The sequence below is a fragment of the Megalobrama amblycephala genome, linkage group LG22 (assembly GCF_018812025.1).
Source record: "Megalobrama amblycephala isolate DHTTF-2021 linkage group LG22, ASM1881202v1, whole genome shotgun sequence".
NCBI classification, from domain to species: Eukaryota; Metazoa; Chordata; class Actinopteri; order Cypriniformes; family Xenocyprididae; genus Megalobrama; species Megalobrama amblycephala.
The window spans coordinates 24811784-24955962 of NC_063065.1; the positions used below are offsets into that span (position 1 = coordinate 24811784).

The following is a 144179-nucleotide window of genomic DNA, read 5'->3' on the forward strand; positions in this document are numbered from 1 at the left end:
CACTTCGAATGAAGTTCTCAGCCCCACGCTGGCCCACTCACTACCTTCAGGCATATGTCCACCCACCTGCTGGGCCAAGGATGTGGCCTGACCTCCATCCTTACCTTGGCGGTAAAGGGTCAGTTTTACCACACTGCACGAGTGGATCAGCTTTAGGTTGAGGGCCATGCTGACCGTCCCAGCCTCAGAAAACACAAAGTTCCTCTGGGCATGTGTTTCACTTGAACCAGCTAGGCGCATTTGGTCAGTATTCGGGCTCGTCTGCCTGAAGAGCAGGGGTTTATTTCGTACCGCCCCAGAGGGTAGACCTGTTCTTAAGACAGTGGCTGTGAATGTAGAGGAGACAGTGGTAGGGATCCAGATCAAGCTCAGCATACTAATCCCAGAACTATCGCCAAAGTAGCGGACATTGCACTGAGATGGGGCAACAATCTCAAAATTGAGCCAGTCTTCTCTGTCTACCCGTGTGGCTCCAGAAAGAGTGATGGAAGTGTCCCTGTAGTTAACGCCAGATTTAAAGGAGCGTAGAACCTCCTGGTTAGTGCCATTTCGGTTAACATAGGCAATCAGTGAGAACCCTTCTCGAACACAAGCATGACCCATGGAATAGATAGCCTGCTGGAGCACAAACTTCACCACGCCACTCTCCATGAAACGCACCCCTCGGCTGTCATGGGTCAGTGCCACTATGTAGGGATCAGAGACAGTGGCTATACGGAAGGTTGGGCGATAGTTACTCTGGTAGTGGGCTGCTGTTGACATCTGAGCAGTCATGGCCACAGCGCCGGTATCATGGGACAGCCACAGCAAGCTAAACGAAGCCCCTCCAAGCTCATAGACTTGAATATCTTTACTCTGGTTGCAGTATTGGTTGGGACTCTTCAGCACGAGTGCCAGTGTATGGTTGGGTTCCACCTCAACTGCTGCACTAACAGTCACACCCTGAAAGAACTTTCTCTCTGGTTGCTCAATTCGGAACCCCGCTAAGGTCTCGACCCTCCTCTTCACTGCCATTTATCCGTATCCCCACCTGGAGAAAGTTCCTGCAGCTGTGCTTTAGTGCAAAGTTGTAGTCTATCCAGACCAGTCCATGTTGTTGGAGATTGAGGTAATCATCATGGTTGATCAACAGATTGTTTTCTTCTTTGCCATGAATATTAAGCTGTAGCCCAGGATAGATAGAAGTACTCTTCGATTTTGTTGGTGGTATGGCAATCGAAGCAGCCCAAGACTGTGAGAGTATGTTCTCAGACACAGTTCCACATACAGCATCACTGGTGGAAGTGCAGGGAATGCCAACAGGCTCACCATCACAGTCTGAACAAGCCTGGCACTCCTGAAGTTCCTGATTGTAGAAGTACTCATGACCACACAGTCCTGCAGAAATCTCCCTCTCAGAGACACCGAGACAACGAAACCCTCCTGATGAACAGAACAAAAAAAAAAGAGCTTGGTGAATCTCAAGAGACCACTTGATGCAGACACTGGAGTGGCATCATGTTTTTACTTTGCTTACCTGGGGTATTGAGACATTTTACTCGCTCCCCACACAAGCTTGGTAATTCGAGGCATTCATCCCTGTCCTGTTGATAGATATTTGTTACTCAAAGACATGTTAAAGATTAAGACATACACCTTTGCTTGCTCTTTACTGAAATCTTATGTATTGCATGCATAATGCAATTTCTGCCACAGTGTCACCTGGCACATCCTATCAGCAGTGGGCGAGCACTGTGACACCAGGAAGAATCCAGGGGGGCATATAGTGCACCTTTCACACTGCGGTGGATCCTTTTGGAAGTCACAGTATTCTTCAGGTCCACAAGCAATTTGACAGCCCAACAATGGGTGCCCTGCATCCCCAACTACATTCATCACTTTGGTGTCCATATCTACCTTATGCACAGCATAGGACTTTTGCAGATGGCTACGTGCTTGGTTCTGAAGATCAGACAGGTGGCTTTCAAAATAGCTTTGCAGTTCTTCCTGCAGACCTTGAAAAGAGACTTGCTTGACCGTCTCGGAAAGCAGACCGTACTGAGCCTTCACCACATCCATCTGCTCGAACATGCGCCGCTGCTGGCTGAGTATCTCGCGCTGCTGGGAGAGGAGGGCCCCCTGCTGTTCAACCAGTCTCTGCTGCAGATCACGGATCACCACTTGCTGAGCTCTCAAAGCCTCCACCAGCTTCTCTTGTCCCTTTGCCAGCTGTAGGTGTAGGATAAGTGCGTCCTCGGCAGGGACCTCATTCTCTCCTTGTGAAAGAACGAAACAGACATTACTAAGTGGCTATAACTGAAGAAGTGTATAATAAGCTTTAAAGGTGCATCAGGCAGGATTTAAAAAAATAAATACATAAATAAATAAAGTATAGACTCAAAAATAGTCCTTTGCTTGGGATGTTTCAGGGGCTGCAACCTTTAGCCAGTGGTGTATAGCCCCAGCCAATAACAACATGCGACGCAGGTGAGGGCAGGACTTATTGTGTGTGTGTCTGAAGCTCGGGAAGCAAAACATCTCGACACAAAACACTTTGCTGATGTTGCTATTACCTTATTGACTGCTATCTGTAACCCGACAGATTGCTAAGCATTGTAATTACGTTTTTATGATTGTTTATTAGCGAGCGAGACTGAAGATGGCTAAACTCAATTTACAGCCAGTAATCTAACTATTAGTTTAAATGTTACACAAAAAATGCTATTTATGCATAATAAACCCAATATTTGAAAGAATATTTGCAAAATATTCCCCACTGGTATTCTTTTGTGTTGATTGGGCTGTGTGTCTGATATCATGTCAGGAAGAGGGCGTGGCTTCTGCCAGTGTTCCTGAGAATAGGGGCCAAGTATATATATATATATATATATATATATATATATATATATATATATATATAAGGGAGTAAAGTATATATATATATATATATATATATATATATATATATATATATGGGAGTAAAGACTTATAGATTAGCATGCTCTTGCTGTGATGCATATTATATAAACTGAGAAAATTATTATCTAAACAAGTACTGTAATTAGTAAATAGTTAACAACTTTTTGATATGTGAAGGTCAAAGCGATTTCAGTGCATAATATAAAAACCAAGTGCTATTTTTTTTTTTTTTTTTTCAACTTATGTGCTAGAACTATTTCAGTCATATGGAAATAGATCAAAGTAGTCTGCAATTTTGTGACAGTTGACTGCCAGCGGTTCTTCAGCTCTACAATCCTCTGTGTAGCCAAGCAGATATATGTGTGCAATAATAGTTCTCGGGCCAGCTGTCAAATTGCCCAATTCATTGATGTATGGAAATACCAGTACTGATGTTAAAATCCAATAAACTATGAGTTTTATGAAGCCTGATAGTTTGTGTACACTCCCCACCCCGCGGTATGCATCTTATATTGTTCAAGGACAACAGAGAGAATTCCTCTGTGATGTCTGTAAATTTACTCAAACATCTTTCACATGCAAGAGATTTCCTCTGCGCAGTTTGGATTAGACTACCAGACAACATTGTTTTTATTACATCTATAGATAATTATTCTGAAAAAAGCAGTGTGGGGCACTAAGGGTATGATATGGAATTCACTGCAAGGTAACCCCTGATGTCTTGAGAGGTTTTGTGAGATTGTGATATAATTATAAAATAAATACTTTTTAAGTCTAATTTTATCTAAAGCTGCAGTCTGTAAGTTTTGCCTCTTTGTCGCCATCTCTGTTTGAAACCTGCAACTGCAGTTATTTGTGGAATTATCATCTTTCTGTGGGTTGTGCATTGGCCCGGCTCCTCAGCGCAGATGAATCCAATGTTTGCTGTCAGTCACCACATCGGTGTGGATACTGTACTTCAGAATCACAGATTCTACGTCTTGGAAGTATGACCAAAATAAGAATGTTCACCAGAAAATGTCATATGAACAAGCAACAAATCTGCCACTTTTTTTTCTTGACCAACTGAGAACAAAAGCATTAGAATAAATAGTGCTACCAATGGTAAATAAATCTAACAATTGCTTAGCTCGGATCACGTCAAAGTGTTCAAATTATTATTATTTGTTCTCAAATTGTTAATGTTAACAACATCAGCACAGTAGTATTGTAGTTTAATTATTCCAGCTGCTGTGAGAGCCTACTAGCTGGGACTCGTTTTCCCGCTGAAACCTACTAATACCACTCTAATTATAAAACATTATTACAAGCTTACCGTTGTGAATTAGGCTAAGGTAAGGAGATAGTTTTGAACACTGGCTGGATATATACTTGCTCAAATTTATTTTGGATCATTTTTATCCAAAAAAAGTTACGGACTGCAGCTTTAATAATTTGCGAAAAAATGAATTAAAATGTAATATGTAAAACTAAAATAATCAGTTGAATAAAGGTTGGAACCACCTGATTTACCATGGTACTGAATGATTACCATATTCATTTACTATGGATTTTTCACAGTCCAAGGTACTTTGAAGAATACCATGGTATTACCAAAGTACATTACCAGAAAACCTACAGTGGTACTTTTTTGTTAGTGGAAAAAGTAATGCAAATGACTTATTACATAGTTTATGGTACTTCAAATAATACCATGGTATTACTATGTTACTGTATATGTTCAACAAAGCATATAATACCACGGAACTTTTTGTATGTCTATTGTAAGTGGAATGAGTAACATAAAATATTTTGTGCTCTATTTCCTTTTTAATAAAGTATAGTAATACAATAGCCTACGCTATTTGATTAAGTGTTACTCCAGTTTAAAAACAATCTATTTCCATTCAAGTGCAGAACAGCTGGAACCACTGTTTCAAATCACCTGGTTTGATGTCACAAGTGAGTTGAACTCCCAGAGGAGCCCCGACCTCGGATGCGGGATATCCAATGTCCGGAAATTCCCCCAGAAACTGAGCGGCTCTGTCTGCCACATGGATGAGGGGAGGTTGGCTTGGCTCGGGCACACACCCGTCTCCAGCACAGGGTCTCGATCGGGGCTTTTGTCGTATCCTTAGTGGCAGACGGCACTCAATTCCTTTACATTCTCTCGTGTCGTTGACAACATGATCTGGTCCTTGAGGCGTAACGCAATCTGCGCACACAGGATCAAAAACTCCAGCGACGCGCGTCTGGACGGTTTCCCTTGTCTGGTCTCCAGACCGCCCGCGCTGGGACAGAAACGGTGCGTGATGTTCAGATGGAAAGCTGAAGGGAGCATGATGTTGATTTATTGATCTGCTCTGTGTTGTCGGATTGTGTTGTCGCGGTGGTCTGGGCGATCTGCCTCCCGGACAGTGTGATCCCGAGCAGGGTCTGGTGTCTCCAGAGTCCCCCGAGCGCGCAGAACGGAACGCGCATAATACATAAACCAGCAGCAATAGCGTCTTTTTGGATGATGACATTGTTAAATCATTTATCTACCTAAATAAAAAATAATAATTTGAATTCGAAAAAACGCGTTTAAAAGAGCTGATTGAAGTCAGAAATAGAAGTCTGTCAATATAATCCAGCCTATTTTGAAACATAAATATGTTTTGGTTTTGTTTAAATCCGCAGATAACTCTTTAAACAGTGAAATGATATTACCTGCAGCTGTCTTCTGTTAGAATGTCAGTGAAAATATAACAGCAGGAGGTGAGCATCTCAACTTCACTGCAGTGTGTGTGTGCGCCTTTCTAAACACTTCTGAAGGAGAATGTCATAGGCTGTGTCTCAAAACCTTGTGAGCTCCCTATCTAGGCAACATTTTTTGGGGGGACATCATACTGTAGATGTGTGCAGCATTTCTAGGAACCAACATTTTATATAGCACTGCATCATTGGTGTACATGCTGCATTTTTGGCCATCACAGGCAGATGCAGAACAGTTTTGATCATCTATGCGCACATGCAACATTTTGAGCATCATATGTGCATTTACATAATTTTGGGGCAATGTAAGCATCAGTTTTGGGCATCATCTGCCTATGCTGCATTTTTCGGAATGGTATGATGCCCAAAAATGCTGTTTATGTAGGAAGCTTAGTTTAGTTTTGAGACAGTACAGTCTGTCATTCTCTTCCAGAAGTGTTTAGAAAAATCCTGCACACACATATAATGCCTAAAAGAAATGCATGTGCTCAAAATATACTTTTTGTGCCAATTAGGCCCAAAATTGCTGCATGCATGATGGCCAAAATAATTATACATGCTCCATATAATGTCCAATGCTACATACACCAGTAATGTCCCAAAAATTGTATTTGCAAATCATAAATCATGGCCAAAACAAAATGCTGTCTAGTTAGGCGGCTTGCTAGGTTTCGGCACACAGCCTGTATGAGGCATTCCAAAGACTTAATTAGCATCAGGTTTCCCCAGCCTGAGTTTAACCCCTCACTCTCCCTGTCTTTCATCTGTTTTTCCTCCTTTGATGTTATTTCCCTTTTTCTTTTAGTGTGCTATGTTGAGCAATGTTCGACTTGACACTTTTAACACCAAAATACTGGGTTACAAATTAGGAGCTATTCCTGAAAAAGACAGTCTAGACAACAAAAAAGGTCTAGTATTTTTTCCTATTGTGAAAAAAGAAGTACACTTTAGCATACTTTTAAAAAGGTTCCTTATTACGAAAAGAATAAAAGTTCAAGAAATACTTAAGTGCAAACTGATTGCAATGTTTTCGGACACTCAATTGCACGTTATGTACAATTACATAATAATTTAAATTTATAGTAAATGCAAATAATTGAACTTATGAGTCCTTTTTGGCCCACCTAAGACTAAGTACATCTTTATATGTAATTTCATAATTACTTCAGTTGTCTCTGAAATATGGTTCAAGTGTACTGCAGAATGTACTAAAAAAGCATGTATGGTAAACTAAAATATTTCTATTGATCATGTATTTATTATTACAAAGTGCACTTTTTTAAAGTCATGAAAGTGTACTCTAATAAGTACACTTAAGTGGTTTTTACAGTATGTCATTAATATTATATTACCTGCACATTTAATTAAGCACACTGCTTTTTCACAAGGGTTTGCCAAGCTCTTCCTATGTTTAGGCTAAATATATCCTCCAATATAGGGATTTGAATGCAGACAGGAATTCAGTGGCTGCAGTGTAAGTTTTTAATAGAGGCGTCTTCATGAGTAATGGAAAGTTGTATTACGACCAGTGTCACCTTTGTTTGTGGCCATGTCAGTTATTTTAAAGATAGACAGGCTTTTGATTGTTTAAACAGCTGCTGTGTGTCATTCAGAATCTGTCACGCAGAAGAAAAAGTCTTAAAGGGTCAAAGTTTATTTGCTAGAGTTCAGCCGGCCATGCTAGACACACATTTGGAGAGGAGAGATGGGAATTTAGAGCTCTTGGCGCCTGATAATTAAAGAGCTTTCATTTGCATGGTCATGGCTTTTTCATGGATCTTCTAGGGTGTTGGTTAATTAAAATAAACATTTAAAAACAAATGAATCAAATTCAGTTATTGTTGGCTATATGTTGCGCTTTATATAACCAGCTTGCAATTAATCAACACACAAGGTTATTCATGTAAAATTAACTCCACATTTTTACTTTAAGAGGGTTGTTTAAAAGACAATATCTGAAAATGCATGGCAGAATGGTTTATTATCATTATTTTACCCATTTTTCGAATGTTTAGCCATATCCTGTTAGCTGTTTTGATATTCTGAACCATTTTAGCACCATTCCTTTGATGATTTTATCTCAGCTGATTTCAGCAGGGGGTGCTATTTGAATGCTTGGACACATTTGCACACGGTATCAGGATTTATGTGAAATGTGAATTTTAAGTTGCTAAGACACCTTAATTAGGCCACAATGAAGGTTAAATTCTGTTCTAACGGCTGCTATATGAACGGCCAGTGTTCATCCACAGACCCATACATTAGACCAGAATAATGAGTTAACTGTGGCCTAATGGTTTTTAAAGAGCATATCCCCTCACACCTTACCATATGGGCTTTTGGAGTCACTTGAGACCTAGTGTACTTTCTTTGAAAAGTGCTAAAGTATGTCTGTTCATTGTCAGACCAGGTCGTGACCCTTTTATGAGCTAATCCTTCACTTTATGCCAAATGTGGCCACCTCTCCATCTGTTTATAGTGGTCTGCTTTCATTCACCGCTTATAAATGTAACAGAGGGAATATTATCAGTTAGATGAGAATGTATGTGCCTTTGTGATTGGAGTCACACAATCCATAATAGCATACTGATATTAAACAGTTTATCCTAAGGGACTGACAGAATTCCGACAGCTGACAGATTCAACATCCTTAACTAATTAACAGAATTTGATATAAATAAAACACATGTTGAATTGGACTGAATCACCAAACTCAACACAGTGTCCACTGTTAAAGTCAACATAAAAAAATCTGTTGAACCCTATTTACTTTCTTGATACACATTTGTGTTCATTTTGTGGACATACAGTATTGTCAGTAAATTTTTTTTTTTGACGTTATTTTTTAAAGGTGCCATAGAATTGAAAATTGAATTTACCTTGGCATAGTTGAATAACAAGAGTTCAGTCCATGGGAATAACATACAGTGAGTCTCAAACACCATTGTTTCCTCCTTCTTATGTAAATCTCATTTGTTTAAAAGACCTCCGAAGAACAGGCGAATCTCAACATAACACCGACTGTTACGTAACAGTCGGGATCATTAATATGTACGCCCCCAACATTTGCATATGCCAGCCCATGTTCAAGGCATTACACATGTACACGCCAGTATTAAGGTCTGGATCTGTGCACAGCTGAATCATCAGACTAGGTAAGCAAGCAAGGACAATAGCAAAAAATGGCAGATGGAGCAATAATAACTGACATGATCCATGATATCATGATATTTTTAGTGATATTTGTAAATTGTCTTTATAAATGTTTTGTTAGCATGTTGCTAATGTACTGTTAAATGTGACCCGTCACGGAAACCAGGGACACAAGTCGGCAGCACTACTATTGAGCAAACTGAGAAAGAAGCGTTTTTTTTCAAAAATGGTGATTTTCGTTTTTTTGCAGAATCTGTTAGTTGAGATCACAAAGAAGCATCTCCGTGTTTTAGATAGCAGTATTGGTATATTTTAAAGGGTACATTTTGAGTTTGAAATCGGCTTGTTTTTCTGGGATTCTATCTCGCAGTAGGGGCGTGTCATTGTCTGTTTGTACTTCCATACTGGAATCGGATAGGCCGGCTTTTGTTTCTTTTGTTATTGCCGCTGCCCTCCAAGGGAAGCGTGGCTACTTATTTATGCAGCGCTCTGGCCGACTCTAGCTGATATCAAAATTTAATGAAGATGGACGCCGCAAAGAATATTGCAGACGAGCTGAAACGTGGCCATTACACCGAAAAGGTTTTGAAGTACAACATATGGCTGGATTCTTTAGCTGCGGAAAAAGAGTGGCAGGACATGCTAATTATTGGACATTTAGAGGCAAACAGACACTTAGTGCAAACTTCGGAGATGGTTACATCCACAAAGAAGACCCCGACAAAGAGAAAGTGTGCCCGAACAACTTATTTCATTGGAGGCAACGAGATCTTTTCTGTTTCTTATGGGGTAAGTTTCCATAAACATCAAAGTCATTTTGTGTGCATTCTAAGAACACGTAGGCTACACGTTATCTCATGTGTCTTTTGCTATTAGCTAGCTCAGGACTGTTGTTTTATTTGTAATCGTTAGCATCGTATCACTTGCCAAAAAACCCCATTACTATAATGGGCTTTTTAGATGGTAATGTTAGCATCTGCTATTAATTTGAATAACGCTTCAACTGCTTGAATTGACTGGTGTGAATGACTTAGCTCATGTAAACCTTACTTTTCTTGAATTGAATGTGACGCTAATAATTTTAGCCAGCTACTACTTAATATTCTTAACAAGGATTTACTTATGTAATAGTAAATGTATCAGATTAAATTCCTACGTAAGTAAAAGTATAAAGTATCCGTAGCCGTAAAATGTGCGTTATAAGTCAAAAGTAAAAGTATTTATTGAAGAGTTTAATGTACAGGATTTTTTTAATCCTTTGACTCAAACCAGGTCTAACCACTAACTGAGGTCTAAACCAGGACTATACGGTTATCACAGAATCCTGTTCAAAAAGTCCCAATGTCAAAAAAGATAAATTACTGATATTTACAATGCACATTATCCTTTATTATTAATAGTATGCGGTCCGATTTTTCCCGTTGCGTCTGTCGTTGCTTTGCAACCATGCAGCTTTACAGGGGGTATGGCTTATCTAAATGAGCCCTTTTGTCACTCCCAGCAGGTGAGAACAGGCGAGAACTGCAAAATTAGAAGTTATTTTTCTGCCCTTTGAGCTTTTTTGAGTGCCTACCTTCAAATGGCCACAACTTCTCCAAATATTATCAGATTTCCATGTGTTACACATCGTTGGAAAGCTTGGAGACTACACTTTCAGAATCTGTGAATAACTCAAAATGCCACAGAACCGACTTGTGTCCCTACTTTCCGTGACTGGTCACAAATATGGTTAAAGTTACCATCGTTTATTACTGTATTCACGGAGACAAGAGCTGTCGTTATTTTCATTTTTAAACACTTGCAGTCTGTATAATTCATAAACATGACTTAAATCTCTCCAGCAGTGTGTAATGTTAGCTTTAGCCCCATTAGGTGAAGCATAGCTGAAGCATAGCTTCAGCTAACGGGGAATCAAATGTAAATATCCAAATAAATACTATACTTACATGATCCGATAGGCTGCATGACCAACATGTTGTGAAGATCCATTTTGAGGGTTATATTAGCTGTGTAAACTACTCATGCAATGTATTAGAGTTGTGAGCTCGGGGGTGGGGAGCGCAAGGATTTAAAGGGGAAGCAGCCTGAATCAGCGCATTTATAATGATGCCCCAAAATAGGCAGTTACAAAAATTAATAAAAAAAAATCTATGGGGTATTTTGAGCTGAAACTTCACAGACTCATTCAGTGGACACCTTAGACTTATATTACATCTTGTGAAAAAGCATTCTAGGGCACCTTTAATATAACTCAAGATTGTGTTCGTCTGAAAGAAGAAAGTTATAAACCCCTACGATGGCTTGAGGGAAAGTAAATGAGGTTAAACTATCTCTTTAATTCAAATGAATGTAATCTTACACACTACTTTATCTCTGTGTCTGATTCAAAGTGGGCAGAATGCTAAATCTAACGAGCCTTAACTGATGAAAATTACCGTCAAATAATGTGCTGCAAACATTAATAACAGCTTTAAGTTGTCAATGCAGGCAAAAGACCATGGTACAAGCAGGATAATCCATGGCTAGCTGTGCATTAAATTATTTGAATGCACTCCGCTTCACGTTGGGCGGTTCTTTGCCTCCACGTCGTGCATTAAAATCATTTAAATGCACAGCTAGCCATGGATTATCATTTACACATCATATCAAAGATTTCTGGTCTCAGATGGTTTGGGTTGGTGTCATACAGTGTTGACTCGTGTCATGGAGGGTGGTCTGTTTTTACAAGAGCTGGTTGGGGCTTGAAAAGGAAGAATAAGACCACATAAAAAAGTCCTAATAAGAGCGGTTAATTGGTAGCAAATGGTGAGATTTCCCTCCTCCTTATTTTAGGAAGAGTAAAGTCTGGGTAGTTGTGTTGTTAACCAAAATGAGTGTGTCTAATTAGACATGTGAAGATGAGATTAATAAACATGTCATTATCTTGAATGGCCTTTACAAAACTGTGTCCTGCTAGACAAATTGTACTGCCTTGGAAGAAATTCTCAAAAAAGTGGCTTAATTGGCAACATCTATCTACATCCAGTCCCCACTCACCACAATAACCTGGACCTGAGCTTGTTTACATAGCCACATGGATAGAAATAATCATCAGCCATTCCCTGTTTGGACATGATTACATTAGACAGCCTCTACTGTTCCAAGTTTAGCTTGGAAAAATAAGGAATTTTTGTACAGACCCCAATAAGTCAAAATCAGTCTTTTGGGTCTGTTATTCCCATCTACAGTATACACTCTAATAAAAATGAAGGTACTTCATAGTGGAATATGGTTCTTTAGATTATTGAAATGTTCCTCACACTTAAGAAAAAAGAAAGAAACAGAAGAACTGTTTACTGAAAGGACTTTGGGGAACTGAAAATGTTCATTTATGGCATTATTTTTTTGGAACGTTTATTTAAAGAGTATAGGCTAGTTCATTACTAAAAGTTAACAAAGTGATCTTATTAATATATTATATTTTTGAAAGTAACATGCTTTAATAGAAACTTCAATAAGCTAAAAAACACTTCACTCTTCATTACATGGTTTTATCCCATGTTATTTCCCTCTTGATTTGAACAAGGAATGAAAACCAAAACTAAAGTCCAATCACATGCCTTTTGTCCTCCACACTGCAAGAAATAATTTCAATTTCTGAACGATGAATATACTGAATGTTTTGCTAAATTCTGGCCCAATATGCCGATACACATTCCAGTCTCTAATGCAACTCTAAAGGTGCGGTCATAAAATGTAATAGCCAAAAAGGACAATTGTTTATTGTCAATAATGGTAAATAGAGTACAAATTACACAAAAGCCACTTACAAACCAATCAGCCTTAACGAATCTGCTTGAACAGCTCGAACATGAGCGAAATCTGTATGGAGAACTTTTTCACCATTACGTGAATTTCCAGATCTTGTGGCTTCCTTTTGAAATGAGCAATGGTAAATATGACCGCACCTTTAGTTATTGAGCAAATCTTAGTTAATGAACTTATGTTGTGATGAATGATTTGCCTGTCATCTTGGAATTACACTGAAACCTAGCAGCAATGATGCAGCATCACTAAAGCATTCATTTTTAGATACTGACGCCATTGTAGAAATGTGCTATTTGCTGTCACCCATGATTAACTCTTTCCACAAGTGAAAGTGTCCAAAAACAGGGGATTTACAGAGATAAAATGTGTAATGTTCAGCCAGTCGCGTGATCGCCAAGATGTCAGCCCCCACAACATGACCTGCTTCAGAGTACTCTGACATAAAACAGCTTTTTACCAAACATCATTTTATTTTATTTTTTCAAAAGAATATTCTTTATTATTATAACCTAATTAAAGTGCCCCAATTATGCTATTTTTAATGATCCTAATTTTGATTTGCAGGTCTCCAACCATATGTTTACACGCAAGGTAATTTTATAATATACATTGTAGCATATTTTCTCACAGTGTCTGAAATGGCTCTATACCCCTTCCTTTCTGAGAGCCTAATCTGCTCTGATTGGTCAGATGACCCAGTCTGTGGTGACTGGTGCACCGCTTATAGCACGTGTTGAAAAAAGAAAAGGAAAATGCATATTATTATATATCAAAATTTCAGCTCCAGATCTTCCTCAGCACCCAGTAATACATACAGAAACAATGGTGTTGGTTTTACCGTATTCATTCAAGCCCGAGTCCTCGTCCTTTGGAAATGCATATAAAGCCAACACCATCTTGTTGACATGTCGACAACACAAACTAAACTCTTCCAGGCCTCAGCTACAACTGCAGTGTTTGAGGGAGGGTCAAAGAAGATATTGTTCATGGGCATCGAATGATGGGCATTATGCAAAATTGTTACAAGCCTTGTAGGTTTGTACAGTAAGTAAGACTGGAATTACTGACAACTCATTTCGGAAGTTCACAATTGATTCTTTCTTTTGGAAGACAATAACTCCATTTATTGTGAACTCTGCAGACCTTTTACATTTACAAACAGCTACATTACACACTGTATGGAAGGTAATGGGCACTTATACAAACATGTATAACAATGACATATTAATCATTAGCAGAGAGAAATGCTTATCAATCATTGACCAATATGTAATCTAAGGAGAAATGATAAACTAGCACTGGTTGGCCTGTCTGTCTCGTACACAATCTCAGCTGTGCACTTGCTGGTTTTCAGCGTCAAATGGAATGCAGAGACAGGTTTAGACCTGAACTTCCGCGTGAGGCAGGAAGTAAGTAAACTGTCAGTGACAAACATACAAGCGCTACAGCTCAGCAGCCTGCTGCATGTGGGTTGGGTGGTGTCCACCGTTAAACAGGAAAGAGAGAGGCATTTTACCGTAAACTTATTTATGACCCCACCACCTTGTTATAAAAGCTGAAATATAAACCAAGGTAAGTTATTTTTTTTCCTCAAACAAACAATGTGGTTGACAACTACGACTAGGTTCAGTGTGTTTTTGATTTTGTTCAAATTTACCTGTTACATTTGACAATAATCAAGTAACAGGATGATTTTGTGGGAATAGTGTGGTGTCTCTGGTGCCTAAGTCTTGTCTAATTCAACTGTTATACTGTTTTCATGAAGTAGTCATTCTAATGACTTTGCTGACTGAATTTTATCAGAAAAAGAAGTTAACATGCTACACCAGGATGTTGTAACTGTATTTGTCAGTAGTGATGGTGTGATTCAGTATATTTTATTATTGATTAGAGTTCAGAAATGAAGATGACATGGGCAGATTTGCTTCTGACTGATATGTTGTCTATATGTAGGGAAGCCTCTGTCATGGCTGTAATGCATTGTGGAGAATATTTCAGACTGATAAATGTATTAATAGCAAATTAATTCATTATATTGTTGTGACTGGCCAGATATAATAGTATATTTAAACTCTCATTAGTACAGCACAAAAAAACACCACACCCCTAGTCTGATATTATCAGTTAATAAAAGACTACTACATGAGTCCAATAGTTTTACCAGCTGAACAACAAGCTGACAGATCAAAAAATCAAAATGGATTCTACTTACTTTCATGTTCCCAGTTTTATAGTTTCATTGCCTTCATAATCTTTAATCAAACATTTTTGGATAATGTTAACCAACAGTCGTCCACAATCATCTTAAACATCCAATTTACAGAATCCAAACAATTCCTGATGGATAAAATCAAGTCCCACAGACATTGTTTTCATTGAATATTCAGTTTTACTTGGAAATGTGTCACAGTATGGAAGTAAAGTGAGTTAATGTAATGCCATTTCTTGTTGACTTGAAGAATGGATGCAAATGGATCAAGATTAGACCTGAAGCTTTAACTCTTATCCTCAGGTGTCCGGTGTTTCTATCAATAATTACTGTATGTCTGTATCATTTTGAATTACACATGCTGTCAGTACTCTATAGCAAATAACAGTAATTTGTACAAAGATCACTGAAGTAAGTTGGTCTCTGGGCTGTTCTATCTTATTTAAAGAAAGTCATCCAGTCAAATCTTACTTGAAAGTGAACCCCTGCATTTGCAAAAGTTTCAGGCTGTACTTTTTTATGATAAAGAGTTTTAGTGTTTCAAGTACAACAGCTCACAGTTTAAAGTGTACCAGTGACAGGAATCATACAACACACAAGCTGAACTAAAACACTGTACCCAAGTGTTTGATGAAGAAACAAACTGTAGACTGCTTTTCTATCAGGTTACCCAAAGTCAACAGTCCATCTGGTTCTTGTTTTCCTCTGACTAAAATAACTATTAAAGAATGATAGCATCTCAGTGATATAAAAAGCATTACTGTGACAGCAATATAGCTGCTAGGCTAACTGTGGAAATGAACTGGTAAGTTACTTTTTATTGAATCATGGAATGCTGCAAAATACATTGTTAAAACTATAGCATTCAGTCCTGTGGTAAATGCTGATAAGATTGTTCACAACTTCACAAGTGACATTTAAATGTCAAAAGTCCTATATATGGCAGATATTTAGTCTGTTTGTATAGGAACCAACTTTTATTGCCCTTACAAAAATTAATAGTTTTATCATAGTAAAACTTTTTTTTTTTTTTTTTTTTTTGATGTTTTGACTACCATAACCACAACAGTGGAACTGGGATTTTTGTAGCAAAGTTTGTAGTTATTTTGTGGTTGCCAGGGAATAACTACAAGGACCATGTTTTTTTTGGTTTTATTCGTAGTAAAACCATGGTTAATTTTCGTAAGGGTGATAGTGTCTACTAAAGCAGGCATCACTATTGCTATTGTATAAGAGTTTTGAGGGGGAATTGAACAACCTCCAAAGCACACACTTTTCAAGTTACAGATATGAATAACACCTCAACTTGTTTGTGAAGAAAGATGTGCTATTACTTTTCTAAGTGAACAGGAATTCCCATTTATCCTGATACTATTAAAATAATCCCATACATTATATTTAGAGACCAGAATATTATAGAGACATGGGAGTGGACTCATGCAACCATCTAACAACCATGTAGCAATGACTCAAAACACCCTAACACCCAGGAAACCACCTCTTGTGAAAAAATAATTGCACTTAATTGTATTGAATGTGTACTTGCAGATAATATAATATTAATGAAATGAAAGTCCACTCAAATGTATTTAAAGAGAGTACACTTTCATGATTGTTTATTAACACTTTTAAAGGTGCACTTTGTAATAATATCAAATTGAAAGTTTTACTTTAGAAATCATTACATTTTTAATGTAGTTTATCATCGCAACTTCATCATTACAAATGTAATATACAAATTACAAACATATTTAAATGCATGACATACAAGTGTAATATGTATGTTCTGCTTTGATTCTGTTTTCCCTGTCCCTGTCATTTGACCCAATTTCCCAGTGTGTCTGATTATGTATTCCATTCACCTGTTGTTCTATCAATTAACTTGTTAAGTATCCCTGTGTATTTAAGCCCTGCATTCTGTCCAGTTGCTTGTTCTGTCTATGTTGATGTTCAGGTGTGTTATCTGTTTTTCCTGCCTCTTCAGAAAGTTATTGAATTAAAGTCTGTTTCCTTATTCTTCATCTTTGTGAGCTACTTGCATATAACCACCTGTGACAAGAAGTTTCAATAGAAGTGTTGTTAAAGTATATTTTAGTTTGTCACGAATGTTTATACATTCGACAGTTTCAGAAGACAGAATGCTACAGTTATCCTACAAAGTAAGACTGGCTTGATTGCAGTATGATTAAATAACTTCCTCGATATTTAATTTAAAACACATGCACTTGTGAAACAAATGGAAACACTGAGCTAATTTCTTTTCCAGACCTGAAATCCTGCCCTTGATATGGAATATTGTAGTTACCATGACACTTAACAAAAGAAAATCATCCTTGAAGTAGAAAAGAGGAGGATATTGCGCCGCATATAGAATGCCTGACATCATCAGCTCAAACATGTCAGTTAAAGATTTACTCTGACACAAGGTGCCAACGTGACTACTTCTCGCCAATTGCTTTCTTTCATTTCTTCCTGTACTGGAACATCAAATCTATGCAGCATAAATGTAACAAAACACATATGCTTATATTTTAATATTGATGCATATAGTAGTAATTTTTTTGGAAAAAAGAAACAATAGACATATGAGAAGCACCATGCTGTGATAGCTGCAAAGATATAGTGAGTGTCATCTGTTTCCTGTTGGAAACTTCGATGCTTTCAACATCGTGTGAGGGGGAAGTTGCTGTAACCACTTCCCCATAGAGCAGCACAAAAAACAGCTCTCTGATTGGCTGCACGGCAGTGCTTCATTTAAACAAGAAGACGCAGCATTGTTATACTCACAGGTGCTGGTGGTACAGACTCTGCCAGTTTGGTTTGACATAGTATCAGTTACTTGTTTTTGAGTAGTATTGCAACACTGCTTGTCTTTGAATGAATATTCGCTTGTGTTATTTTTGTTGTGTTCATTTAAAATCCAAATGCAAACTCAAAATATATATTTTTATTTTTAATATTGAATAAAACTTATGTTTTATTTTAGAATTAAATCAATCTTAGATTAAATAAAACAAAAATTAAAACTAGATAAGTAAAGTTTGTGAACAAACTTTGATGTTGGCTTGAGAAAGCCTGAAAGCTTGAACTGTGAAAGAGTAAAATAGTTTAGAAAGAGAGAGAGTGTTTAAAAAGTTTAAAGTTTTAAGGTTTTAAATTTGAAGCCATTTTAAAAGCTTGAAGTTTAAATTATTTAAATTTGATGTAGTTTTAAAGGAATAGTTCACCCAAAATTGTAAATTCTGTCATCATTTACTCCCCCTCAAGTAGTTCCAAACCTGTGTGAATTTGTTTGTTCTGCTGAACACAAAGGAATATATTTGGAAGAATGTTTGTAACCAAGCAAATCTCGTCCCCCATTGACTATCATAGTATTTATTTTTCCTACTATGGTAGTAGGAATGGGGGGCGAGATTTGGTTACTGACATTCTTCCAAATATTTTCCTTTGTGTTCAGCAGAACAGAGAAATTCAAGGGAATAACTCGAGGGTGAGTAAATTATGACTGAATTTTCATTTTTGGGTGAGCTGTCCCTTTAAGTTTGAATCAGTTTTAAAAGTTTGAAAGTTTTAAGTCTCTCCGACAAATTGTTTCCTATGCAGTTGCTAGGGTATTCTGTGTGGTTACTAGGGTATTTGCTATGTGGTTGCTAAGGTAGTATGGTGTTAGGGTGTTAATAAGACTTAACATAACTAGACTTTTAGCCTACATTATCTGAAATAATAGTGAATGGTGGTTGTGGTCGCCAGGGTGTTGCTAAGTTGTTGGTAAGGTGTTTTAAGTGGGTTTGCCATGATATTCTGCTTTTAATATGGCGTCAGTCCCTCTTTCAGTGTAATTCTATAGGATTTTGTCCATTTTATTATCCACCAGAAGACAAACTTACATCTCACTTAGAAAAGTATGCTTCTTTTATCATATCACATAAATTGAGGAATCTTTCATTTCTGTAGCACAAACCATGCTAGACGTCTATGTTTAAAAATGATAACATGTGCATTAATTCAAAGCTGTTGCACATACGATTTGCTGAATGTGTGAGAATAAGAAGGAAGTAAGCCAGAGTTGGGTATTTTGGACCAAGATTACCAGATTCTGTTTGTCTTATTTTAGCTGAACTGCAGGCAGCTGGAATAAGCACTTTAGGTTTGAGAAAAGTGCATTATAAATAAAATGCATTATCATCATCAATAATCAGCAGAAAAGTTAACAGATCTTCCTTTAATCCTACTGGCTCATGTACAGTAACTGTGAGAAAAGGAACGTTTATTGCAGAACAAGAACTGATTTATGCAGTTACTGTAGCAACATTACAATAGAATGAGACAGAAAATGATCTATTTGCATGTAAGTCATACTTTCTGTAATATTGTACACTCAGGCTGTAACTAAGCATTCATGGGCAGGATTCTGCATGTCTTGGCAAAGAATGAATGTGTAAAAGAGTTATGCAAGCCATGCTTTTATCTCTAGCCTCTGGATGGAAATTGTGCAATGTTTAGCTTTGGGTTATGTTTTTTTTAACATGTGCACAGGTACTCTGCTCTATATTACCAATCACAAACTTGTACGCTGCTGTAACCAGTAAGTTGACCAATTCTGCACAGTAGTTACAAAACTAGTTCAAGGCCAGATTATCCAGATGACAACATCTCCAACTAACAAAAAAAAAAATATATATATATATATTCTAAGAGCGTTTTGCTAACGTTCCCTTTAAGCTATTTCTGAATGTTCTCTGAGCATTCAAAACATCCAGTTTTTTAAATGTTTTAAAAATGTTATTTCTTGGTTATTATGTGAATGTTAAGGGATTATTCAGTTTTGCAAATATTATGGGATTATTACTTGTGAATGTACTTTTGAATGTCCTCATTCTGAGGCCCCATTTACACTAGTGTTTTTTAGTTTTAAAATGGCGTTTTAAAATGAAAACGATCCTCGTCTACACTGGCGTTTCCACAGCGTTTCAGAAACGATCTCTGTCTACACTACACAGCCAAAAACGCATGTCACATGACCATTCATGCACACTGGACATGCACGTACAAGTGTAATCAGTTGCTTCTTGCGCATGTGGGCAGCTGCAGTATTAAATAAATGCTGAGTTTAACTGCACAATGGCTGCTAAAAATGACAGCAAAGCCAGCAAAGATTGCAGTTCAGTCTTGTTATTGTTTTCATGGTCGTCAAGGATACGCAGAGCGAATCTGGGCAGCCATGCCACCGTTTTCAAGTCTCCGCTTTGGTCCGTTTATACTGAAACGCAACCCCGGCGTTTCCAAACTAAAACGGGGCCTGCAGCGTTTTTGAAAGTCTCAGTTTTTGAGGTTTGAAAACACCAGCGTAGTGTAAACGACAGGCGTAACTGTAGCAAAACGTATGCGTTTTAAAACCAAAACGCACTAGTGTAAATGGGCCTGAAACAAGTAATAACATTTAAAAATGTTTGATGAACGTCTAAAAAAATGTTCCATGAACGATGTATAGATGTATAAAGAAGATAATGAGAACATTATTAACGACCAGATAACTTTTGAACAAATGTTCTTTTAAGGAAGAATGTTTGTTTATAACTTTTAGAGAACCTCCAGAATGTTGGGGAAGTTCTGAGAATGTTATCTGTTATTGGGACAAATTTTCTTAGTAGATCTTCAGTAGTATGTTAACATGAAAAATGAATTTAAATACTTAATGTGTCTGTATTTATAATAAAAAAGTCTGGAGTGTTCATATAAAGTTTTTTAAGGTCTGGCCATAAACTTCAAAAAGGACTGCTGTGAACTTCACAACCTCAGTGTTTGATAGCGTCACTTCAAACAGCAGTTGCGTCGCTTCACCAGCATTCACAAATCCTCTCCTGTGCCCTCATGGGATAGTAAAGTGTCCAATGAACATGCACTTTAGACTCTTGGTCCTCCATAAATCATATTCGTAGTAGCATTTAGAGTCACAAGATGATTGACATAAAAAGAGAGAGAGCATGTAGTGACATGAAAGTAGTACCAGTATGTTGCCAAGGATGACGATGAAAGAATACAGTTTAGTAGTCTTTATATACAAAATATTTTGTTACACTTCATTTTACGGTAATGTTATTACAGTGTAATTACACAATTAAGTACCAAGTAATATTAATTAACTGCATGTACTTATGGGGTTATGGGTTTAGAGTTAGTTGCTTGTAATTATGCATATATATTTGTTGTATTTTCCATTCACCACTTTAAAAGTTTACTTCAACTATGAAGACTTCCACATGAGACACCAAACAGAATTAATTATTCCAGAAAATATTACATATGAACATGGTAATAAATAATAATTGTGAAAAGTGGTTTGTATTTACATTTGATTAATTCCCAATCCTATTGTACGATTTGTTAAATGTCAAATGTTAAATTCTCATTGCCCAACTGTTCTTGTTGTAGATGGAAGACATTGATGCTATGTTCAGCGACATGCTGCAGGAGATGGATCTCCTAACGCAGGTATGTTTCCTGTGGATACGTCTCATATCTTCCAGACAGACAACCTAATCAGTGCCATGTGTGCCTTTATGTGTTTCTTAAAGTAAAAAAAAATGGAAATAGCTTCATACATAATAACATTCTCATTTTATGTTTATGGTCACTTCAACAGAAGACAACAGTTATCTGTCATTCAAACAATGGCAATAGTCTTTTTTATTCAGTTCCAGTAATGAGATGTGATGAATTTTGAACACAGAATATGGAATAAAAGCAGGAAGCACACATAACAATGACATATACAGGGGTTGGACAAATGAAACTAAAACACCTGGTTTTAGACTATAAGAAGTTATTAGTATGGTGTAGGGCAGGGGTGTCCAAATTTGGTCCTAGAGGGCCATTGTCCTGCAGAGTTTAGCTCCAACTTGCCTCAACACTCCTTCCTAGAAGTTTCTAACCTATAGTAAGACCTTGATTAGCTGGTTCAGGTGTGTTTAATTAGGGTTGGAGCTAAACTCTGCAGGACAATAGCTCTCCAGGAGCAGGACTGGACAGCCCTGGTGTAGGGACTTCATTTGAGGCCAATACAGCATCAATTCATCTTGGGAATGACAGGTACAAGTCCTTCACATTGGCCAGAGCGATTTTGAGCCATTCCTCTTTCAGAACAGAATGTTTTCTGACTTGGTCCTCCAAAATACCCCAAAGTGGCTCAAAAATATGTAGATTAGGTGACTGTGCAGGCCATGGGAGATGTTCAACTTCACTTTCATGTTCATCAAATCATTCTGTCACAAGTCTTGTTGTGTGTATTATCATGCTGATACACAGCACCCCTTCAGGGTACAATATTTGAACCATTAGGTGCACATGGCCCTACAGAATGGTTCGGTAGTACTTGGCAGTGGCACGCCCATCAAGAACAGTAGGGAATGCCAAGATTGCAGCCCAATCCATCACTGATCCACCCCCGTGCTTCACTCTTGGCACACAACAGTCCAGGCGTTAATCCTCTTCGGGGCTTCGCCACACCATAACTCCCATGTGGGAAAGACAATGAAGGTGGACTCATCAGAGAACAATACATTTCTCATTGCCCATAGCCCAAGATTTGAACTGTTCGCAACAATGAAACCTACATTTGGCATTGGTACGAATGACCAAAGGTTTGGATATAGCAGCCAACCATGAATATTTACTCTGTGGAGCTCCTGACAAACAGTTTTAGTGGAAACAGGAGAGTCGAGGTGTGCATTTAATTCTGTAATGAGTTAGGCTGCTGTGGTTTTATGTTTTTTGGATTTAATCCGGTTTAGTACCTGGACATCCCATTCGGATAGCTTCCATTTGTAACGACAGTTACTCCTGTTGGATATGGTTCATCCATAGGGCTCGTCAACTGGCAAATCCGGCCCGCCAATCACCTTCATCCGGCCCGTGGGCACCCCTACCTCCCTCCTCCTCTTTGCCTGGCGGTGCAGCCAAATTTGGTCAGATGCATGGCCACAGTTGCGCCTGAAGCTGTACGGCTATACACTGTTCGTACCATGCACACTTCTCCAATTCCATGCAAATATTTCAGCAGTTATTATGCATGTCCCGTATTTCTTTTGACTTTCTTTTCCGTGAATGGGCCAAACACGCTTCCATAATGATCTGAAACTAGTTGGATTTATTTGGACTGCCCTGTCTCTGAATCATCTGAAGTTGTTTCTCGGTCAGCAACAACAAATACAGAACAAATACTGTTTTCATGTGTTTCACTAGTTTACTTTGAACTACACAGCACGGCCCAGTGGATAACGGAACGAAAGCTTAAAGGTGTTGCGTTTGTTCCCGGACACCATTATTCAACAGTGTTGCGACATCTAGTGAGAAGCTTTTCAATTCGACACACACCTCTCGGTTACAAACTACAAATCACTCGATGATTAAACTAGTTTCAAATCGGATGAAACAGCCTCAACATTCCCAACAAGACTGATGGAAGAACATTGTGCCATGATTGAAGTTAGAGGACTTTTAAATCCCAAAATCACCACCCTTACAAACATTAGTGAACTGTAGTAATTTACCATGGTTTGTGGACATTTGGAATATTTATATTGAAAACTATGTTATAACCATTTATATTGCAATATATTTATTAGGTGGGTAGGTTGAATATATAATTCATGTCTTTGTGAAGGTGTTTTTTACCTGTGTTTAGGCATTTTTTATAGGCCTATAACATATCAGAATATAATATCATTTGACAGTAGTAGTGAGTAGCCATGTATGGTTTTACCTGTGGTTACAAAGTCTTACTGTGAGAACAATTTTATGTAAGCCTATCCCCCCCCAACCCCAATTCACCTTCACCTTCACACTCTGCTCTTATTGATGGAATGTAAAATCGGTAAAGACTGACCACCAGGCCGCGCATAAGCGTGAAACCTCCAACCGCCATGAAACCTCCAACACTATATTGCCAGTGTTTCCGTTTCATTGTCCAACTCATGTTTGTCACATCTGCATGTTAATAAGATGATAGTTCCTTTGCTGTTATTTCTGTTATTTTAAAAATAGCTACCATATTTGATATCTATCATTTGGCTTGTTCCTCATTTGTTTTTTCACAGAGTTTGGGAGAAGAAGCAGAGTCTGCGCCTTTGCCTAAACCTTCCTCCATTCCTGAACCTCAGCAAATGAACTTTTCCATTGGTTTTACAGATTTTAATGGTAAACAATATTTCAACCTAATATTTTTCACCAGTGTCTGCTTTCTTACCAAGTTATTTCACCTGAAAGGATCAATTCACCAAGTGTGTTTCTTTTTGGAGAAAATTAGTGATTAATTAACCATAAAATTGCTTAAAATTATGTCTGAGGGCAGCCCAAAGATGCACAGATGGGGCTGTTTGAAGTAGACAATGTTTCTCTATGTTATGTCTCCGATCAAAGCCTGAATAACACACTTAATATATGGGCCTCATCAAGCTCAAAAGGTCAACTCTATTATAGGAGAAACAATAAAATGATAAATCTTTACAGAACATTGTTCTTAGCACAAGAAGATTAACTGTAACTATTACACTGTTTTGTTAACCTAAACAGCTATTTCTACCTGATGTAACCCATATAATTTTGTTGGTATAAATGAATGTATAGGTAGGTTCAGTGATGTTAAATATTTTTGACTTCAATAAATCTAGTTAATTTAGATTAGATTTTTTTTTCAATGTAACGTGGTATGCAATTGTATTTGCCATGGCATAAAACATTTTTAAAATTTACCCCCAAAACATTTTAAGTAACAGGTTTGCCACAATATGTGCTTTGAAAGAGAAATATCATGGTTTATATTTCAGTTAATCAGTTTCAGTGACAGCACCGAAAGTGGGTGATACTACCAGAATATATTCAGTAGTCTATTCAACTTAGGAAGTAAATATGTAATTTCTTTACTGTAAACCTGAATAAGTTTGGCTAACTCATATAGTTTTATATCAATTAACATAAAATAATTTGTTAATTAACTTTTTTTTATTTTGAGTTGTTTGCCAATAAAATGAGTTATTTACTTCACTAATAAGTTGTCAGAACTCAAAAATGTTGAATGAGATTTTTTTTAAGTTTTTATTTTGTACTGGTACAAAATATGAGAATACGATTTTTATTGTTCTTAACTTGACATATTTGAGTACACTAATTCATATATTTAACTTAAAATTATCAGGTTATCTCAACATAAATATTTTGCTAGCTATAACAAACTAATTAAGAAAATGTCAATGTGCTAATTTGCTAACATGTTAACAATAGCATGGTATAGCACTTACTGAATGAGTACAGCAACATGAAACATACCTGTTCTTAAACCAAGCCGCATGCGCCACTTGTCATCATGACGTTAACTGTCTAAAAACCCACATTAATAGAAAATCTTCTAAATTAGCATTACAAAATATTAATCAATTAATCTTGCACAAAACAACAACAACAACAACAACAAAAAAAATAACAACATTGTGTAACACTTAATTTGATCATTTACTTTCCCTTTTGAATGCCATGGGCAAAACATGCTGGGAAATAGAAATCCAAGCTTCAGTTAAACTGAAGTTAGACTAAATGAAAAGAAATGAGCTCATACAACTCAAAGCAATATGTCAGTGCTGAGAGAGAAAAAGAAAGTTCTAAATACTCATAACAGTTAATATAACTGAACTAATATGTTTAATTTAAGTTTGTCCTACACAAACCAATTAAGTATTTTGAGCGTTAGGGTTTACAGTGTTACTGTGATGCATTAACGTGGGATTGGATGTACTAGTTTAGGATTCTGTCATTCAAAATTCCATGTTTCTACACCACTGATATGATGCCATGAAGTATTTGAAGGAACTCATTTCTTTCCTTATTTCTGGTTGTTATGACATAATCAAAAAATAAATACATAAAAATAGATATCTTGGCTACCAATTAAGATTTTTTCCCCACAACTTTGTTTTCACGAAGTGAATTTGTGGTTACGTTTTATGAAGTCCTTTCCTCAATTTAGTTCAGTTGTGGCAAAGGTATACTTATTAGTTTCCTTATTTTAATTCAAAGTCATCTGAACCAAATTCTTAATTTGTAGCCACAGTATCTAACACAGTCTCATTGCAATTCATAACAATTTTATATTTTGCTGAATTGGTGGCTAATTCGTATAAATTTGAACAACCTCATTTATATGTTTTGTACAATCTGCTTATTCCCCACTGATGGTTTAGGGGTGGACCTTCATGCTTACTTTTTTTCCCAAAAACCATTGTACATTGTAAAACTCACATTGTACAAATTCATATGAAATTGCCACCTTGTAATTACTGTACATTTTCTCATGAGATTGGACTGTAATTTTTTGTTCCGCCCCGTAAGATGTCAACAATGTGGTGTTTTTTGTTTTACATTGTTACCCTGTATGTTTCTCTAAAGCATCCCTGCATGATCTGGAAGACAATGACTTGGATGCCTTGATGGCTGACCTGGTGGCAGATATCAGTGCCACGGAGGAAAAGTTTGCCACAGAAAGAGATACGTCAAAGGATTCAGCTCCAATTGCCCCAAAACCCTTACAGCCTCAGAGTAACTTTGGCCTTCCAGCGTCAACTGACACCTCAAAACCTGCAACTTCCTCCAACTCCATTGCAGCTCCACCCCCACCACCCGCCACTAAACTATCAAAAGTAAATATCATTCTGAATGGTCCGCACACCCACAGCCCTCATGTGGTTAACACATCCTTAGTTGAAGGTTACAGGGCTTATTTTAACACAAACCAGGCCAAACAACAGATGTGAATGAATATAATGGAATTTAAGTGCAGCCAACACTGTAAAACTGCATTAACTTTATGAAGTATGAACCCTATGATCCATTTCTACTCTGCATGTAAAAAAAAGCCCAACCGTAAAATGTAATTACCCTCATGATTGCAATGTTAGCTCAGCTGGATATTCACTGAATGTTATTTTATGTCTAGCCCAGTGCTTGACGGAATGTACAACAGGAGATATCCAGACGGCTTTCTAATGTAGATCAGCTCTGTTTCACAATCTTAAGTGAGATGCCAACCTAACAAGTACTTTAAAGCATGACAGACATACAGTACTTGCGATGCAAAGGCTGTTTAACAAGTTGGGCAGAATAATTATATTGCTTTCTCAGATAGCTAGTATTGTGTTCATCCTTCTGGCATGCTCAGTTTAAAAAATGTATTCAGGATGGATGCCATGCTGTAAGATACAGGCTATGTGGAAAAAAGAAATGTCCTTAATTGTGTTGAATGTGCACTTGTAATGTACTTCAAATCTTAAAAACTATATTTAACTTCAGTAGGGCAGATATATTTTAATCAAAACTTAAAAGTAATAGTATAGTTTAGTCTTATTACAATGATTATTTTACCAATATTGTATGCATTTATGCTAATTAATTACATTGTTAGTCAAACTTTACTGGAGTCAACAAACTATTTGTATGTTGTTTAGAGCTGCTGCCCATGCGGAACATTACAAATTAGTCACTTATGAAGTTCCATTTCAGTTAAGATGCACAATACTCTCTTACTTTTGTCATTTTAATCTGTATAATCAGAGTAAGCCTTGCATATGTACAGCCTTTTGACATCACATTGACTCCATGAAACCTTAATAAGATCAGATCACTCCAAAAATCACTGATATTATATATATTATGTCATGTCTGTTAGGTAATGATCATTTTGTATCCCCCCAGGAAGAACAAGAGGAACAGCTCAAAGCAGATAAAATCAAGCTTGCATTGGAGAAGCTAAAGGAAGCCAAAGTGAAAAAGGTGAGCGACGCAGTCGTTTTAATGATTTTTAAATCTTGAATGTACTTGAATGTTATTCAGTGCAGTCAGATAATCCTCATGATGATTCATGCTTGCTTTGGCAAATCTAAAACAGCTGAAGACCTTTAAATTCCTTTAGCAAGAATGTGAGTTATTTAACTGCAAAAATATAGGTGTTTTTCATGGCATTGTTCAGTTCTGTGCAGTGGTCTGGGTGAACGGACATCCACCACAATTATTCATTTCTAAAACGGTAATGACGCATAGGCACCAATTAATGTTTCTGCCGGTGGGTGTCCACACATGATGTTGTGCCAGATATGATTAAATATATTGCTGCCCGTTTAAAACGAAGAGACCATTTAACTTGTAAATTATAATAACATTTCTATGTAGACACTTATTAGCTATTGTGGTATGAATAATAAAAAAAATCTCTTAAACTGCAAGCTACATATATTATAGAAATAAATGATAAAAATGAGCCTTAAGATAAAGTTTTGAGCTGCAAATGATGAGTTCACATTCATTTAAAATTTACTTATGACATCCTATGACATGCGTTTCATCTACATTTAAATGTTAAATATAATTCCACACTTACATCACAATAATTATGATCATATGCATTACAACAGCGAACATTTAAGAGGGGTATTTTTGACTTTTTGTTTAATCTAACACTAAAATATTTCTTATGAAAGTCAGTTGTCCTTTTTGACACTTGTGTGTTGCTGTAACTTGTTTCATCAAACACTATCTTTCAGTGAATATTCAAGATGGACTTTTATGGATGTTGTTTTACTGCTTGCACCTTGTGGCTATATTTTGTTTTTAATTAAGGCATACAGTAGATGAGGTATAGATGATACAGTATAGATTAAGTATAGATGACTGAATGCTTATTTGCCTTGGTGTTGCCACCCCTCACAGTCCTCAGTAATTTTCTAGATCCGCCCCTGCTTACCCTGGAGTTGGTTCACTCTCTGCCTGTGATTACCAACCAAACTAAAACACACATTCCCGAATCTTTTTTTTTTATTATTGGACAAAATTAATAAAGAGAATATCTCATGTTTTTCCATGGGCGCATAGCCATTTCAACGTCACTTCACCTCAATGAGATCATGGCATTCTAAAACATACTGCCAATCTGCTGCATGCTCAGACATTTGCCAAAAGAGGCCTTATATAGGACATCCCTTAAAAAAATAACATTTGTTCAATATCTAATTTGTTTCTCCTAGACCTCAGAAAGAATAAATAGAGACATGTCTCTAGAGCACGTCTCGCTGTTTTAATGCTTCACATATTAGATGAGGTGCACACACACATTCATTTGGAGCTTAAAACAAAAAAAAAAAAGCACACACATAGGGTAAGTGTGGCATGGGCGTGGCGGCCTGGGCTTTGCACTGGGCTGGTTCCATGCTGCACGCCATGCTTTTTTAATGCATTATACACTAGTCGACATATTGAGAGATGAGATGTGTGTGTGTGCATATGCCTATCATGAGTATAGCAATGAAAGCAGCCATATTTATAAAAAAACAAAACAAAAAAAACACAAAGACAGGGTAAGCGTGGCATGTGTGGGACGGCCAGAGATGGGTGTGGATTTTGGGACCCTGGGCCCCGCAGCACCTCACCTTGATAGCCCTCTGCAACATGACGCTGGCAGGGGTCTATCCTATGGCAAGGAGAGGGATCAGAGGCAGCTTTATAATACCTGATCATTAATAGCTGTATCAATATTACCATTATTATTATTATTATTATTATTATTATTATTATTATCATTGCTATTACAACTACTACTATTATATTATCATTATTATTATTATTATTATTATTATTATTATTATTATTATTATTATTATTATTATTATCATTGCTATTACTACTACTATTATTTTTTTATTTGTCCTCTTCCTGATCCTTTAACCTCCCCCTCATTCCGGATGAAATGAGAGTGTGTATATATATATATATATATAATATTTTTTTTTTTTTTTTTTTTTTAACTCTGGTTATGTCTGTTGTACTTCCCTACATGCTTCTTATTCATATATTTCCACTCCCACACCCAGTTACACTTACAGTTATACACACACACACACACACACACACACACACACACACACACACACATACACAAATCTTACTGGCTGTTATGTATGTTTTGTGTTTGAAAGCGAAACCACTCACAAAACACCTTAGCAGAGCGGCTCTCCCACACTGTATGACGTGACAGACAACTAGTTGTCCAGTGTGGTTCCGTTTATACAGCGTGAATATTCAGAGAATGCGGTTGTGAGTCCTGAAAATTTACAGGTGTGAGTTCGGTTATAGAATGCGGTTGTCACTCCCGTAAATAACCGTACTGTGTGTGAACATAACCGTATTAAGGACTCAAATACAGGACTGACAACCGTATTCTGCTGCTGTGTGAACGCGGCCTTGGACTCAACCCTCTTCTGGTCTCTGCATTGGCTCAGACTCAGTCCTTTTCAGTTCTCAGTCTTGACTCGGATTCGACCCACTTCAGGTCTCGGTCTTGACTTAGATTCAACCCTCTTTTGGTCTCTGTCTTGACTCGGACTCAACCCTCTTCAGTTCTCTGTCCTGACTTGGACTAGACCATCTTCAGGTTTCGGTCTTGATTTAGACTCAACCAACTTCTGGTCTCTGTATTGACTCAGACTCAATCCTCTTCAGTTCTCGGTCTTTGACTCGGATTCGCCCCACTTCAGGTCTTGGTCTTGAATCAGACTCGACTTTCTTTTGGTCTCTGTCTTGACTTGGACTCGACCCTTTACATTAAGCTGCCAATTGCTTTCTTCAGGTCTTTGTTGTGACTCGGACTCAACCCTCTACAGTTCTCTGTCCTGACTTGGACTAGACCATCTTCAGGTTTCGGTCTTGATTTAGACTCAACCAACTTCTGGTCACTGTATTGAATCAGACTCAATCCTTTTCAGTTCTCGGCCTTGACTCAGATTTGACCCACTTCAGGTCTCGGTCTTGACTTAGATTCAACCCTCTTTTGGTCTCTGTCCTGACTTGGACTAGACCATCTTCAGGTTTCGGTCTTGATTTAGAATCGACCAACTTCTGGTCTCTGTATTGACTCAGACTCAATCCTCTTCAGTTCTCGGTCTTGACTTGGACTCTACTCTCTTCAGGTCTCTGTTATGAGTCAGACTTGACCATCTTTTGGTCTCTGTCTTGACTTGGACTCAACCCTCTTCTAGTCTTGCTTTTTGACTCAAACTCAGCCCTCTTCTGATCTCTGTCTTGACTCGGAATTGACCCTCTTCTGGTCTTGATCTTCAACCCTCCTTAAGTCTAAGTATTGGCTTAAGTCCTTGGTGTTGACTGGCTTTCTCAGACTCAACCTACTTTCGACCTTGACTCAAATGAGCTGGTCTCTTCTACATAACTGTCCAAATTGTTGTTAGAAATGTATAGATCCATAATCATACTGTATGTCAACAACTGCAAAATATGTGTCTAGTTTTATGTCTCATTAGGAATTTTAGGAGAAACATCTGAATCTCCTGAATCTTAAATGGCCTTTTCAGCAATAAAGGATGTTTTCACTTAGATGTACTTTACTTTTTACATTAGCTGCCAATTGCTTTCTTCTCAATAGTGTAAAAAATCAAGTGTGTCATCGGTAAGACTCCAGGAGGGATCACCAGTCTAAAAAGTCTGTTTGTAGGCTACACTGACCCACACTGACTTAATGTTGTGAAAGTGGAGATCACACCTAAGTGATGAAGTTGGTTACTTAAGGTGCTCAAAGTGGTTTAGCTATGTGTTTTAATAGTTGTTACAACAACATCAGATTTAAAGTTGCAACTATAATTGCAACATTGTGGTCTGTACAAAACAAGATGTCCCTCTGCAGTTCACATACCATTATTAGAGTGTATCTGTCTATAAGACCATTCATATCTCTGCTTTCCAAACATCTGTGCATAGACCCTGTTGAAAAGACCAGCATGGCTTGTCACCAGCATGTACTAGTGCTCCCACCAGGCTTCAACTAATTTGTTTAGCCAGAAGTTCAACTTTAGTCCACTTTGCAGAATATTCTGGACAAGAACTGCTCACTTAAACTGGATGAAACTATCTGACCAACATACAAAGCATCAAAACCACAGTTTGTTTTGGGTTTTTTTCTTTTTGGGCATGCAAAGATGTCAATGAATAATGCCATAATTCCATGAAAAGCAGATGAAAATCACCAAAAAACAAACATGCCGTTATCCCGTTAACTGACTTTAACCTTGTTATTTATCATTTGTTGTGATAGCTGGTCGTGAAAGTGGTGATTACAGATGGCAGCTCAAAGACTCTGATGGTGGATGAGAGACAAACGGTCAGAGATGTGATGGACAACTTATTTGAGAAGACACACTGTGACTGCAATGTAGACTGGTGTGTGTGTGAGACAAACCCTGACTTACAGACTGGTGAGTATCATCCATGTACACACACATACACACATACATGTCCATTCAGTCGTCATCAGCTTTATAGTATTGGATTTTGCAAAGATGATGAAGTGGGTTTTTATTGGCGTGCTGACAGCCAGGCTCCAGTGAGCTCACAGTACAGAGCTGACGTACCACCATACACATTCACTCTCACGCACCAACGACAGGTGGGTTTAATTTACTGCCCCAGACACTGTCATTCAACCTCCCTATCATGAGGAAATACAGTGCTTATGATCGGAATCCCCCATTTCTCTTTCTCCATCTGCTCTGAGGATTCATCTACAGCCATTAAGTTTGCTGTCTGGCTGCCCAATTTTAGATAAATAGACTTAAAGAGACTGGATTGATCTTGTTATTCCATTTGTTCTTTTCCCTTATGAAAAAGAAGTGAAATTAATTGTATTGAATAGTGTACTTCAAACCATATAAGGTATTTTTATTTATTTTTTATTTTTTTTGAAAAACTGTACTTTAATATACTATACTACTAATAATGAAGTAAAGGCCACTTCAGTATACTTAAAGAGAGCCCACTTTCATGAGTGTGTTTTTCAACACACTTAACAAGTGCACTCTGAAATAATGTCAAATTAAAAGTTTTATTTTAAAGTACATAATGTTTAAATAATCTTTGCTTTAATAGTAATAATAGTAATTTAATAGTAGTAATAGTAATGCTTTAAATAAGTACACTTATTTTTATTTGTTGATTAACATACTAAAGCACATGTAAAGAACTTGATTATAATTGGAACTAGTGTCTTATTTGATTTTACATTTGAAATTAATATATTTTAAAGTTTAAAAGTTGCAACTTCATCATTACAAAATGACTAATATATTTAAATACAAGGCATACAAGTGTCAATAGTTTAGTTCTATTTATTTATTTGAAAAGGGACCATGTTTTTACATTTACATTTATTTTTATCATAAATGTTGCCATTTCATGCATTGTACCGGATTTAGGCTAATTTTCATCCACAGTCCAACAGTAAACTTTAGTCTTTTAGTACTTAAGTCCTTAATGCTCTTAAGTTTAGCCAATTGAAAATTATTACACATTTAAAATTATTAAATTATTAATTATTAAATAACTAAAATACATTTTAATTTAAATGCAAGTGCAATGGCAAAAGGTTTAATTACAAATATGCACATAATTCTTGCTACACTGAAAAGTATTTATAAAAACAGTTAAGTCAATGTGCGTCTAGCTAGGTTCTGGCATACACATCACACTTTCAGTGCGATTTTTAGCTTCAATCCAAAGTCAAGTTAAGATAATAGTTTAAAAAAGAAAACAGCTCACGTTAGTTACTTTCAGAGGAAGTTACTCTATATTTTGTGTGCTGTGTATACTTTTATGCCTATTGGAGTAACAGACTAATTAGCTTATATTAGCTACATGCTAATGACATATTTTATTGGACAAAACAGTATAATTTTAAAAAGAGTGTGGCAACACTATTTTACAGTGTCCTTGTTACACAATACATGTAGTTAGTAGCATAATAACTATAAATTGTGCATAATTACACAATAATTACAACTTTATATTGCATAATTACAACTAAACCCACAGGTTAGCAGTAGCACTTAAGTATTTTTTTTTTCTGTAATAAGCACTCTTGATTATACTTTATTTTAGTGCACTTATACATTTAAGTACTGAGTTAACTACATGTACTTACTATAGGTTTAGGGTAGGATTAGGATTAACTTTAATAACTATAGACCTACTTTACATGTGCTTTAGGATGTCAAACAACACATTAAAATAAGTGTATTAAGGCTATGTTTTAAACATATTTAAATGTATTTTAAAGTAAAACTTTTAATTATTATATATATATATATATATATATATATATATATATATATATATATATTATAAACATTATTACAAAGCACACTATTTAAAAGTTAAGAAACAGTCATGAAAGTGTACTCTCTCTTTAAGTTGGCTGTTTGTTTTATTATTATATTATTTGCAAGTACAGTTTTTTAATATACTTATATATAATGGGGACCAAATATTATAGTTTAACAATTGGAAACTGAACAAACTTAAATCAGCTGACCACTAATCTTATAATCATATTGAGGGTGGTGTGCCTCCCCTTTAAAGTGAGCTGCCTATGTAGGTAAAAGAGTGTGAGGAAACTCACCAGAAACATTTAATCAGAAACATTGTCAGTGTTTAGCTATGTTAAAGGTCTTTGGAAGTTTGTTACACCCAAGTTCATTTTAGAGAAGCATCATCCTCGCATGATGATGATGTTTCCTACAGTGAGTGACTTATGATCATCAAAAAGTACTGATGAGGAACATCTAAACAGCTCTGACACACACAGATGAAGGAGTGGTCACTCACTGCCAATTGTAAATTGAATATGTCTGGTTTCTGGTGTCATTGTTTCATCTGTTCTTGGTTTAAGTTTGGTTTTAATCATGATCTTGTTTGATTTGCGCTGTTCCCTGTTCAGTAGTTCATCAATTATCATGGTTTTTGTTTTGTCCTCATGTGTTCCACCTGTGTCTAGTTAATTATCTTGTTTAGTCCCAAGCGTTTCTCTGTGTATTTATAGTCCTGTGTTTGTTTCAGTCTTAGTCAGATCTCATCTATTATAAGTAGTTGTTCTGTTCTTTGCTTTTTTGTTTCCTGATGTAACGGAGGCCAGCTAGTAGTTGCTGTGCAAGTAAACCTCACTCCTCTGATCTCAAGAGATGCTCTAGAGACTGATGCTAGAGGTTGTAGCCTTTAGCCTCCTTGTTAGACCGTCCGACTTCCATGGCGGAGACCCAAATTCAAGGCCCAAGCGGGGCGAGTAGGACCTGGGTGTAGAGGGTTACACTGATATCCTGAAGAAGTATAATTTAGAGTTTGATTTGATTAAAGAACTACATGCAAATAGATTCAGCCTTTAATTTCCATCTTTGATTCAACCTTTTGCTGACAGTCGTCCACTTTCAGTCATTTTTAGCTGTATAAAACATTGCAATATGATATTGCAAATGGTTTTATGGTTTACCACGCTTTGCTATTCTTAGTTATTTGTCTATAGTGGTAATGAATCATAAGTCTCACACATCCAAAGGCAGATACTTACATACTGTCTTGTTGTTTCTTTCTGTTCACAAACATATTTTCACACTACTCTCATCCATTAGTGAGCTCTCATCGAGTTGAAGGACACAGGAAATCATACATATGCTCAGGGAAAATGGCTTCCATTTATTGCCTGTGAATGCCAGTGACCGCACCAAATGTCAGACCACCCATAAGCTTTTAATCAGTATATGCAGTCTTTAACTGAGAACCTGAGAGGTTACAGACAGCAGTACAGATAAGAACACAGAGTCTAGTTTGGCATCAATGCAATGAGAGCTGCACGCAGTAAAAACTCTCATTCGCTTATTAAGTTTATGATAATCATTTATCAAGTTATTTTTAAAAATTATTTTTAAAAACTGCATTTATTTATTTTTGTTTGCATTTTTATATTTTTTATTTGCTATTATATTTCTGTTAATATTTTCGGCTTCAATCCAGCTACCTTACACCTTTAAAAGGAAGTTCAGATGAAATTTCAGAGGAAGTTCTATTCTATATTTGTGTTTGTTGTGTACTTTTATGCTTATTAGAATACAGATTAGCAATGGGAAGTTCAGATATTAAAGGCCTCCCATTTGGTACTGAAGTTACGTTTACTATTAAAAACTGTATTTTTACTGTATTTTTAATTAATTCTTTCAGAGGACCTTTCAGCTTCAGTCCATATTTTTAGTGCACAATGTCTTTTTTTTTCAATGCAAAGTACATTATAAATGAAAACAAGTACTATTCAAAAACATTATATATTTATTCATTTATTTACTTATTTTTGTATGCAATTAAAGTCAAACATTATTAGTAAGCACATTTAAAACAGTATGTATGTATTTCAATAATGACAACTCCCAAAACTTAAACACCATTTTATTGATAAGATTGAAATGTATTATGGACTAGATCTGCTGCTGCTGGCATGAGTGGAGGCTACTGCTGAAACGTGCATAAATACAGGGAATAGGTTACAAGTTTCTGCAAAGAAAGTAGGGAGAACCCCCTCTAGATCTAGGCAGGTGGTGCTGGGGAAGGAGGGGGTCTAAGAAAATTCCCATGGTGTGTTGCACTTAGAAGAACCAATCAGCTGCTCTGAAGAGTTTTATGATTGAACTATGTATGCATGTGTGTGCAACTAAATCTGAACATTGTTTTCCATCAGTGCATGTAGCTGCAAGGTAAACCCAAGATCATGGTTCAGTTCCCTGAGAACACACAAATGTATGACTTTATTCATGTAGCTTTGGATAAAATTGTCTGTTAAATCAATCTTGACAAAATCTGTGCATAAGTTCAAAGGGGCAATATTGATTATCAATATAAAATAGGAGAATGTAGTATGGACAAAAACAGTGACATTTGAATTGAGTTTGAACTTTCCACAGAGCGGGGGTTTGAGGACCATGAGAACCTAGTGGATCCTCTTTCTACATGGACCAGGGACAGTGAAAACAAAGTGATTTTTCAGGAGAAAAAAGACAAATATGAAGTGTTCAGAAACCCTCAGGCAAGTGTTTGGACAGCTATTTGTGCTTCTTGCCAATACACATTGAATTACAGCTTCTGATAATATTAAAGTAAAATACAAAAGCACTAAAAATAACGCCTTTCACTTACAGTATATTGTTTCCTCTGCCTACAGAACTGTGATATTTCCCATGCAAAAACTGTTCTCTGACTTCTCTATTTCTAGTTCAATTTAAAAAAAATGGAAGAGAAATTAGAAAACAGTTAAACTCAGCACATTGACAGACTTCTGTAATGGAAGAAGTCTAGAAGACTTCTTAAGTTTAGACCAAAATGTTTACTTAAAAAATAATTATTGAAATTTTGTTGAATGCTGATTAAAATTATGTCTATTTCTTTTACAGATATTTTATATGTGGAAAAAGGATAAGAAATCTCTAATGGACATGAAAGAAAAAGACAAAGAACAACTTCTGGAGGTGCGTCTGGCTTTAACTTTTGTTATAATTGAGAGATTTTAGGTCAATTTACAGATGTAGATGTTCATCAAAAGTATTTAATGGAGTCAGATTTAATGTCATAATTGAAGCCATTTAAACGAGAAATGCAGGTCTAAACAAGTCTCACCCACACATGAAAATGTTATCATCATTTATTCACCCTCATGTCGTTCCAGTGCGGTGAACAGAAAGTCGACATGAATGACACGAGTGTAAGTGAATGAACAAAGTCTTTATGTCTGGTTCTGTATTTCTGGGTATAGGAGAATTTTTGTGGAGCCTCCGTCATTGTGCCTGACCTTGAGGGCGTTCTGTATCTGAAGGAGGATGGCAAGAAATCCTGGAAACAGCGCTACTTCCTGCTGCGAGCCTCTGGATTGTATTACTCACCCAAAGGCAAGACAAAGGTCAGATCAGGCAACCCAGACAGTGAAACATACGGAGTATTTTGAGTTCAGACAAATCCTCCCTTATTGTACATCAGGCTGCTATTTAAATGAACACTTAATGACTAAACCTAAATAATAACTGGCTTGGTGAAAATGTCAAGAAACTAAATTTCAGTGCATTATGGGGTTTTCTCTCCATCAGGCATCACGGGATCTTGTGTGTTTGGTGCAGTTTGACAATGTGAACGTCTACTACTGCAAAGAATATAGAAACAAATACAAAGCTCCAACAGACCACTGCTTCATTCTCAAGGTACAGTGTCCTGTTATGATGAACGCTCTCACTTTAACATCAACACAGAGTTTGGAGCAGAAACTTACAGTGTGACAAGGATGAATAAAGTAAAACAAACGGCCCACCCTTGAAATGAAGTGCACTTAATTCTATTGAACGTGCAATTGTAGTGTACTTTAAATCTTAAACATATATTTAAAAAAAAAAAATACTTGCAGGTAATATATTAATTAAACAAAAGGCCATTTAAGTTTACTTTTAAGTGTGTTAAGTTCACTTAAGTTCAAAAAAGTGTACGTTGCAATAATGTCAAATTAAAGGTTTTAGAATAAAGACATTTAAAATCATATTTTAATAATCAATTGTCATGCTTTAAAGAAGTACACTTAATTTGATGTGTTGACTAACATACTAAAGCACATGTAAAGTACATGATTATTAATGGTTGTGTTATCCGGTTATTCTGTATTACATTTAAAGTTAATATTTTAAATGTACTAAATTGCAACTTCATTTCAAATGTGTAATTATTACAGATACATTTAATACAGGAAATACAACATGAAAGATTCAAAATAAATAAATAAATTAAAATATATTTTAGTTGACCATTAACACTAAAGTTCAAGTAATTGCATTTAATATAAATTTTAACTGGAATACATTTAATTTAATTGCAATTAATATGCAATTAAATGTCCGGAATATTACATTCAGTTTTACACTCAAATCAATTATTTTAAAGTACATTATTTCTGTAATTTTTCTGTATTTTTTTTCCTTTTTGAAAATTATGCTAAAGTGTTTTTTCACGAGGTCATTATGATGGTTTTGTAGTCACAAGTCTAGTTTTAGGTTTTAAGCTAATTTTCTCCTTTAACACATTCTGCAACACTGATTTAATTAAAATTGGGGGGGGGGGGGGGTATAATATTACACACTTTGTGTAAAAAGGAGCAAAAAAGTGTTCCAAGCCAAATACCATCTAATTTATTATTGTGTCTATTTTAGAGCAACTTTTGGTATGTAAAACTATTGTGATGATGAGAATACATATTAACACTTCTCTTTCCATGAAATATGCTGAATTTTGATGTTGGATATTTTTAAAAACCCAAACTGAGGTTTTCATGGTGCTTCTGAACTTTGGGACATAAAGTGAATCCTCATCATTTCCGTAACAAAATGCTGCTCTATCAGCAGTAGGCTAGTCATGGACATGAAAGCAGACATAAAAAACATGAGGCTCAAAGCAAAAGAAGCTGTAAATTACATCCCTTTAAATAGCATCCATTTCCCCTCAGCGTCCTGGAGTGGTGCAATAGTGTGACAGGGTTAGAACCTTGAAGATGACCTTTCTGCAACCCTTCAAAATGCTCCACTGATCCAAAACTACATCCCCAAATGATATTCCTATTTAATGACTAAATGGTAAATCTAGTCTTGGGTCAGTGTTAAGGTGCGACCTCAGCTTTTTAAGTAATTTGCCATAATAACAAGGTATCTTTAGGTACTCCAGGCACTATCTGATATTTACGCACCATAAATCTGCTTGCTTCTCTTTCATAAGTGTCCACTCAAAAACCACTACTCAAGCTGGTAGGTGTAATCCCAAACCTTTGGCTGCTAAACACGAATTGTACAATAATTATTTCAAGGTCTGCGCTTCTTTTATGCCTGGTGCTTTAATATATAATAATTAGCCAAATGACTACCCCCAAAGATAAAAGCCAATGTGTTGCATTGAACTTCTAGAACGCAGGAAGTGGTTGAGGAAAAATCTTTTCCTGTTTAGCGTGCGTGGATGAGAGCTAGCATTAGCTGTGGGAACATGAAACATAAAGGATGGGGGTTTGAAGATACACAAAAGTTGAATCTTTCTTAGATAGCAAGAGGAAAAATTCAAGAAATGGTACAGTATTTTATAGTTTATACAAAACAGCATCTTATAAAATATAATGGTAACTTTATTTTACAGTGTCCTTGTTACATCTACTTTCTGTAGTAATAACAGCATAACTACAAGCAACGAACAATAAACCAAACCCTAACAGTAAACCTATAGTAAGGACATGATGTTTATTAAAGCTACAGTCCGTAACTTTTTTTTGGTTAAAAATGATCAAAATCAATTATTGAGCAAGTACATAACCAAACAGTGTTCAAATCTATCTCCTTACCTTAGCCCGATTCACAACAGTAAGCTAGTAATAATGTTTTCTAAATCGAGTGGTACTGGTAGGTTTCCGCGAGAAATAGAAGTTTGCTGATGTTTGTCTTAACGTCTTTACATCGCGTCTGTAAACAGAAAGGAGTCCCGGCTAGTAGGCTATATCGCATGTGAGGATGCTGCAGGTGGCGGATCATTTGTAGCCTCTTCTTGGAATGTATTTAAACTTGAGATTGTGGCTTGTAATCCAGACAGTTCAAAACGACAATCATCATCGACAACTGTGGAAAAACGTAAAAGACTTCAGACTGCAGAGAGCCTACAGTAAAAAAAGGAAAGCGATCAGGCCCATGCGAAAGAATAAATAAATGTCGGCAGGGCTTTTGAAAGGTGGCGTGAACTCCGTGATTTAAAAGGGTTTCAAAATGATGCAGAGATGGCTATTTTTCTGCTGGACAGGTAAAACATTTCAGTGGTTCATTGGGTAATAAGGTAACAGTAGCATACGTTTTCACTTAATCCATGCAGTTATGGAGAACGTTAATACACACTACAGACACATAGTCACGCAATGTTGATGTTTTTAACATTAACAATTCGAGAACAAAGTATAACAATAATAATTTACTCCATTGGTTATGCGATTTATTGCAAAACTTTTTTTTTTGGTCAGATCAAAAGTGGATGACATGTTACTTACTTCTTCAGATGACATTTTCCAGTGAAACTCTTTGGACATACAAGACACAGTATCTGTAATTATGATGTACGGTGAAGATCCACACTGATGTGTTGACTGACAGCTCACACACAGCTACACCTCAAAACATTAGATTCATCTGCGCTGAGGAGCCGTGCCGATGCACAACCACATAAATAAGATAATTCCGCAAATAACTGCAATTGCACATTTCAAACAGAGATGGCGACAAAGACGCAAAGCTTATGGACTGTAGTTTTAATATTACTCAGTACTTAATTACACAGCAACAAGGAAAAAGTGTTACTAAAATAACTGATGTGTAAACTTTCTACATCTGGTAAAGAAGTTGCTACATCTTGTGTGAAGAACTACAGTGGGCCTGAGAGCGAACCCTGTGGCACCCACAGCTACCTGTTTACAGTATATTTTTATGCACGCAGAAAGGCAACCAGTTTAAAACTAGCTCACGTGCTGCTATCATGGCTCTCACGCCTTTACAAATGAATATTACGTCTATAATTTTAACAAGATACTATGGTTTAGTAGCCTGCCACAAGTAGTGAAAGGTCAAAATATTTTTTCTGGTTATTTTTGTGTTCAGACTATGCAGTTGGCAGAGCCGTCCTGTAATTAAAACCTTTGCACACAATTCAGAATACCTCAACAGTTTACACTCTCTGGGTTATTGTTCTACCAAATTAAAAATGAGGCATGGAAAAAATATAACTAGCTAAAGACTGTAAAAAGCTATTTTACCAACATCAACCCATAGACAACAAATATACCTTTTAGGATAATAGCAAAACCTGATGTGCTGATCTCTTGTTAAAAAAAACGTGACAAATCATCAAACCATCAAGGGTGTTTCAGCTTGTTTAGGTTAGGATGGGCTGTTTTTGTGTATGTCAAGCAATTAATGCAAACACATGATGAAATGCAATAAATGTACCAGATGCAAAATGAAAACTAGACTCCAACAGAAAAAGGGCATGCACTCTTTGCATGTATGCAATAATTCATCATAATAAAGAACAACATTGTTTTTGTCCATTTTAGCAATATTTAATACTAAAGTGTGGCAGTAAAGGGGCATTGGCAATCAAATTGTGATTTTAGTGTGCCATCTACTGGCTCTGCTGTGCAACTGCAGCTCAATCATCAACATCTGTAAGCAAATCAATGTTAACAACATCAACTGTCTATTTGGGGGGAAAAAAAACTAATATTAGAAAATCATGAATTAATTTATATAAGTTATTCACCAACCCTTTATAAACAAATTAGATTAAAAAATAATAAGTGGTTCCAAAAATCTGAAGGGAATGACAAAATAAATTATCTTAACCTTCTCAGATGTATATATCAGGTTTGTGTCATGTTCATATGGTTTCTGTGATCTGCTTTCAGCATCCTCAGATTCAAAAAGAATCACAATACATCAAGTATCTGTGCTGTGATGATGAGTTGAGCATGACTCTGTGGGTGACTGGGATACGGATTGCAAAGGTGAGCAGAAATCAAGCCACACACCATACATTTTTTGCCCCAAAAATTATAAAGTAGAAAATGACTGTATGATAAACACAAAGAAGATATTAAATAAAGCGAAAATTAACTTTTTGAAGCAAAAATTAGCATTATAAATTGTAATTTACGATGCAAAAATGTACACTTTAAATTGTAGCTCTATTGAGTTGAGTCCTATTGTGAGCTGTCTACTTTGTCAAAAGCATTAAGTTATTCTACCTTATTAATGGTCTTGTTTTGTCATGATTTTTTCATAGTATGGTAAGCAGTTATATGAAAACTACAAGACCGCTGTGAGGAAAGCCTCAGGCTCTGCAACCTGGGCTAACCGCACTATCCAGGCCTCCTCCAGCGCATCGACACCCTCCCCTAAACCTAAAGGTAGAGATAATGAACTAAATAGATCATTATATAATGCATCATACATCTTAATATATTAACATGTAAAAGGATTTTGATGACATTTTTCTTTATCTTTCAGTCAAAGCTGCAAATGGACACGCTCCTCAGCCTACAAAGGACACAATGGTACATCTCAATCTATCAGTTTCCTTAGTAATGAAGAAAAACCTTTAAAGGGTTATTTCAACCAAAAATGAAATCTCTGTCATTACGTATTCACCCTCATGTCATTCCAAACCTGCAAAACCATCTTTGGAACAAAAATTAAGATATTTTTGATGAAATCCTTTTTTTTTTTTTTTTTTTTTTTAAATCTCTTATAGAAAGCAATGAAATTACCACATTCAAGGTCCAGAAAAGTAGTTAAGACACTGTTAAAATAGTCAACGTGACTACAGTGGTTTAACCTTAATGTTATGAAACGACAAGAGTACTTTTTGTGCGCAAAAACAAAACAAAATAATAATTTTTCCTGTCAGTCTCATATGCATTTGCCGCAGTGAACGCAGTGCAGAGCTTCTGTGTTTTAAGTCAGTTCTACGTGGCCGGCTCCTGCGTCAGCATGTGTCGTGCTGCTCACGTGAACAGCGTCGGCCAATCCTGAGTTGGTGTATGAACGTAAACACGAAAAGCTCTGCACTGCGTTCACTGCACCAACTGCGTATGAGACTGACGGGGAAGAGGAAAAATTGTTGAATAAATGTAATTTTGTTTTGTTTTTGTGCACAAAAAGTATTCTTGTTGCTTCATAACATTAAGGTTGAAGAACTGTAGTCATGTTGACTATTTTAACAATGTCTTTACTATTTGTCCTGACCTTGAATGTGGTAATTTCGTTGCTTTCTATGGGAGATAAAAAAACCTCTCGGATTTCATCAAAAATATCTTAATCTGTGTTCCGAAGATGAACGAAGGTCTTGCAAGTTTGGAGCAACATGACGGTGAGTAATTAATGACAGAAATTTCATTTTTGGTTGAACTAACCCTTTAACTGTGTTAGAAACAGTTAAAAGAGTACAATTTGTATTTTTAAGTGCACTTACTGCAAGTGGCCTTTAATTTAATTAATATTATATTATCTGCAAGTATTTTTTTTAAATATACTTTAAAGATTTAAAGTTTACTTCAAGAGCTCATTCAGTACAATCAAGCACACTACTTTTTCACAAGAGTGAAAGGGCTGATGGTCCCTTGAGAGTTGTTTGAAATGCACCTGAATGCCAATTTGGTTTGTTTTTGAAGGGTCCTGCCAACCAAACATCTTTTCCACCACCTCCACCTTCACTGGACATCCTGCCTCCTCCACCACCCGACCCCATGTTGCCTCCTCCTCCCCCTGCTCCTCCTGCCCCTCCTGCCAGCGCAACCAAAGTCAACAAGTTTCCTCCCCCACCTAAATTCCCACAATCCTCCTTCCCACCTCCACCCATGGATGACCTGCCTCCTCCACCACCTCCTCCAGAAGATGCCGAGCTGCCCCCTGACTTTCTTCCTCCGCCGCCACCTAGTTTTGGATCTTACGGGGCAGACATGCTCCCCCCACCACCTCCAGACCCCATTACCTCCTTTCCACCACCTCCTCCTGGTCCCCAAAACTTTGCATCTGCAGGTGGAGCGCCGCCACCACCACCTCCACCCCCGCCTCCACCTCCAGCTCCTGCACCGGCTGCCAACCCATCCGCCGGCTACGTCAGAAAAGTGGCTCCACCTCCACCAAAGAGAACTACACCTCAACTAACAGCGCCCTCAGGTGGTGACCTCATGTCAGAACTGATGACAGCCATGCAGAAAAAGCGTGGTCAATAATGATCTTGAAGACAGAAAGAGCTAATTGACAGTTGGACTGAGGAACTGACCGCCAAACCAGCTCTTGGCGTGACATTAGGACACACATCTTTAATTCTGTTGTTAATATGCTTGCATTACACCACCAAACTTAAATATGTAAATATGTTGCACCTAATCAGATTCTATACTGTATGTATTGCAAATGTGCTTTATCTTCATTGCTAATGAAATATCATAATAAATCAGGTCTTTCAAAGTTAACTGTTAAACAGATTCCAGCATGCCTAATTGTTGAGTTCTCCTTTTTACAGAAAACAGGAGATGTATGATGCAGGCATAAACAGATGATGCATGATGCAAAGTTTTTCGCTCTTTCTGTAGAAATGCAAAAACAGCAATACGACAAAAGACATCCATGTTAGATTGTTACAGCTGAAGACTGTGCAGCCACAGAGGTGTCTATATATAATGTCGAACATGGCTCATCATCCAATCAGATCAGCCATTAGGAAGTTCAGATCTTTAGATGTGTTAACAATGTTATAAACAATATTTTTGGTTCAAATGATGCTGAAATTTGTGATTTTATTTCCCATTTGTCCCTGAGTAGATTATGAAGAACAGCTGACCCTCAGCTGCTGAGCCCAGGATGGAGGTTTACTGGCATATTCAGCTCTCTCAGCCTCATCCTGATTCATAAATGGCTCCATTAGAGTCTTCTGCAACAGCGCCACCTAGAAACACATCATAAATACTGTCACCTAAGAAAAAGACAAGCCCTAATAGTCTGTCTGAAGATGTCACTTTGTATGTATGAAGTCTTTATTTTAAAGTAATATATTATAGCAAATATTTTAAGATGTATAATAAACATGATCATGACAACATTTTAGTTTGACATCACATGTAGTAATACCTCTGAAAAGTCATTTTTCTCTGCTTTTCTGATAGCAGATTCGGCCATCCAGTTCCTCAACACGTACCGTGGGTTTATTCCTGAACAATAAAAACAATTTCAATGAGTTCAACAAACATAAATAACAATAAATACATCATAACACATCGTAAAACAACATACACTACCATATATACATATTAATAGAGAATATAGTTGTTTTATATTGTAATAATAATTCACAAAATTACAATTTTTAATGTATTTTTGTTCAAATAAGTCGAACATAGACTTCTTTCAAAAACATTACAAAATCTTACCAAGCCCAAACATTTCAGTGGTAGTGTACCATGACATACTGTAACAATATATAAAAACAAAATATAACATTGCATCATATAACATACACCAAAACATACCTTGCATTCTGTGCTGCCGTGCTGCATCTGAGTCACTTTCTACACTGTAGAAGATGATTAAAACATCAAGTGATGTTCGTTTCAAAGCTCTAATGTGTGCGAGTGGACATTACTGCATCATTACCTCAGCAGACGCTGTACATACAGCTGAACCCAGTCTCTGAAATACTCATGTGATGAGAGGTCTGAAAGAGCCCACACTGACTGTCAAGAGAGACACAGTCACAGTTAATGGACTGAAATCATGATTATGGATATTGCAGCTGCTGTGGGTGTGACTGTGAATGGAGAGGAAATGTACCGGAGCAATGGATCCCTTCTGAAGCTGGGACAGGGTCACTTCACTCAGCTGTCTGAAAGTCATAGTGAAGTCTGCTCCAGTGTCCTCCATTAGCTCAAATCAACACATCACACGTCATAAAACATTATATGGGTCATTCACAGGAAATGCTGCCATTTGTGTGATCGAATACTGAAATAACTGGATACTGAACTTAATGACTTTATTTGACAGTTTGGCTGTTATATATAAAAAATATATATAGGAAAAAATAACTTTTCTTTAACGGTTAACTGGTTCTTTACTTTTTCATAAAAAAATAAAATAAAAAAAAATATAAATACATTTTCTGTCACAAATGGCACCATTTTCTGAGAATGGCTAATAAAACTTTTATTATATTAATTAATGAAAATGAGAGAAAAGACCAATCCAGCTAATATTTACCTTTAGAAGAAATGCAATCACATGTGAATCTTTTTCTTCATTTCCCAAAAAGCCCAACTTTGCTTTGAACAGCTCATGAAATCTATAACAGAAATGTTAAAATGAGATTAGAAATGAATCAGAGATGAATACAGTTTTCTACACTGTCTAATGACGCTCACCTTTGATGGTAGATTTGTGGATATTCTCTCAATATTTGCTGAGATCTGAAATGAATAAAACAACATCATGAATCACCTGCTTTATTCCAGACCAATACCAACAGAAAATAAAATTCTCTCTTACTGTGACAGCTGATCTGAGGTCAGTAGTGGTTTCAGAGCTTCTAGAAGTTTCTGTAGATTGAACAGGCCGACATTAGCCTGAGCTCCTATACTGTACCGACCCTCATCATCAGACGTGTTCGGGACAAAATCTATACAGAGGAAACAATGCTGTAGCAATAAAGCCTTTTAACAATAACATTTTTATGGCTGTCAGCTTCACTTATTAGATTATAATAAACTAAATTAAAACAAATAATGCATTCAAAAAATTATGCAATTAATTATGACCCTCGACCCATGTATATATAAGATTATATATAATTTATAGTAGATTTAAAGTAGCTTACTATTCATACAATTTTCCTCCACTTTTGCAATATTAGTGTAATATAGTGTGTGGTTGTGTGTGTAATGATATTAATATGTCAATCTGAAAAAAACCCTAAAAAATAAACTTATAGAAAGATGATTGCTAATATTATGAAGTATGGAGAAAATGTGCAGTTTAGGTTACAAAAAGAAACTTACTTGGGTCATATGATTCCATAAATCCAAATGGGCCATAATCAATAGTGATAGAAAGCAGACTGAAGTTATCTGTGTTGCAGACTCCTGTGTGAAGATGCAGATCATGTGATTGAGCAGTTTGTGTATTAAACTCAATCTATAATGATAATCTATGTGATAAATAAACTAGTAAAGCAGAGTGAACTAACCATGAGCAAACCCAACCGACATCCAGTGAGCGATTAAATGTGCCGTTTCATTCACCACTCTAGAGAAAAACACCTTCACACAACATGAACACATTCAAATACAGCGAGACTGATCTGACAATATAAAATAATCTTGTATTTCAACTAAACAGCAGAAAGACACAGATACTCACCACATACTTGTCAGGGTCATTTGTTGCAATAGATTTAAAATGCTCTTTAATTACAAAGTCCACTAATGTCCTGGAAATAAAAATTAAAAATGCAAATGAGAGTTAGAAAAAAAAAACAATTACCCTCCTGAGTTAAAGTTAATTTACCGAAGGACATCTAACTCTCCGGTTCGAGTTAATATCTCCAGTGAACCGATGCGAAACCAGGACTTGGCCAGACGCAGAACAACCGCTCCTGACAGACACAGAGAACAATCACATGATTTATAAAGCTGAAGACAGATGAAGAACTTAGTTATTTTTCCAATTGTGATCATATTTTACCTCTTTCTTTTATGACATTGCCATTATAAAACGGATCCCTCCTTACAGGTTCCTCACTTACAACCAGACTGACAAACAATGAAGGCAAAAAATGGAAAAAGTATAAATAAATAAACAATTTAAATTCAACATCAAACATTTGAATGTTGTAAATGCATATATTACTATTCTTGAGCATGTCCATTCATTCTCCAATTACCATTTAGTAATAAAGCATATCTGCATTACATCTAAATATACAGTTATCAAAAATGTTATACAGTAAATACAGACATATGTATGTACCTAAGGGCTCTGCTGGTGGGAACTCCCAGAAAGTGCATGGCTTCACTGCACAGGAACTCCCTCACAGAGGAGCGAATCACAGCCTGTCCATCACCTGACCTGCACACAAAACATCATGTACAGTAAACAGCATAAGAGTTAAAATACTTCCATACAGTCTTACAAAGGACAAGAAAATGAGATACTATGAATCATAACGTAAGATAATTTACATCTAAATATATCTCAGAATTACTTAAAAATCATATAAAAAATAGCAGCAGGAATTGATATTCACCTTGAGTATGGTGTCTTTCCTGAGCCTTTCAAATGGAGTTCCCATCTTTCACCTTTTCTGATTAAAAAAGTAAGTATACTTGAAAACTATAAGTATACTTGAGTATACTTATAAACAGTGTTGGGGAAAGTTACTTTTAAAAGTAATGCATTACAATATTGCGTTACTCCCTAAAAAAGTAACTAAATGCGTTACTTCGTTACTTTTTATGAAAAGTAATGCGTTACGTTACTTTTGCGTTACTTTTTCTCACCGGGGCTGGGCTTGCTTGTTTGTTTTTTAATAACAACAAAAAAGTTCTATTTTTGGCAAAAAGGCCCTTTCACACCAAAAGTGAAATCAATAAGCCTCAGGCTGAAGGAAATGCATATTTACACCTGTACAGTAGAGGGCGCAGCTCAAACAAACCTTTCAGCTGTGCTGCTATTCTGGATTAAAGAAGAATAGATACAGAAGGAAGTTCTAGTTCTTATTTCTAAATCTAATCTAAAGTATTTTTTGCTTATTAGTATGGTTGAATTAGGTATATTGAAGGTCAGCAGCAAAGACATTGGTTAATAATTGAGATTAAATACATAAAGTATATTTGTTTAATTTAATATAGTTTATTATTACAGGTTTGCAAAAATTGTTTTTATTCATTTTGAGGAATACTGAATGTTTTCATGCAAGTGAGATGAGTAAATGCATGTTCACATTTAGTCTAAAACTACAATAATCATCATGTTCACACAGCACACACAACACCCTCTGCACTTTATTTCTCTCAATATGGGGACAGGAGATCTGTCAGTCGATAAATGTGAAAAGTAACTTGCGTTACTTATTTGAAAAAGTAACTCAGATATTTTGTTGTAAATTGAAAAAGTAATGCGTTACTTTACTAGTTACTTGAAAAAGTAATCTGATTACGTAACTCAAGTTACTTGTAATGCGTTACCCCCAACACTGCTTATAAAAGACTGTAATTGTATACTGCTCTACTGTACTGTCTGTTCTGATGGTTAACACTGATGGCTGTCACATTTCATTTCTGTTCAGATGCAAGTTTAAAGGGTAAGTTCACCCAAAAATGAAATTTCTGTCATTAATTTCTCACCCTCATGTCGTCCCAAACCTGTAAGACCTTCGTTCATTTTCGGAACACAAATTAAGACATTTTTGATGAAATCCGAGTGTTTCTGAACCACACATAGACAGCAAAGTCATTGCACCTTTTGAGGTCCAGAAAGCTATTAAAGACATCGTTAAAATAGTCCATGTGACTACAGTGGTTAAATCTTAATGTTATGGAGTGACAAGAATACTTTTTGTGCGTACAAAAAAAAAAGACTTTATTTAACATTTTGAACATTCGGACATCAAACACGGAAGCGCTGCACTGCGTTCACTGAGTCAATTGCATATGATAACAGCTCAAACTATTAAATAAAGTCGTTATTTCTATTTTGTTTTTGCACACAAAAAGTATTCTTGTCACTTCATAACATTAAGATTTAACCACTGTAGTCACATGGACTATTTTAACGATGTCTTTACTACCCTTCTGGACCTCAAAAGATGCAATGACGCTTATGTGTGGTTCAGAAACCCTCAGATTTCATCAAAAATATCTGTCTTATAATATCTGTTATATCTGTTGTACGGGTTTGGGACAACATGAGGGTGAGTACGTAATGACAGAAATTTTTGGGTGAACTAACCCTTTAAACATTAAGTGAGATTTTATAGTTTAAAAATGACAGAATCATTTGTCTATCTGCTGAAAACCCAAGAGGTATAGATCACACTTTCCATTCTTTAATCTTAAACAACATTATGGGAAAAGTGATTAACATTTACAACAGAAAAGTCAAATATCATGACAATAACAGCTGATGATTTCTGTTGAACTCTGATGGATCAGGATGATTTTACCTGTTTGTGTATTCACCCAGCAAATGTGCTCTTCCGTCCCCCAGCTGTCCGGCCCAATAACCAAACTATAATATTAATAAAACATGGTTGAAATGTTTGTTGTGGTTGTCTTATGCTATCGCTGTCAGGTTTGAAATGACTGTCAGTTTTACCTGATGACCGCCGTATCTGTGTGCTAGAGGAATAGAGCCAGGAAACAGTTTTCCACCACTGACACAACCAACAAACTCTTCATTCTGAACCACAGACTCATTCAGATCCAAAATATTCCTCAACACATCCTGAGATAAAAAAGAACCTAAATATATGCAGAAACAACATTTACAAAAAAATACTGTGGTGGTACCATGGTACAGTGATGTATTAGATGGTCATACCATGGTACTCTGATAAATACAATGACATGTTTGGACAAACTTGACTGAATTCATGTTTCTCTTGAGTTTAAAAATCTTTTATTCTAAAGCAGTTTTCTCAAACTGTGCTGTGAAGGAGTCCAAGTCACCCATGAGTTGACAGATGATTAAAAACTTAATGAATGAATAAATTAATAAAAGTACAACTGTTTAGAATGATGATGATAATGATGATGATAATGACTTTACTGGTACTTTTGACTGGTAATGAATAATGCCTATAGAAATAGCAAAGATTATAATGAATAGGGTGGGAGGAACAATTTGCCCTTAGTCATGGAACAAACAGTGTCAGTTTTATTTTCAAAATATGCTTTTTATACTGCTATCAGAGTTTGGGGGAACATGTAGGTCATTTGAAGCAATACCACTCAAAAATGTTTAGGTCGATATAGTTTTTGGAGAAGACTGGAACTAAACAAGGAAAGGTGAGGAACCTCATGGTCAATCATGGTCAGCTAAAGTTATAGTTAATTAGTGTGAAGAGGAGGAGGAATGAGTGCTTCAAAGTGATTTGACTTATTAACTGTAAACTTTGACCTTATTGATGATTAAACTCACATCATCTGCAACCATTAAAACACTAACCAACATTAAAGCGACTCAAGCGGTTTAATCACGTGCCGCTCTCGCGTCATCACAGATAAAAGTGAAAGTAAAAGAAAGCTGATGTTAAAAAAAAGAAAAAGAAAAAAAAAGAAAGCGGATGTTTCGCCATTTTAAACAGACTGTCAATTCCTTCCAATTGAAAATGTTATTACATTTTTCATAGAAACTTTTATAAACCTTAGACAGGAATGTGTAGCGTGATGAAGAGATGGAGGAGTTTGTGAATCGGGTGGCTGTGTAGATTCTGATGAAGGTGATTGTTCACATCTCCCTTTACAGGAGATTTACACATTAATATTTTCTCTGATAGAGAAAAAAATTGTTAACATTTTTAATCCTAAATCAAAAGAAAGAGGATTATTTCGTGTTGTTGTAGGTTATGTGATGATTTTTCAAAAGACTAACATTAAGCTATTTGAGTGATCGCAGCTGTCTTAGATTCATAGATATTTCTCCAACTCTGACGATCCGGTCGTCAGATCAAGATGTTTAACAATGTTTAATTACTTCTTTTTTTTTTTTTTTTCTTTTCATGATTTCCATCCAGAGTCAGTGGACTGTTTTGACTGTTCAGCTTCATTATGGATGACACACAAACATCCAGAGATGAAGATTTTTCTCCGGGATTCAGGTACTTTGAATAAACACATTAAATAACCTTTTATATAATAAAAGAGATGTCTGTTACAAATTTCTTGAAAACAGTGTCTAAACCCTCCTTAAGTGCTTTTCATTAAAAATCTCTGAAGATCTTATGATGATCATGAAAAATGATTAAATCTATTCTGTTATAGTTCAGTTCAGCAGGAGAGATCAGATCCAGAGCCCAGCTGTGTGTCTATGAGGAGTGACTGGTCTAGGGATATTCCAATAGATTTTAAGAAAGACGATACACAGACTGATCTCAGGTATAACATTTCTAAAAGACATGATTGGCAATTTAATATTATGGTGTTTTTGTATTTTGTATTCATACTAGACATTGTTGTCTTCACCTTATTTAAGAGAGACACATGAGTATGCCTAAATCAGTTTCATGGCTTGGATTCAGATATAGCATTTAATTGATAGAGACGTTAAGCCTATATTATTTTAAACACCCAGCTTTTGTGGATATTTTGAATAGACTGCAGTCTTTTTGTTGGGTATCAGGACATTGTGGAATTCCAGGTATTATTATCATCTATACATACAATAATGCTGAATAGGCACAAGGTTTTGTTAACAGGTGAAGATCCTCCTTTATGCCCTTGAGCAGATGATTTAACAATAATTGCATTTAGTTATTAGCCACAGGCACGTGCACAGGTAGGGCTCAACCTGTGCAGATCACATGCCCTTTTTGTCCTTACACTCCGAAGTGCCCTTTTTTTGGAGGTGTTTTATTTTATTTATTCATTTTCTTCAATAAATCAATGCTATTGGTCACCCTTTAAGCATGTCTGACTGATTTACAAATATATTTAGCCTAATAAAAGGTATTAAAAAGAGCTTGTGACAAAATCGTTTTGGTTCCGCTCAAACTGTCAGTCAAACCTCTTAACTCCGCCCCCTGAGTGCCGCGAACTGAAGTTCCACAGCAGAGCAGCTGAACGTCTTGCAACGGTAAATAAATATCTTGTTGTTTGAATAATTAGGCTACAAGTCGTTGTCTTTACGAAAGAAACACTAGTATGTCTATAAAGTTTCATATTTTATGCATTTGAAGCCTGAGACCGGCGGCGGAGAGAGAGAGAGAGAGGGGGCTAGCATTTGCCATCTAAGTTAGTCATAGCCAATAGCATACAAATAGCCTTAAATAGCCTGTGCATACAGTAGTATTACATCTTTTATAAATTGAGATTTTGGCCAAACGTATTTTACAACAGGAAAAACTGAGCGCTCATAACCTATTGATGATGACGTAGCCTAATGTGATGATGTTTTTGCACATTGCACATTTCCACACATATAACTGCATTTGACTTTGACACAAAGCGAGTGTTCCTCGTCAGCTAGGTAAAATATATTTCTAAGAAATTTCTTATTTGATTTATGATGGCTATCTGCTGATACACTTAATTCATTAACATTTAATCATATTATATATGGTCACACAGTATGGTTAATGTTTACGATGTTAAGTATTTGCTCGCTAGGTATTTTTTTTAATCTTGTATACTACTCCCCGCTTGTCTTCACATGTATAAACATAGAAAAACATGGTTTTACTACAGTAATGTAGTAACTAAAAAATATTACAGAATCATCAGGTCACTGTGCTTCTTTATATTTTATCATGCAGAATGTAGTCTGTGTATTAATGTGTGTTGAGAGGGACATCCCAGTGGATCACATTGAAGTCATAAACGTCTTCAAGCACATGGCTCACAGAAGATTGCTGTTGTAATTAGTTTTAAAGAAGCCCTGCAACCCTGTGTGTGTGTATATATATATATATATATATATATATATATATATATATAACTGTCATTAATAGTGAATAAATATAAAGCTTTTGATACTATTATTTTGTGTTATTTATTGGGGTTGGGGGGGGGGGGGGGTGCCCTTTTTTAGTTTCGGCACATGCCCCTCAAAAGGTCTGTGCACGGCCCTGATTAGCCATGTAAAACTGTTTGTAGAAATATTAAGGTAATGTAGAAAAATAAAAATCCACCAATATCAGAGTGTCTGATTCTTGATTCTCTTCATGATGTTTAAGGTCAATACTGACACAAAGATCAGCCGTAACAAAACCCGTCTGTGAGAAGAATGACCCGTCTATGAATCAACTACAGGACTGTAATGAAAGCAGGTATATGTGTCAAGTAAATTGTGAGATTGTTTTGTTGAGATAATAAACATTTCATAAACCTTATGATATTCCTGGTCATGATACAGAGAACAAATAAGACATTTTACTCTATATATCTATCTCTATATTTAACTCGTGATACCATGGTATTTTAATTTTACAGCCATGAAGTCCTCAACACATTTAGATCAAATCTGATGAAGAAGTTTCAGCATCTCTATGAAGGAACAGCAAAGCAGGGAAACCCAACACTCCTGAATGAGATCTACACAGAGCTCTACATCACAGAGGGTGACAGTGGAGAGATCAGTAATGAGCATGAGGTGAGACAGATTGAGACACAATCCAGGAGAGCAGCAACAGAGGACACACCGATCAAATGCAATGACATCTTTAGACCTTTACCTGGACAAGACAAACCGATCAGAACAGTGCTGACAAAGGGAGTCGCTGGCATTGGAAAAACAGTCTCTGTGCAGAAGTTCATCCTAGACTGGGCTGAAGGGAAAGTGAATCAGGACGTCCAGCTCATATTTCCACTTCCTTTCAGAGAGCTCAATTTGATGAAGAACAAAACACTCAGTCTTTCAGATCTTCTTCATGTCTTTTTCCCTGAACCAAAACAAATGGAAATATCCAGTGACAAATATAAAGTGTTGTTCATCTTTGATGGTTTGGATGAGTGTCGTCTGTCTCTGGATTTTCAGAGCGATGTGAGGTTGTGTGATGTAAGCGAATCAGCCTCAGTGGATGTGCTGCTGATGAACCTCATTGCAGGGAATCTGCTTCCCTCTGCTCTCATCTGGATCACCTCCAGACCAGCAGCAGCTGAACTCGTCCCCTCTAAGTGTGTCCATCGAGTGACAGAAGTACGAGGCTTTAATGAGCCACAGAAGGAGGAATACTTCAGGAAGAGAATCAGTGATTGGAGTCTGACCAATAAAATCATCTCACACCTGAAGTCTTCAAGAAGTCTCTACATCATGTGCCACATCCCAGTGTTCTGCTGGATCTCAGCCACTGTTCTAGAGAAGATGTTGACTGAAGCAGAGAGTGGAGAGATTCCCAAGACTCTCACTCAAATGTACACAAGCTTCCTGATCCTTCAGACCAACATCAAAGATGAGAAGGACTATGAGAAGAACGTGACAGATGAAGACATGATCCTCAAACTGGGGAAAGTGGCTTTTCAGCAGCTTGTGAAAGGCAATGTGATCTTCTATGAGGACGATCTGAGAGAGTGTGGCATTGACGTGACAGAAGCGTCAGTGTACTCTGGATTGTGCTCTCAGATCTTCAGAGAGGAGTCAGGCTTGTATCAGGCGAAAGTCTTCTGCTTTGTTCATCTGAGCATTCAGGAACATCTAGCGGCTTTATATGTGCACCTCTCCTGTACAAACAACAACATAAATGTGTTTGACTCAGTCACCAAACCAGGTTTGTTGTCTATATTTAAGGACTTGTTTCACTACAATTCATCAAAACAGGTTTCATTTTCTGAGCTCCATCAGAGAGCTGTGAATGAGGCTCTACAGAGTAAAAATGGACATCTGGACCTTTTCCTGCGGTTCCTTCTGGGTCTGTCAGTTGAGTCTCATCAGATTCTCCTACAGGGACTAATAACACTGAGAAGAAGCCAATCTGACAGAAATGAGAAAACAGCTAAGTACATCAAGGAGAAGATCAGGACCATTGACTCTCCAGAGAAATCCATCAATCTGTTCCACTGTCTGAATGAACTGGGTGATCATTCACTAGTGGAGGAAATACAACAGTATCTGAAATCTGGAACAATAAGTGAAGCCAGACTCTCTTCATCTCAGTGGTCAGCTGTAGCTTTTGTGTTGCTGACATCAGAGAAGAAGCTGGATGGTTTTGATATTAATACATTTGTTGGAGAAAATAATAAAGCTGAAAAACTGATGGTTCTTCAGAATCTGATGCCTGTGATTAAAGTTCAGTAAGTATCAGTGAGAACAATCACTTCACTGTTAAAACAAAATCTCATAAGAAAGAGATAGATATAGATATAGATATAGATAGGGATATAGATATATATATAGAGAGAGAATCAGTTATTGGACAAATATGGCTTTAAATGCACTTTTGATTACAACAATATAAATCTCTGAAATGTATTTCTTGAATTTAGTTATTTTATTGATGGGAATAATGATGGGGAGATGTGATTGGGAAGCAATATAAACTGGACTCAAATTTGCGTTAAAGCACCTGCCAGCCAATGTCTTCAACATGAGGATTAGTTTGAAACAAAAAAGTTAAATGTTACAAATCAATTAGTATTAACCATTGACAAGGATTTGATCCACGTTAAAGCTTAATTCTTTATTGTTGCAAATTTGACAATGAATCTTCTTGACTACTTAACTTAGATAAGGTTTTTTATTATAATAGATATTATAATATGACATAAAGCACAGATAAAGCAGAGATATTGATGGTTATAAAATTCATGTCATGGGAATAATTATATTTTATGCTACAAAAAGAGAATGACTTATCACTGATCCAGAACTATAAAGTAGTTTTCCTGGACAGTCAAATATTCACGTTGCATGTTTATTATTTATTCACCTGCAAGGAAGGCCAAGAATTAAAGGATAAGTTCACTTCACAACTAAAATTTCCTGATAATTTACTCACCCCCATGTCATCCAAGATGTTTATGTCTTTCTTTCTTCAGTCGAAAAGAAATTAAGGTTTTTGAGGAAAACATTCCAGGATTTTTGCAGGAAAATGTCTTTTTATATAACAACAATTATATATATAGGTAATTGTGCCCTTTGAAGGTTCTTTATGTTTGTTACAAGCACATAAAATTATTACTTTTTTCATTAGATTAATAATAAAGAAGCTGTCCTACATTCATTAGTCTCACTGCGTTGTGCTTGGAAAACTTCACCAAAAAAACAAAAAAACAAAAAAAAAAACAAGAGAAATTAATAAATGTATAGGTATCAGTGAGTACCATAAAAAAAGTATCGGTACTCGTACTCTGTCCTTAAAATTGTATCAGTGCATCCCTACTTTTTAACCACAAATGCTTGTCTTGCACTGCTCTGCGATGCGCCACGCTTTACGTAATCACGTTGGAAAGGTCATGCGAAGTACCACGGTAGGCCGAAAAACTCCATCTCATTTTCTCCTCCAACTGAAAAATTATCTGTCATCATTGTTTTATCTTTTTTTGTAAAGGGATTTTGACGTATGCTACATTCCAGATGAGATTGGACCTGGGAATATCCCAATTTAAATGTCCCACGTCCCAGTTGCAGTCATCACACGTCACATTCATATGTTGACCACATGATGTCGCCATGACGCAATGAGTACGTTTACATGGACAACAATATTCCGATATTAACGCGATTAAGACAATACTCTGATTAAGAAACTACCATGTAAACAGCGATTTTTGATTACCTTGATCCGGCTAAAGTCATAGTCAAAGAAAACACAAATCGAATTAAGACAGGTGGAGTATTCCTATTTTATTTGCATTATTTGAGTGCGTTATAGACATGTACACACCATAATCATGCTATTATCATCATGTGGGAGTTTTCGCTGCATTTTGCTATAGGACACATAATACACACATGGCAGTGGTCAACAGTTTGACGGCAAACAAGAGAGCAAGCTTCAAGCAAGAAGCCACAAATCAAATTCCTCTCACCTCATCTCTCATTCAGTACTTCTGAGTTTGTCACGGTGGCATGAATGAAATGTTGCCGAATTAAAGTGCATAGAAGGCCTGCTGCTGGAGAATTTGTATCCACCGTCGTCTATTTACAGAGCCCCGCACATGAGAGGGAAAATAAATAGTAGGCTAAATCGTGCGCACAATTTATTTATTTTTGCATGTCATATGCAGGGCTCCGTATCTATTTGCACGTATAACATGTTAAATAATTCAATTTAATTCAATTAACATTTATTTGTATAGCGCTTTTCACGATACATATCGTTTCAAAGCAGCTTTACAGAGAATGCATGTCAACATTACAATTTAAAGAATGCAGTTACCAAATAGCTAATGTAATAATTTAGGCAATTAATTTACTATCACTGTTAGCAGTTTAACTGAAGGTACTGTAGAAGCAATGAGCTCCTGGAAATAATCAATTACATATTAACAATAATTAGGATAGGAATTTGGGAATGTGCATGTTGATCCAGATGATTGTGTCTTCTGAAGTCCTCGCAGGAGTTGGCGCCATAAATGCACTTGAAGCTTTCGTAAAATTAAAAATGAAACACCCAAAACTTTATATGGTACCATAACGAAGACGAACTGTGTGGTGATATGTGAAATTCTGTATAGAACGTCTGACGGCGTGCCGTGGGGACGTAATGACGTTTGCCATTAATCGATCTATGTTCTATAACATGTAAAACGGGAACATGAAAGGAATATGCTAAAAGCAATTCATGTAAACACCTTAATCATAATATTGTCTTATTCAGAATAAGGTCAATAATTAGATTACTGCTGTCCATGTAAATGTAGTCAATGAGAGCATATCATGTTTTTGTGTCAATTATGGCAAAAACACAATAAATTAGCATAAAGTCGCTTTGAAAAGAGCTGACGAAAAGCAAAAACGAAGGTATCATTACATAAACTTACATAAACTAATGTTAAAGTTTGTTTTTATATTTATGCTCATTGGAAGCAGACTTGCCGACATCTTGGAAGTTACGTCAAACGACTCGCTGAGTAATTTTGAGACAATACCATCTTTTGGTGACCAAGTGCAGTGTTTTCTTTACTCCATCTACAAATTGTCTATTTTTTCCTCTATTTTCTATTGCTTGTTTTCAGTGTTTTACAAGTATGATTTTCATCTCTCTACAGTCTGAGTGATTGTGGAGTCACAGAGAAAGATTGTGCTGCTCTGACTTCAGTTCTGACATCAAACCCCTCACAGCTGAGAGAACTGAATATGAATGAGAAAAAACTACGAGATTCAGGTGTGAAGCTTCTCTCTGTTGTACTGGAAGATCCTGACTGTAAACTGGAGAAACTCTGGTAAGATCATGTCTCTCATAGTCAGACATGTTATTGTGTTCTGTAAGACTAAATCAGGGTTTCTGAAATCTGGCACTGAAGGGTCATTGCCCTGTAGAGTTTAGCTCTAACAGTGATCAAATTCTCCTTCCTGTAACTCTGAAGACCTGGATTAGTTTGTAGATGGGCCTTTGATTAGGATTGGAGCTAAACTCTGCAGGACAGCGCTGGATTTGAGGAACCCTTGATCCTTCGATGTGAATTTTAGGACTACACTGCATAAAATACATTTCTTATTCAGTATTTTCGTCTTGTTTTGCAGTACAAAAATCGAAACATTCTTAATTGAAAAAAAAAAAAAAAACTGAGTAAGAAAAGTATTTTTTGCTGTGTACTATTTAGGAAATTATCTTTTAAAATCAGTAAACAATATATCTCAGCACAAATAAATGATTCTGATACTGAAGATGAACTCTGAAGAACTGGTGACTGTATTACCTTTTCATATCACTGTAATTTTTATCACGATATACAGCAGTGCTTCCCACACATAGACTTTACTTGGGCGGGCCGCCCAAGTATATTTGGAGACACATTTTTGCTTTTATTATTTTTATCCTCTTATACTTTTATATCCGCCCAAGATAATGAAACCATCCGCGATCGATTAACTAGTCGTTTCATACCTGCTCGTTATGTGCGCGTCAGAACAGTTTACTCCCGCTAACATTCCCACGGGCACTGCATGTTGCAAAGTCACAAGGGGGCGCTGTTGCGCGTTCTACAAGCTTGCGCAACAGCACTTCAGTCTGCTTCAGTCTGCTTTAAAGTGATTCTCAATCAATGAAAAGTGCAGATTTATGCCAAGTGATTGCTAATGAACTCAAGTTGATGAATTATTACAATGTCTGCTTGGCCTTTATATAAAATGTTTTATACGTTTGTAAGAATCTGAAGGATCAGCCTGCAGTAGTACATACATTTCAAAATAAGAGTCCCAGTGTATTTTGGGCTTTTTTATAATTAAAAGTCTCACGTTAAGTTTTGTCTTTTTCTTTTGGGCATTATTGGTATTTTGGTTAGACAATAAATTGTATTTGATTTGATTTCCATTTAATTCATAGTAAATTATTGTAGCCTCCCCCACAGGAAGAAAAGACTAAGAACATTATTTGACACATATATTATTCATTTTATAGATTTTACTAGTAAAATCTGTGTCCCATTCACTGAGAGAGACACTATATGACATCAAGGAGAACTTAGGAAAAGAAGAACCATTTAAATGCTGTAATTTTGCATAATTTACAATGCATAATATTAGTATGTAATTAATTGAATAGTATGCTATGTAATTAAAATAATTTCAATAAATAAAAATACTGTTAAAATTCACACATTATTTGTTTGTCACATGTAGTAGACTATTTTTGTGTCGTGGGTAATAGGAGGATTTTTCACCCGGCTACCACCGCAAGTATATTTCAAACCTGTGGGAAGCACTGTACAGTATTGTCACATTATTGAATGACATTACAAAAACAGGTTGAAACCATACACAGTAAAAATGTATAAAGAAAATCAAGTTTTTAATGTTGTTTATACGTCTATGTGATGTTTTTATGCTTTAAGATAAACCATGCACAAATTCATCAGTCAACACCAATGCTGAGCAGTTTGTCCTTAAAACTGCAATGAACCAAAAACAGTCTCAAAAACCTGTTTTTAAATCTCCCCTAATTCCTACCAAATATGAAACCAATCCCGTCAATGTGCAGGGCTATTCCTATCATTATTTCTAAGGATTCTGTTTTTTTAGAAGAAAGCTGTCTGACTCTGAAATGAAGAACTGGAACATGGTTTGTGTAACATTAGCAACACATTATTTGCTGTTTGATAACGTAGTCAAGCCAAAGTTTAATCATATTAATTGCCGTTATATGTCGACTTTCATTCAAATTCTGAATTGATTATATATAGCCTATAAAGGATTGGATTATATAAAGCCTAAATACATTTTAGCTTTTCTATAGTAAACAAATTCACACTCTGTGTACCATTCAAGTGGTTTTACTGATTACATAGGCCACGCACACACTGCAGCTAAATTCGGTTGTCAGTTCAGCTTTTAGTGCTTAATCACGTTCTGTACACACACAGTTCAGTAAAATACAGGAGTGACAACCGCATTCTACAACCGTATTAACTCCCAACAAATACAACAGCAGCAGTAAGGTTGTCATGGCAACCAGAGAAACTGCACGCAAATCACTTTCACTACACCTGTTCAACACGTTGAAAATAATGCACTGTATACCTACTGCTTTAAAACAGATATCTGTTGGGCATGATTAAAGTTAAACACACAAACACAACATATTCAGTAAATCTTACTGAAAATGGCAGATTAAGCAGTTTATATTTAAAACTCTTTAAGTTTTGTTCTGTGTAAATTGAATATCATTTGGATGTAAATGGTCCTCTTCCTGACATAAATGCAAGAGCCGCTACAACAGAGCGTCCTGGAGATCACCTGTATGAGATTGTCCGGGTCCAGAGTCATAATCAAAATAATCTAAAATATTAAAATAACAACATTATATGCATATTTACTTGAAAATATTATTAATTTCTGATTCAAGTATATGGCTGAATTAAACAAATATTTCCACTCGACATTGTGTATCTACAACTACAGCTGACCGTGTGGATCAGGCAGTCTGAGCTGGTGTGATGGAGTGGAGGCGGGGACTAATTTGCATATTCATGATGCCGCTTACACTACATGAAGCAATGGTGTAGAGTTACATTTTTGCTATTTTAAGGCAGAGGAAATTATTGTCCCAGGAAAAAAAATATATAAATATGTCATTGTGATTATCAAAGATGAGTTTAAGAGATAAAATTATTGGCTACTGGGGAATGTAAAATTTATGTTAAAATCATAACTTTAAAAAAATATGGACGTAGTGACATCACCCGTAGATTTCTGAAAAGCATTTTTGAAGCGAAAAAGAGGCCGCTGCCATCTTAGCTGCGCGTCACTCCCAGATAACTGAAAATGGGCAAAGAGGTCAATCAGTCTTTTTAATGATGTAGCTTCAGCAACAATAATATTGTAATTTGTGTGGGGTGTGCACATGACAACACACAAAATCAAAATATAGTCATACCTTTATAATGAAAAAGTGATTGCAAGATAAATCCAATCTGTCACACTTGGGTAAAATGTCCATGAGCGTCCATTGAAAAACAAAAAACAGCACTTTTTGTCCAAAAAAGTGTTAAATCCATGAAATATTGATATTGTCCATTGTTTGCATCATATTTCTTATGAACGATCTGCTTCATCATCATCTTCAATGCAATCTGAGCAACGTCTATGTTGTAAAACTGTATATGATCGTATACATTGGACTTTCACAAACAAATGAGCCCGCGTCCAAAATAGTGCAGCAGTTTTAGTTATAATATCCAAGTAGTTTTGTCAATGAGATTCTGCTCTCTTTTGGAGCCTGTCCCTAGCGGCCAGTCAGTGAATTGCAGTTTATGTCACTTCCATATTGGCTTCAAGAGAAACTGGGGGAAGTTGCTGCTTGGTTAAAATATATTCTCTTAACCCAGTTAATTGTTCATTGTCTACTATTAGTATGCCATTAATGGGTTTAACTTCCTTAATAGTGTAAACATTGAGCCTCTTTTAGCCAGTGGGTGTTTCGCTCCAGCCAATATCAGCACATGTGAGTGCAAGACTTTATCTTCTGTGTCTGAGGCTCAGGAAGCCCCGCTAAAGGCAGACTAACACTACAGGACTTTGGCTGGATTTTGCTGTCGCAGACAAAACCCCCGGATCACCGCCAAATCGGTGCTCATTGCGGTCTCTGATTCTCATCAAATATAAGCATGTCAGTAACGTGATCAGAGTCTGTCTCCAGCAGTCACAGATGCTGCGATATTTTCAATCCTGTTTGATATTTTCGCCATGTTATCTTGTCGTGTGAGCGATGAAACAACTTGGTAAACTGCTCTAATGATATCATGCACCTTAATGTACATGAATGCAAGGTGACAATTTGATCATAATTGTTTTATACTAATAATCTAACACAAAATATATTTTTAAAATGTAAATAAGTGGTCTTTGCTCTGCACTTAACATTGATATATTTTATTTACCATCAGTTTATGCTGAATAGACATTAGACAGCCCCTTGTGTGTTTCTGCCTAATTTTCGTATTTTATTTTTTGTCTAATCTTTTTTTGTACATATGACTTAGGCAGTGAGCATAAGCGGCTCTCCAATGTCTCTCGTGAATTCATGTGAGAAAACGTTTTTGCGTTGTTGGTTGGGGTTGTTGGTTGGCCAAAGATCTTGTAGTTTGTGCACCTTATCAGTATTGTGTTGTGTAGTATGAGCCCTACTAAGACAAGAAGACGGCAGATGACAAGAAAACTTGTGTAGTGTGAGCACCGTGACGATTCATGTAGTCTCATAGTTCTGTACTGTGAGTCTGCCTTTAGTTCTGTCTTGACACAAAACATTTCTCTAATGCTGCTGTTGTTGATTGCTATTTGTAACATGACAGATTACTAGGCACTGTAATTATTTTAATGAAGACATAATTAGTGTTTATTATGTGCTTCTGGCGGTGTTCTGCCTATGAGGAGGGCCCAAATGTGAATGTTGTGTTTACAAACAGTAACTGAAAATTTCTGCATGGTGTGCCTTAAGTATTTGGTGTTGTTTGATAAAGACAATAGCAAAAGCAAAATTCAGAATGGCTGTTTGAAAACATGTAAATACTGTCTTTCATTCGTCTCTGTGAAGACGTGTCAGAAGCAAAAAGTTGTGCAGCTCTGCTTTGTGTACGGGGTTAACTGTGCTATTTATGCTTTTCAATAAGCGCCATTTTTCATAGAGTGAATTTGCCTTTTCCTTCATTCTGTTACACAGCATGCATGTTGATAATATGTTGTAAATTTTAACCATTTGATGGAAAAGAAGCCAATGTGTGCTCTAAAAATCGAAACTAGATAAGAACCACCTAGAATTATTCACAGTATTTTGAAGAGCCCCCGATAACCATAAAATACATATTCATTACTGCATAGTATTACTAAACACCAGCACATGTCTACTCTGAACCGTTTTTGTTTTTTCATGAGTTGTGCAAGACTTAGTGACTATTCATAAACTTCTGGGGCCGTATTCACATTTGTGGTAACATTTTATCTTACCACTAAGAGTTCTCCTAAATAGTAGTAAAAGTTCTTAGCTAAGAGTTTTCTCTTAAAACCTATTCACAAAGCTGCTGAGACAAACTTTTACTAAGGAATAGACTGAAGTCTTAAGCTAAGAGTAAGGGCGGGGTTGACCTCGTTGCTATGGACTATACACACAGTGATTGGCTGATGGGGAGGAGTCAGCGATTTAATCATAGAAATATTGTAGAATGAGGTGTCATGTTTCCATATTTAAATAAAGGTTTATTCAAAAAAATATTTTTTATAAAAATGTTGCCATAGTCAAAATAAAATGTTAAAATAAAATAAAATTGCCATAAAGGTTTTAAAATATAGGCTAAGTGTCACTAACTAAACTAGTATATACAGTTTATACACATATATATATATATATATATATATATATATATATATATATATATATATATATAAATGTTTATTTTTATTATTATTATTTTTTTACTCTATTCAATCATTTGTAAGTGTGAACTCATGAAAACCACTGCCACAGGTAATCAGACAATATTTGTTTATTTGTTAAAGATTTTTTTGGGCATCTCATCGTAGATTCAAATCTATAAATCAAAATGTATTGCATTTATGAAGAAAAGGTTCAACACCCAAAGGTCTATCGCTATTCCCTCAATGGTGTTCAGTGTCTTTGGGTGGATTAGGACTGTTTGTGATTTGGTCTTAGTGATTTAGGAGTCCTCTTGACTACTCCTAACGTTTCACAGATTTAGGAGCTAGTTTTAGCGCTATTTGTGAAATGCTTTGTGAAACACTCTTAGAGCAAAAATTTAGGGCTCCTAAAATTAGGACTGACACGCCCATTATTTTTAAGAGTTTCTCCTAAATCGGCAAGTTAGGAGCTACTTTTAGCCTTAAGATGTTTTGTGAATACGGCCCCTGATTCTGAGCACACACTCAAAAAAAAATTGTTGAGTTTATCTGGTCGTTTCTGTTTCCACACACACACACACACACACACACACACACACACACACACACACACACACACACACACACACACACACACAGTCTGACCACTGTGTGACTAATTCTAGTTTGTTATTTTCAAGTGCTTTGTTGTTAAAATAATTAGAAAGAACTGCTTTTTTTGTGAATGTTACAGGTATAATGTGGTGAAATTGGCATGAACATAGAGAGTGGCTTGTTTTTCTCGCTGATGTGTTTGGTGTTGGAGTGATGGGGATGGGTCATTTCCCAGAAGTTCATAGATTCACTGGCAAACACTAGCAGACAACACCAAAGAATATTGATTATAAACACATTCACAACAAAAGCCAAATGGTTTACAAGATAAGGTTGCTTACAGATAATGACTAGAATGTTAGTAGTTGTCAACCGTACATCCTACTCTATAGTTTTACCACACTATATATCTGGATCATCAACGATTCTAGAATTTCAGTCAAATACATGCTATTTTCACTGTGTATAAAACAATATGCTTAAATGGCTATTCATATATGTTAATATGCACTACTTTAACAACAAGACAGGAAATGGAGTTGTGGAAAAAACTAATAAAGAATAGCAGTCACAGCAGCAATCGTTCTCCTCTCCTCATGTCTTTAGAGGCTGTTCATGTCCAATTTCTGACCAGGAAACTCATATTTACCATAATTCTGATAGCATGTGAAGACAATATAAAGTTATGCTTGAATTGTGATGTTTAAAATAAATGGCAGGTAACAAAATGCTTTTCTTTGTAATAGTCCGATTTGACTGTGGCGGCAAGGTCATTTTTGACTGCATGTCGAAACCAAAATCTGTCTATACAATTTAAAATAATTGCCTCGTATAATGTCTAAATATATATCCACTGCATAAGTGAATAGTAGAATCTTGTGCTGACGTTTTAAATGTTGATGAACTTCTCAATATGTTTAATTCGCTGTGTACCAGTGTCTGAGTTACCATTGCTCCCTTGAGACCTAAACAATATAAAGATAAATATGAATAATGCTGAATAATAACACTCGCCTTCTTAGACAAGTCAAAAAAGACAAGTTACAGGTGTCTTATGAAATTATGCATTAACTGTATATCAAAAAGCTGTAGAAACTGCCAGGTCCAAGTATTTCTCAGAACAAATTACTAAAAACTCAAGTAGTTCAAGGGTCTTGTTCAATATATTGAACTCTGTGACGAATCCTATAACATCTATCTTTCTAAATCGGTTAATTTGTGTGAAAACTTTCTACATTTTAGATAAAATAAAATAACAGTTATCAGGCAGTCCATTGTATCTCCTTTTGAAGCGTTACCTCTCTCTCTGACAACTGCTGAGTTTTTAAACTTTTTTGAGCATCACTATGCCCTGTTTAATTCATAAAGTCACTAAATTGAAGGCTACAACTTCCTCTTTGGATATTGTTCCCACACATTTTTTCAAATACATTTTTGACTGTTTTGGGACATGGATTTTAGAAATTGTTAATAAGAGTTTTCTTTCTAAGTCTGTCTCAAATATTTGTAAACATGCTTTAGTGAATCCAGTCTTGAAAAAGCCACATTTGGACACAACTGTATTATCTAATTTTAGACATATTTCTAATTGACCTTTTATAGCAAAAATCTATAGATAAATGAATATTAGTGCAATTACAAACATTTCTGGACACAAACAGTATTTTTGAGACATTTCAGTCTGGCTTTAGGAGAAATCTGAGTCTGCTGTACTTAAATGATATCCTGGTATAGTTGATTAATTTATTCTGGTTTTACTAGACCTGAGTGCTGCATTTGATACAGTTGACCACACTATTCTTATTTTGTGTCTTGAACAGAGTGTGGGCATCCGAGGACTTGCCCTAAGCTGGTTTAAATCTTTTTTGTGTGACAGAACTTTTTCAGTGGACATTGGAAACTCTGTTTCATCAGTTGCCCCCTTGACTTGTGGTGTTCCCCAAGGGTCCATTCTTGCCCCAACCCTGTGTTCTTTGTATATGCTCGCTCCCACTTTGAAATATACTTAGGAAGCATGGGGTGTCATTTCACTTTTATGCAGATGATACACAGATGATACAAATATATCTGCCTCTGAAGCAAAAAGACCTGAAAGGGTTAGGGAAATTGTTTACATGTCTAGAGGACATTAGATCTTGGTTGTCAATTTTTTATGTTTAAATTCTAGCAAAACAGAAGTTATTGTGTTTGTGCCTCGGGTGAAAAAGGCTAATGTAAACCTTAATCTTGAGTAACTGAACACCTTCAGCAATCGAACTGTAATTTTTTTTTTGATTCCTTTTAGATTCCTCCCTGAAATTTGATCAGCATATTAATACAGTAGTGAGGTCATGTTTTTCCAGTTAAAACTTCTCTCTAGAGTCAAGTCTTGGTTATCTTTTAAAGATCTTGAGAGAGTCACGCATGCCCTTGTCTTATCGCGTCTGGATTACTGTAACTCTTTATATGTTGGTCTACCTCAGTCTTCAATATCCCGACTCCAGATGGTCCGAAATCCTGCAGCCGGGTTTTTAACTGGGACTCTGATCTTAAAGACTTTTAACTGGCTACCAGTGCATTATTAAATTGATTTTAAGATATTGGTCTTTGTTTTTAAATCCCTAAATGATCTGGCACCCTCTTATTTGTCTGATTTATTAAATAAAAAAATAAGCCATCAAGATGTTCGAGAAACAGCCGTAAAACAGGGACAAACAAAGAAACTAAATACAAAGAACCATATGAACAGACAAAACATGACAACCTGATCCTAACTTTGCTTATGTTGTACTCGTTCTGAAATAATTGAAAAAAGTAGATTTTTTTTAGCCTTCACAACAACATCAGTGGATCATACAATAATTAACAAACAACATATATTTAAGACATATATATTAGACATATTTAATGGTCTGTGTAGAATTGTGACTTGAACCTGTTGATCTGAACTGAGAGAGTGAAGAGTGTCATTGTTCTCTACAGGTTGAGGGATTGTGGAGTCACAGATGAAGGTTGTGCTGCTCTGGCTTCAGCTCTGAGATCAAACCCCTCACACCTGAGACATCTGAATCTGTCTGTGAATAAACTAGGAGATTCAGTTCATCTGCTCTCTGCTGTACTGGAGGATCCTCGCTGTAAACTGGAGACACTGTGGTAAGATCGTCTCTGTGATAGTCACACATCTTTGTCCTCAGTAAGATGAATCATTTTATGTAAATTTTAGGCTAAAATTAGAAAATGTTCTGAAAATGTTCTGTAAACACTAAATCTCAGCACAGAAATGACAGGTTTACACAAATGGCTGATCTCATGATCTGTTACCAGTGTTCACTTTAACATTTCTTTAAAAATATCACAGTCAAAATTTAGTCAATATTTTGTCATATTCTTTATAAAAAATATTTTAGTTTGAACAGAATTACACCCCTGGACGCCCCTGATCTAAATAAATGACCTGATTGTTACAGCAGTGTTTTACAGCACCTGTCTTCACTTCCCTCATCAGTCTTCCCGCCATCTCCCTAGATTCTCTGCACCTGTTGTTCCTCGTCAGCACTCCCTTTAAGTTGGACTCACTCCTAGCACTCCCTGTCCGTTCTTGTTGTTGTTTCATGCGTGTGATGCTGTGTATATTCCTGGATTGTCTATTAAAGCCTATTGCATTGTGGATTTCCGTATTCGCCTCGTCTTTACAGCAGCACCGGTAACAATAGGCACATTTTGGCCAAATTCTAGCATATAATTAGGTAGGATGTAGGGGAGAGCGGGGCACAACCTAACGCTTTTTGACTTTCTCAGTTTGTGCAAATCTGTTTACGGTTCAGAGAGTTTTATTCCACATTCATTTCACACGTCTGCAATTAAGTGGCTTTGTTTCATAAAGTACAGTGTACAGTTTTTTTTCTCTCTCTGAAAGAAGGGAAGTGGAATGTGACAACATGCCCCATAGGTGGGACCCATTGTAACAAGACAAAAAGACCGCTTAAAATGTTCAAAAATCCCATAGACTTTAGGGCGATGGATTCAGATGTCCAAAAATGCTAAGTCGCTTCCTGGTTTTGCCTACAAAAACACGTCAATATGTGAATGTGTGTAACGATCACCGTCTGCTCCTGTCACTCCCCGGACTACACTTCCCACAATTCTCCCTGTCAGTCACATGTTCACTCCACACCAATCACCTGTCGCCACATACAGCCATGCACACACTCCTCACTAATCACCACACCCAGCTGCAGCTTGTTACCTGGACTATAAAAGGACTCTCACTCACACCATCTAATCGCGAAGTCTTGTTAACTGTTGTTGCAATTCTGAGCGTTCCCCTGTGTTTACTGTCTGCCTGTTTCCTTGTTACCGTTCCTGCCTGTTCCCTGTTTATTGACCCATTGCTGCCTGTCCTGACCCTTGCTTTGTATAACGACCTGTGAGTGATATCTGCCAGTCCCGACCTCTGCCTGTACCTGGATTTCGACTCTGTCTACCCTCTGCTGTACCTGTTTGCTCCTGATTTACCCTGCCTGTACGACCACGCTTACACTGTAAATAAACGCTGCACTTGGATCCCCTGCCTGAGTCTCCATTCGTAACAATGTGTAACAGTATTTTGTCTCCGTCCATTAGGTCTTAGTGACAGCAGCCTTTAAAACATGCTACTGCCTACTATTGGCTGTTTGTATTATAAATGATAATCAAACAACAAAAGAAAAGCTTAAATAAGGATTAATCTATAGTTAATTTATACAGATATGACTATGCAGAGTTATTTTATATTTGATTATTCAATTTCTGTGGTATTTTTATTACTACTATTAGACCTACCTGGAAAAAAAATTATATAGCATTGTTTTATTTGTATTTGTATACATTTTTACTGTGGTATCGACTTTGGTATCAAATATTGTGCACTTTTGGTGGTATCGGTACCGACTAGGCTTACTAGATTTTTGGTATAGTGACATCCCTATTTGTTACTAAAAAAATGTAAGTATTATAAGGTAAATAAAAGTATTATAGTATATGTTTTAATAAAGTTCAAATGTTTTAAAAAGCTATAAAAGGCTAAACGGTAACACTTTACTTGAAGGGGTGTACATAAGATTGACATGACACCTTCATAATCATGACATGACACATGTTATGAATATGAAGGAGGATTTATGCATGTTTATGACAACTGTCATTAAATGTCATTCGCTCAATTATGTAATTGTAACGAGGTTCCTGTGAGGGAAGGAAGAGGACAGGGTCGGCTTGACTGCTGACGGTGGCTTTTATTAGAATAAATTCACTCTTAAAACAGAACGTTGTGCAGACAGGCACAAAACATAAGCACAGTCACAAAATAACTTTCACTCCAGCAGAGACTTCAGGGCTCAGTAACGTCCACCAGTCAGCAGTCCTTCTCTCTCTCGCACACTCCTGTTTCTCCTGGCGTTTTATACTCTCTCCACACCAAATACTAAAACAAGAGACAGGTGTTCGTTATTTGCGTTTAACCCACTCACTCAACGTGCGTCTCCCGACTCTCTCTCCCGCCGCAGACCTCGCTGATAATGCAAAGATGACATTGTTTGAGATGTTTTTGTTATGATAACTTGACATGAACCAATAGATCATAACCTGTCAGTGTCTTTGTTATGACAACTTGACATTATTTATCTTTATGAGTTAACATTACATTAAACTGTCATGTTTACTTCATGGTACAGGACCCTGCTCCTGAGTTCAGATCCAACTGAACCAGATAATTAAGTTCTTCAGGAGCACTTGATAATTTCAGACAGGTGTGTTGGATCAGGGTTGGATCTGAACTCTGCAGGAAGGTTGATCTTCAGGAACAGGATTGGACACCCCGATCTAAATAAATGACCTGGGATGGATTTCCCGATAACGTTGTTTCTTAGCGCACTACAAAGACTCTAAAGGCATACCTTAATCAGTTAAGATCAGATATACCTTTCCTAGGCGTGTTCCCCGAACTATCTCTTAAGGAATTTCTTCTTAAGTGTGACGTTACCAGGTGCTGTCCGTGGCGGCGGTGCTGAATTGGTTGATATCGACGGCTCGAGAATCGATAATTCACTCTATGCAGGGGCTGCTTCACTGCGTCATGTTTGAAAGCGCTGGTCTTTATAAAAGAAGCACTTCAGAAGAAATTATTTTAGAACGTATTAATTCCTTGGAGACGCGTCATGCAGCTAACAGATATATGCAGGTATCATGTTTATATAGTTTTTCCTTTTTTACTCAAAATATTCACAAACTTGTTAACTATATCATGACTTTTATGAAATATTGCGATTGTAAAATATGTGGAAGTGAATGTGTTTTGTCACGCAATGAGTTTGAACCGCAGTTCAGGGTGGATTTATGATTTTTTCCCCAAAATACATAAACGTGGTCGGTGAACTGGGAGAAGAATATAGTAAACTTTATTGTTTCATACACAATGTGTTTCTAATAAGATTAAGTTACTTTGTCAAATTATATAATTGAAAGGGTTATTAGCTTCCATAGACAGTGTATGAAATTTGATTTCAACAAACAATAAAGATCTTTTTTTTATTGCCTAGTACTTCATTCAAACTTCATTTAAGTGTCTGAAAGACATTGTTCTCCTCCAAAAAACTTACCCTATAGGTCTTTTTTTCAAGCACCTTATTGTGACCTATATTTATGTTTTAAAGTCATGCGCCCTCCAGGTGGCGGAAAAATAATGACAGTGTCGTGTTACGTCTGTCGTCATGAAATGATGTATGACCGTCGTTACCAATCAAAATGCGTGTTCATTTAAATGCATTCCCCTTACCCGCAATTTGTCCTATTTCCACTTAGCAAAACTATTTTTTATTAATGACTACACCTACCCCAACCCTAACCCCTTACCCACAACATGCATTCCCTGGGATCAAACCCACGATCAATTGTCCTGTTGTCGATAGGGGCGCAACTTTAGTAAACGCTCCTATGGGTCATATTTCAGTGAAGTGACAAACGACCTATATGGTCGTAATGGTTGGAGGACATGTTGGACTTGAACCTGTTGATCTGAACTGAGAGAGTGAAGAGTGTGTCATTGTTCTCTACAGGTTGTGGGATTGTGTAGTCACAGATGAAGGTTGTGCTGCTCTGACTTCAGCTCTGAGATCAAACCCCTCACACCTGAGAGTACTGAATCTGTCTGAGAATAGACTAGGAGATTCAGTTCATCTGCTCTCTGCTGTACTGGAGGATCCTCACTGTAAACTGGAGAAACTGTGGTAAGATCGTCTCTCTGATAGTCACACATTTTTGTCCTCAGTAAGATGAATCATTTTATGTAAATTTTAGGCTAAAATTATCTTGTAAAATGTTCTGTAAACACTAAATCTCAGCACAGAAATGACAGGTGTACTGTAATTAATAATAATAATTTTGGCAGCTGTGGTTGCCAGAATAATTTTGTAAAAAATACAGAAAAACTGTAAACACATTTACAGAACAAACTGTACATTTTACAGTATAAATGTAATTTACAAACAAGAAAATTTGAATGGAAACCAATAAATTCAACAATGCACACTACTACTAAAATCTGTTTTGTACCTTTAACATATACTGTATGGAATCCCAAATCTGCCGAAATTAAAAATAAATAAATACATTAATAAATACACAAAGAAATGTAAAAAAGCAAAAAAAAAAAATATATATCTGTAAGGTAATGAGGAGGGCGTGGTTTACCTCAGACATAGCAATCGAGCTCAGAGTAGGTGAGAGTGAAGCGTTGAGGCCACAGTGACACCTTGTGGTGTGCCTGAAATAGTGTAGCCTACTGACGTTGATACTGGGATGAATGATATGGATGGGTAGTATGGTTAAGGAATATCACCCTAACTGTACTGTGTGACATGGATAGGCTACTCTTTATTTCGGACAGGGTCTGCAGAACATCATCTGGTCTGGATTTGTAAAATGTCCTGCGCTGGCAAACATGAACAGCAACATCTTCAGCAGATCTGAGAACAGGGACTCTGAAATGGAAGCGCTTGTTATTTCTCATGCCCTCCTCATTACCCTACGGACAAAGAAATGTAAAAATACATAAATGTAGAAATAAAGAAATGTAGAAATGAGTAAATGCGGAAATAAACAAATGTGGAAATAAACAAATATGGAAATAAATAAATAAAAGAAATGTGAAAAAAATTCTATCGAAATGAATAAATGTATAAATAAATAAAAGAAAAATAAATAAATGTGGAAAAACTAAATATATATGTAAATAAGAAATAAATGTATAAATATTTATTTATTTATTTATTTTTGCTTTTCTGTGTATATTTATTTAAATATATTTATTTATTTATTTTTGCTTTTTTACATTTCTTGTATATTAATTTATGTATTTATTTTTAATTTTGGCAGACTTGGGATTCCATACTCCACGAGCTGAAGTGTAGTAATATAAAGAAGGAGTCATTCACACAAACACAAAACACCATCATGGTCAGGGCCGCGTTAACCTAATGGGCAACATGGGCTGCAATCCACGGCCCCGAACATTGGGGGGCCCCCGCCCGTCCGCGTGCAGCCCAATTTTCGTGATGGCACGGACTGTGTGTGTACTGTACAAAAGCCCATGCGAAAGTGAATTGAGTGCTTGAAAACAAAAGTCGACTAGATAGTGCGCAGTGCACACGCCGAATGCATCTTTCCGCAGCCAAATACTTTTATTTGTACTTTTATTTGCGTCTGTGCGCGAGACAAGCCGTGTGCATGTTCATAAAAATGAAGCATAATAGAAATAATGTTGTCAATAACTTGCTAAAGCCTATCTATGTTAAATGTTACTACTAAAATCATTAAGAAGCTGAATAAACAGACAAAGAAAGGGTCCATGCAATGTCTTAACGTTGATCTATTGCATTTGACCGTCATTTTTAAAGTGGATTTCTGAAACTTATGCATGCAGTAATGTAAGTTGTACAGAATTTTAAATGAGTCATATTGGTTTTATGGAGAAAAAACTAAAACAAAAAACAGCTACATCTGCACATTTTAAGATACTGCACAAGATGTGAATAAATGTACACTCGTTGGGGTGGATACTTTTTATTCAACAAAATAAAGTGCACATAAAACGTGATGGAAACATATTTAGAGAAGAAACTATTAGTAGCCCTACATTTATTAGGTATAAAACGTGCATTAAAAATAGTCTGTGACAGAATAATTAATCAGCTAGAATAATCTTCAGACACGTCGCATCTGAAATGATGTTATGACCATTCTGAAATTCCAAAGCCAGAGTCGAATCGGTTGAATTTAAACTTGGACTTGACAGCACGTTTCTGTATTTGTGTTCATTAGCCCAGAGCCCCGCGGCACTGATCATGGTGACATTTAAAAAAAACAAACAAAAAAAAAAAACAACAACACATTTTTATATGAAAAACGTTCATAATTGTATTAATACATATATTTGCCAGCATGTTTTACTTTGTCTTGCAAAGTTTTTCATTAGATCAGATAACATTTTAAGCTGTCATATTGTCATGTTACAATGTGCCCCACCTACGGGGCATGTTGTCACATTTCACTTCTGTTACAACCGGCTCTTAATTGTAACATTAACAAGAGGCAACACAGGCGGGCAAGTAGAGAAAAGGAACAATTTATTTAACAAAATAAACATTTAACAAAAGTATTCAAACGATCAGTAGTCAGTATATGAACGTCAGTTGTGAAGAGTGCATGGAAGGGGACTGTAAGCTAAAGGTCTGCATGAATGTTAACACAAAATCAACCAAAAAAAAAAAAAACAATCGGAGCCGCTAGGTCAGGTGTAACGCGCGCCCCTTCCAATCCACCGTGCTGGAACTCTTATAGCCCCAATAATGAGCCTCAGGTGGAAAAAAACCACACCCCCACAAACGTCATACCTACAAAACAAGAAAAGATAGGAAAACACAGGCCCAGCACTAACTGGGCCCTAACATCTCCCCCCAATTTTTTTTTCTTTCCCCCCCAATCCTATTTTTACTACATTAAAATATCAGTACTGGCCAAAATAACCACAATCCTTATGGTTAAAAGCAAGCAATAAAATGACAGCCATCCTGCTTCAGCTTACCCCTGTCCCTCCTCTCCCACACTCCAGCAATCCGGATCCTAGAAGCACTTTTAAGGAGAAGGGAAGAAAACAGAACAAGAACAATACCAAAACGGAAACTCTCATTCAACCTCACTCCCAATCATTCAGAGCAAATAGCACTAGACAAAGTGTCCGCAAACACATTGTCCACACCTCTAATGTGCCTAACTTGCAAATTATAAGGTTGCAGAAACAAAATCCATCTCATTAACCGCTGATTCGGACTTTGTATGGAATGTAGAAAAGTCAATGGATTATGATCCGAATAAATTTCAATTTGAGCTCCACCCCCTACATACACATCGAAATATTGAAGACTCCATATTAAGGCAAGTACTTCCTTCTCAATAACCGAATAATTCGCTTGATAGGAATTAAACTTACGCGAAAAATAAGTCACTGGGTGATCGACCCCATCCATTCCAGTTTGAAGGAGAACTCCACCTGCCCCGACTTGGCTGGCATCCACTTGGATCTTAAACGGTTTATCGAATTGCGGCGCCGCCAAAATCGGAGCAGAGGACCAGGGGCGATTCTAGGATTTTGATTTTAGGGGGGCTCAGCCCCCAATAAGGGTATGATTAAAAAAATATTATTTGACTATTAGGGTAGGGTGGTATGCTACTAACCTTACTGCAATCCACTATTCCATTGTATTCCCTGTATTTCATATATGGGAGTAGGAGTACTGACTGAGCCATATACAACACTGTAATAAAAAAAATAATTATTGGATGTGACCACTAGAAAATAGGGAATGTTGATTTTTTTTTTTTTTTTTTTTTTTTTTTTTACAATGAAGACCTCCTGATTCATTCACTGTACAAACACACTAATAATTTCTTGTTGAGTGTCAATAATGTCAGGAGTCAGGACATTTGTGTTTATCCTTTGACGATACCACTGCTTTTTCTTATAAAATGTACAGGGAAATTGGCAGACAATTAAAACAATGTCAGGGTTCAATGACTGAAATGAATCTTGGGAACACAGTGTATTGTGTGTGTGAGAGGCTGTCTACGTTCTATTCTCACCTGACTGTTGCTCATTTGCAGACCTACTCCCGCACGACAAGAAAAAATGTTGTATATCCATCTACAATGAAATATAAATTATTTTAGTTTTTTAGCTTTTTAGCCTTTATAATCAACAATACGGTTGGATATTCATAAAGTCACCCCATGAAAATTGATGTCATTTTAAGTATTTTAACTAACCAGCTAATATTCATTAAGAATATAGACAAACCATGTATTAATGTAATTGTCTATTGGCAATATGATTAATCTGTTCTATATTTATTTCTATTTATTAAAAATAACAACATGAATTATCAATTTGCCACTTCTATAAATCAAGTACAAATCTAGTATAAATAGTATAAATCAAGAAAATCAAAAATCCCTTTACTCTACGCTTACTCTAATTTATGTATCATGACACTCCTCCTGATTCATTATTACTTAATACAAAACTATATTTAATAATACAAAACAAAATAACTCCACATTCTCTCTCTGGGCCATCTAGTGCTTTCAGACAATGATGTGTGTCATTTCTGTGCATGGCTGCATATTGCATAATGTAATGTCAAAATACATTATAATATGTCTGTAATTGTAAAAAGTAAATTAAAATAAATCATGATCGTTTCTGAATCTAAAGTATGTTTCATGGGTGTTAATCACTTCATTTTTGTAGGAATAAAAAACAACTATCACACAAGGGCTGAAGGTGAACGCAGCGAAACGTATTGGTATTGGATGAGAAACCGAGCCGTCCCGTGTGCTCCCAATGCTCCAGTAACATTACATTATGTAAACTGCAATGCATTTATGACAAAGAACTGCACCGATGCAGATGTAATATCATAGCATTAGCAATCTATCAATAAATGCACGCACACACGACACACACCTTGTGCTCTCTGATGTTCGCTCTGCTCGGCGCCCCTGCAGATTGAAAAATGCGCTAAATCCAAGCAGACTCAGATAAGGGGAGGAGCCGAAACTTGACGCAGCTTGCCGCCGTTTCAAATGAGTTTTTTTAAAGGGGACTGAAGCGATCAAAAATTTATTAATCAAATATTTTTTTAGGGGGCTGGGCAGAAGTTTAGGGGGCTGAAGCCCCCCTAAAAAGGGCCTAGTGACGCCCCTGACGAGCCCCCATATGTTACAACCGGCTCTTAATTGTAACATTAACAAGAGGCAACACAGGCGGGCAAGTAGAGAAAAGGAACAATTTATTTAACAAAATAAACATTTAACAAAAGTATTCAAACGATCAGTAGTCAGTATATGAACGTCAGTTGTGAAGAGTGCATGGAAGGGGAAATCTGAAGCTAAAGGTCTGCATGAATGTTAACACAAAATCAACCAAAAAAACAATCGGAGCCGCTAGGTCAGGTGTAACGCGCGCCCCTTCCAATCCACCGTGCTGGAACTCTTATAGCCCCAATAATGAGCCTCAGGTGGAAAAAAACCACACCCCCACAAACGTCATACCTACAAAACAAGAAAAGACAGGAAAACACAGGCCCAGCACTAACTGGGCCCTAACACTTCCATTCTTACAATGTAAATAAAGAAAAAGGTATATGCTGTAATAATGAAACAAAACATTTACTATGCATACAAATGCAAATCTGAACAAATTATACTGAATATACCTGCATAAATGCAGTCTCTGAGAGAGAGAGAGAGAGAGAGAGACAGAGAGAGACAGAGAGAGAGAGAGAATTTTTTTTATTTGACAATCCTTTTATTACAAAAATCTCAAAAACATTCCAGTATCTTAACTTATCAAAAACATTCATCAAATCACATTAAAAAACAAATACATACATCAACACCTCCGAAATAACAAGGTTATTATCAACCAATGAACACAGCACATTTTCACAACAACACTCAATTTCAAAAATACCCAATGTACTCATTAATTTATAAAAATGAAACTCAATTACAAGTCGTGATTTTACCATTTTTAAAAAAAACTAGGATAAGTTATTGATCTCTTTTCTGCTCAATTTAATTTCTCCTAGTTATATAAATAGCTAATTTTGCAATTCCAACAATAAAATTGAGCAATTGACACTTGAATCTTTTCTTTATAGTATACATACAACCAAGAATAAAATCCTGCTTTGTAAAACAACCCCAAAAATCAAAGAAAGCTTGAGCTAAACAAAAATAAAATTGTTACAATACATAAAACAATGAAACACAGTCTCTCTTTCATTACAAAATGGACAATTTTCACTAACATTTGGGTTCAACATTGCCACAAAAAAATTAAAGGGATAGTTCACCCAAAAATGAAAATGTGATGTTTATCTGCTTACCCCCAGCACATCCAAGATGTAGGTGACTTTGTTTCTTCAGTAGAACACAAATGATGATTTTTAACTCCAACCGTTGCCGTCGGTCAGTCAAATAATGCTAGTGGATGGGAACTTCTACTATAAGAGTTAATAAAACTTGCATAGACAAGTCCAAATTAAACCCTGCGGATCGTGACGACACATTGATGTCCTAAGACACGAAACGATCGGTTTGTGCGATAAACCGAACAGAATTTATATCATTTTTTAACTCTAATACACCACAATGTCCAACCACGTTCAGCACTCGTTAGTAAGGTCTGATCGCGCTCTGACAGCGGCAGTGATGTCTCGCTCTCATTGAAGTATATGCGGTTGGACATAGTGGTGTATTAGAATTAAAAAGAGATATAAATAACACAAACCGATCGTTTCGTGTCTTAGGACATCAATGTGTCGTCACGATCCGCAGGGTTTAATTTGGACTTGTCTATGCAAGTTTTATTTACTCTTATAGTAGAAGTTCCCATCCACTAGCATTACTTGACTGACAGACGGCAACGGTTGGAATTAAAAATCATCATTTGTGTTCTACTGAAGAAACAGTCACCTACATCTTGGATGCGCTGGGGGCAAGTAGATAAACATCAAATTTTCATTTTTGGGTGAACTATCCCTTTAACTGCTACAGCTCCATGGAGTATCCTCCATTGAAGATCACCAACCCTTTTAGGTAAAGGAGGTTTATAAAGAATCCTCCACACTGGTTTTGTTGTTTCAGGAATCTCTAATGTATCTCTCCATACAGTATCATTTCTATTCTTTAACCATTTAATATTTGTCACTTTCACAATACTTCTGTACAATACTTTCCCTTTAACTGCAAAAAAAATCTATTTGTTCATCAGTATCTTTCTTCAACAAGGGATTAATGTAACCTAATGAGGTAAAATCAGGTACAACACTTATATCTGGGAGGAAATCTTCATAATCTGGAAATATACGTTTCTTATTGTACTCCTCAAGTAAAGTTCTTTCTTGTACACTTAAAACCCCTTGCAGTTTATCTAAAAACCCCTTAATGATTCGTGCAGACTTTACTTTAAAAAATGCTGAAACCGCTTCTACATCTTTAAAATCAGGACCCGCAATGTTTACTATATGTTTCAGTTGTAGAGATCCATTTCTATACAACAAATCTTTAAGACCTGGTATTTCTTCACCAGATACATCAAGACGTGCTCCACACACAATGGGCTCTTCAAGTAGCCAATATAAGGACATTAATGGTTCCATCCACTGATGCTTAAACAGACTCCATATTTTAAAGAGACTTGGAAAGAAAACAGGAATTCCTCTAAAATCAAGTCTTTTGGAATCCATTAAAAACAAAACAGTGTCCAGGTCAAATCCATTTACTCTGCATAGAATGCACTGAGCCACTGGTCTCCATACCAGTCTTTCAGATCCCAACATAAATTTCTGCAAAAACTGAAGACGATAAGCAGCACATCTACTTGCCAAATGCACTAGACCTTGGCCTCCATCTTCTTTAGCCAAAAACAAGACACTTTGAGGGATCCAATGTAAATTGTCCCAGAAAAAGTCCACAAAAGTCTGCTTGAATTTTTGATAAAAGCCCAACAGGAGGGTCAATGCAAGCCAGTCTATGCCACAGGGAAGAAGCAGCAAGGTTGTTGACAATGAGTGTGCGTCCTTTGAAAGACAATTGAGGGAGCAGCCATTTCCATTTTTTCAAACGTCCTATTACTTTATCTGCCATTCCTTCCCAGTTTTTTTTGCATGAAGGATTCATTGCCTAAGAAAACACCAAGATATTTTAACCCATCTCTTTGCCATAATAAGCCTCCAGGTAAAATGGGATTTCCTCCCTCCCATTTCCCAATTAACAAAGCATCACTTTTTCCCCAATTTACAGTTGCTGATGAAATATCTTTAAAATCATTAACAATTTGTTGCAACCTTTTAACATCATTACTGTAATTTATAAAGACAATCACATCATCAGCATATGCAGATAATTGAAAAGTAGCATTACACTGTGGCAATGTTAAACCCTTCAACTTATTCCATAGCATACAAAGCAAAGGTTCTATAGCCAGCAGATATAATAACCCAGACATAGCACAACCTTGTCTACCTCCTCTTTGCACTTTGAAAGGGGTACACAAATCTCCATTAATTTTGATCACACTCTCAATTTCGCAATACATTGCTCTGATCATATCAATAAAACTAGAATTGAACCTGTCGTGGAAATTCTCAATACTAATCCGACTTCGCCACTGACAATTCAAACAACCTCCAGTTGTCAATATAATATATAATACTCAGTACCAATACAGTACTACAGTACCTTCGAGGTAATTCCCATCTCAAATATAATACAATACAATACTACAGTACCACAATACTACAGTACCTTCGGGGTAATTCCCATCCCGAATATAATACAATATAATACTACAGTATCTCGAGGTAATTCCCTTCTCGAATACTTCTAATACATTTCCAATATTTCGAGGTAATTCCCTTCCCGAAATAAGGAGACGGCGTCCCGTCAAGAAGCTACTATCACTACCTCAATCACACATGAGCACACAGGTCTTTAGCATCTATACACTCTCACCGTCCTTCTCAGGTGTACGCTGGTCCGACACAGGATCATTAATACTAACTCAGAGTATTACAGCCTCACCCCGAGGGCGACTCTATAGTCTTCCAACACTATCACTGTCTCTGCTGTGGTCTTTTGAGCGTAGAATCTTTAGTACTTCTATTCCTTAGCTGCGCAGCATATACCTGACACGACTTCCAAGTTGCTCTTTGTAGAAATTAAGTTTTATTTACGGCCGGGAGATCACTTGTCACAACAACAGAGTGAGTCTCAATGAATAGAAAGATACATGCACATTTAAGTCTTACAGTTGAGTAAAAATCAATGTCTTCATCACTGTGATTTGTTCTGGTGATTGGTTTGTAATGATCTAAGCTAATCATGTGACTGGTCTTTGACCTAAGCATCCTTAGTCTGCATTTTCTGTACATTTCATGTTGACATAAAATATTTCCATCACAAACCCAAAGGCTTGTAAAGTGTGCCACAAAAAAAAAGGTGTTCAACACGATCAAAAGCCTCTCTTGATCCAAAGAAATAAGGCCAGTATTAACACCAAAAAGTTTTGAAACTAACACATCTCTTATTAGAGCTACATTATCAAATATTGATCTATTTGGTATACAATACATTTGATCGTAATGTATCACCTTCCCTATTATTTTACTTATTCTTGTAGCCAAAGCTTTGGACAGTATTTTATACTCTGAACACAAAAGTGAAACAGGCCTCCAATTTTTAATATTTTGGAGATCACCTTTTTTGGGCAATAGAGTGATAACGGCCCTTCTGGAACTAATTGGAAGAAAACCTTTAATCAGGCTTTCATCAAACACAGACAAGAGATCTTCTCCAAGGATAGCCCAGAAAGTATTATAAAATTCAATGGGTAACCCATCAATACCAGGGGATTTCCCATTCTCCATACTCATCATTGCTGTATACAGTTCTTGTACAGTCAAAGGTAGTTTCAAACTTTCATTGCTCTCATCATCAAGTTTTGGCAAACCTTCAAAAAAAACTACTAGAAATCATCTTTTCATTCATTAAATCAGCTGTATATAATTTTTTATAAAACTGTACAGCAACTTTTCTTATCTCAGAGGTTTCAGTTAATTCCTGTCCTGTATCAGAAACCAAGGAATGAATTATTCTACTTTGACCATTTTTTTGTCCATACTGAAAAAAAACTTGGAAGGTGCATCCATTTGTGACACTTTCTGGAAGCGTGAGCGAACCAACGCTCCCTGAGCTTTAATGTCCAACAAATTTGCCAATAAAGTTTTCTTTGATGTCAAAGCTTCAATATGATCTTTTTTGTTTGTGGATGCAGACAAACTGTACAAATGAACTATCTCAGTCTCTAAAATATTCAATGATTGAGTTATTTCTCTTGTAACATTAAGAGTATATTGCTGGCAGAAGCTTTTAATTTGTACTTTCCCGCAATCCCACCACTGTTGTAAAGAGCTATATAAATACTTTTGTTGTTTAAAAACATCCCCCCCAAAAATAAAAGAACCTTTAAAATTTTGGTCATCAAGCAAAGATGTATTAAAATGCCAATAGGCACTATTTGATTTCACATTATTCAGTAATACAGAACAAAGAACCGCACTGTGATCTGAGAATCCTACAGGAATAATTTTACAAGATTTAAAAATATTTAACTGATGTTTAAAGCTGTAAAAATGATCAAGACGTGTTAAAGATAATGAATTATCTTTACAATGCACCCATGTAAATTGTCTTAATTTTTTATGCATATTCCTCCAAATATCACAGAGATCAAAAGTTTGAACTAATTGCTTGATAACCCTTTGAGAGGCAACATGTGGTTCTAAATGATTTCGATCTACCTTATCATTCTCAGCAGTTAAAATCGCCACCTAAAACTAATCTGTATTTAAGTTTTTCAGAGTAGTGTTGACTAGATTTAGAAACAAAACTTTTTCCCGCTCCACTATTAGGAGCATAAATATAAAAAAAAACAAACAAAAAAAAAACACATAATTTTTTTAAATTTAACAATAACTTTTAAAAAAAACAACCATTTTCAATTTCAACAAATTCATAAGATACTGGAGTTACATTTTTAGAAAATAAAATTGCGACACCTCCACTAATAGAGGATTTATGGCTTAGAAAAAGTTGACCCCCTCACTCTCTTTTCCATTCCACCTCATTTCTTTTATCACTATGAGTTTTATGGAAGTAAATTAATGCCAAATGTTTTTGAAATAAAAAGCTTGTTGAATTGCTCTAACTGAAAAAAAATATGCATTACATTAGCTGTACTTGCATTTAGATGCACTGTATTTTTAAGGCTTGCATTTTTATGGGATGAAATTCAACACAGTCGTATATTTAAGCTGTGAATATTTCAATTAAAAATATTTCACACACATTTTCATTATTAAAAATTAAATAATTCATATTCAGATTTCAAATTTCACTTCCAAGATATTTATTCTGTTTAAAAATACAACCTATAAAATTCGACTAGCAATTTTCAGTCCATTTTATTTCACTTTACAAATTCGCTTCCACAAATTCAGTGGCTCAAATTCGGCAGAAAATTCAACATTTCACATCCGGGAACTGCAGGAAGAGCAGTAGAGTGCCGATGCATCATCTCTATCTGCTGTTAGTCTTCTTCACCAGCAGGTGCCGCTAGCGGCTGTTTAGGAAGACCAAAGCAACGCTAGTAAGTCATTCATTCATAAAAACGGATTTACAGAATTAGAGCAAGCGGTAAGTGAATGTGTGATGATTATCAGGGCCAGTATAAATGCAGAAAAGCTGATAAAGACACAAAAGCTGCATTTATGTTTAATTCAGTGTCTTTACGCTTACTTTCCCTGTGTAGCTACAGCTTTCTCTACAGTGAACAAGATAACGTTATTGCCCGATGCTGGTGTATAGATCAAACGTTAAATCTGAGATAGACATATATTTCTCTCTGTTGTTTAGTTTCCTTAACTTTGTATCGCAGCGCTGTGTTGTAATACTAGGGCTTCCCTCATCCGTCATAGCTGCCATCAGGACATATAAACTCTTAACACAGCTTAATGGACTCGTACAGTGATATAAAAGACCAAACTCGCACCTCATTTGTGATGTAGGTTAGACTATATAGGCTCCAAGAAAGCAGATACTGGCATAAAGTTGATTTGACGCTGAACGTTTGATTATGATATTCGCAAATTTAGGGACCGTCTCTAAAGTTACGACATTCTGTATTCACGTTTCTACCTTCTACCAAACTCTTGTAGACACACATGCACATATACATATTCAAACACACCTCACTCAAAGTACATGCATATACTATTTCTTTTTTTTTTTTTTTTACACGTTCATCACACAATTTTTTTTACTTTGTTCATTTTTTATTTTACCTGATCATAGATTATCCTGCTTATACAAATTTTAAATAAAATTTAGAAATAAAATTAACTAAGTAGAACTAATTGTGTGATGAATGTGTAAAAAAAAGAAAAAGTATATGTGCATGTACTTTGAGTTGAGTGTGTTTGAATATGTGTGTGTGTGTGTGTGTGTGTGTGTGTGTGTGTGTGTGTGTGTGTGTGTGTGTGAGAGAGAGAGAGAGAGAGAGAGAGAAGGGTGCATCACTCTTCGACCTGGCACCTATAGATGAACACTTCACAGGTAGTTTTGGTGATTGTTAATCATTCTCATCAAATGCTATTGAGCTTTAAATTATGGCATTTTTTTGTATGATCCAAAACAGTAGTGAAATACATAGCAATCTTTACATATTACTTGACAGTTTATTTGGAAACACTTTACAGTAAGGTTCATAATGTATTAACTAATGTGAACTATCCATGAGCAACACATTTGTTGTTGTATTTGTTAATCTTTGTTAACGTTAATAAAAATACAGCAGTTCATTGTTCATGTTACTTCACTGTGCATTAACTAAAGTTGACAAATACAACTCTTGATTTTAATAATGTATTAGTAAATGCTGGAATTAACATTAACAAAGATTAGTAAGTGCTGTAGAAGTGCAGTTCATTGTTCGTTCATATCAACTATTTAATATAAAGTGTTACCTTTTATTTTAATAAACATCAAAAATCTAAAAGGTTTGCATTATACCTGACACCTAGATGAACAATTTACAGTTGGTTTTGTGACTAAGTCATTCTCTTTAAATGCTATTGAAGGTAGAAACGTGAATACAGAATGTTGTAACTTTAGAGACAGTCCCTAAATTTGCGAATATCATAATCAAACGTTCAGCGTCAAATCAACTTAATGCCAGTATCTGCTTTCTTGGAGCCTATATAGTCTAACCTACATCACAAATGAGGTGCGAGTTTGGTCTTTTATATCACTGTACGAGTCCATTAAGCTGTGTTAAGAGTTTATATGTCCTGATGGCAGCTATGACGGATGAGGGAAGCATAGGCTGGAGCACCCACGGAAATGGTCGAGCACCCACGGAAATATACGAGATATTCTCCATTGATTTTAACCAATAGAAAATCAATTGGAGCTTTCAGACACTATCCAAACCCTTTTTTATAGTTTAATAAGACCGTTTATATGGGAATATTTTAATGGCAAACGTCGAGAGCGCATCCAAGTGATGCGCGAGCACAAATGGCTCTTCTCTCGATCAGATACATGAGCGCGCTCAAACACTCCTTGCATCAGATATCAGCGAGAGCATGACTCGCGACAACGCTCGTGAAAAGAATGTGCTTTTTGGGTCGAAATTGTCATATTGCTGCACAGATATAATGCAAATAAAACATCAAGTTGACGTTGATTTGAGTTAAATAAGAAGCGAACTAGCGCTGAAACGTGTTGTTTTTGAAATCATGCGTGGCTCGCTCGTGTAAGTTAGTCTTCTGACATACGCGTCAATCTATCGCTTGACTCTTCTTTCCAGGGAAATCATTAACAAAATGCACACAGACATGTCCCTGCTCTTGATATACAAACATTAATTAACTTCTTTGAACTTTATGAGAGAAAAAAAAAACGATATGAGGATAGATTCGAACCACTGATAATTAGAGCACGGCTGGACCTCTGACTGTATTAACAACATTTCTACCACTACACTATTAGGGAACACGAAAAGTAAGTGCGGATTTATATGTAATATAATATGAATGTAATAGGGGGGGGGGGGGGGGGGGGGGGCACTGGGCACCCACCGGCAGAAACATAAATCGGCGCCTATGGCAGGGAAGGTGCTATGTTAACCCATAGTTGGGTTATTTACTAACTATGACTATTAACTTTTATTCATGATATTATTTTAATATATAAAATACACTTTGTTTTCTAGATTGTTTATTTGTATAAAATAATATGTTTTAACAAATATATTTTAAATTACAAATGAAATATTGTGGAGCCATTTAATGTAAATATAAGTGTACATATTATCAAAACACAAGTGTAAATCAATTCAAAACCTACACAAACATGTACAGAGTAAACTTAAAACATAAATAAAATATGTATACAAAACACAAAAATTCAAAATGAACACTATTTAAATATTATTACACTATTTTTTAACTAATCTTATGGTAATCACTACTAATTTAGTAGTAGGCCTAATTATACTAAAGCATACACAAAAGTGTACAGTAAATATTAAATTCAAAACCTATAAATTTGCAAACAGTACACAATTAAAACCTATATTTAAAACCTTTGCAACCATGTAAACTCAAAACATACATGAAATATGCACATATACATAACACACAAATACAAAATGAACACTAAATGAAAAACTACGAGTACACATAAATTCATAACATTAAATCCTTCAATAAATAAACATATCACGCGTACAGCAGGCGCTTGAGGTCCACAGTGAGGTCGGCCACAGGTAGGAATAATGGAATAGGACTCCGGTTCTATTTTGTGGGTCAACACTGTACATTGTATGCATTGATGTGTTGTAAACATACCTTAAGTAATAAAACCACAAATATGTTGGACCTAATGATGATGATCAAAGTTCTTAAGGAGGCAGCAGTGTTGAAGGAACCCCTCTTAATAGTCAACATTTGAAGTGGATCCAAAAAAATATATATATATACATAAAAAACTTGGGAGTTCTCTTTGTCCTCAAGGCATCAAGTCATGTGGATCCTGGCTTGTCTCACTGCTCAGGTAATGCATTGTATTAGTGCCAACCTTCAAAGAATAAATAAAGTTTAGTTGGCATGCACTGTGACAACATAAGCAATGTAAAATTATGTAAAAGTTACACTGAAGCAGTGCTATACTGAATTAAAATATAGTCACTGCATTACACCTGCTGTTAAAGGGTTAGCCCCCCCCCCCCCCCCTTTATGTAAATGTAAAATTTTACATTTTACATAAAGGGGGGAGGGGGGTCTAATGCTATTTCATGTATTCTGACTTATTTACACTGTTAAAGAGTTGTATTCTCATGCTAAACATGCCCAAAATTTCAAAACACGAGTTGGATGTATGACGGATTCACTATTTCTGGTTTCGGATAGTTTTTTTCGAGCATGGCCCTTTATCGTATCCCTTATCATGTAATAAAGGACGGAATTCCTTGTATGGGCACTTCTCTCTGATAAGCAAGAGCACGCCCATCAACGCATTTCGTTCGGGTTACGGAAGCTAAAAGATTTTTCAACAGTGGTCACCAAAGAAGTGTGTTTTTGGTTGTGATGGAAAGACTGCCTTTTTCAGCTTCCCAAAGAGCACAGCGTTAAGGGAACAGTGGATGAAGTTTCAGGGCTCGACAATAAGGACTGCCCGATGGCAGAGGGGCCAGTGTGAACGATGCTCGGGACAGTAGACGGAACGGTCACTTGTCTGATCGGGCCAGTGTTGTAGGGTATGCGATATATATCATCTATGTCTATGATATCGCAATTGTTGATTTAACGATCTGAAATTATCAAGTATGTCCCTCAATTTACAAAACCAAACAAAAACACACCCATTGAGCGCACGCATGCAATATGTGACGTAGTCTAGTAACAGTTAGGTTAGACTAGTGCGCGTGCATATTTAGAGTGTACGCTTTCACTGCGCGTGGTTTAGTCTATTAAAATGCCTTTAGAATGACCCAGAATTCAAGGTAAGGGGCAAAAATGCTCCAGTATATCCTTTATATTTATATCACTTAATATAGTTAACCAATATTACACAGCGCCATTTTTCTCCAAATATCAACAATTACAAATGTGATATTGATTTTATTCAGCGTACAGTTTAATGAAAAATAACTTAATATCAATGGACTTTCATTTTAGACACTAAATCGCCTGTTTCACTCCATTTCGCCAACGAAAATAGTTCCAAACAAAGTCCACACAATTGTTTTGATTCTCTGAGCAACACTTCCTGAATTGATCAGCCATTTGAATGAATCGGTTGAATCCAGTTGAATCTCAATGACTCGCTCTTTAGAAGGGACTTGCTGCCACCTACTGGCGGGTTTAATTTCAGGTTTAAAGTGTCTTTTCATTTTTTAAATAATTTCAAATAACCCTTCTGGGCCTTAAAAATTTTAGTTGCGTGGACTCTTAATGGAGGGACAGAAATTTCTTTAAATATCTTTATAAAGATTTTGATTTGCGTTCCAAAGATGAGTGAAGGTCTTATAGTTGTGGAACAACATGAGGGTGAGAAATTAAAGGGATAGTTCACCCAAAAATTAAAATTTGATGTTTATCTGCTTACCCCCAGCGCATCCAAGATGTAGGTGTCTTTGTTTCTTCAGTAGAAAACAAATGATGATTTTTAACTGTAACCGCTGCCGTCTGTCAGTCGTATAATGCAAGTCAGCGGGAACTTAGACTATAAGAGTAAATAAAACACAACAGACAAATCCAAATTAAACCCTGCGGCTCGTGACGACACATTGATGTCTTAAGACACGAAACGATCGGTTTGTGTGAGAAACCGAACAGTATTTATATCATTTTTTACCTCTAATACACCACTACAGGGAGTGCAGAATTATTAGGCAAGTTGATTTTCTGATCATATTTTTTTCCCAAGCACATTTTACCAATTCCAATCCACATCAATCTTAATAACTACTATTAATATTGTTTTTAATCATTTATAAGTGATATATAATTGTTCATGAAGGCTGGAAATGAAAAATGCCTTATATTCAGGTGTGCAGAATTATTAGGCAAGTTTTCTTTTACAGGCAAAATGAGCCAAAAAAGAGATTTAACTCAGACTGAAAAGTCAAAAATTATTAAATACTCATGAGAAGGACGCAATACTAATGCAATACTAGAAATTGCAAAGTTAAAGCATGACCAAGGGACAGCAAAATGCTCATTGGGTCAGCGGGGTCAGACAAAAACAGGTGGAAAAGAAAAGACACATGTTAACTGCAAAATAATTAAGAATTAAGGTGAAGAATTAAGTGTGAAACCATCAGGAACCCTTTAGTCTCCAGCGCCACCATTTTCCAGAGCTGCAACCTACCTGGAGTCTCCAGAAGTGCAAGGTGTTAGGATCTCAGAGACTTAGGTTAGCTAAAGAATCCTAAAAAATGACCCGCACTTGATAATAATCACAAGCTGAAGTGTTATAAAATACATGAAGACTGGGTTTTAATAGGGCTTATAGACAGACAGCTTGAGAATGACTCCTGATGGACCAGCACCACATCCTCTTGTACCACTGTTTGAAGAATTTATCCAGAATCTGGCAGTAAGGTGTTTGAGTTCACTTTTAGTCCATCTCTTATCCTGAAATGTCTGTCTTGCAGAGATGGACTAAAAATGATCTTCCAAAACTTACTGCCAGATTCTGGAAGATAAATTCTTCAAACAGTGGTACAAGAGGATGTGGTGCTGGTCCTTCAGGAGTCACTCTCAAGCTGTCTGTTTATAAGGCCTATAAAAACCCAGTCTTCATGTATTTTATAACACTTCAGCTTGTGATTCTTATCAAGTGCGGGTCATTTTTTAGGATTCTTTAGCTAACCTAAGTCTCTGAGATCCTGAGACCTTGCACTTCTGGAGACTCCAGGTAGGTTGCAGTTCTGGAAAATGGTGGCGCTGGAGACTAAAGGGTTCCTGATGGTTTCACACATAATAACATTGCGTCCTTCTCATGAGTATTTAATAATTTTTGACTTTTCAGTCTGAGTTAAATCTCTTTTTTGGCTCATTTTGCCTGTAAAAGAAAACTTGCCTAATAATTCTGCACACCTGAATATAAGGCATTTTTCATTTCCAGCCTTCATGAACAATTATATATCACTTATAAATGATTAAAAACAATATTAATAGTAGTTATTAAGATTGATGTGGATTGGAATTGGTAAAATGTGCTTGGGAAAAAAATATGATCAGAAAATCAACTTGCCTAATAATTCTGCACTCCCTGTATGTCCAACTGCATTCATCACTCGATTCGTTTGGTCTGATCGCGCTCTGACAGCGGCAGTGATGTCTCGCGCATATACTTCAATGAGAGCGAGACATCACTGCCGTTGTCAGAGCGCGATCAGACCAAACGAATCGAGTGGTGTATTAGAGGTAAAAAATTATATAAATACTGTTCGGTTTCTCGCACAAACCGATCGTTTCTTGTCTTAGGACATCAATGTGTCGTCACGAGCCGCAGGGTTTAATTTGGACTTGTCTAAGCAAGTTTTATTTACTCTTATTGTAGAAGTTCCCATCCACTAGCATTATTTGACTGACAGACGGCAACGGTTGGAGTTAAAAATCATCATTTGTGTTCTAGTGAAGAAACAAAGACACCTACATCTTGGATGCTCTGGGGGTAAGCAGATAAACATCAAATTTTCATTTTTGGGTGAACTATCCCTTTAATGACAGCATTTTCATTTTTGGGTAAACTAACACATTAACAAGCAGAATCAATATGTACAGAGCAGTGTAATTTATCAAAGCTAATTTTGTAGTGTTGCTTTTACTTACAGGGTGATTGTCAGTTAAGCTGTGCTTCATTTCAGCACCATTTTCCCATCTGTGAGACATGGCGATGATGGCAGGACAAGCGGGAAGGGTTTTGAAGGCAGTTTCTCCATGACCATCTTTGAAAGACAAGTTTAAAAAATTTGTATTTATACCACATGTGTGTGGACAAATTTCACAAGCATGACATGGTCAATACATTTTTTCCCAAAATAAAACAACCCTTCACTATTCTGAACATCATTAAACTCAGCATTCCATTTCTTCAATAGTTTTTGTTCCAAAGGATCAAATCCATGCAGTTTGCTGAGGTTTTGTACGTCTAATGAACACATTAGCTTGGCTGTGAGGACTTCTTGCATTCTTTTGATACAAAATCGTTGTCAGTCATTAAACAACTTGGATTCTGTTTAAATTAAAACATAATGTATTAAAATGAAGGAAGACAACTGAGAAAAAAACAAAACAAGAGTAATAAACTGTACCCCAGTGTTTCCCAAACAACCTGGTTCTGTAGTAGCCCTAGCACTGCACATTTTGTCTCTCTAAACCTGATTTAACTTACCAGTTTGTTAGCAGAGAGACTCCAAGGCCGTAAAAGGGTGTCAGATAAGGAAGACATCAAAAATGTGTATTGTTGGGGATAATCTAGGACCAGTTGAGAACCACGGTCATCCAGCAGCATAAAACTTTCATCCACTTCTTGTTCTGTTACAATAAACAGAAACAGAAAAATGAAATATTGTCAGTAAGTTGTCACTTATTTAAATAGCTTACCTTCAAATGTTTCCATTAAATAGCAGGTTGTTGTAGTCTTTGCTTCACAAATTATTCCATTTGTCTAAAACACAAGTATAAACACATTTAGTAGCTACAACACAAATGCAAGAACTAACATAACGTTAGCTTCATAAGAAATAATAGTACAAAGATGCTTCAGATACCCCTGTAATACATTTACATGCATTACTATATAGAACATGCATTATTAATATACCACATTTCTGCAAATACCAGATTTGCAGTTAGTGTTACTACAGTAAATCTAATAAACAGTAGGTTATTTATCGATAACCACTCATGAACTAATCGTTCATTGGTTGCACAACGTTTTTCCAGGTTTTGCATAGAAGCTGTTGGGAATATTGCGCTTTTTCATCTTAGGCCTACAATATCTTAGATTTTAGCGAATTCAAACAGCTCTGTTGTAGTACCGTATGATCGAGGATCGAGGACCGAGCTCGCGCTGCGTAGGCCGAGCTGATAAACGGTCCGTGCGGCGCGGCTCGGCTCGTCTCAAACGGCACTTTCGTTCCGCATTTCTAAAAGACCTGTACAAAAAAAGTACTTTTTTAAAGTCTGAAGCTCAAATTTAGTTGTCATATTATGAAAGATTATCACGAAGACCGTAAAACATGCGTAATATTGGATAGTGATTGCTGAGACCTACTCTTCCTTAGTAAAAATATAAAATTCAGTTTTAGAATATAACGTTACGTAAGTTAATGTTTCACTACACAATACCTAATGCTATAAAAGTTTTATATACGAAAACGACATGGCTTACCTTCATGATCAGGCTGCAGCAGCTTCTTTCCGTTGACTGTCCCTGGACCGTTAAATTTTGAACCGTCACGGGATCCGCATTTAACCCAACAGATGGGTTATTAATAAAAATAACCCAACGTTTTTAAAAATGACCCAACATTTTTGGTAAATAACCCAACCTAGTGACCCAATATGTGTAACCCAACGGTTGGGTTAATAAAATAACCCAATGTTTTTTACTGTGTAGTATTACAACACAGCGCTGCGATATAAAGTTAAGGAAACTAAACAACAGAGAGAAATATATGTCTATCTCAGATTTAACGTTTGATCTATACACCAGCATCGGGCAATCACGTTATCTTGTTCACTGGAGAGAAATCTTTAGCTACACAGGGAAAGTAAGCATAAAGACACTGAATTAAACATAAATGCAGCTTTTGTGTCTTTATCAGCTTTTCTGCATTTATACTGGCCCTGATAATCATCACACATTCACTTACCGCTTGCTCTAATTCTGTAAATCGTTTTTATCGTTTTTATGAATGAATGAATGACTTACTAGCGTTGCTTTGGTCTTCCTAAACAGCCGCTAGCGGCACCTGCTGGTGAAGAAGACTAACAGCAGATAGAGATGATGCATCGGCACTCTACTGCTCTTCCTGCAGTTCCCGGATGTGAAATGTTGAATTTTCTGCCGAATTTGAGCCACTGAATTTGTGGAAGCGAATTTGTAAAGCGAAATAAAATGGACTGAGAATTGCTAGTCGAATTTTATAGGTTGTATTTTTAAACAGAATGAATATTTTGGAAGTGAAATCTAAAAGGTGAATATGAATTATTGAATTTTTAATAATGAAAATGTGTGTGAAATATTTTTAATTGAAATATTCACAGCCTAAATATACGACCATGTTGAATTTCAGCCCATAAAAATGCAAGCCTTAAAAATACAGTGCATCTAAATGCAAGTACAGCTAATGTAATGCATATTTTTTTCAAATAGTGCAATTCAACAAGCTTTTTATTTCAAAAACATTTGGCATTATTTTACTTCCATAGAGTTTCTTGTATAAACATGACATAAACAGACTTCTGATTTATAAACTTATACAACATCATCCTTTTACGAACATCTCTAGCTCCATTTAAATTAATCGTTCCGATTTTTAGCTGACTCATTGTATTATTTGAGTTCAACAGGAAACTAAAAGAGAAAAAAACAGATTATACATGTGGTCAAAAACACCAAACATAAGGATTTAAACCAAAGCATTCTTCTCATCTCTAAGAATTTGATTTTTAAGCTTGTTTACAAATTTCCTTAAACGGTATACTTCAAGATCAGAGAAAGCGCCTTCTTTCATCAAATAGCTGGTGTCTTTTACAAATTGTGCACGATCGGGAAAATAATCCTCAATCTGTACACCTTTTAATCCTTTTGTTTCCTGAAGAAAAAGACTAATATCTTCAGCTTTGAACAGAACATTTACGTTTTCATTTTGAGAACAAGCAGAAAACTCTGAACAAACAGAAGCATTAGAATCAGAATCATTGTCATCCGAAGTTATGATTTCATCATCACTGTCACCTTTTTGACTTGTTGACTGATTTTATCGTTCCGATTTTTTTTCCTTTTAATTGGAGTTTTGAAAGTTGATTTAACTTCCATGTCCAATTCACAGTCATTCAATCTCAAGTCTTCATTTACAAGTTCTCTGTCTTGTTCTACAAATACAGAAGATACCGCCTCGCTCAACCCAACCACGGCCTCTGCCGCTACAGACTCCACCGCAACACAAGGAGAATCAGACACCAGCGTCTCCGCGCTGCTTACTCCCGCGACCGGTGTTGCAGTCGATTCTGTTCCCTTTGGAATGTGTGTTCCCCTTGCTGACTGCGCATGCGCTTTGAAACACCGCTGGATGGACGGAAAGCGAAGGAGGACAAAAATATTGGCGCTACGTTTAAATGCCTTGCACTGTAGCATAATAAAATGATTCAGTCCAGTTTTATTTCTGTGAATTAAATTAATCTTGGACTTGTTCATAGTTTATGTATTATGCCTGAATTTATAAAGTTGAATTGTGCCAACACAAATTAGCTTATGTCCAAACTTTATGCCTCATATTACCATTTAGCATTGCAAATTTGATTGTTCCCTTCAGAATCTGTGTTCCCCTTTTCACAAGCATGGGAACCCAAAAGGTTCAAAAACTATTTTTCCCCTCGAAGGTGGTATTTTTTTTTTAAAGTTTTTTTTTTTTTTTTTTTTTTTCTTCAAATCTTTATTCCTTTTCCAATTTAAAATGCACTACAGATTTTAATGCCATGTTTATTAAGGCTTTGTTAGTACAGAAGCCTCCATTGCAGGCCATATTTGAACCACAAGGAGTTCACAGGTGATTTTAAATGGCAAATTTTATAAAAGAAAAGAGTTTACCCAAAGTGAAAATTGAGAAAAAAAAAACCTCCAAAAACAAAGGCTTCATAACTGAGTCATTTATTGCAAGAAACACATTTGTATTCTTTCTCTGTAGATGGATTGCCCACACATTTTAAGTGGAACCACCGCCCGCAGTAGTCACAAGCAATCTGTCAACATAAGAAACAAACAGTTTTAAAGCAATGGTCCATTCATATTACTTGACTTGCACTAAAAACCAAAAATGCTCTTACCCAAAGAACTTCAGAGTCTTCAAATGTTTCAGTCTCTCCTCCAGTGTCTTTTAATGTTTCTGCCTCTTCTTCAGAGTCTTCAAATGTTTCTGCCTCTCCACAAAAGTGGCACAGTTCACTTAGGTCATCTATGGAGGTACAACACTAGTGAAGGTGCACACAAAAAGCACATCAATGGTATTCATAAGTTTAAAGCCATACCAGATTGGTGTAGCAGTGTTAAAGCAATCTCCATTCTGAACCGTGTTATTGTCTTGTGGCTCACTGGAGAAGTTTATTGTAGAATTTTGCAGAATGTGTTCTGCAAACTGAAGTAATAAGACAAATTAACTTTAAAGTATTGTACCATTTCAATGGACATTTAATATTTTTATATAATGCTATCACACCTTCAAAGCAAACACGCCACATGAAATAGTGTCCCTCTGAAGTGGGTGAGGCAGGCTTTCACAAACCCAGTGTGAAACTGAGACACCTTTTGCCATCATCAGGGCTCTACAAACAAGAGTTTTCTTTCAAGCATACATGTTTCACAATAACACTATCTGATTGTGTTGCATGAAAAATACCTTGTTGCCTCCAAACACTTTTTCTTCTTGATGCATGACTCTCCAAGTGAGTCAAGTAGAATGTTTTTTTGTTGGGATGGGTAAATGGCCTAGGTTGTGTGGAAAAATATCCAGACAACACGATTTTAGAGCAAATCAACATTAAGGCAATGTTAAATGTTCTATAGGCCTACCACAAATACTTACAACCAGGAACCAGTGGTTGCGCTCATTTACAACGCCCACTATTAGCTCATAGTTTGCTGGGTCCAACTGGGGAAGAAAAACAAATTTATATATAAAAGTTATGATCTATACCTTGCTAATGAAAACCTTGAGTATGTACCAACAACACAAATTTACATACAGCCAGAACAAAATAGGCACAAGTAATAAAATACAAAATAACAGCATTAAAATTTGCAGGACACCTTGAGCTTCTCATGTTTTCCCTTCCACATGTCTGTCATGGCAAATGTGTCCATGTGGTATGCTTTGCCCGGAGAGGTGATATTGTGCTGCCTCACCTTCAGTGACAGGTATGCATTTATAACCTTGACAAATATAACAGCATTATAAATACAGATTATTAATAAAGCTGTTGAAAGTCTTATTTTTCAAAAATCAATGAAATGAGTACCTCACTCTCCAACTCCTTCCCAGGGCCAATCTGCAGATCTTTGAAAAATAATTTGTAGGGTCCCACTCTGGACAGCAGTACATAACTGTCGTTTCCATCCCAGGCACTTTTGATATCTACAGAGGATGACCAAAAACAGCATTGCACTAATTGCCACACAAATATATGGATTCAGACCAATATTAATCTGTTATAAGATCTGACTTTACATCAACACTTACAGCTATGCGCTGCATCTGTGGTATGAGTCGGTACTTCTGTCACCATTGTAGTGGTGTGGGACACAGGAGAGTAAGGAGGCATTTTCATTGAAGAGAGGGGAGAGGATCTGGTAGCTGGTGAATGCTTTGGTCCAATAGACAAGTCAATTGGTGAGGATGGAGGTGATGGTGGGGGCTTTTCATGTGACGTAGTGATGGTGAGATCAACAGGTGTGACAGAAGGGCATGGTCCAGTTTCTTTATGTGGTCTTTTACATTGTGGTTCTTGAGTTATTCTATGGGGTATCCGGGGTGTGTCTTCTTTGAATTGTTTGAGATGGTCAGTGTTGATTTTGGGAAAAAAAATTCCCCATTTCATCCCTTAAATCTGCACTTTTCTCTTGTAAGTGGACAATTTCATAAGGTCCCAACCAGCTGCGTTCAAGCTTGCCCCCTTTCCTCTGCTGGGCCCTTATGTTTTTTCGCAGGACCTTCTGGCCTACAAAAAATGGAGCCTGATTTGCCACCCTCTGTGTCCTGTCCTGTTTCGTTTTTACATTTTTTTTTACAATGCTGTCCATTTTCTCCTTCAGAGAAATGGCATTTGATATAGTGTCCTCTGCTAACACAGATTCCACAGTGCTGTTGACCTTTTCAGAAACATTGAAGATTAAAATTATTAACTTAAATGATACATGATATTTATATGAAACAATGTAAAGGATAGCATACCTCATACGTCTCTGGAACCTCACAAGGATATCGGGCCTCCATGCCAAACATTAAGAAAAATGGGGAGTACCTAGTAGTCAGTTGCGTCTTGGTTCTAAGACCAAACATTACTGCATCTAGGTACTCATCCCATTTTTCAGGTCTTCGTATCCACAAGCTTGCACAAGGCTCTAGAGTCATAATCAATGTTGAAAGTTATGAGTAACCCATTACAAACACCAATATTTCTTTGAATATTGCACTCCCAAAAGCAGCCTATAAATGGTTCACCTCTGAATGGTTACATTAAGTTTCTCCACAAGCCCATTCGTCTGTGGATGGTACGGTGCACAGAGGCTTCTCTCCACATTGAGGAATGCACAGAGTTCCTCATTGATCTGTTTGCAAAACACATTAAAATGAATCTACAAAGAATCAAATGTTGCAGAATCCAACAAATCCTTTGCTCACATTAAGTCTCATGCATACTGTATTTGATTAATTCAAACTACAAACCTGGTTCACAAACTCAGTGCCTTGGTCAGTGAGTATCCTCTTTGGTGCCCCAAACCTGTAGAAAAAGTTAATAATGCAGCGCGAGACAACTGCTGCAGATTTATTAGGAATTGCATAGGCCTCGGACCATTTGGTGTAATAGTCAACGAGGACACAAATGTACTCATTTCCCTGGTTGGTCCTCGAGACTTTTCCCACTAAATCCATGCCCAGTAATTCCAGAGGCTTGTCCACCTTAATTAAAATAGCACAACAAATACATACAATTCTGTGAACTCATGAATTACCCATCTCAAAACTCATGCACATTTGTGGACAAGCATACATACACATATTGGGATGTACTTGGGCTCCTGCTTGATGGACAGTCTGCTATATTGACACTGGGCACACTGCAAAACCTGATGTTCAGAAATAATCACATGAGTAATACATTCAAAAACAATCCATTTGAATGTTTCACAGCAATGTTCAAGAAGAATGATTTAATGTTTATCCATTTGTCAATGTCCACTCCCATTCCAGGCCAGTAGAACCTAGCTGAAATGGCAAGCTTTGTTTTTTCCGTTCCACAGTGGGCTCCGTAGGAGCTGGCATGAAACTCTAAGAATACTTGGTTGGCCTCCTTTTGTCCAACAACCACTTTTCTTCTCAAAACCATACCATTTCTTGTGGAGATGTGGTAAAGTTTGCCATCTATTGAAATAGCTTTATTAGTAGAATCTAAATAACCTGCAAGAATGTTCTGAAGGCCCAGTGAAATTTAAACTGAAATTGGACAACAGGTTATTTTTAATGTTGTAGTTGCTGGTAAGTCAATCATAATAATTCACTGACTAGTTCATATAGTTCTTTTTCTTGGTGTATCACTATAACTCACTCCTGTCTGGAGTTATGTAAAGTTATCTCCACAGTCTAAATAATAATTTTGAATGAAATGTGTGTTTGAAAGTGTGTTAAATTTCTTACCATCAACTTGGAACTTGGAGCAACGTCTGCGAATTATATATTTCGCCTCTTTTTTTATACCAATTGGGTATGAGCCCTGAGTTTTATAACTCATTATCTCTTCAAACATTTTCGGATCCATTGTTGAAAGGTGTCAGTAAGAATAGAAATTCTGGTGACAATGTGCCATTGTTATCTTCCCAATTTATAACACCCTTTATTAACCTAATTGACTGATTGATAGATTTATTTCATTAGTGCCCTTTGAAATTACACATTAATTTTGTTAAGAATGTTATATTGCACCCTTGCATCTTGCATGTGAAAAATATTAAAGAAGGCAATAATGACAACATATAATTGTATCCATATATATTTATTCATTTTTATTTTATATAAGGAACAAAATATAACATAGTATCTGTTTTCCTTGTGACAATAATTTGAGGAACTCAAATTTTATCATGTGTAGGCTACTTTGGAAATTAAAATAAAAATAAAAATGCAGTAATATGAGGCATAAAGTTTGGACATAAGCTAATTTGTGTTGGCACAATTCAACTTTATATATTCAGGCATAATACATAAACTATGAACAAGTCCAAGATTAATTTAATTCACAGAAATAAAACTGGACTGAATAATTTTATTATGCTACAGTGCAAGACATTTAAACGTAGCGCCAATATTTTTGTCCTCCTTCGCTTTCCGTCCATCCAGCGGTGTTTCATGGCGCATGCGCACTCAGCAGGGGGAACACACATTCCAAAGGGAACAGAATCGACTGCAACACCGGCTCATCTAACGATACATTCGCCGCTGCGTTAGTTTCGACCTCTATCGAAGCAGCCGCGGGTGCGCTAGTTTCGGCAACAGCGCTCTCTTCATCTGCATCAATCTGCTCTGCGTTCTTAATTCCTTTATCAGGGCAACTACGAATGAGATTCCCGATTTTTCCGCAACCAAAACATTTGATTGTTGTATCACATGAAGCAAAGATAGCATAGTCAAAGCCATCTATTTTGAATTTAAAAACCAGGTCAAGTTCATCTTCGCCACCTGTCTCCTAAAAGACACGAGATGTTTAACTAAAGGCGACTTATAAATAAAAAAAAAACACCTTAACAAAGAAAAACACAAACAAGACACTTACAAAAAAGAAACAAAGTTGGAAAAAGCACTCTTACAAGCCACAGACGGCTGCCACTCGCGCCCACACTCACCATGCTCCGCCCACTCACTCCCAGCATGCACTCGAGAGAGAGAGAGACAGAGAAATATGTAGCCTATCATATCATGCAAAGTTTAAAACATTTAAACAGACATATCAAGTAGTTGATTATTAGGCTACTCTTGACAGAGGTTTCTGAGAGACTCGCAGAGACGGAATGAGGCTGTTTGATTTATTGATTTATCACTTGCTGTGCTTATTCCATTCATTTGTGTATCATATCATACAAGGTTTATATAATTTACACATTAAACAGTAGAATGTGTATGATGTAGTATTTTGCTCTTGCCAAGCTCTAATTTTTGAGAGACACATGGAGAGGCAAAAGCAATACGGATAATTGATTTGTGCTCGTTTCATTCATAGTGTTTACACTCATTCACTTCATATATTGCGTAGTGATTTTAGAGGTTTATGTATAATATTGTGCTTTCCTCTGGCTCACCTGTTATCCAGCAAACACGAGGAGTGACTGTGTCAGCCTCAGCTGAATATTATTCGGCAGAATTATTCATTATTCATTTTTAAGCTGTTATTCGTACCTTTCCGGATAAGGTATTCGGCTTCAGGCACATCCCTATAGCTCATTATTAATGTGAATAATTCATAATGTGTAATTAATTCTAAAGTGAAGATCATTGTAACCCACTAGTAATGACTTAATAGTGTTGCTAAATTTGTCAGAAGAAATTACTGTCCAAAACCTCACAAAAACCTCAAAAGCTTACAATGATTTCAGTCATTATTAGAGAGTTATTGTGTTTTTCACTTTAGAATACTGATTTGGGAATACTTGAGTCATTACTAGTGGGTTACCTTGATCTTCATTTATAGTCTAGTTTTCACCCCTCATTCTGCCCCATCAGTGGATCATACAATAATAACAAACAACAAATGAAGATCATCTTTCCTCTGTGTCTCTCTTATTATTAAACTTCCAATGTAAACCAGGATTTTTGAAGCACATGTGTTGAAAGCTTTTTGAATTTCTTTATTATTTTTTATGATTGTGATAAATCTCCAATAGAAATGTATATATTTAATAGTCTGTGTAGAATTGTGACCTGTACCTGTTGATCTGAACTGAGAGAGTGAAGAGTGTGTCATTGTTCTCTACAGGTTGTGGGATTGTGGAGTCACAGATGAAGGTTGTGCTGCTCTGGCTTCAGCTCTGAGATCAAACCCCTCACACCTGAGAAAACTGGATCTGTCTGGGAATAAACTAGGAGATTCAGTTCATCTGCTCTCTGCTGTACTGGAGGATCCTCACTGTAAACTGGAGACACTGGGGTAAGATCATATATGACTCACATGAAACTCAATGTGAAGTATATTTAAGTGTTCACCCTTTTGTCTGCTGCTGTGAGTTCATCTGATTGAGCTGTGAATGATTGAACACATGAGCTGCTCCTCAGTCACATGATACTGCAGGACTGAGAGTCACTGAAATACTCACTTTCACAATCAACATTTCAGTCTCTTGACTTTAAACAGATTCGATCTCAACACATTCAGAACTGAGGAATGAAGAACATGCTGGATTTATTCTCACAGTTCATCACATTCATCTTTCTGCAGGGACTGTTTTTAAAATATTGTTTACACAGTAATTTAAAGGGTCATGAAACCCCCCTGTTTTACCCTGGTCGTTCACACCTCTGAGTTTCAAAAAGTCTGTGAAAATGGGCGTGTAAAGCTCTGAAAAAAAGTGCAACCAATGAAGCACAGACATACAACACACTCATTATACAGAATAATGAATATTAATATATGAGCACGGAGAGAATGACAACAAACTCCCAAGCACAAGGGAGAAATGTGAAAGAATATTTAATAGGGCTAATAATAGGCTACTTTGATTACATTTACGAGCACTGCAGTCTCAAAATCAGTCTTTCAGAATAATCGTGTCGTCGTGTTCAGATAGACTACACCACTGTATCAGTGTCCAGTTTGCACATATAATTCATTTGAAGAAGACTTGATGAAATATGTGTGTATAACTACACCGTGCTGGTTAATGTTTGGTGCAGGAGAATGTGTGAAATAAAACTTTAAACACGGATACTTTATTCTGTATGAGCTATGTGCCACGTGGCTAGTGTTATTAAACTCATCGCGGAGCTCCGCGCTGAAACAGAGCATATGCGCGCTCCGCCTGTATATCATAAAAACAATCGTATTTTTCATGTGTTCGTATTCAAACTCCAGTTCTGACCGCATCGCGAGCAAAATACAAACAACACACGTGCTGTGCTGAGGTAAACATACACACGGCTTGCGTATTTGAACGCAGCTAGAGCAGGCAGAGGAGAATGACCCGCACTTTTGGGACATTTGAATTCTCCGCTGTAATGCGATCTCAAGCGAACATATTTTCCATTTGTGCTGGTAGATTACAGCAAAACAATCCACATGCACACAAACCTCTGCTCTGGTCGCGTCGCAGGAAAACACGTTGTGTTGTGGCACTGAGGAAACGAACACCAACGATAGGCTATGTCTCTCAGTGACAACAGACCAAGGCGAGAGAAGTGATACTTCCTCATGCATCATACTTAAATTATAATCGTATGCATACTACAGTGCAGTGATTGGATTAAACAAGCTTTATGTCATGAATAGATAGGCTTGTTCGAGATGCATCGGCGCTGCGCAGACCGATCGGCGAATGACATCAAAGTACCGCGAGAGCAATTGGAGACCAGACGACTCCTTATGCTTTTGAATCGCTCTCGCGGTACTTTGATGTCATACACCGATCGGTCTGCGCAGCGCCGATGCATCTCGAACAAGCCTTATATGTTGAGAATCTACGTCAGCATGTTCGAAAGTACACGATGACGTCAGATTTTGTGACGTTGCTCCGACTCAGCTTTTCAAACAGGAAGACAGAAATCGCTCTGAAAAATGCAAAAATAACTATTTTTCACTTATGAATAACATTAATGAGTACCTTTAGTGTTTTCAATGATGTGCAGCCTATACATATCTGTTTACATCTTTAAAAAAAAAAGTGTTTTGGGGTTTCATGACCCTTTAAATAATTTAAAAACAATTCTCCATACTTACTGTATTAGTACAGATCTAAAAAATACTTTAGATGTTTTATGATAATGTTTTGAGATCTGTGACATTTTAGATCTCAGTCCAATGATCCATCAAACACATTGATTTGTGCTTTAAGTTTCTGTATTTTCTCTTTAATAATGGATTCACTGCTAAACTGATCTGAACTGAGAGAGTGAAGAGTGTGTCATTGTTCTCTACAGGTTGGGTAATTGTGGAGTCACAGATGAAGGTTGTGCTGCTCTGACTTCAGCTCTGAGATCAAACCCCTCACACCCGAGAGTACTGGATCTGTCTAAGAATAAACTAGGAGATTCAGTTCATCTGCTCTCTGCTGTACTGGAGGATCCTCACTGTAAACTGGAGAAACTGTGGTAAGATCATCTCTCTGATCATCACATATATATTTGTCCTTGGTAAACATATTATTTATTAATAATAAAATAGTTTTTAACTTTTTAATTCAATGATCACCTTTTTTCATGTCTGTAGAAGGAGTTCAAACAAACCATCACACTACATCCACACAAATGAGAGAAAATTGAATATATTTTATTAACAGCTCATTTTCTGTAAAAATATAGTTTGACCAAGAAAACCAAAACCAGTAGTTTTATGTGAACCAGTAGTGTTTTGTGATTCACAGACACTTGGTTAAAGAAATTACAAGTGATACTTACTTCAGTCCAAATACACATTAAATATACATTCAGTTAAATAATTTCATAACTGTATTTATAAACTGATTATAAATGATGAATTAACTATTTACTAATGCTTAACTATTGCTTCATAGTGTGCAGTTATTATAAAGTGTTACCCATTGTTTTTGAACTGTTTCACCTCAAGTTCATGTAAAACTGGATAAACAGTCCTTTATAAAACAGTGAAGTGTGAACTTATGTGGCATTGCTTAGATTTAAATCACATCACACATTATTGCAATCTTTAATAAACTGGTCATTTACACACAGTTTACACAGCGTTATTGTTCTCTACAGGTTGAGTTATTGTGGAGTCACAGATGAAGGTTGTGCTGCTCTGGCTTCAGCTCTGAGATCAAACCCCTCACACCTGAGATATCTGTATCTGACTGGGAATAAACTAGGAGATTCAGATGTGAAGCTTCTCTCTGATCTAAAGAATGATCCACATTATAAACTGGAGACACTATATTACAACTGTAAGTAGATTTGTATATATATTTAACAACTATAATAGAAATAAATGGAAATTAGCCTGGTGTTTTTAAATTGAACAAAGTCTAGTGTAACAGGCCTCCTTGTGTGATGTGACTGATCTATGAATATATGAATATTTTCATCTCTTACAGTGTCTCTGTGTGTAAGTCACAAAGTGAGAGTTGTTTAATATTTACTATTATTATTAATCTATCTATCAGCAATGGAGACTGAGTTTGAATTTATTCAATTCACAATTATTTGTATAACACTTTTAACAAAACATCATTTCAAACTTTATAGAAAATGCATGTTTCAAATATTAAAATCAAGAAGCCAGAGGTGACTGTGTGAAAGAAAACCAAAATGAGGAATGAGAGAAAAACTCCAAACTCATCAGAGGAATCCATCCATCCTCTGAAAAAATTAATGTCTATATAGCAAAAATATACAGCTCTAAGATAATACAAGACAGGGTTAGTTAAAGGTTAGTTTAGGGCTTATATACAGGTAGAAAAGGTAAAATTCTGATGATATGATCATATTTAGCTTGTTGGACAATCATCTATTTGTACATATAATAATCTAGTCTTGAGGTCATGAATGCATGAACCAATGTCTCTTCATCAGAAACAAGTCACATGTTTCATAACTCAATGTTTCTGAGGTGGAAGAAGGCTGTTTTTGTAACATGTGAAATATGATTTTCAAAATATAAGCAACTTTTTAATATTACACCCAGATCTTTAACTGTAGAGGATGGGGTAACAGTGCTTTACTTTATTTTTCTTCATTTATACAATCAAAATGGCAGCAGTCAGACAGGTTTGATCTAAAACATCTTAAAGACTGATGCTGAATACCAATGGACTTTTGTAAGAGAATATCATGATCTATAGTGTCAAACGGAGCAGTAAGTTCAAGTTAAACTCTGTGTGTTATGATGGGGCCTGAAAAATACCATTTTTCTTCAGAAAGTTGCATAATTGAGCAGACAACATTTTTGACATAAACTGAACATTTGAGATGGGTCTGTAGTTTTCTAATTCATCAGTGTCTAGTTGTGTTTCTTAATATGAGGTTTAATAACTGCCAGCTTCAAGTGTCTCAGGATGTGATCTGGAGAAAAGGAGTTTATAATATTGAGAATAAACTCTCCTGCTACAGGGAGAAACACTTAGTTTAGTGGGGATGGGATCTAGTATACATGTGGATGGTTTTGATGCGACAATAAGTTTATTTAGCTCATCCTTTATCAGTAAAGAAATGCAATTGTTCCTGGAAGATGATAATTGAACCTAAAACCTGATGATGTCAAAACTTTTATGTTTACAATTGTATTTCTTTACAACAGTTGTTATTTGTGTAAATTACATGATCTAGGAGCTTTATACAGTAATTGCCATTGAAAAGACTAAATCTGTCCTTCACAGCCTCATTTTCATTGACATTAATTCTAACCTGACTATGAAACAGCTTCACAACCACACAGTGTCATTATTTCTGTTACAATAATTTAAATGATCTGACACAGATCAGGCAGATTACTCATGAATCTGTCTTTATTGGTTGGAATAATAGTTCTACCCAGTCGATGACACTGTACGATATGAATTCAGCTGCACACAGTGTGCACGAGATGAGATAGTGATCTGTGATATCGTCACTTTGACTTACTGATGTGATGTGACAGCAGTAATGTCTCATTCTCCATATGTGACTGTCTGTGTGTTTTATTGTAGGACTCTCAGTATTCAGACGTCAGTCCAGTTTCCTCAGGATCAGCTGATGGTGAATAAGGAGCCGCTACAGAGACGTCACAGTCACACAGTCAACAGAGACTGAAGACACAGAGACACACAGAGATCACTGTCATGTGTGTGACTTCACTGCAGTTTTGAATTACAGATGTCATCAGATTTCCACAGTGATATAATAGAGGATTTGAACTCTCTGACAAATAATGTAGGATTCTTCTATTTGTGACCCATGAAAACCCTATGGAAGCATATGTGTAGCAATATTCAATTTGAAATGTAATATGCAAAATGGCAATGCAATATGTAAAATGGCAATGCATTTCTGTGTTTAAATTTACATTTTTCATTCCATATATGCAATGTTTGGAGCAAAATGATAATTCAAATTCAATAATAGAATTTACATTTGCCATTTCCTACACTACGTTTAACAAATAATTTAAACATATATTTTAATGCTTTATAAGTTGCAAAATTAAAATGAAAATGTATTAAAGAAATGATTATATATGTTTAACGTGGTCAAGCCAAAATTGTAGCAAAATGATCATTTAAATGTTATTTTTCTTAATTGCATTTACACTCACAGTGCGATTGCATTTTCATTAAATGCCCCGCAATGAAGTAGCAAAATTCAATGTGGATTTGAAAATGCATTTCCAGCCGATCAAGTCCCCGCCCCGCCCTGTCAATCACTTCATTAAGGCGGGGCCAGGTGTTGGAAACATGGCGGCAGCAGAGTTATTAAGAGCGAGGCATAAACTGGCAGATGAAGCTGATCAAGAACAGAGAAATGTCAATGTTCCTGCAGATGATGCGCTTCTCTCAGTCATAGAACCAGTACGTTATTAGAAGCATAGATATTTATGGTTAGGCGTCTCGCAGTGAACGCGCCTGATGCTCGTGAGGTGAGCGCGCTCGCGCAGCTCGAAGTGCTGAAACAGACGCGTCGAGTGAGCGGTGCTTTACAACAGGTTCCTTTAGTCATAGAAATAATCTGCTTAAGCACAATTTTGAAAACAGGGTCCGGTTTGTCAAAACACTACACACAATTAACACAACCCTACACCAAAGTAGCACAACACTTCAGATCATTTGCAAAATTAAACACTTCATTCAAAACTTTACATTAATTTAACAAAACCCAACTTTGACACCGTAAGGAACACACATGGTTCATACATTCTGATTCTGTTTGATTCATTCACACACTGCTGTGCTCAATCTTAAACACTTGTAACTTTTATACTTTTCTAATTATATAGTCTGGGTTTGATTTTTTCAGAGATATTGTTAGAGTAAAGTACATGAATATATATATATATATATATATATATATATATATATATATATATATATATATAAACACAAGATCAGTACTGCACATTGATGAAAATATTTATTTCTCACCACATTGTAAAACCATTCAATACATCAATGCATTAAATTTTGCACTGAAAATTAGAACATATTCTAAATATAATATATTACACGAACAAAAATATTTGTGGAGACAAAACACCAAAGCATCATCTCTTGGCCTAGCTGGATCTGGCCATAGCGCTTCATCCACATCTCAGGCGATGTCCTTTCACACAAGACAGTGAGGGAAGAATCTTCTTGAAAGGTGAATCCATCCTTGCACAGATCCTGCATCAGTTCGGTCAGGCCTTCTCCATGGCTTGAATGAGGCACATCCTGACACAGGGGTGGAGATTGTAAACCTTCCATGCCAAACAAACAAACAAACAAACAAACAAACAAACAAACAAAAAACTCCTCAATGGGTTTAAGGAAGGGACAGTATGGTGGGATGTATTGGAGTGAAAATTGTGGATGCTAATGAAACCAGTTTTTTTACCAGGGCAGATGGGTGGAAATTTACATTGTCCCATATGACAATGTATCTCATCTGCTCTGCATCCATTTGGTCTTCTGCTGTGACGATTTTGTGCAGTCTGTCTAAAATGTGAATATGTGGGCCGTGTTATAAGAGCCTAAGTTGGCATGCAGTTGGAGGACCACTTTCTGCGTGATTGCAACATACATTGGGATGTTACCACCGCGATGTGACACTACACACACCAATGTGTGTAGTGTTTTGCAAAAAGTGTGAGGCTGAGAATGTGCTTATAGTTGTGCAAATCTAGCTTTGTGTTTTGCTCCTTGAGTGTAAGGTTTTGCTAATTGTGGGAAAAGTTTAATTTTAGTGTGTAAGCAATCGTAAAAAACTGTAATAAAACTATAGTCCATCTGGATGCTAATGTGTTGTTTAAATTAATAATAATAATAATAATAATAATAATAATAATTTCTATTCGAAAAATATAATGTTTATATATAATATGTTTAAACCTCTCTTTCACACACTAGAAAGCACCCCATCCTGCCCATCTCTAATGCTCCTAAAATTCACTCAGGTGATATCTTGTCTCTCTGGACAGCTACACAGAGTCATTCTTCTCGGTCTGAACAATGAGTTTTTGTCTTTTTTAAATCTTTTTATTTTTTTTCTTCTATGAAAATTTCATTTTCAGCCATCATGCCACAAAACTCCAGTTCCAGCACATCCCAAAGGCACTACTGGATTTGTAAAACTGAATGTTTCAAGATGTTGGAAATACAACATTTGATAGAAAACACTATCAGTTAAAAATAAAAATCACATTAATTACCACTTTTCCAGCAGATGGCGGCAGAGGACCATTTATTGACTCATTTAAGACATTTCCTGTAATATTTTTTTCATGTTTCGCTTTTGAATAAATATTAAACATTATGAAATCAATCGGTTTAAAAATAAACGTTGTCAAGGTGATGTATGAAGTACTCACAGTCTCATGAAAAACAATAACTTTTCTTGAGCATGAATTACACAGAAAGTGTTCTCCCTTTATACTCACAGCAGCTGTCAGTCAGTGCAGCTCAAGATCAATGAATTCAGCACACTTGTGAAAACTCTTATTTTGTTCAATGAATCTGTGCATAATAAATCCTTAATTTACAGTGTGTTGATGCTTTAGTATTTAAGTGACTATATTCTGATTATAAACTAAGCATTACACTATTAAAGCCGTTAAAGCTATCTTTAATGTCCTGTGGTAGCGATACACCAACAAGTGACATTTCACCAGAAGTTTTCCAGCTAGTTTGTATTATTGCGGACATTCTAAAGAACGCTTCATGCATGGTCCATTAAAGGGGCCCAAACTGTGCTAAGAAAATATCCTCAACATCATCACCTGTTCACATGTGCTTTAGTGTGTGAAAGATGGGTTTAGACATGACCAGTTATTTTTGGGAATATAAATTATTATTACTATTATTATTATTATTATTATTATTACAAATAACACTCATTAGCGTCCAGATAGACTACACATCGTTTTATGAATTAAATGATGCATAAACAATAATCGGAACGATAAAAAGAGAAAAAGAGACAACATGCTGATAGAGCAAGCAATAATCTCGGACATCTTGTTTAAGATTATTTCTATGACTAAAGGAACCTGTTGTAAAGCACCGCTCACTCGACGCGTCTGTTTCAGCACTTCGAGCTGCGCGAGCGCGCTCACCTCACGAGCATCAGGCGCGTTCACTGCGAGACGCCTAACCATAAATATCTATGCTTCTAATAACGTACTGGTTCTATGACTGAAATCTGTGTCCCATTCACTGAGAGAGACACTATTTGACACAGCAAGGACAAGGAGAACTCTAAATGTTGTAATTTTGCATAATAATACATAATGTTAGCATGTAATTAAAATGAATTTCAATAAATAAAAAATATTGTTAAAAATCACACATTATTTGTTGTTTGTCACATGTAGTAGACCATTTTTGTGTCATGGGTAATAGGAGGATTTTTCACCTGGCTACCACCACAAGTATATTTCAAACCAGTGGGAAGCACTGAAAATACACTGAAAGTGACATGAAATTACAAAATTACAACGTTGATATGTTAGTCAACAAGATATAGACAGTGTATATAAGTAATTTATTATTTAGGAAAAATGACAGAGTTTAGAGAGTTTATAGATTTACAAGATTGTGATTACAGAAGAGTATTTTAAATGTTTGTGTTACCAGCAAAGAGTGACAAAGATGATTTCATCAAATTATTTTTTTTATATTGTTTTATATGATGACCTATTAAATTTTATCCTTAAATCTCATTATTTTACTGTTTTGTTTTTTTTTCCCCTCATGTCTCAGTTTATCAGTAATTGCTACAAAGACCTGATAATGCCGAAAATGTTTGTCACTTAATGATTTAAAAGACATTCAAAGTCTGATATCATTTAGATTTTATATGTGTGGAAACCCTTATACCCAAGTTCATTTTAGAGAAGCATCATCCTCGCATGATGAGGTTTCCTACAGTGAGTGACTTTTGATCATGAGAAAAGTACTGATGAGGAACATCTAAACAGCTCTGACACACACAGATGAAGGAGTGGTCACTCACTGTCATTTGTAAATTGAATATGTCTGGTTTCTGGTGTCATTGTTTAATCTGTTCTTGGTTTAAGTTTGGTTTTAATCATGATCTTGTTTGATTTGCGCTGTTCCCTGTTCAGCAGTTCATCAATTATCATGGTTTTTGTTTTGTCCTCATGTGTTCACCTGTGTCTAGTTAATTATCTTGTTTAGTCCCAAGCGTTTCTCTGTGTATTTATAGCTCTGTGTTTGTTTCAGTCTTAGTCAGATCTCATCTATTATAAGTAGTTGTTCTGTTCTTTGCTTTTTTGTTTCCTGATGTAACGGAGGCCAGCTAGTAGTTGCTGTGCAAGTAAACCTCACTCCTCTGATCTCAAGAGATGCTCCAGAGACTGATGCTAGAGGTTGTAGCCTTTAGCCTCCTTGTTAGAGCGTCCGACTTTCATGGCGGAGACCCAAATTCGAGGCCCGAGCGGGGCGAGTAGGACCTGGGTAGAGGGTTACACTGATATCCTGAAGAAGTATAATTTAGAGTTTGATTTGATTAAAGAACTACATGCAAATAGATTCAGCCTTTAGTTTCCATCTTTGATTCAACCTCTTGCTGACAGTCGTCCGCTTTCAGTCATTTTTAGCTGTATAAAACATTGCAATATGATATTGCAAATGGTTTTATGGTTTACCACGCTTTTCTATTCTTAGTTATTTGTCTATAGTGGTAATGAATCATAAGTCTCACACATCCAAAGGCAGATACTTACATACTGTCTTGTTGTTTCTTTCTCTTCACAAACATATTTTCACACTATCTACTCCCATCCATTAGTGAGCTCTCATCGAGTTGAAGGACACAGGAAATCATATATATGCTCAGGGAAAATGACTTCCATTTATTGCCTGTGAATGCCAGTATATAACCACAGTAAACGTCAGACCACCCATAAGCTCTCTTCATTCCAGTTTTTAATCAGTGTATTCAGTCTATAACTGAGAACCTGAGAGGTTACAGACAGCAGTACAGATAAGAACACAGTGTCTAGTTTGGCATCAATGCAATGAGAGCTGCACACAGTAAAAACTCTCATTCGCTTATTAAGTTTATGATAAACATTTATCAAGTTATTTTTTTAAATTATTTTTAAAAACTGCATTTATTTATTTATTTGTATTTTTATATTTTTATTTTTTATTTGCTATTATATTTCTGTTAATATTTTCAGCTTCAATCCAGTTGTCAAGCTACCTTACAGCTTTAAAAGGAAGTTCAGATGAAATTTCAGAGGAAGTTCTATTCTATATTTGTGTTTGTTGTGTACTTTTATGCTTATTAGAATACAGATTAGCAATGGGAAGTTCAGATATTAAAGGCCTCCCATTTGGTACTGAAGTTACTTTTACTATTAAAATCTGTATTTTTACTGTATTTTTTACTGTATTTTGACTGTAAATTCCCATGGCGCGCTGCACTTAGTTGAGCCAAGTCTGGATGGAAAATAATAGGTCACATAGATAGAACAAAAACATCTGGCTTTTTGCCATATAGCTGGAAGAACCAATAAGCTGCTCGGAAGAGCTTTATGATTGAACTATGTATGCATGTGTGTGCAACTAAATGAAAACACTGTTTTCCATCAGTGCTTGTAGCTGCAAGGTAAACCCAAGATCATGGTTCAGTTCCCTGAGAACACACAAATGTATGACTTTATTCATGTAGCTTTGGATAAAATTGTCTGTTAAATCAATCTTGACACAAACTGTGCATAAGTTCAAAGGGGCAATATTGATGATCAATATTCATTTATGAAAACAGGAAAATGCAGTATGGACAAAAATGATGACATTTGAATTGAGTTTGAACTTTCCACAGAGCGGGGGTTTGAGGACCATGAGAACCTAGTGGATCCTCTTTCTACATGGACCAGGGACAGTGAAAACAAAGTGATTTTTCAGGAGAAAAAAGACAAATATGAAGTGTTCAGAAACCCTCAGGCAAGTGTTTGGACAGCTATTTGTGCTTCTTGCCAATACACATTGAATTACAGCTTCTGATAATATTAAAGTAAAATACAAAAGCGCTAAAAGTAATGCCTTTCACTTACAGTATATTGTTTCCTCTGCCTACAGAACTGTGATATTTCCCATGCAAAAACTGTTCTCTGACTTCCCTATTTCTAGTACAATTAAAAAAAAAATGGAAGAGAAATTAGAAAACAGTTAAACTCAGCACATTGACAGACTTCTGTAATGGAAGAAGTCTACAAGACTTCTTAAGTGTAGACCAAAATGTTTACTTAAAAAATAATTATTGAAATTTTGTTGAATGCTGATTAAAATGAAGTCCATTTCAATTTCTTTTACAGATATTTTATATGTGGAAAAAGGATAAGAAATCTCTAATGGACATGAAAGAAAAAGACAAAGAACAACTTCTGGAGGTGCGTCTGGCTTTAACTTTTGTTATAATTGAGAGATTTTATATCAATTTACAGATGTAGACATTCATCAAAAGTATTGAATGGAGTCAGATTTAATGTCATAATTGAAGCCATTTAAACGAGAAATGCAGGTCTAAACAACCTTCACCCAAACATGAAAATGTTATCATCATTTATTCACCCTCATGTCGTTCCAGTGCGGTGAACAGAAAGTCGACATGAATGACACGAGTGTAAGTGAATGATGAAAGTCTTTATGTCTGGTTCTGTATTTCTGGGTACAGGAGAATTTTTGTGGAGCCTCCGTCATTGTGCCTGACCTTGAGGGCGTTCTGTATCTGAAGGAGGATGGCAAGAAATCTTGGAAACAGCGCTACTTCCTGCTGCGAGCCTCTGGATTGTATTACTCACCCAAAGGCAAGACAAAGGTCAGATCAGGCAACCCAGACAGTAAAACATACGGAGTATTTTGAGTTCAGACAAATCCTCCCTTATTGTACATCAGGTTGCTATTTAAATGAACACTTCATCACTAAACCTAAATAATAACTGGCTTGGTGAAAATGTCAAGAAACTAAATTTCAGTGCATTATGGGGTTTTCTCTCCATCAGGCATCACGGGATCTTGTGTGTTTGGTGCAGTTTGACAATGTGAACGTCTACTACTGCAAAGAATATAGGAACAAATACAAAGCCCCAACAGACCACTGCTTCATTCTCAAGGTACAGTGTCCCGTTATGGTGAAGCTCTCACTTTAACTTCAACACTGAGTTTGGAGCAGAAACTTATAGTGTGACAAGGATGAATAAAGTAAAACAAACAGCCCACCCTTGAAATGAAGTGCACTTAATTCTATTGAACGTGCACTTGTAGTGTACTTTAAATCTTAAACATATATTTAAAAAAAAAAAAAACTACTTGCAGGTAATATATTAATTAAACAAAAGGCCATTTAAGTGTACTTTTAAGTGTGTTAAGTTCACTTTTAAAAAAGTGCACTTTGCAATAATGTCAAATTAAAAGATTTAGAATAAAGACATTTAAAATCATATTTTAATTATCAATTGTCATGCTTTAAAGAAGTACACTTATTTTGATGTGTTGACTAACATACTAAAGCACATGTAAAGTACTTGATTATTTTTAACGGTTGTGTTATCCGGTTATTCTGTATTACATTTAAAGTTAATATTTTAAATGTACTAAATTGCCATTTCATTTCAAATGTGTAATTACAGATACATTTAATATAGGAAATGCAACATGCAAGATTCAAAATAAATAAATTAATTAAAATATATTTTAGTTGACCATTAACACTAAAGTTCAACTAATTGCATTTAATACAAATTTTAACCATAATACATTTAATTTAATTGCTATTAATATGCAATTAAATGTCCGGAATATTACATTCAGTTTTACACTCAAGTCAATTGTTTTAAAGTACATTATTTCTGTAATTTTTCTATATTTTCTTTCCTTTTTGAAAAGTATGCTAAAGTGTACTTCTTTTTCACAAGGTCATTATGATGGTTTTGTAGTCACAAGTCTAGTTTTAGGTTTTAAGCTAATTTTCTCCTTTAAAACATTCTGCAACACTGGTTTAATTGAAATTTTGGGGGAAAATATTACACACTTTGTGTAAAAAGGAGCAAAAAAGTGTTCCAAGCCTAATACCATCTAATTTATTATTTCAGTGTCTATTTTTAACTTCTCATACGCAAAACTATTCTGATGATGAGAATACATATTAACACTTCTCTTTCCATGAAATATGCTGAATTTTGATGTTGGATATTTTTAAAAACCCAAACAGAGGTTTTCATGGTGCTTCTGAACTTTGGGACATAAAGTGAATCCTCATCATTTCCGTAACAAAATGCTGCTCTATCAGCAGTAGGCTAGTCATGGACATGAAAGCAGACATAAAAGACATGAGGCTTAAAAGCAAAAGAAGCTGTAAATTATGTCCCTTTAAATAGCATCTATTTCCCCTCAGCGTCCTGGAGTGGTGCAATAGTGTGACAGGGTTAGGACCTTGAAGATGACCTTTCTGCAACCCTTCAAAATCCTCCACTGATCCAAAACTACATCCCCAAATGATATTCCTATTTAATGACTAAATGGTAAAACTAGTCTCGGGCCAGTGTTAAGGTGCAACCTCAGCTTTTTAAGTAATTTGCCATAATAACAAGGTATCTTTAGGTACTCCAGGCACTATCTGATATTTACGCACCATAAATCTGCTTGCTTCTCTTTCATAAGTGTCCACTCAAAAACCACTACTCAAGCTGGTAGGTGTAATCCAAAACCCTTGGCTGCTAAACACGAATTGTACAATAATTATTTCAAGGTGTGTGCTTCTTTTATGCCTGGTGCTTTAATATATAATAATTAGCCAAATGACTACCCACAAAGATAAAAGCCAATGTGTTGCATTGAACTTCTAGAACGCAGGAAGTGGTTGAGGAAAAACTTTTCCTGTTTAGCGTGCGTGGATGAGAGCTAGCATTAGCTGTGGGAACATGAAACATAAGGGATGGGGGTTTGAAGATACACAGAAGGTGAATCTTTCTTAGATAGCAAGAGGAAAAATTCAAGAAATGGTACAGTATTTTATAGTTTATACAAAACAGCATCTTATAAAATATAATGGTAACTTTATTTTACAGTGTCCTTGTTACATCTACTTTCTGTAGTAATAACAGCATAACTACAAGCAACGAACAATAAACCAAACCCTAACAGTAAACCTATAGTAAGGACATGATGTTTATTAAAGCTACAGTCCGTAACTTTTTTTTGGTTAAAAATGATCAAAATCACTTATTGAGCAAGTACATATCCAATCAGTGTTCAAATCTATCTCCTTACCTTAGCCCGATTCACAACAGTAAGCTAGTAATAATGTTTTCTAAATCGAGTGGTACTGGTAGGTTTCCGCGAGAAATAGAAGTTTGCTGATGTTTGTCTTAACGTCTTTACATCGCGTCTGTAAACAGAAAGGAGTCCCGGCTAGTAGACTATCGCATGTGAGGATGCTGCAGGTGGCGGATCATTTGTAGCCTCTTCTTGGAATGTATTTAAACTTGAGATTGTGGCTTGTAATCCAGACAGTTCAAAATGACAATCATCATCGACAACTGTGGTAAAACGTAGAAGACTTCAGACTGCAGAGAGCCTACAGTAAAAAAAGGGAAAGCGATCAGGCCCATGCGAAAACAAGAATAAATGTCGGCAGGGGTTTTGAAAGGTGGCGTGACCTCCGTGATTTAAAAGGGTTTAAAACTGATGCAGAGATGGCTATTTTTCTGCTGGACAGGTAAGACATTTCAGTGGATCATTGGGTAATAAGGTAACAGTAGCACACGTTTTCACTTAATCCATACAGTTATGGAAAACACTAATACACACTACAAACACATAGTCACGCAATGTTGATGTTTTTAACATTAACAATTCGATAACAAAGTATAACAATAATAATTTGCACCATTGGTTATGCGATTTATTGTAAAACTTTTTTTTTTTGGTCAGATCAAAAGTGGATGACATGTTACTTCTTCAGATGACATTTTCCAGTGAAACTCTTATTTTGGACATACAAGACACAGTATCTGTAATTATGATGTACGGTGAAGATCCACACTGATGTGTTGACTGACAGCTCACACATAGCTACACCTCAAAACATTAGATTCATCTGCGCTGAGGAGCCGTGCCGATGCACAACCCACATAAAGAAAATAATTACACAAATAACTGCAATTGCACATTTCAAACAGAGATGGCGACAAAGACGCAAAGCTTATGGGCTGTAGTTTTAATATTACTCAGTACTTAATTACACAGCAACAAGGAAAAAGAGTTACTAAAATAACTGATGTGTAAACTTTCTACATCTGGTAAAGAAGTTGCTACATCTTGTGTGAAGAACTACAGTGGGCCTGAGAGCGAGCCCTGTGGCACCCACAGCCACCTGTATACAGTATATTTTTATGCACGCCAGAAATGCAACCAGTTTAAAACTAGCTCACGTGCTGCTATCATGGCTCTCACGCCTTTACAAATTAATATTATGTCTATAATTTTAACAAGATACTATGGTTTAGTAGCCTGCCACAAGTAGTGAAAGGTCAAAACATTTTTTCTGGTTATTTTTATGTTCAGACTTTGCAGTTGGCAGAGCCGTCCTGTAATTAAAACCTTTGCACACAATTCAGAATACCTCAACAGTTTACACTCTCTGGGTTATTGTTCTACCAAATTAAAAATGAGGCATGGAAAGAATATGACTAGCTAAAGACTTGTTTTGAACAAAGTAATGATAACTATAAAAAGCTATTTTACCAACATCAACACATAGGCAACAAATATACCTTGTAGGATAATAGCAAAACCAGATTCACTGATGTGCTGATCTCTTGTTAAAAAACGTGACAAATCATCAAACCATTAAGGGTGTTTCAGGCTGTTTAGGTTAGGATGGGCTGTTTTTGTGTTTGTCAAGCAATTAATGTAAACGCATGATAAAATGCAATAAATGTAGCAGATGCAAAATGAAAACTAGACTCCAACAGAAAAAGGGCATGCACTCTTTGCATGCATGCAATAATTCATTATAATAGAGAACAACATTGTTTAGGTCCATTTTAGCAATATTTAATCCTAAAGTGTGGCAGTAGAGGGGCATTGGCAATCAAATTGTGATTTTAGTCTGCCATCTACTGGCTCTGCTATGCAACTGCAGCTCAATCATCAACATCTGTAAGCAAATCAATGTTAACAACATCAACTGTCTATTTGGGGAAAAACTAATATTAGAAAATCATGAACTAATTTATATAAGTTGTTAACCAACCCTTTATAAACACATTAGATTAAAAAATAATAAGTGGTTCCAAAAATCTGCAGGGAATGACAAAATAAATGATCTCAGCCTTCTCAGATGTATATATCAGGTTTGTGTCATGTTCATATGGTTTCTGTGATCTGCTTTCAGCATCCTCAGATTCAGAAATAATCACAATACATCAAATATCTGTGCTGTGATGATGAGTTGAGCATGACTCTGTGGGTGACTGGGATACGGATTGCAAAGGTGAGTAGAAATCAAGCCACACACCATACATTTTTTGCCAAAACACTTATAAAGTAGAAAATGATTGTATGATAAACACAAAATGAAGCAAAATTAACTTTTTGAAGTAAAAATTGCCATTATAAATTGTAATTTACGATGCAAAAATGTACTTTAAATTGTAGCTCTATTGGGAGTCCTATTGTGAGCTGTCTACTTTGTCAAAAGCATTAAGTTATTCTACCTTATTAACGGTCTTGTTTTGTCATGATTTTTTCATAGTATGGTAAGCAGTTATATGAAAACTACAAGACCGCTGTGAGGAAAGCCTCAGGCTCTGCAACCTGGGCTAACCGCACTATCCAGGCCTCCTCCAGTGCATCGACACCCTCCCCTAAACCTAAAGGTAGAGATAATGAACTAAATAGATCATTATATAATGCATCATACATTTTGATATATTAATATGTAAAAGGATTTTGATGACATTTTTCTTTATCTTTCAGTCAAAGCTGCAAATGGACACGCTCCTCAGCCTACAAAGGACACAATGGTACATCTCAATCTATCAGTTTCCTTAGTAATGAAGAAAAACCTTTAAAGGGTTATTTCAACCAAAAATGAAATCTCTGTCATTACGTACTCACCCTCATGTCATTCCAAACCTGCAAAACCATCTTTGGAACAAAAATTAAGATATTTTTGATGAAATCCAATGATAGAAAGCAACGAAATTACCACATTCAAGGTCCAGAGAAGTAGTTAAGACATTGTTAAAATAGTCAACGTGACTACAGTGGTTTAACCATAATGTTATGAAGCGACAAGAGTACTTTTTGTGTGCAAAAACAAAACAAAATAATAATTTTTCCTGTCAGTCTCATATGCATTTACCGCAGTGAACGCAGTGCAGAGCTTCTGTGTTTTAAGTCAGTTCTACGTGGCCGGCTCCTGCGTCAGCATGTGTCGTGCTGCTCACGTGAACAGCGTCGGCCAATCCTGAGTTGGTGTATGAACGTAAACACGAAAAGCTCTGCACTGCGTTCACTGCACCAACTGCATATGAGACTGACGGGGAAGAGGAAAAATTGTTGAATAAAGTAATTTTGTTTTGTTTTTGTGCACAAAAAGTATTCTTGTTGTTTCATAACATTAAGGTTGAACAACTGCAGACACATTGAATATTTTAACAGTGTCTTTACTATTTCTCCCGACCTTGAATGTGGTAATTTCGTTGCTTTCTATGGGAGATAAAAAAAAACCTCTCGGATTTCATCAAAAATATCTTAATTTGTGTTCCGAAGATCAACAAAAGTCTTGCAGGTTTGGCACAACATGAGGGTGAGTAACTAATGACAGAAATTTCATTTTTGGTTGAACTAACCCTTTAACTGTGTTAGAAACAGTTAAAAAGAGTACAATTTGTATTTTTAAGTGCACTTATTGCAAGTGGCCTTTAATTTAATTAATATTATATTATCTGCAAGTATTTTTTTTTTTTAAATATACTTTAAAGATTTAAAGTTTACTTCAAGAGCTCATTCAGTACAATCAAGCACACTACTTTTTCACAAGAGTGAAAGGGTGATGGTCCCTTGAGAGTTGTTTGAATTGCACCTGAATGCCAATTTGGTTTGTTTTTGAAGGGTCCTGCCAACCAAACATCTTTTCCACCACCTCCGCCTTCACTGGACATCCTGCCTCCTCCACCACCCGACCCCATGTTGCCTCCTCCTCCCCCTGCTCCTCCTGCCCCTCCTGCCAGCACAACCAAAGTCAACAAGTTTCCTCCTCCACCTAAATTCCCACAATCCTCCTTCCCACCTCCACCCATGGATGACCTGCCTCCTCCACCACCTCCTCCAGAAGATGCCGAGCTGCCCCCTGACTTTCTTCCTCCACCGCCACCTAGTTTTGGATCTTACGGGGCAGACATGCTCCCCCCACCACCTCCAGACCCCATTGCCTCCTTTCCACCACCTCCTCCTGGTCCCCAAAACTTTGCATCTGCAGGTGGAGCGCCGCCACCACCTCCACCCCTGCCTCCACCTCCAGCTCCTGCACCGGCTGCCAACCCATCCGCCGGCTACGTCAGAAAAGTGGCTCCACCTCCACCAAAGAGAACTACACCTCAACTAACAGCGCCCTCAGGTGGTGACCTCATGTCAGAACTGATGACAGCCATGCAGAAAAAGCGTGGTCAATAATGATCTTGAAGACAGAAAGAGCTAATTGACAGTTGGACTGAGGAACTGACCGCCAAACCAGTTCTTGGCGTGACATTAGGACACACATCTTTAATTCTGTTGTTAATATGCTTGCATTACACCACCAAACTTAAATATGTAAATATGTTGCACCTAATCAGATTATATACTTTATGTATTGCAAATGTGCTTTATCTTCATTGCTAATGAAATGTCATAATAAATCAGGTCTTTCAAAGTTAACTGTTAAACAGATTCCGGCATGCCTAATTGTTGAGTTCTCCTTTTTACAATAAACAGGAGATGTATGATGCAGGCATAAACAGATGATGCATGATGCAAAGTTTTTCGCTCTTTCTGTAGAAATGCAAAAACAGCAAAACGACAAAAGACATCCATGTTAGTATGTTACAGCTGAAGACTGTGCAGCCACAGGGGTGTATATATAATGTCGAACATGGCTCATCATCCAATCAGATCATCCATTAGGAAGTTCAGATCTTTAGATGTGTTAACAATGTTATAAACAATATTTTTGGTTCAAATGATGCTGAAATTTGTGATTTTATTTCCCATTCGTCCCTGAGTAGATTATGAAGAACAGCTGACCCTCAGCTGCTGAGCCCAGGATGGAGGTTTACTGGCATATCCAGCTCTCTCAGCCTCATCCTGATTCATAAATGGCTCCATTAGAGTCTTCTGCAACAGCGCCACCTAGAAACACATCATAAATACTGTCACCTAAGAAAAAGACAAGCCCTAATAGACTGTCTGAAGATGATACTTCGTATGTTTGATTGTTAAGTCTTTATTTTAAAGTAATATATTATAGCAAATATTTTTTAAGATGTATAATAAACATGATCATGACAACATATTAGTTTGAAATCACATGTAGTAATACCTCTGAAAAGTCATTTTTCTCTGCTTTTCTGATAGCAGATTCGGCCATCCAGTTCCTCAACACGTACCGTGGGTTTATTCCTGAACAATAAAAACAATTTCAATGAGTTCAACAAACATAAATAACTATAAATACAACATAACACATCGTAAAACAACATACACTACCATACATATTAATAGAGAATATAGTTGTTTTATATTGTAATAATATTTCACAAAATTACAATTTTTAATGTATTTTTGTTCAAATAAGTCAAACATAACAGACTTCTTTCAAAAACATTACAAAATCTTACCAAGCCCAAACATTTCAGTGGTAGTGTACCATGACATACTGTAACAATATATAAAAAACATAAAATATAACATTGCATCATATAACATACACCAAAACATACCTTGCATTCTGTGCTGCCGTGCTGCATCTGAGTCACTTTCTACAAATAGCAAAGATTATAATCAATTGGGGTGTGGTGGGAAGAACAATTTGCCCTTAGTTATGGAACAAACAGTGTCAGTTTTATTTTCAAAATATTTTCATTTGTTGAAGAAATTTAAAAAGGTCTTTAAATTTATTGCTAACAGTTTGGGGGAACATGTAGGCTCTATTTGAAACTATACACAAAAATGTGTATAGCTTAGTTAGGATACTTAGTCAATTATGTGAAGAAGAGAAGGAAAGAAGGAGTTGTTCAGAGTAGCCTATTGAAAAACAAGGGAAGCAAGGCTAGATAAATTCTATTTAGGAGGTGAGATGTGAAAAATAGGGTGAAGTTTTTATTACCTGACTTAGACTCACAGGTGACCTGCACGCCTGTCTCGATCACCCGCTTTCACTACACAGTGCACACCGCCATCTACTGGCTAAAACAAGTATAAATAACCTGCTATGGCTCCTACAAATGGATTATCCGTGTCATAAATATGTTTGTTTAGAGTTTATCAGCACACTAAACTGACTGGAGTTATAAATTGTAAACTTTCCCCTTAATGACGATTAAACACACGTCATCTGCCAATAAGTGCAGACATTAAAACACTAACCAACATTATAGAGACTCCAGCAGTTTAATCACGCGCATCTCTCGCCACAGATAAAAAGTGAAAGTAAAAGAAAGGTGTTTCGCCATTTTAAACAGACCGTCGATTCCTTCCAATACAAAATATATTATTAAATGTTTAATGGAAACTTCTCTAAAACATTACTTAGGAATTTATGTGTAGCTACTTGATGGAAAAGATTGAGGAGTTTGTGAATCGGTTGGCTACGTAGATAAACTTTGATGAAGGTGACTGTATACGTCTCGAGACCCTTTACAGGTGACTTCCACAGGTGACTACGATTTTCTTTGAAAGGATGTGCTTGACATTTTCCATCCTAAAGTAAACGAGATTTCTTTTGTGTATCGTGCTGTATGTGATGATTTTTCAAAAGACTAATATTATTTGAGTGATCGCAGATGTCTCATATCTATTTCTCCAACTCTCACGATCCAGTCAGATCAATTCTAACGATGTTTAATTACTTTAGTTTTGTGTTTATTCGCCATTTCCATTCAGAGTCAGTGGAGATTAGACTGTTTCAACTGTTCAGCTTCATTATGGATGACATACAAACATCCAGAGATGAAGATTTTTCTCCAGGATGCAGGTACTTTGAATAAACATATTAAAACCCTTCTATGGGCTATATAATAAAATATAGCCTATGTCTGTCAGCTAATATATGTCTGTCTCCAAAACAATTAAAAAACGTAATTTTTTTATGACATTCTGTTTCTATCAGTGTTGGGGAAGCTACTCTGAAACTGTAGTTTGACAAGTTACAAGCTACTCATAAATTCAAGTAGCCTAGTTAAAGTCAAGCTACCTTTTTGAAAAAGTAGTTAGCTACTCTACAAATTATAATTTGTAGAGTATGTATGTATAAATATACTATCAAATGACATAATCATTGTAATGACATAGCTTATTACAAATAACTATAACTGAAGAATGTTTAAGTAAGATGTCTGGGGTTTAAAACAAAGCAATGCACTACAATTATGATTTCAAAGCGTACTGTTTTATTTTGTAAACTATATCAAAAGATACAATAGGCTACTCAGATGTAGCCTATATCTCACACTGACTCCCTTTGCACGCTTTATATATAATACATTCAGAATTTTAATATAGGCTAAGTTTTGTTTTTCATGATACGAGAGGACCGACCACCAATTGCACTCTGCAGTTTCAGAAGAGATATACATATAAATGCACTAGGATTCATGCTCAAAATTTCTACCATAACCACGGGACATACGGCACGGGACAAACATATGCAATAATAAGAATAATAAGCAATGTAAATGCAGAATTTTTGTATCAATATTTTTGAAATTCTATTCCAATTATTTGTAAAATGACTTAAAATCTTAAATGTCTCACTATAAATTGCTATTCTTATTATGGTGGAGCCTTTGTTTACACATTACATCTGCACTTTACTATACACCCTCACTGATTTCAGAAGCACCCTCAATTTGATTCTGGAACCGGACCTGCACTTAAAGGCCGGAACACACCAAGCCGACGGTCGGCCGTCGGGCAGTTTTTCTTCGTCGGCCGACTAAAGGCCAGAACACACCAATCCGACGCCGACGAACTAGTGGAGACGAAAGCAGACTGCAGGGTTGGCTCACGTCGGCAGCGTTTGTGTCCAAAGTTGCCCTGACACACCAAACCGACGCTAAACAGCCGACGGCCAAGCAGCACATCAGTTCTGCGCCTGCGTGAGATGAAATGCCTTTCAGAAACAGCAGGCGGCAGTAGCTGAGCAGCCAATCAGAATGATCAGATGGCCCGACGGACCGACGAGCTCCAACGCCGATTCAACATTTCGAATCGGCCGAAAAAAGGCCGACGAGGACCAACTTCAGCCGACGGTGCGGAACAATAGAGAAAACTTAGTCGGCCGACGAAGAAAAACTGCCGGTGTGTTCCGGCCTTAAGTTTTCTCTATTGTTCCGCACCGTCGGCTGAAGTTGGTCCTCGTCGGCCTTTTTTCGGAACTTAAATTGGATACACAGAAAAATGCAGGTTAAACTCACAGCACATGCAGTGATGAAGATATGAGACGCGAATCATGCGCTTCTCGCGTGAACATACCAGAGCAACCGATTTTATTAGATCAGCCTTTGCCATGTGATAAGCGCACTAAACTATATCGCGATTTTGTTTTCTGTTCAATTGACGGATGCTTTGCCTATGCAATGACGCAAAACACCGCGTTAGTGATCTTATGTTCATTATAAAATCTGGCGGGACAGATTAGACTAAGGTGGGTCACCACTGTAATAAAATAGTTCACATACATTTGATATAAACTGCAATAAAGCAGGACAATCCATTTAAAAAGGCTATTATTCACCTGTATTTGCTTGAAGTCTTCGACACAGATGGCGTTTTAATTGTTTGTTTATAAATTAAGCGTAACCTTTACTAATCGATGTGTGCAGTGTGAACCCACTCCTGTCCTTTATATAATCATCAGGCGATCTCTTCTCGATGAACTGCTGATGAACTGATAAAGCCGCAAGACGCTTGATATAACAATAGATGGCGGTAATGCACGATTTTAGTTCGTGATCTGAAGACGCTGTGCTGCTTCAATGCATCACAGAACGCAAAACGGAATGTAGCTTGTAGCTTTTGGTCGCGCTACACCGCTACTTGCTGGAAAAAGTAGTTAGGCTAACTCCTGGAAAAGCTACACTGTTTTTAAAGTAGCTGAAATACATACAAGCTACTGAAAAATGTAGTTAAACTAGTAGCGCCGCTACATGTAGGTAAATACTCCCCAACACTGGTTTTTATACATTGTTTTAAATTAAATTTCTAGAAAACAATGTCTAAACCCTATCCAAGGGCTTTTCATTAAAAACCTCTGAAGATCTTATGATGATGATCATCAAAATGAATTAAATCTGTTCTGTTACAGTTCAGTTCAGACTGAGAGATCAGAACCAGAGGCCAGCTGTGTGTCTGTGAGGTGTGACAGGTCTATTGATCATCCAATACATTTTAAGAATGACGATACACGGACTGATGTCAGGTATAACATTTCTAAAAGACATGATTGACATTTTAATATTATGGTGTTTTTGTATTTGTGTTTATGATATTAATACTAGACGTTGTCTTCACCTGATGAGAGACATATGAGTGTAGGTCAATTTACACTTCCAGGTAATGAGCAGCAGGTGCTGATACTGAGGAGGCCTTATATTCAGAGCTCAAAAGATGCCATATTCTGTCCTCAGACCTCAAACACAATAACCTCCTTTAAAATGACTCCTCCAAAATAGCCAACAAATGGAATCAATGCAATACTATTAAACTTTATGAAATTAGTCCTGTTGTTGGTAGAAAACATTATTTCTACTCAGATAATCTCTGGGACCACAATATTATCATCTACTACACATATTGCCGAAAAGGCAAAAATCCACCTGTGTCTGATTCTTGATTCTCTTCATGATGTTTAAGGCCAATCCTGCCACAGAGATCAGCCGTAACAAAACCCATCTGTGAGAAGAATGACCAGTCTATGAATCAACTAGAGGACTGTAATGAAAGCAGGTATGCTGGTGTCAGGTAAACAGTTTATTTTTAAACTGTTTATTCTATTTTATTGTTGATTTGAGATCATCATAATTCAAACACATTAATAATTGTTGTTTATTAATAAATGTTGTTTTTAAACAACATTAATAAATGTTGTTTAAAAATTGTATAAATGTATGAGGTGGCAAGGGCCTTTTACTCCACACACGGTGTAAAAGACAGAGAGTATTGATACAAATACTTTAGCTAAAATAACATGTTTTAATCATGTCTAAATACTTGTTCAAAACAATAACTTTAGCTAAGTTATTTTCTGTTTATTTTGATAGATAAATAATTCACAATTGTTCAATAAATATACTCATTAAAATATGAAAATGAAATTATTTTAAAAGATTCTGAAAGCATTGAAGAAGATCCCATAATAATTTAATATATTTACAGTTGAAATAATAAATTATATTTTATGATATGATATTGCTGGGGACAGGGGCGGATCTAGAAAATTATTTATAGGGTGGCAAAGGGGTGGCATGAGGTCTATGAGGGGTGGCAACACCAAAGCAAGCATCCATGCATTTTTGGAGATTTATGGCCTGACATACACAATTGTGTTCGCAAATATTGTATTACCACAAAGTAGTCCTGTATACCGTTTAAAATTAAAAATAAATAAGATTTCAATATTCATCATGGCACCAAGTAAAGGCACTATATGAAAAACATCAACAGATTCAAAATGAGTCTGAGCTTGTATCACTAAAGGAGATGAGCAGTTTTATTAATATTACACAGGCTACTTCAATGGCATAAATCACATGTTTTAGTGCAAGTTAAAGAACAACAAAAACTTGTTTTTTGCACACAATTTTTTGAGTTTCTGTTATTAACAGAGGTGGGAATGTGTGTGTTCACCCAGAGCACCCTATCAACTACATACTCTAGCAACACCCCAGCAATTGCAGCAACAGCCTATAGCAACCACCTAGCAACACTTTAGCAATCACCCAGAACATCTATATTCTGGCCTAACTGATCAAACTATTTATGTTTTTTAAACAAGACTTTAAGTTGGCTTTATGACAAGCCAGCATAAATGTGTCTTTCAAACTTTTCAGTCTAGTTGAAATGAAACAATTAAACATTTTCTCACAACTATAAACACAATCACAAAACTATGCACCAACTTGTACAAACCTCAAACTTCCAGGTCAAAATAAAATGTTCTAGTCAAAAACTTATTCTTGTCTGACAAAATCAAACTTTGGCCTCAGATGACACACAAAACGTAACAAATACACAGACTACTGCACTGCCCAGTGAACACTAGTGAGATCAATTCATATAACACTGTAACAAAAATACTTCTTACTGGGATTCAGGAATTATTTTGCAGCTCACTGTCTACACTACACTACACTATACAAAAATCAATTTACAGATATAGTAAAATACAGCAATGATTTTTTCTCTTTTTTATTTTACTATTATAAATTGATCTTGCAGTAGTATGCAGCACAATACAATATACTGTCAGTATATAGAGTATATAGAGTACTATAGCAGTGTATTGGTCCTCTGACACAAGACTATATCCCTAGGCAGTCATTTCTCAGTTCTGCAAAAATACAGTACAAATGGCTACAGAGAAAGTTGACAATCACATGTTTGAGGGTGTACAACTTGCTCCAGTTAACTGTACATAGTGAAATTTCCCTCATCTAAAGTACTGGTGTATAAGTTTAAAACCCCTGTAAACTTTTCATTCAGCTCTCTTTTAGATTTTGACTGGTCTGTCATCAGTTTTGCTACCTAATTTTGTCATTGTAAAATGTGTCTTTGTTTTGAGAACTGAACAAATGGCTTGGGAAATTGGGCCATATGAATCACTTATAATGTGTTAGAAATAGAGAAAAGATAAAATACATTTAGATTCTTACCTAACTAGTTTCTGTGATCGGGATCTTCTTATTGATTTCATGTTACCGTTTCGTCGGATGGCAAAAAGCCCATGATGAAAGTGGAGCGGGCGGTCGGTGAATCAGCTCGCAAAAATAACGAAAATTCGAGGACTTCTGAGTTAGCCAAGAAGCAGTAATTTTCCGATTCACAAACAAATGAAAAAACAATTCATACGTGAACTTGGCTACGCTGTGTTTTTGACTCCCAAAGAACCGGTTCATAAGAGTCATTTGTTAATGAAGCGGACTACACTATGCGCGCTGCGTGCGCGTGCAACCGTCATGCAGCTTATTGAAAGACGTGTTTTCTTGCTATTATTTTGCAATACACTGTCTTTTTTATGTCATCACATTGAAGCGCCGCTGCTGAAAAGCAGTAGTACTTGATACACTGCTAACATTTTCTATTTTATTCTCTGATAATTTTGGGGTGGCAGATGGGGTGGCAAAGCTTTTTCTTAGGGTGGCAGTTGCCACCCCGTGCCACCCCGGTAGATCCGCCCCTGGTTGGGGATAAACAGTTTTAGGACCCTTGACCAGATATGTCGAATGAAAGACCAGGAGTCAGAGATGCAATCAATTGATGAAATTTTACTGAAGAATAGTTTGCAGTTTCATCAGCAAAAGTCAGCTCGAGGTCTCACAAGGAGTTCGTGGGCCGCTCTGCGTACATTCACATTTCCACACCAATTATACTCTAACAGAGTCTACTAACTACGTCATCTCTAAGGTAAAAATGATTCTGATTGACTAAGAGAAGATAGACAAGATTAGAAATCTTCTACACATGGACAGATAGTAAGAAGCCCTCTGGCTTGTCAATCACTGCCATGACGTTCCTTGTGAGAGACGTGCACGCTCCAGTAACTTTCCACAGGCGCCGCATGCAATGTTTTTGTCAGGAGACAGGAGTAACAACTGCAGATTATGAGTTACCTGCGGTGAGTCCGACATAATGAATCCACTAACACAACACAGCGAATGCCGGTGGTAAACAAACACTTGTGTTCGAATACTCGAGCACGAGTTTTGGGAGGCATTCCCTCGAAATGAGCTGTGAAGGAGGGGGATTGTTCTCACGTATGAGCTCATTTCAAAAACTCACTAACCGTCTTTGGTTTCTCAGTCGTCAAAAACATCCTCTGTAGCACCTCTAATTCAGAAACACCCTCAATTTGATTCTGGAACTGGACCTGCACTTATACTGAGCCGGAACTTAAATTGGATACACAGAAAAATGCAGGTTAAACTCACAGCACATGCAGTGATGAAGATTTGAGACGCAAATCATGCGCTTCTCGCGTGAACATTCTTATACCCGAACAACCGATTTTATTAGATCAGCCTTTGCCGTGTGATAAGCACACTAAACTACATCGCGATTTTGTTTTCTGTTCAATTGACGGATGCTTTGCCTATGCAATGACGCAAAACACCGCGTTAGTGATCTTATGTTCATTATAAAATCTGGCGGGACAGATTAGACTAAGGTGGGTCACCACTGTAATAAAATAGTTCACATACATTTGATATAGACTGCAATAAAGCAGGACAATCCATTTAAAAAGGCTATTATTCACCTGTATTTGCTTGAAGTCTTCGACACAGATGGCGTTTTAATCATTTGTTTATAAATTAAGCGTAACCTTTACTAATCGATGTGTGCAGTGTGAACCCACTCCTGTCCTTTATATAATCATCAAGCGATCTCTTCTCGATGAACTGCTGATGAACTGATAAAGCCGCAAGATGCGTGATATAACAATAGATGGCGGTAATGCACGATTTTAGTTCGTGATCTGAAGACGCTGTGCTGCTTCAATGCATCACAGAACGCAAAACGGAATGTAGCTTGTAGCTTTTGGTCGCGCTACACCGCTACTTGCTGGAAAAAGTAGTTAGGCTAACTCCTGGAAAAGCTACACTGTTTTAAAAAGTAGCTGAACTACATACAAGCTACTGAAAAATGTAGTTAAACTAGTAGCACCGCTACATGTAGGTAAATACTCTCCAACACTGGTTTTTATACATTGTTTTAAATTAAATTTCTAGAAAACAATGTCTAAACCCTACTCAAGGGGTTTTCATTAAAAACCTCTGAAGATCTTATGATGATGATCATCAAAACAAATTAAATCTGTTCTGTTACAGTTCAGTTCAGACGGAGAGATCAGAACCAGAGCCCAGCTGTGTGTCTATGCCTCATCCAATAAATTTCAAGAATGATGATACACGGACTGATGTCAGGTATAACATTTCTAAAAGACATGATTGACATTTTAATATTATGGTGTTTTTGTATTTGTGTTTATGATATTAATACTAGACGCTAGTACTCCACACACGGTGTAAAAGGCACACCAGCATGGGGTAAAAGGCACAGAGTATTGATACAAATACTTTAGCTAAAATATGTTTTTAATCATGTCTAAATACTTGTTCAAAACAATAACTTTAGCTAAGTTTGTACTATTTTCAGTTTATTTTGATAGATAAATAGTTCACAATTGTTCAATAAATATACTCATTAAAATATGAAAATGAAATTATTTTAAAAGATTCTGAAAGCATTGAAGAAGATCCCATAATAATTTAATATATTTACAGTTGAAATAATAAATGATACTTTATGATATGATATTGTTGGGGATAAACAGTTTTAGGACCCTTGACCAGATATGTCGAATGAAAGACCAGGAGTCAGAGATGCAATCAATTGAAGAAATTTTACTGAAGAATAGTTTGCAGTTTCATTAGCAGAAGTCAGCTCACAAGGAGTTTGTAGGCCGCTCTGTATACATTCACATTTTCACACCAATTATACTCTAACAGAGTCTACTAACTACGTCATCACTAAGGTAAAAATGATTCTGATTGGCTAAGCGAAGATCCAAGGTTTCTCCAAGGTTGAAGTCAGCCCAGGCTCCAACTATAAACAGGAAGGTTTCTCAAAACATAAGATAACATGTTCTAGTTCTGATGAGAAGTACGTATTATTTTCATCTTTATTCTTTAGAGAAGTACATAGAGAGAGAATAGCACTCTGAAATGAGTAAGAGTCACGTAGTCCAGCTACTAGGGTGACCTTTGTGACCTAGTTGTCCAGGGTTTTATAGAAACATAGATCTATGGCTGGATACATGTTGAGAGTGTCTCCAATTGAACAGACAAAGACACAGATATCAGCAGATCTTCTGAAAAGGACATTTCAACAGCCACATAATCATACTATGGTTGTATATGAAAGAAATCACTCAAATCATTTTAATAATAAAAGAGGTTACATATTGATTATTGATTATCACTCTTATTATAATCACTCATGTCAATCATTCAAAAAGGATATATATATATATATATATATATATATATATATATATATATTGAAGAGTCAATGGAATTTTGAGTATCTCCTTTAAATGTGATTAAAATATACATTTTTTTTTAAATATCATGATTTCATTAGAAATATGGTGATTATCTCTAAGGTGGACACCCAACTTAATATATGCTATTTACCATCTGAATCTAACCATGTCATGTCAACAAATGGAAAAGTCAGCAAGCAGTGCTTTTACGCTAAATACCACACTTTTACATATTTCTCCATTATTGAAAAAATGTTGCTTGAATTACCTTGAACTAAACCAGAAATCATTAACAAGACCTTTGTCTCAAATTATAATCAGTAATTTTAGTGATTCTCATTTACTACTTAAATCTACAACATTTTTAAAATATCAAATATTAGATCAAATTAGCACAGAATCAACTTTGTGCTGCTGTCCACAATCGTGTCAAAGATCAGCCGAATATCCACGTGCAGAGCGAAAAGCAGATGTTTTGGAAAGTGCTGCAGCAAGTTTTTGTGCTATCTCATGGTTTAGATGAAAATAAAATCAAAGGTGCCTTTAGCCCCGTTGTACCCTATATGTTATTTGTCTTATGATGCAGAAAACAAAAAATAAATTTCACTCTATATATTTATCTTTATATTTAACTCATGTAATACCATGGTGTTTTAATTTTACAGCCATGAAGTCCTAAACACGTTTAGATCAAATCTGATGAAGAAGTTTGAGCGTCTGTATGAAGGAACAGCAAAGCAGGGAAACCCAACACTCCTGAATGAGATCTACACAGAGCTCTACATCACAGAGGGGGACAGTGGAGAGATCAGTAATGAGCATGAGGTGAGACAGATTGAGACACAATCCAGGAGAGCAGCAACAGAGGACACACCGATCAAATGCAATGACATCTTTAGACCTTTACCTGGACAAGGCAAACACATCAGAACTGTGCTGACAAAGGGAGTCGCTGGCATTGGAAAAACAGTCTCTGTGCAGAAGTTCATCCTAGACTGGGCTGAAGGGAAAGTGAATCAGGACGTCCAGCTTATATTTCCACTACCTTTCAGAGAGCTCAATTTGATGAAGTACAAAACATTCAGTCTTTCAGGTCTTCTTCATGTCTTTTTCCATGAAACAAAAGAAATGGAAATATCCAGTGACAAATATAAAGTGCTGTTCATCTTTGATGGTTTGGATGAGTGTCGTCTGTCTCTGGATTTTCAGAGCGATGTGAGGTTGTGTGATGTAAGTGAATCAGCCTCAGTGGATGTGCTGCTGATGAACCTCATTGCAGGGAATCTGCTTCCCTCTGCTCTCATCTGGATCACCTCCAGACCAGCAGCAGCTGATCTCGTCCCCTCTAAGTGTGTCCATCGAGTGACAGAGGTACGAGGCTTCAATGATCCACAGAAGGAGGAATACTTCAGGAAGAGAATCAGTGATCAGAGTCTGGCCAATAAAATCATCTCACACCTGAAGTCATCAAGGAGCCTCTACATCATGTGCCACATCCCAGTGTTCTGCTGGATCTCTGCCACTGTTCTAGAGAAGATGTTGACTGAAGCAGAGAGTGGAGAGATTCCCAAGACTCTCACTCAAATGTACACACGCTTCCTGATCCTTCAGACCAACATCAAACATGAGAAGGACTATAAGAAGAAACTGACAGATGAAGACATGATCCTCAAACTGGGGAAAGTGGCTTTTCAGCAGCTTGTGAAAGGCAATGTGATCTTCTATGAGGACGATCTGAGAGAGTGTGGCATTGATGTGACAGAAGCATCAATGTACTCAGGATTGTGCACTCAGCTCTTCAGAGAGGAGTCAGGCTTGTATCAGGGGAAAGTCTTCTGCTTTGTTCATCTGAGCATTCAGGAACATCTAGCGGCTTTATATGTGCACCTCTGCTTCACAAACAACAACAGAAATCTATTTGACCCAGTCACCAAACCAGGTTTGTTGTCTATATTTAGGGACTTGTTTAAACAATTTACATTTTCTGAGCTCCATCAAAGAGCTGTGAATGAGGCTCTACAGAGTAAAAATGGCCATCTGGACCTTTTCCTGCGGTTCCTTCTGGGTCTGTCAGTGGATTCTCATCAGATTCTCCTACAGGGACTAATGACACTGAGAAGAAGCCAATCTGACAGAAATGAAAAAACAGTTGAGTACATCAAGGAGATGATCAGGACCATTGACTCTCCAGAGAAATCCATCAATCTGTTCCACTGTCTGAATGAACTGGGTGATCATTCACTAGTGGAGGAAATACAACAGTATCTGAAATCTGGAACAATAATTGAAGCCAAACTCTCTTCATCTCAGTGGTCAGCTGTAGTTTTTGTGTTGTTGACATCAGAGAAGAAGCTGAATGAGTTTGATATTAATACATTTGTTGGAGAAAACAATAAATCTGAAAAACTGAAGGTTCTTCAAAGGCTGCTACCTGTGATTAAAGTTCAGTAAGTATCAGTGAGAACAATCACTTTACTGTTAAAACAAAAGAAAATCAAAAAAAGTTAAATGAATCTTAAAACAACCAAAGATTTATTGTATCAGTTATTGGAGCAATATAGTAGCATATTATAGTAGTTATTTTATTGATGGGAATAATGAAGGGGAGATGTGATTGAGAAACAATACAAGCTGGAGTCAAACTTGCATTAAAACAACTGCCAGCCAATGTCTTCAACATGATTAGTCTTCAACAGGATTAGTTTGAAACAAACGAGTTTAATATTACAAATGAATTAGTTTTTTTGATCCACTTTAATGCTTTATTATTATTATTATTACAAACCCGATTCCAAAAAAGTTGGGAAACTGTACAAATTGTGAATAAAAATAGAATGCAATGATTTGGAAGTTTCAAATTTCAATATTTTATTCAGAATACAACATAGATGACATATCAAATGTTTAAACTGAGACAATGTATCATTTTAAGGGAAAAATAAGTTGATTTTAAATTTCATGGCATCAATACATCTCAAAAAAGTTGGGACAAGGCCATGTTTACCACTGTGTGGCATCCCCTCTTCTTTTTATAACAGTCTGCAAACGTCTGGGGACTGAGGAGACAAGTTGCTCAAGTTTAGGAATAGGAATGTTGTCCCATTCTTGTCTAATACAGGCTTCTAGTTGCTCAACTGTCTTAGGTCTTCTTTGTCACATCTTCCTCTTTATGATGCGCCAAATGTTTTCTATGAGTGAAAGATCTGGACTGCAGGCTGGCCATTTCAGTACCCGGATCCTTCTTCTACGCAGCCATGATGTTGTAATTGATGCAGTATGTGGTCTGTCACTGTCAAGCTGGAAAATGCAAGGTCTTCCCTGAAAGAGACAACGTCTGGATGGGGGCATATGTTGTTCTACGAACTTGGATATACCTTTCAGCAGTGATGGTGCCTTTCCAGATGTGTAAGCTGCCCATGCCACATGCACTCATGCAACCCCATACCATCAGAGATGCAGGCTTCTGAACTGAGCGCTGATAACAACTTGGGTTGTCCTTGTCCTCTTAAGTCCGGATGACATGGCGTCCCAGTTTTCCAAAAAGAACTTCAAATTTTGATTCGTCTGACCACAGAACAGTTTTCCACTTTGCCACAGTCCATTTTAAATGAGCCTTGGCCCAGAGAAAACACCTGCGCTTCTGGATCATGTTTAGATATGGCTTCTTTTTTGACCTATAGAGTTTTAGCTGGCAACGGCGAATGGTACGGTGGATTGTGTTCACCGACAATGTTTTCTGGAAGTATTCCTGAGCCCATGTTGTGATTTCCATTACAGTAGCATTCCTGTATGTGATGCAGTGCTGTCTAAGGGCCCGAAGATCACAGACATCCAGTATGGTTTTCCGGCCTTGACCCTTACGCACAGAGATTGTTCCAGATTCTCTGAATCTTTGAATGATATTATGCACTGTAGATGATGATAACTTCAAACTCTTTGCAATTTTTCTCTGAGAAACTCCTTTCTGATATTGCTCCACTATTTTTCACCGCAGCATTGGGGGAATTGGTGATCCTCTGCCCATCTTGACTTCTGAGAGACACTGCCACTCTGAGAGGCTCTTTTTATACCCAATCATGTTGCCAATTGACCTAATAAGTTGCAAATTGGTCCTCCAGCTGTTCCTTATATGTACATTTAACTTTTCCGGCCTCTTATTGCTACCTGTCCCAACTTTTTTGGAATGTGTAGCTCTCATGAAATCCAAAATGAGCCAATATTTGGCAGACATTTCAAAATGTTTCACTTTCAACATTTGATATGTTATCTATATTCTATTGTGAATAAAATATAAGTTTATGAGATTTGTAAATTATTGCATGCCTTTTTATTCACAATTTGTACAGTGTCCCAACTTTTTTGGAATCGGGTTTGTATTATTATTACTATAACAGTAAAACATTTTAAAACACATGCACACAGCCAAACTCTTATAATAGAGGGAAACAACATCAACTAGACAGAGCCAAAGACTATATAGGGCAAAGTCAAAATATATAAATATGACATAATAGTAGGGGTGTGACGAGATCTCGTGTGACGAGATCTCGCGAGACTAAACTGTGACGAGATTTTTCGTCGAGGCGAAAAGTAGTCTCCTGATGTTTCCATGACAGTGTTAGGATGATTAGGAAAGAATATGCCACCGCTACGTTTACATTACGCCTCCACTTTCATTTTGCTTTGTATTTAAATAAAAAACATTTAATTCAGTTGGATAACGGTCGCCGCCGTTCCATATTTACAGAGAACGCGCGATCGCTGAAAGTGAAAGTAAACGCGAGCGTGCATTCAAACGCGATTTCAATACCTCGCATTTTGAAAGCGGCTCCCTGATGAATACAGATATCTCTCAATATGAAAGCTATTTTAGGCTGGGCTGTGTAGTTGTAACCATATCTCAGCTCTGCATTAAAGAAAAATTTGGTCTTATTTGCACTTTGAATATTGAGAGAGTGCGATTATGGTTGCACTTATTGTAAAGTGTTACCATAAAAATGAATAACAGTTTTCTCTTAATCTTATTAACCACAAACAATAAGGTTTCATTTGTTAACATTAGTTAATGCACTGTGAACTATGAAATAACAATGAATGACTATTTTTATTAACTAACATAAAAAAAGATTAATAAATACTGTAGCAAATATATTGCTCATTGTTAGTTGATGTTGGTTAATACATTAATGTTAATAAATGAGACCTCATTGTAAAGTGTTTTATTTATACTGTTTTTATTTCTATGATCAGTTTGTGGAAAGGAGTTCAGTTAGGAGGTCAAAAGTTGTAGAAGCTCATAAATCATGTACAGTAAGGTCTGAAGAGACTGAAATCAGTTTGTGGCAAAACCTTTTACAGTACTTGAGTATTGTTGTCTTTTACTGCATATGGTAATTCACACTCAGAAAGTAGAACTGAAATGACATTCATTACAAGATGATTAGTTAAAACATTTCAAATACACCTGCAGAATATTTTTTCTAGTCATGTATTTCACCATTGAGGATTTCTTAAAAATAGTGTAAAAATCTTGTCTTGTCTCGTCTCGTCTCGTCTCGTGAGATGCCTGTCTCGTCACACCCCTACATAATAGTATAATAAATCGTGTATAATATGACATAATAAAGCACAAAATATTATAAAAAGGCTATTGTGTTTGATATATCAGTTGATGGTTGTAAAATTCATGTCATGGGAATATTTTGTCTTAATTTTATGCTAGAAAAAGAGTGATTTATCTCTGATCTAGTACTATAAAGTAGTTTTCCTGGCAGTAATGGACAAAAATCGAATATTTTTGTAGCATATTTTTCACCTGCAAGGGAGGCCAAGAATTAATGATAAAAAAATCAAACTCCAAATCTAGCCCAAGAATGCAATTTCATGGACTTACAATTAGAGCAAAGCATGGAGTTAGTTGGGCTAATTTTATGATGTAAATGTCATGTCTGTCTTGTTCTTTTCCACACTGAGAGTTTGTTATCCCGAGTCCATACCATGTCCCATTTGTCTTTCATTTACATATAACTCTCTCTCCCATTGCAATCGGTGGCACCATGACCTCAAGATTCCTGTGTAATTTTTAGAGAATGCCATCTTTTGGTGACCTTTCTTTACTCCATCAACAAATTGTCTATTTTTTTCTCTATTTCCTATTGCTTTCTGTTTTCAGTTCATAGTGTTTAACAAGTATGATTTTCATCTCTCTACAGTTTGAGTGATTGTGGTGTCACAGAGAAAGATTGTGCTGCTCTGACTTCACTTCTAAGATTAAACCCCTCACAGCTGAAACAACTGAATCTGGATAATAGAAAACTACAAGATTCGGGTGTGAAGCTTGTCTCTGTTGTACTGGAAGATCCTGACTGTAAACTGGAGAAACTCTGGTAAGATCATCTCTCTCATAGTCAGACATGTTTTTGTCTTCTAAATCAGGGTTTTTGAAATCTGGCACTGGAGGACCATGGCCCTGCAGAGTTTAGCTCTACCCTGATCAAAATTCTCCTTCCTGTAACTCTGAAGACCTGTATTAGCTTGTTCAGGTGTCTTTGATTAGGGTTGGGGCTAAACTTTGCAGGACAGCGGCTCTTCAGATCCGGATTTGAGGAACCCTGGACTAAATCCTTTGATGTCAATTTTAGGACTTCACTGCATAAAATAAATTTCATACTCAGTATTTTTGTCTTGTTTTGCAGTTCAAATATCTAAACATTCTTAAAGGTGCCCTAGATTCAAAAATTGAATTTACCTCAGCATAGTTAAATAACAAGAGTTCAGTACATGGAAAAGACATACACTGAGTCTCAAACTCCATTGTTTCCTCCTTCTTATATAAATCTCATTTGTTTAAAAGACCTCCGGAAAACAGGCGAATCTCAACATAACACCGACTGTTACGTAACAGTCGGGGTGTACGCCCCCAATATTTGCATATGCCAGCCCATGATCCCAATATTATGAAAGGCATTACACAAGGGCAGACATCTAGATGTGCACAGTTGAATTAACAGACTAGGTAAGCAAGTAAGGACAATAGCAAAAAATGGCAGATGGAGCAATAATAACTGACATGATTCATGATAACATGATATTTTTAGTGATATTTGTAAACTGTCTTTCTAAATGTTTCGTTAGCATGTTGCTAATGTACTGTTAAATGTGGTTAAAGTTACCATCGTTTACTGTATTCACGGAGACAAGAGCCGTCACTATTTTCATTTTTAAACACTTGCAGTAATGCATAAACACAACTTCATTCTTTATAAATCTCTCCACCAGTGTAGCATTACCCGTTAGCCATGGATCACAGCCTCAAACTCATTCAGAATCAATGTAAACATCAAAATTAACACTGTACTTACGTGATTAGACATGCTGCATGACGAACACTTTGTAAAGATCCATTTTGAGGGTTATATTAGCTGTGTGAACTTTTTTTATGTTGTTTAAGGCAAGCGCAAGCTCTTGGGGCGTGGAGCACGAGAATTAAAGGGCCACACACCCTGAATCGGCTCATTTCTAATGATGCCCCAAAATAGGCAGTTAAAAAAATGAATTAAAAAAAAATCTATGGGGTATTTTGAGCTGAAACTTCACAGACACATTCAGGGGACACCTTAGACTTATATTACATCTTTTAACCCCTTAAAACCGGATGGAGCGTCGGCGCTCCCATTTGCGTGTCTCTCTTTAAAAGCCAATAAAAACTGAATCCATATAGGTAGCACAAAAATTCTTTTTGCATACAAATCCATAGACTTTAAACTTTCATATCAAGCCTCCAACATGCTTCTGTTGCGTTGTTTTCACCCTCTAATTAGTCTGAGAAATATGCGTTTACAACAAAAACAGCCCAGCCGCTAACTGAATACAAGTATGTATATTTCACGTGCTCATAACTTCATGAAAAATGCACAGATCATACAAAATGGCACATCAATATTTAAAGCAGATTCTCAAGATTAAAATGAATCCAAAATCAATATAATATATTGCGTTGATCACAAGATATTACTCACGGAATGATTTAACATACTTGGCTAAAAACATGTCTCTCATCTCTCCGGGATGCAGTGTGTATCCAATGTTCCTGGACCCATCCATGTTCGTTTTCCAACGTTGAATAACACAAAATAGATATCATTTTAAAGCTTAGAATCTCATCTTTTTAATGCATCTAACCATTTTGAAAAACTCCTAACGAGTGCTGAGAAGCACCGCTAAACGTACTCGGTTACTAACGTAACCTCGGTTCCCTGAGATACGGAACGAGTACTGCGTATGGGGAAAGGTCTCCCTTTTTCCCCGCTGCTGAAGCCTTTTTCAATAACGCAGTGTAACTGCACCGTCATTGGTTCACTCATAGACAAGTTGTTGAACCAATGGCGGCGCGGCATAGCTGCGCGGCCTATGGCGACAAAGCGCGCGAATGTTCCCGCCGAAATGGGCGGGGTTAAGGGCTATATAAGCGGGCGTTTCGCCATAGGACTTCAGTGTCAATCGACTGAAGCGACGACCCTGAGCCGCAGCCTCGTGGCACGGCAAGTGACGCAGTACTCGTTCCGTATCTCAGGGAACCGAGGTTACGTTAGTAACCGAGTACGTTCCCTTTCGATACTTCACTCGTACTGCGTATGGGGAACGAATTCAACCACGCCGTGCCACGGCTGGGAACGATATAGCTTGCATTTGGCCAACCAAGAGGGGGCCAAGAAGACAAGCGAGAAGGCAAAGCCTAACCGAACCCATGGTTACACTTAAGGAAGATACTTCCTGGGATGGAGTGAAGCGGGACTCGTCGGAGGCCGCTAATCACACCGAGAGAACCCGAGCTTGTAAGGTCGGGACATCGAGATGATAGAACCTGACAAAGGTGGACGGCGAAGACCAACCGGCCGCCTCACAGATGTCTTGGATGGAAACTCCGTTGGACCAAGCCCACGAGGAAGCCATTCCTCTAGTGGAGTGGGCCCTGACTCCTATGGGGCAGTTAGTACCCAGCGAGGAGTAGCACAGGTTAATAGCATCCACTATCCAACGGGAGATGCGCTGTTTCGAGACCGGAGACCCTTTGGTGCGGCCGCCAAAACAAACAAAGAGCTGATCCGACTGCCTAAAGGACCGCAATCGCTCTATGTAGGTCCTCAATGCCCTGACTGGGCAAAGTAGCTCCAGCTCCAGTTCATCCGCCGAGGGAGGAAGAGCAGAGAGCGAAATGACCTGAGCTCTAAACGGAGTTGAGAGCACCTTAGGAACGTAGCCATGCCTAGGTTTCAGAACGACCTTAGAGTCACCAGGCCCGAATTCGAGGCATGCAGGGTTCACAGAGAGAGCCTGCAAATCGCCGACACGCTTAACCGATGCTAGTGCTAGTAGCAGAGCGGTTTTTAGCGTTAGGGGCCTGAGGTCGGCTGAACCCATTGGTTCAAATGGGGCTCCTTTTAAGGCCCTGAGGACCAACGAGAGGTCCCAGGGGGAACAGTGAGAGGGCGAGGAGGATTCAAACGCCTAGCACCCCTCAAAAAACGGATCACAAGCCCGTTTCGTCCCACTGATTGGCCAGCAATAGGAGCGTGGAACGCCGCAATGGCTGCTACGTAAACCTTGAGCGTGGAAGGGGTGCGCCCCATTTCCAAGCGCTCTTGGAGGAAAGACAGTATGGAAGATACGTCACTCTCCACAGGGTCTATGTTGCGTGCCGAACACCAATCAACAAAGACTGACCACTTCTGATCGTAGAGGCGTCTCGTGGACGGGGCTCTAGCCTGAGAAATGGTATTTATGACGTCCCCGGGGAGGCTAGTCGGCTCCCATCGAGGGACCAGAGGTGCAGAGCCCAGAGCTCCGGCTGTGGGTGCCAGATTGTTCTGTTTGCCTGAGAGAGGAGGTCCCGTCTCAGGGGAATCGGCCACGGGGCTCCCAGGAGAGAGCCTGAATAGCTCTGAGGACCAAACCTGGTTCCTCCAGAGCGGGGCCACCAGAAGGACTCTGTGCTGGTCTTCTCTGATGCGCCTGATGACCTGGGGGATCAGTGCGATCGGAGGGAAAGCGTAAAGGAGCGTGCTGGGCCATGTGTGGGCCAGAGCATCTACTTCCTTCGAGAAAAATATTGGGCAATGAGAGTTGTCTTCTGAGGCGAAGAGGTCTATCTCTGCCTTCCCGAAGAACTCCCAGATCTTGAGGACCACTTGGGGGTGGAGCATCCACTCGTCGGAGGGGATGTTGCTCCGTGACAACATGTCCGCACCCAGATTGTTCCTGCCAGGAACATGAGTCGCTCTGAGCGACTGAAGCCTCGGAAGAGCCCATTCCAGAAGACGTTTCGCCAGAGCGCATAAGCGGCTGGACGAGAGACCGCCTTGGTGGTTCAAGTATGACACCACCGTCATACTGTCTGACCGAACTAGGACATGACGTCCCGTCAAGTAAGCCTGAAAGAACTGAAGGGCCTTCATCACTGCTAGCATCTCTAGACAGTTGATGTGTAGACGGCTTTCGTCGTGGCTCCACGAGCCGAAGGCCGGTCTGCCCTCGCACACAGCGCCCCAGCCCAAGTTGGAGGCGTCTGTTGAGAGCACCGTCCTTCGTGAGACCGCCTGTAAGGGGACTCCGCGCTTGAACCATACTGGATCCATCCAAGGTTTCAGGGCTAGAAGACAGGCCTGATTGACCTTGAGACATAAGCGGCCGTGCCGCCAGGCGCTGGGAGGAACCCGGAACTTCAACCAGTACTGAAGAGGCCGCATCCGAAGAAGGCCAAGCTGCAGCACCGGGGAGGCGGAAGCCATCAGCCCTAGCAGCCTCTGGAAAAACTTCAGAGGGAGATAGGCTTTGTTCGTGACAGATGCCGTGAGCTGCTGAATTGCCAGGGCGCGCTCTGGCGAGACTACTGCCGTCATACGGACCGAGTCGAAAACTGCTCCCAGAAACGAGATTCGTTGAGTGGGGCATAGCGAGCTCTTGGCTAAGTTGACCCTGAGACCCAGACATTGTAGATGGCTGAGGAGCACGGATCTGTGGCGTTCCAGCTCGTCTCGCGAACGGGCTAAGATGAGCCAGTCGTCGAGATAATTCAGAACCCGGATTCCCATCTGCCTCAGAGGGGAAAGAGCCGCGTCCATGCACTTGGTGAAAGTGCGAGGAGCCAGAGACAGCCCGAAGGGCAGGACCGTATATTGGTACGCCACCCCTCGTATGCGAATCTCAAGAATCGTCTGTGACGGGGGGCTATCTGGATGTGAAAATACGCATCCTTCAGGTCCAGCGAGCAGAACCAGTCCTCGGGGCAGATGTGCGCGAGGATCTGCTTCAGCGTCAGCATTTTGAACTTCCGTCTCATGAGGGAGTGATTCAAAAGTCTGAGGTCTAGGATGGGTCTGAGACCGCCATCCTTTTTGGGGACCAGAAAGTAGCGGCTGTAAAAGCCTGTCTCGCTCTCTGACGGGGAACTATTTCCACAGCTCCCTTTTCCAGCAATGACATAACTTCGGCCCGGAGGACATGAGCGTCGTCCGGATTGACCGATGTTTGAAGCACCCCGGCGAAGCGAGGGGGCCGTCGTGCAAACTGGAGCGAGTAGCCCTGGTTTATGATCCCCATAACCCATTCTGACACATCGGGGATGGCCTGCCAGGCCTCGGCCCGAGTGGCAAGGGGTTGAATGATGTTTGGTGACAGACCGCCGTTGAGGGGGTCGTACACCGAGAGGGGTGGAAGAGGAAATTTGCTCTTTTTGTGGATGAGGTAAAATATTGTTCGCCGTGAAAACGGCGTTTAGAGTGGGCGCAACAGGTGTGGGCCCAGCTGTCACTTGGAGCATGTTTCCCACGCCCGGAAATAAACGAGGCGGAGGGGAAATTACTCGTGGGAGCTTTTGGGGCGGTCCGGTCGTAACGGGACGATCCCCCATCCTCTTCCTTCCTGACGAATCAGGACGACTTCGGAGGCACCGGGTCCAGCACAATCTTGGGCCGGGGTCCCTGGCGTCTCGGGAAGGGAGGGCGCTTCGCAGGGCGCGAGCGCTGGCGATGCTCCTGGGGTGGCGCTGCCTGTGTTGCAGGTGGGGCTGGCTTGTTCTGCTGAGCCGGCGCAGTCCTGGGGCGGCTAGACGCAGAAGCGGAGCTGGAGCGCTTTGGCAAGAAATGCCTCATAGCCTGAGACGATTTCTGCGCGGCAGTAAAGCGCTCGGTGAAGCCGTCCACTGCAGGCCCGAAGAGACCAGAAGGAGAGACCGGGGCGTCTAAGAAGGCCGTCTTGTCTAGATCCTTGATCTCCGTAAGGTTGAGCCACAGGTGGCGCTCCAACACGACCAGGCTGGCCATGGAACGACCAATGGCCTGGGCCGTAGCTTTCGTGGCTCGCAGGGCAAGATCAGTGGCGCTGCGTAGATCCTTGAAAGCCGGCGCGTCGATTCCAGACTCGTCCAATGAGCGGAGGAGTTTGGCCTGGAAGACCTGAAATATGGCCATGGTATGGAGCGCGGAGGCAGCCTGGCCCGCCGAGGTGTAAGCCCGTCCAGCCAGTGTAG

At 37.0% G+C, this 144179-nt stretch overlaps 7 protein-coding genes and 1 pseudogene across 10 annotated transcripts; 5 read left to right on the forward strand and 3 right to left on the reverse strand.

Annotated features, from left to right (window-relative positions):
• Nucleotides 1-967: 967 nt before the first annotated feature.
• Nucleotides 968-13574, reverse strand: nell3 (NELL (neural EGFL like) family member 3). 4 transcript variants are annotated; one of them, XM_048174310.1, is made up of 5 exons: nt 5587-6122; nt 4823-5421; nt 1897-2255; nt 1517-1583; nt 968-1422 (listed from the first exon to the last, which is right to left on the reverse strand). In XM_048174310.1, exons 2-5 carry the CDS (start codon nt 5400-5402, stop codon nt 968-970), a joined length of 1461 nt encoding a protein of 486 aa, XP_048030267.1. In that variant the 5' UTR covers nt 5403-5421; nt 5587-6122. The 4 variants fall into 4 exon arrangements, with proteins under 4 accessions (XP_048030267.1, XP_048030265.1, XP_048030268.1 ...); XM_048174308.1 differs by having other exon boundaries at nt 1702-2255; nt 5587-6119; XM_048174311.1 differs by lacking the exons at nt 4823-5421; nt 5587-6122 and adding an exon at nt 13430-13574 and having other exon boundaries at nt 1702-2255.
• Nucleotides 13575-13994: 420 nt separating this feature from the next.
• On the forward strand, nt 13995-45361 carry LOC125257690 (amyloid beta (A4) precursor protein-binding, family B, member 1 interacting protein). Its single transcript, XM_048174307.1, has 14 exons — nt 13995-14163; nt 21233-21292; nt 23896-23995; nt 26237-26487; nt 27539-27616; nt 31938-32097; nt 36619-36740; nt 37105-37179; nt 37464-37607; nt 37792-37902; nt 42165-42263; nt 42542-42665; nt 42766-42812; nt 43929-45361. The coding sequence occupies exons 2-14, from the start codon at nt 21233-21235 to the stop codon at nt 44490-44492; spliced, it is 1935 nt and encodes a 644-aa protein (XP_048030264.1). The 5' UTR covers nt 13995-14163; the 3' UTR covers nt 44493-45361.
• On the reverse strand, nt 44557-50878 carry LOC125257737 (protein adenylyltransferase SelO-like). Its single transcript, XM_048174387.1, has 18 exons — nt 50851-50878; nt 50626-50771; nt 50474-50538; nt 48557-48613; nt 48280-48378; nt 47995-48062; nt 47818-47905; nt 47671-47740; nt 47498-47570; nt 47310-47393; nt 46801-46930; nt 46677-46721; nt 46516-46597; nt 46090-46182; nt 45913-45992; nt 45789-45832; nt 45391-45470; nt 44557-45208 (listed from the first exon to the last, which is right to left on the reverse strand). Exons 1-18 carry the CDS (start codon nt 50876-50878, stop codon nt 45086-45088), a joined length of 1455 nt encoding a protein of 484 aa, XP_048030344.1. The 3' UTR covers nt 44557-45085.
• A 692-nt stretch (nt 50879-51570) lies between these two features.
• Nucleotides 51571-68704, forward strand: LOC125257738 (NLR family CARD domain-containing protein 3-like). Its single transcript, XM_048174388.1, has 7 exons — nt 51571-51751; nt 52046-52129; nt 52293-52406; nt 54203-54295; nt 54459-56255; nt 59175-59348; nt 68530-68704. Exons 2-7 carry the CDS (start codon nt 52080-52082, stop codon nt 68702-68704), a joined length of 2403 nt encoding a protein of 800 aa, XP_048030345.1. The 5' UTR covers nt 51571-51751; nt 52046-52079.
• A 26935-nt stretch (nt 68705-95639) lies between these two features.
• On the reverse strand, nt 95640-96075 carry LOC125257945 (PHD finger protein ALFIN-LIKE 5-like). The gene is made up of 3 exons (XM_048174678.1): nt 96033-96075; nt 95832-95959; nt 95640-95747 (listed from the first exon to the last, which is right to left on the reverse strand). The coding sequence occupies exons 1-3, from the start codon at nt 96064-96066 to the stop codon at nt 95652-95654; spliced, it is 258 nt and encodes an 85-aa protein (XP_048030635.1). The 5' UTR covers nt 96067-96075; the 3' UTR covers nt 95640-95651.
• Nucleotides 96076-99123: 3048 nt separating this feature from the next.
• LOC125257740 (ribonuclease inhibitor-like) lies at nt 99124-107046 on the forward strand. The gene is made up of 5 exons (XM_048174389.1): nt 99124-99128; nt 101718-101915; nt 103898-104068; nt 104696-104877; nt 106618-107046. Coding segments are annotated over exons 1-5 (558 nt in total). The 3' UTR covers nt 106620-107046.
• Nucleotides 107047-107361: 315 nt separating this feature from the next.
• On the forward strand, nt 107362-121061 carry LOC125257741 (annotated as a pseudogene).
• Nucleotides 121062-123317: 2256 nt separating this feature from the next.
• On the forward strand, nt 123318-138146 carry LOC125257742 (protein NLRC3-like). The gene is made up of 6 exons (XM_048174390.1): nt 123318-123367; nt 125699-125749; nt 126247-126339; nt 132319-134100; nt 137866-138039; nt 138089-138146. The coding sequence occupies exons 1-6, from the start codon at nt 123318-123320 to the stop codon at nt 138144-138146; spliced, it is 2208 nt and encodes a 735-aa protein (XP_048030347.1).
• Nucleotides 138147-144179: the final 6033 nt, after the last annotated feature.

Coding starts and splice junctions, on each gene's coding strand:
- nell3 (XM_048174308.1), bottom strand. CDS start 5,402: ATGTCATCATCCAAAAAGACGCTATTGCTGCTGGTTTATGTATTATGC. Junction 2,256..4,822: donor CACTTGTGACATCAAACCAG/GTGATTTGAAAC, acceptor TTCTTTCACAAG/GAGAGAATGAGGTCCCTGCC. Junction 1,423..1,516: donor AAAATGTCTCAATACCCCAG/GTAAGCAAAGTA, acceptor TCTGTTCATCAG/GAGGGTTTCGTTGTCTCGGT.
- LOC125257690 (XM_048174307.1), top strand. CDS start 21,233: ATGGAAGACATTGATGCTATGTTCAGCGACATGCTGCAGGAGATGGAT. Junction 36,741..37,104: donor AAGTGTTCAGAAACCCTCAG/GCAAGTGTTTGG, acceptor TTTCTTTTACAG/ATATTTTATATGTGGAAAAA. Junction 37,180..37,463: donor ACAAAGAACAACTTCTGGAG/GTGCGTCTGGCT, acceptor TTCTGGGTATAG/GAGAATTTTTGTGGAGCCTC.
- LOC125257737 (XM_048174387.1), bottom strand. CDS start 50,878: ATGTCATTGTATTTATCAGAGTACCATG. Junction 50,539..50,625: donor ACAGATACGGCGGTCATCAG/GTAAAACTGACA, acceptor TTAATATTATAG/TTTGGTTATTGGGCCGGACA. Junction 45,471..45,788: donor ACGGCAGCACAGAATGCAAG/GTATGTTTTGGT, acceptor TTTATTGTTCAG/GAATAAACCCACGGTACGTG.
- LOC125257738 (XM_048174388.1), top strand. CDS start 52,080: ATGGATGACACACAAACATCCAGAGATGAAGATTTTTCTCCGGGATTC. Junction 52,130..52,292: donor GATTTTTCTCCGGGATTCAG/GTACTTTGAATA, acceptor ATTCTGTTATAG/TTCAGTTCAGCAGGAGAGAT. Junction 52,407..54,202: donor GATACACAGACTGATCTCAG/GTATAACATTTC, acceptor ATGATGTTTAAG/GTCAATACTGACACAAAGAT.
- LOC125257945 (XM_048174678.1), bottom strand. CDS start 96,066: ATGGAGATTGCTTTAACACTGCTACACCAATCTG. Junction 95,960..96,032: donor AACACTGCTACACCAATCTG/GTATGGCTTTAA, acceptor GTACCTCCATAG/ATGACCTAAGTGAACTGTGC. Junction 95,748..95,831: donor AAGACTCTGAAGTTCTTTGG/GTAAGAGCATTT, acceptor TTATGTTGACAG/ATTGCTTGTGACTACTGCGG.
- LOC125257740 (XM_048174389.1), top strand. Junction 101,916..103,897: donor TGTAAACTGGAGACACTGGG/GTAAGATCATAT, acceptor TGTTCTCTACAG/GTTGGGTAATTGTGGAGTCA. Junction 104,069..104,695: donor TGTAAACTGGAGAAACTGTG/GTAAGATCATCT, acceptor TGTTCTCTACAG/GTTGAGTTATTGTGGAGTCA.
- LOC125257742 (XM_048174390.1), top strand. CDS start 123,318: ATGGATGACATACAAACATCCAGAGATGAAGATTTTTCTCCAGGATGC. Junction 123,368..125,698: donor GATTTTTCTCCAGGATGCAG/GTACTTTGAATA, acceptor GTTCTGTTACAG/TTCAGTTCAGACTGAGAGAT. Junction 138,040..138,088: donor TGTAAACTGGAGAAACTCTG/GTAAGATCATCT, acceptor CTTCTAAATCAG/GGTTTTTGAAATCTGGCACT.